This window comes from Saccostrea cucullata, unplaced genomic scaffold, assembly GCF_032062105.1.
Source record: "Saccostrea cucullata isolate Sc308-1 unplaced genomic scaffold, CSIRO_AGI_Scuc_v1 ctg998, whole genome shotgun sequence".
NCBI classification, from domain to species: Eukaryota; Metazoa; Mollusca; class Bivalvia; order Ostreida; family Ostreidae; genus Saccostrea; species Saccostrea cuccullata.
The window spans coordinates 48031-192209 of record NW_026925204.1 but is presented as its reverse complement, the minus strand read 5'-3'; the positions used below and the strand labels follow the sequence as shown (position 1 = coordinate 192209).

The 144179-nt window shown below is 32.9% G+C and overlaps 8 protein-coding genes, 2 long non-coding RNA genes and 1 pseudogene across 10 annotated transcripts; 3 read left to right on the top strand and 8 right to left on the bottom strand.

The window, feature by feature from the left end:
- Nucleotides 1–5789: 5789 nt before the first annotated feature.
- Nucleotides 5790–11780, bottom strand: LOC134268336 (perlucin-like protein). The gene is made up of 5 exons (XM_062750578.1): nt 11453–11780; nt 10411–10495; nt 7051–7130; nt 6486–6573; nt 5790–6021 (listed from the first exon to the last, which is right to left on the bottom strand). Exons 1-5 carry the CDS (start codon nt 11765–11767, stop codon nt 5792–5794), a joined length of 798 nt encoding a protein of 265 aa, XP_062606562.1. The 5' UTR covers nt 11768–11780; the 3' UTR covers nt 5790–5791.
- Nucleotides 11781–39818: 28038 nt separating this feature from the next.
- LOC134268335 (uncharacterized) lies at nt 39819–44921 on the bottom strand. Its single transcript, XM_062750576.1, has 4 exons — nt 44510–44921; nt 43274–43364; nt 41700–41870; nt 39819–40281 (listed from the first exon to the last, which is right to left on the bottom strand). The coding sequence occupies exons 1-4, from the start codon at nt 44819–44821 to the stop codon at nt 40052–40054; spliced, it is 804 nt and encodes a 267-aa protein (XP_062606560.1). The 5' UTR covers nt 44822–44921; the 3' UTR covers nt 39819–40051.
- A 16654-nt stretch (nt 44922–61575) lies between these two features.
- LOC134268341 (uncharacterized) lies at nt 61576–65981 on the top strand. Its single transcript, XM_062750581.1, has 2 exons — nt 61576–65118; nt 65769–65981. Exons 1-2 carry the CDS (start codon nt 61576–61578, stop codon nt 65979–65981), a joined length of 3756 nt encoding a protein of 1251 aa, XP_062606565.1.
- On the bottom strand, nt 65520–69906 carry LOC134268342 (beta-1,3-galactosyltransferase 5-like). The gene is made up of 2 exons (XM_062750582.1): nt 69827–69906; nt 65520–67646 (listed from the first exon to the last, which is right to left on the bottom strand). Exon 2 carries the CDS (start codon nt 67615–67617, stop codon nt 66487–66489), a length of 1131 nt encoding a protein of 376 aa, XP_062606566.1. The 5' UTR covers nt 67618–67646; nt 69827–69906; the 3' UTR covers nt 65520–66486.
- A 1545-nt stretch (nt 69907–71451) lies between these two features.
- Nucleotides 71452–93661, bottom strand: LOC134268338 (transmembrane protease serine 9-like). Its single transcript, XM_062750580.1, has 19 exons — nt 93547–93661; nt 92435–92614; nt 91844–91929; nt 91601–91689; nt 91002–91267; nt 88939–89093; nt 87813–87926; nt 86447–86597; nt 84749–84925; nt 83805–83890; nt 83590–83678; nt 82928–83193; nt 82203–82357; nt 80504–80662; nt 76174–76257; nt 75814–75902; nt 75199–75467; nt 74769–74908; nt 71452–71692 (listed from the first exon to the last, which is right to left on the bottom strand). Exons 1-19 carry the CDS (start codon nt 93614–93616, stop codon nt 71474–71476), a joined length of 2844 nt encoding a protein of 947 aa, XP_062606564.1. The 5' UTR covers nt 93617–93661; the 3' UTR covers nt 71452–71473.
- A 4970-nt stretch (nt 93662–98631) lies between these two features.
- On the bottom strand, nt 98632–102705 carry LOC134268330 (biogenesis of lysosome-related organelles complex 1 subunit 6-like). Its single transcript, XM_062750575.1, has 6 exons — nt 102617–102705; nt 102430–102458; nt 101938–102163; nt 99875–99962; nt 99240–99326; nt 98632–98785 (listed from the first exon to the last, which is right to left on the bottom strand). Exons 1-6 carry the CDS (start codon nt 102703–102705, stop codon nt 98654–98656), a joined length of 651 nt encoding a protein of 216 aa, XP_062606559.1. The 3' UTR covers nt 98632–98653.
- A 627-nt stretch (nt 102706–103332) lies between these two features.
- On the top strand, nt 103333–117390 carry LOC134268346 (proteasome subunit beta type-4-like). The gene is made up of 7 exons (XM_062750585.1): nt 103333–103493; nt 110471–110677; nt 111460–111606; nt 112124–112205; nt 114496–114612; nt 114979–115067; nt 117273–117390. The coding sequence occupies exons 1-7, from the start codon at nt 103369–103371 to the stop codon at nt 117283–117285; spliced, it is 780 nt and encodes a 259-aa protein (XP_062606569.1). The 5' UTR covers nt 103333–103368; the 3' UTR covers nt 117286–117390.
- LOC134268334 (uncharacterized) lies at nt 106479–108718 on the bottom strand. The gene is made up of 3 exons (XR_009992340.1): nt 108370–108718; nt 108107–108204; nt 106479–107804 (listed from the first exon to the last, which is right to left on the bottom strand). It is a non-coding gene; the product is annotated as an uncharacterized LOC134268334 (long non-coding RNA).
- A 2345-nt stretch (nt 117391–119735) lies between the features above and the next one.
- LOC134268345 (uncharacterized) lies at nt 119736–123417 on the bottom strand. The gene is made up of 2 exons (XM_062750584.1): nt 122087–123417; nt 119736–120594 (listed from the first exon to the last, which is right to left on the bottom strand). Exons 1-2 carry the CDS (start codon nt 123414–123416, stop codon nt 119915–119917), a joined length of 2010 nt encoding a protein of 669 aa, XP_062606568.1. The 5' UTR covers nt 123417; the 3' UTR covers nt 119736–119914.
- A 1063-nt stretch (nt 123418–124480) lies between these two features.
- LOC134268333 (uncharacterized) lies at nt 124481–126551 on the bottom strand. Its single transcript, XR_009992339.1, has 2 exons — nt 126509–126551; nt 124481–124878 (listed from the first exon to the last, which is right to left on the bottom strand). It is a non-coding gene; the product is annotated as an uncharacterized LOC134268333 (long non-coding RNA).
- A 6105-nt stretch (nt 126552–132656) lies between these two features.
- LOC134268339 (uncharacterized) lies at nt 132657–137300 on the top strand (annotated as a pseudogene).
- The last annotated feature ends 6879 nt before the right edge of the window (nt 137301–144179 follow it).

Sequence of the window (144179 nt, the reverse complement as noted above, 5' to 3'; positions counted from 1 at the left end):
TTTGCATTCCTTACATGGTTTTCTCAATAAAAATAGTTTGAATTTCATTTATTTTTTTCTTTCATGACGGACAGATTGTTCATTGAAAAATTGTTCATAGCATTACTGAAATTAACACTTGAAATTAAAATTGTATAGTAATCAAATTACATTGTATATATGAAAGTTTCATATTTCTTTCGAAAATCTAAAAAATCATTTTATAGTGTAAACCGTTATTTACTGTTGCAACAGACATGCTTCTCTCGTTGATTTTCCTCAAACAAAATTTACGAGTTATCACTTCGCATGGTTTTCTTTCTAATGTGGTAGAAAACTGAATTGTATAAAAAAAATTACAGATACAAATATGTATGCATTTAGGAAAATTTTTATACAGACATTTATTTTCATATTTGTTTATTTTATCTTGATTCAAATCCTTACACTCTCAATAATGGAGAGAAGAGCGTATATTTAAAAAAAAACAGCGAAAAAATGAGTGATTTGTTCTTATCAAAACAAAATAATCATAACAATTGGAAGTAACGAATAATGAGTGCTTGAGTGAGGCAATAGCATCCATAGTTAAATTTTAAATTTGAATTTGAGATATATGAAATCAAGGAAACCTAGTAGGATTTCTTTAAGTTTTATGATTGCTTGAATAGAGGTTTGAAATTTTTCATGCATATTCAAATAATTGAGTTGATGAAGATCATATAAACAGAATTGTGATGCATCAAATAATATAAAGTATACATTAATACTCTTTATGAAAATGATTAAACGTGATTTTCTTCTATAAACTCTCCAATCTTATTATGTACGAGTGTTGTAAACTATATATGCATAATGGAACATTTATCACCAAAAAATCAAAACACCTTGTGGAGATGCTAAGCTCTGCAGAGCAAAAACTTATACATAATTATCTGAACATTGTTTTTAACTTAATCTTTGCAATTATATTTAAAACAGTTTCTCTTTTCCTGTCAATACTTTTCCAAATTTTTATTTGTGTAAGGTTGGATAAGGAGTTTTCATGAAAAACAACGCAGTTAATTGTGTGATGAAGATTTGTGAGGATACATTATAGGTATTGAAAACTCTTGCTATTATAACGATCGACGATTTACTGTATTCTTACATCTCCATTTTCTATTAACTGTGGTAGTGATAGTGTAGATTCTGGGATAGTGTAGATTCTAAATTGTTCAAATCATGACCCCCGGGGGTTGGACGGGACCACAATAGGGAATTAAAGTTTTACGTAGAAATATACAGGAAAAATCTTTCAAAATCTTTTTCTCAAGAACAACAAAGCCATGATTGGTCATATTTATACGGAAGCATCCTCAGGCAGCGAAATTTAAGTTTGTTCCAATCATGACTCTCTTGGGTAGGTGGGGCCACAATAGACGATCAAAGTTTTACATACTAGGAATATACAGAAAAAATCTTTAAAAATCTTCTTCTCAAGAACCACTGGGCCAGAAAAGCTGAAACTTAGGTGGAAGCATCCTTGGGTAGTGGCGATTCTAAATTGTACAAATTATGACCCAAGGTGTTGGGCGGGACCACAATAGGGAATCAAAGTTTCACATAGAAATATTTAAGAGAAATCTTTAAAATTTTTCTTCTCAGAACCATCGGGCCAGAAAAGCTGATACTTATGTGGAAGTGTCTGGGGGTAGTGTATATTTTAAATTGTCCAAAGTATGACCTTTGGGGTACGATGGGGTCACAATAGGTATTAAGAGGGGGAAATCTTGTTAAGAATAGAATGGTCAAAGCTTCTCAGGTGAGCGATGTGGCCCAATGGTCTCTTGTTTTCAATGATATTCCACAACCAGTTAGCGACCTTAACATTCACATGACCTTTAAAACAGACGATTACACTGCATAAGGTGGAGGGGTTTGTCCAATCAGTGCGAGGTCAAAGTTAAAAGCTTCAACTACAATGAAAAACATAGGTATGAAAACGGTGAATTGAGGCAGAGCATTTCATTTCCGATTTATATCCAAGACACGGATGGTTACGTCATCAACCGTCATATGACCTTAAGATTTAAGACGAGGGGAACTAACGGTGTGTGAAGTAAAATATTCGAGCACGTGTCTTTGCCTGACATTTCTGTTTTACATTCACATTTAATGAGAACAGAATAATCAATTACTAAGGCAATATTGTATTCACAGGCAACGCCGAAAACATTCAAGTTTGTAAACTAAGTAATTCAATCCTCAATATATGGATGCCAAATGAATTTATTGATTTCTGTGAGTTGTGTATCTGTAATTTTTAAAAAATAATTATTAATCATTTATAAAGCATTTACCTTATAAAGCTGATTTTTTTTTAAATTTCTACCTGGATATTATTCGCAATTTATTTTGTATTTTTCACAATTCTGAAGTAAATTTTATATAGAGCTCGAGATTATATAGAGAGAGGGTTAGAGTTTATGTTTCAGATTAGTGTTCGAGAAGGAAATAAAAACTGGAACCTTTAAGGAAGATCTTGTGCTGTTAGAGCAGATCCGCATATGTATACTTTTGACGGAGAGTAAGACAAAACCTTTTCTTCAGAACTCATTTTATGAAAACACGTTTAGGGTTTTACCTTCTCTTTAAAGAAATAAGATAACTTTCAATTGGTCATTACTTTTTATAAAGAGAAGATGGAATTTTCATATTACTGATATGTATTATCAGGGGCAAGGCCTTTTTTATACATTTTGATTTTTAACCTCTTTTTCAAAAATTTTAACATTAATTAAAATTGGCTATTACAATGTACTTTTAAAAAGGTTTAGCTTTCATTTTTCAAATGTATTAACTGTGACAAGACCTTTCTTAATACACTATAATTTTGATTCCGTAACCTTAAAGTTTGATCTACTTGTCAAAAACTTTAATCATACTCCTAACCTTGAATGAGAAGTGATGGGATATTTAATATTTAATATTTCACATGTACATTACCTTTGATGAGACCTTTCTAAATACACAAAATTTTGACCCCCCAACCCCTCCCCGACTTTGACCTTAAAGTCTTGTTTACTTTTTAAAAATGTTTTTTTCCCTAATAACTTTTGAGAAAAAGATAGGGCTTTCGTATTTGCATTGCCTGAAACAAAATGTTTCCTAGCAAGTTAAAAAAAATACCCCTTGACCTTCACCTTCAGGTTTTACTAAATTTTCAAAGTTAAATTGTATGAATTCATACATTACATTATACTTAAAGGTTAGAATATTTAAAACAAACATTATTATAAATTAAGTAATAAATAATCAATATCAATAAATTACCTAGATTTCACGGATACATGTACATGTTAGTTAAAAAGATTTCATGTGGAATTCATACGTCAAGATGTTTGTAGGGTCTTACGGATCGATTAAAATTTCCATACGGCAATTTTTTTTAAAGTATATCTAACAAAAAAAGTAAGGGTTAAATCGATGAAAATGTTGGTTTTGGGAGAAAGAACCTTGCACATGAAATAACCTGATAAAATTTGACAGCCCTCCCTTAAGCATATCAAAAGTAATTCCCATTGTAAAAAAACGGTATATATCTTTCAAAAGTAGATAAATTTCCAAGGTCGATGTCAAGAGTTCAAGTATATTAAAATTCAAACAACTGTTTTATAAATGCCAAGTAAAAACAGTCATAAAAACCTCTGTAGAGACACTGGCACAATAAAGACACTTATTACCCACTCGATCACTACTCAGTGGCCGTAAGTGCCGAGGTAAAGGTTAAAATTTGAATCCCTTCACCTGTATTTGTCGACGTCTCTACTTAAAAAACAATAAAAATCAATAAAGCATTCTTCTCGTGCTGCAATAATCGGGATCTAGCGTTTCGTTTATCATATTTTAAGTGTACTGTGTACATGTACACTTAAATGAAATTTTAAGGCAATACTCAAAATAAATGGTTTTTGAGGTATTTTTATACAATCTTTTTTAAAAACATTTGATTACTAAAGATTTTATGTGAGATCACTTTATTAACCCTGGTATGTGATTATAGTAATATAAATTTTGAAAAATAAGAGTAGTTCAATTAGTTATGGTTATCTGACCTTAAGTTTAATCAACAAAGAACATAGTTTTTACTGAAAAACATAACTCGAAGTATGAAGCGAGGCATTTTTTTCTAAAAAACAAAAAACAAACTCTCACCATCTTTTTAAAGAAATAGACACAGCGACTAGAAAGAGCAATGATTTTATTACCACAACATTGAAATTATATATATTATTTACATGAATAATTAATAATGATACAAATGATCATGAAGTCATTTAAAAAAATACTTTAGGAATTAAACGTCGATCCTTTCCAAGGATCCTTTCCAAGTCAAAATATCTAAGTAATTATTTATATGCTTGTAACAAAACGTGTCCTTTAGCAAGCAAGAGTAAAAGTTCTTTTCGTCTTCCATATGCTTACAATAAAATACATGTTTATACACTGTAAATGTACATGAGCAGTTACGTCGGTATTTAATTTTAAAATGGATAAAAGAAAGTCATGTTTTATGGTATAAAAATGAATAAACCGGGTGCAAATGATTTCATCAAATACAATACAATAACTACCAAAAAATATACTGCAGAGATGTTTGTTGGGAAATTAAGGAATGACTAAAAAACACTGATCATATGAAGGCTAAACAAATATTTGATGAAAATAATTGGATATTTTTTCAGAAGTTATCTCTCTTAACAGAGGGTAAACATCAAGGTAAAGATCAAAGATCAGTTAAATACAAGAATAACGATTTCGACAATTTTATATATTGAATTCTTTTAAATGATGATTTATTTACAACTACAGCTTAATCTAATGAGATGTATCGGGCAATTTCTTTTTTATGAAAAAAGAAAAAAGAAAAGAAAACTGGTCTTGAATACATGCAGAAGTTTTTTTTTTATCCATATCATACGAACATAATATATCCAGACTGGCAACAGATTCTCAGAAACAGTAACGGTAAAAACGGTTCCCCTTCTTAAAAAAATGAAGCATTGAATTTGAAGTAGAGGAAATAATTATTTTACTTAGTACTTTTAAGAATAATTATATATATGTTATAATTAGAAAAGCACAAATTAAACGGAGCACAAACGCTAGAGACAAGTCGGGACAAAACCCTTGCGTTTGTACAAAACAAAACAAACAAACAAAAACAAAGAAAAAATACTCCTGTGCAGAATTCTTACAATAGATATAATTCTTTAGGTCTATTGGGCATCAAAACGCAGTTTTAACTGATATATCTTTAAAAACAAATAAAGAGTAAAAAATTTCTTTTATTATCTTTCTTTGAATGTTCTAATTCATCCCATTCGTCTCTTCAACTTCTTATCCTTTTTCAATCATTTAATCTCTTTCAATTTCCAGACAATAGTTCACGGAAACTTAGTCGGAAGAGCGGTTGCAAGTGCGATCGGAAGGTTTTCAGTTCGAATCGCGGTTGCGACTGAACTAAGTCGATAAGAATAGGTACATGTAGTATAACTTTTCCTTCGCCACATGCTCGGCACACGTGAAAGTTGCCGGTCCTTCGGATGAGACCATTTACCGAAACTCCGAGTCACGGAACGGCACGATAAAGAACCCTCACTACTCAATAGCCGTAAGTGGCGTGTAATGGTTAAAAATTAAAGCCCTTCAACGGTATATGGTTGTGTCTTATATGAGTGAAAAAATTCTCAAATAGAACCAAAAAACATACAATTAATCAATTTTTTTTTTGCAAAATCATAAAGTTAATATATGTAATTAGGTCATCTTACTCGATGTGCGTGACGTTTTTTTCACAGATGAATTTACTTCGTCCTGAACACGGATTGTCCGCCCACTGTCCACGGAAGTCCGGCCACAAATGAAGACAGTTTCCAGCCTTACCGTGATTCGGTTCATTTTCGGCAAAGTCTTTAATGGTAATGTTACGCTGATCAGAGGAATATACCCATATACCCTCTTCTGCAATGTCCGTTAAACCAATCCAGAAGGCGCCCCCTGATTTTAGAAATGAATTCTATAGACACTTACGAATATAGAACATGTATTAGAAGATTATTACTTGATTGAAAAAATGAAATAGCTAAATATTCGCACAAGAAATACAAGTGTGTCAATCATGGATAATAATTCATCGAAAATTTGACGTAAATAAAAAGGATAATCCTTTAAACTATCAGAAATCCTACTACCGTATAAGAGGAATGTTTAGCGTGACGCAGATTTAGCTATTCGTCCTCAAAAATTGGAATGTTATTTTTAAAGAAATGTAATTTTAGAGATTTTAACAAGTATACTGAAGAATCTATAACAAATAAAGCGCAATTAATTATTAGCAATATTACATTTTAGCGATCTTGGCATCCTCGCTAATAATACCAAAATTAAAACATCGCTTAATATTCTGCTTATACGGTATGTTATTTTTAAATAATAAATACGCGTTTTGCTTGACAGTTTACCTAGGCTGTAGGCTTGATTGATCAAAAATTTGGATTCTGCCTCTGTTCTTGGCTCGGCTAGTATTGAGTTAAAACCTTGACAGACACTCTGAAAATGAAGATAACACTTAAACAATATGTCCATAAAAGTACGTAGTACTGTGTAAATATATATGTTCCATTAGTAATGCAATTTGATAACCGTTTTTATTTCTCTGAAACTCTAGTGTCTTTATCTTATTCAAAAACGTCGAGTTAAAAAGAAAAAATGGTGATTAATAGATCACTGTTCTTTGGTCTATTTTTCAAAGTATACAAGTTTTGCTGTAAATAAATTGCTCTTGATAACTATTTAGTTCATACGTAGTTTATCCCTAGAAATACAAGTCGATGATCCGCGCATGCCGAAATGAGTATACAATGGTAAAGGTCAAAGAATAAAAAAAAGTAATCGAAAATGTTCACATTTCAAACTGATGTTAGTGCCGTAACATACCCATCTTGTAGTTCTTCCTTAAATATTCCAACAATAGGATGCGAAAGAAAAGATTACATGTAAATCATTTGCCCTTTACTTTTGACTTACGTCTGCATCCGTCCAATTCTGACTTGTATGGTTGAACAGGTAGCATTTGTTTTCAAATCGAACCCAGCCAGCAGCACAACCTTAAAAAAAACCTGTCACGTATATTTAACATGTCATAATGTTTATATAAATTTACATTTCTAGGTACAAAAACTATCAGTTAGATGATTCCAAAAGAGGAAGAAAGATGTCTGGATTACTTCATATTTCTGTTGTAATAAACATTCTTTAATCACATTTGTTAAAAATTTTCCTTTCTGTAAACATTTATTTTTTAAATCTAAACATTTTTTCTCACTTTATATATAGGATTTTATTGTAAAAGACTGATTGAAATATTAAAATCAACTTTCTTGTAAAATAATACTGTTTTCTTTCTCTTTATCCATTGTTGCATATGCTGATCATAGATTCTCAATATGTCATTATTTTAGATTTGTTTCATTAAACACTTAAGTCACAGGCGAGGTATGAGTGGCTGCTCTAAAGTCGTGCTGTAATGGATTAAGTCGCTGGTTCAAATCCCATTGTGGGACGTGGAGACCGGCCCTTTGGATGAGGAAATATAAACCGAGGTCACGTTTTGCAGTAGAAGTTGAATGGAACAAAAATGACACTCACTGCTGAATGGCCGAGAGTGCCGAGTATAGACAGATTTCAGTAGACCTAAATTAACAAGAGATATTTCCGATTGGTCCCATATTGTGCTCATTTTCCTTCATTATTCAACCAACTTTAACTTTTTTTATACTGGCATTCATGGAGTATAGGAAGCATAGTTCATCTGAAGAATGTGCATTTGGTAGAGCCTCTTTTATTTCATAACTTTTATTCAATAAAGATTTCCCTCTTAATATATCAGCTACAACCTTTTAAATTTGGTAAGACAAAGAAGGAAAATTACCAGGTTGACCACCAAGATGGCGGCCAATGGGAAATAACTCTTGTTAATTTGTGTCTACTGATAATTATCTATAGGTAAAACAAATTGCAACTATCTCTCCACCGGCAAGTGGTGGTGTTTCCATACTGATTTTTTTATTGAGATGCACAAAAATACAATCACCAATGCAAAGTCTTGTTTAAGGTATGTCACTCGTAAATTTTCATTTGAGAAGTATATTTTGGATAAGTACTCATAGGGGGTCGGTATGCATCTTACTGTGCTACTGTGCAATTAAATTGACCTTTTGCAATTAAATTTTAACTCTTTGGTTAATTACTTTAACCTTTATCATGTTTTACCAGATGTAACCAAAGCAATAAAGAATTTTTAATTATCATACCCCTGCTTGAGAAGCGGGAGGGTATTTAGTAATTGGGATGTCCGTCGTCTGTCTGTTCGTCTGTCCGTCCGTCTCCTACGCTTTGGGGTACATGTACCTATCTCTTATCTGCAACTCCTCTCATACATGTACCACTGAATGAAATTTGATGTGAATTTCACGGAATCTTTATTACATATTGCTATTTTGCACCTCTTAATTTACTTTTTGATCCGACACATATTTTGGTTTTTCCATAGCAAAACATGGACACTGCCATTTTATTCATATAAGAGGCGGGGGCATCATTTAGTGAGCTCATTGCTCACATTGCCTCTAGTTTTACGTAAAATGGTTTGATTAATATTTAATCATTGAACAAATCTGGCAAATTAATTATTGTCTGACCTTTTTGCACCGAAAAAGTAACATGCACATGTATTTGGGGTATTAAAGATCTAAATAAGCATTAAAATATTCTCTTGTATCAAACTTTTTACTACTAAAGTGCTGATCAGTCACAAGTATCGAGTAGTTTAAAATATTGAAAGAAAACATTGGGACGAGTGATGACCAATTTCGAAATATATTTGTTAAAATATGTAATTTGGGGGCCAAAAAAAAAAAACTGTGAAAATTTTATCTTGACTTCTTTAATATATATCTTCATTTCTCGACAATGTTTGATATGGGAAGTTGTAAAATTTGTTCTAAGAATATGAATTGAGACCTATTTTAAATATTCCCTGCATATCATAACGGAAATGTTTTTGAGTCAAAGTATGTGTAGATAAAGTTTCAAGATATTGAATTGATTAAATGTGCAGAATTGCATAATTTTCCGCGAAATATCCTTCCACCACAAGAAATAGTCCCTCATAAATCTAGCTTTTTGTGAATCATTTTCATTGAACGTTGAACAATTTTTGTTGTTGAATTTAAATATATTACAAAAAATTGAATAAGCATAAATAGTTTTGAAGTAAGAGGTTCTGCGTGAACTTTTCAAATTTTTGAAGAGTGACATACCTTTAAAATGAAATGGAAAAATCTACTTCGATTTTTTTTGTCAAGCGAAAAATCGTAGAGTAAAGAATGCCCGTAAATGTCACACTTGCATCCTCTGCAGTATCTTTTCTGCACGCACATCCTACTGATGTAATAGAATGTGACGTAAAATAACTAAAAATTATTTCAGCTGCCATGCAGAGGAAAGTGTCTCACTGGAAACCACAAGTGAAACATTTTTTTTCTCTCTCGTAAACTCACCCGAAAATAATCCTTTTTCTTGAAAAATTTGAATAAAAAAAGACAACACAAATAGTTTAGGTCAGGTGAATTCGTTACATGTACAAGATCGCATTTATATATCAATAATCAAAAAATTTTCATGACGTAAGTAGACGATAAATACCTAAAATAACTGTCCGTATATATTATTATTTCATTTCGCTTCGTGATCGGGAGGCCCAGGTTCGATTCCCGTTCGCGGCGCCGCGTCAAACCTAAGACGTAAAAATAAGTAGTGACTGTTTCTTTGCAAAGCGCTCGGCATCAGAACTGAAAGTCACGGGTCTTTCGGATATAACCTTAAAAACGTAGGTGCTGTGTCACGGTAGGCGCTGGCAGGATAAAGAACCCTCACTGCTCAATGACCCTGAGTGCCGAGTATAGGTCTAAATTTGAAGCCCTTCACCGGCTTACGGTGAAAAATTCTCAAGAGGTACGTTAAACAATATACAATCAATCAATCAATACAAGGCGTTGCATAATTCATAGAGCGGGGCTGGGTAGGGAAATGTGTGTCCTTGAGATCTTGTAACGAACTTTGAAATGACCAAACACATGCCTGTCAAACTATTTATAGTAAGCACCAAATTGATTGTGCATGCAAAATTACAATTAATAGATTGAACATTTGCGAAATACGGAACTCTCAAAAACGTAAAGAAATACAAAGAACATCACTATAAAGTTCAAGTACCTTCAATAGTGTTCAATTTTTTAATAATATAAGAATTAATGACATGTTTTCAATATTTCATACCAATAATTTGTGCTTTAATAGCTTCTATAACGTTATATTCATACTTACGACCTGGAATGCAGAAAGCTTTTTCGCTGCTCAAAACAGTGCACTGGCCTTCGCAGGATGATGACTTACAGGACCCAGCTAGTTCCTGTAATCACGCAATTCTTACAAATTTTTATTTGATTATTATTGATGAAACTCCAATGTTCAGGATTATTGTATTTGCTAAAAATTTAAAGTTTTTAAGCTTCAAATAATTACATTTTAAAAAAATTAATAATGATTGTGCACAAAATAAGAAGTTTCAAAATTAATTATCCTCCATTAAAAAATCTTCTATTCATATAAAATTTAGTCTCAACGTGGCGATTATTTTGCCTCTTTATACTAAATAGTTTTAGCATCAAATCCGTAGTGAAAATACACACAATTTCAGCCCTGACTCATTTCTATGAAATTTATTATCTTCCCAAAATATACACATGTACATAAACATGTTTAAGACAATTATAAGAATGCAATGAACATTGCTACTTTGATATTTATTTCCCCAATGGATGAATGTCACATTTTAAGGGTTCAATCTTCATTAAATAAGAATAATACAGAAGAAGTAAATTTAAATCCATTTAAATTCATAATTTTTAACCAAAAAAAACCCATTTTGGATTGCATGAGACGATGCAATCATAGAACCTTCACAAAATTTAGTATAAAATTTACTTTAGTGTAAACTATCAATAAAAACTTTTGTTACTTAATGCAGAGATACTTTACTAGAACTGAAATTTCAAATTAAATCTTAAAACCTATCTCTATAATCTAATAAAAAGAACATGGATATGCACATACTAGACCCATAAAATAGAAATACTGTGCATGTTTGGATTTTGCATAAAGATTTAAAATATAACAATTTGAAATTAATAATAACGCAGATATATGTACTCCCATTAATTATCATATTTTAAAATCTTGTTGATACTTTAATTTGGTAAACTGTCAAAATTTAGTATTTTTTTCTACACATATACTCATCATGTAATAGAATATTAAAATTGATGTACTCAAAAGAGCATGAAGGACAATAAAAATCCGAACCTACCAGTGTCTGATTTTCCATTTCAATGTAGTCACATTCTGAATCCAGAACTAAGGAAGATTCTGAATCGCCATATAGCGCTGCCGTCAGTTCACAATGGAGTTGTTGTCTTTTATAATTCACAGATTTGCATTGACCATTCTGCAAACATTTTCGAATGCACTGTTTCTGTCCTATGATAGTTAAAACTCTTATGATCCTTTCAGTGTTAATACATTGGCCTGGTGCGGTCACTTTTATTTTGTTTACGTCATCAGTTTTTGCGGATACGGCATGGTGCAACGCACAAAAAAATAAAATACTTTTTAGTCCAAACATTACAGAATGTTATTGAAAAGTAAATAAACGTAAAAATGATGAGAGAGTTTCTTTAGCAAATTGATGCAAAGAATCTAATTTTAAATATGATCTGAAAGTAGATTGAGCAAAGGATTAGCTGTAAGCATGCGCAACTACCATAATCTGATTGATTATGCCTTCTATTACATCCATTTAAAAATACGAATTTAGCAGTTCAAGAAAGGAATGAATTCTGCTATTCAATACACGATACATGTGTGTTTCAAGGAAACAAAATATCAAGAGATTTCAATGATTAATATGAAATTTCTAAAACTACACAATCCCGTATGATTATGGCAAATTTAATGTATTGTTATGGGAAAGCGGAAATGTATCAGATGAAATTGTAAAATAGGAGGTGCGCTATGAACGAAGACTTTATGAAAATCTCATTAAGTTATAATCAGTCACATAAGAGGAGTTGCGGATAATAGATGCTTATCCCAAGGCATTACAGACATACGAACGGACACACCCCATCACTTTCTAACTCCCAGCTTTTCAAGCCGGGTTTAAGAAATTATAATTTTAATATATTGCAAAATCTTTCATATAATATGAAATTAATAAATCACATTAATATTGGTATAATGGGATTATTATACCTCTTTATATAGTTACACTATACACGTATCAGTTTGAATAACATGTACACGTATAGTAGTGATATAGTTTTTAAATGTACATACTTAGATACATTAAACTAGTTGGTTGTCTAACCTCTTCTAAATATTTTTGTTTGTATATATAAATCGCAATATAAATGTAGCTAAGCAAAACAGGACCCAACACCGCTCACCTAAGCCAGTTCGACAATACTTTTCTTTTGCTTATTGTTGCCCTCTTTTTGAATTAACAGGGCAGTAATAAATTACTCTTTTGCAAGGGGATGTGCCTCTTTGTTACTTGCGTTTATTCATATCTATTGGTTTTTCCATTGGAGGTTTTGAAAATCATCTCAAACAAGGTTACAAATTGTTAAATGCTTTTATATTCCGTAGAAATAATTCAAACATGTCTTAGATATTGTAATGTAGACAAATGCATAAAGGTGTTTTTAGTTTATTAGAAAATGACAAAAAATAAGATATATATAATATTCAATTATATATCTTCCATTAAAGGACATAGTCAAATGTTGTAAGATCTCTTGGATTTCTTGTAAAAAAAAAAAAAAAGAAATTCCTATTTGTATTCAATTATAACCGTGTCCTTTTAAAGTTTTTTTTTTGTTTTTTGTTTTGTTTTGTTTTGTTATTTTTTTGGTTTGTTTATATACATTTTCTTATAATTGATTGACACCAAATATTTAACAAAGTGAGAGACTACAGTGTCTTTAAGAACCTTATAAAGAATAGTTTAACGTTGAATCTACGTCGTATGACATCATTTCCAGTGAATGTGTTTAGCCTGTGCTATATCCAATATGATTTCATAATTGATAAAATGTTACTTGTTCCCGTACTTTACAGCTTCAGTAGAAATTGTAGAAAATGAAGCAAAATTTATGGAATACAATTTAGAATCATATTTTTTATTTTAAAAATGCCAAAATACTCTTAATATGCACCTTTATTTAATTTATATATTTTTGGGTTATAGAGATAAATGACTTAATGCATTTATTAAATAAGAGAACTTGTAGGCACCTTACATTTACTAGATCTTGACTTTTTGTGGACAAAGTCAAGACTACCTCAGACAATCTCATGTAGGGAAATTAATTACACAACGTATTGTGATACCGTCAATGATATGCAACCATTTGAGGAGATGCAAAAATATTTAGAAATCTTCACTTGTGCGAAAATTTTGTGAAATAGTTTACATTCTTTTTCATAATTATTTGTTAATTATTCGTGTATATTTTTAATGGTTGGTGATTGGTTACAATTTTTCTAGTAGATATGTTTTTTTTTTTACATGTAAATAGATAGATGTTATCTTTAATAAATTTTCTGAAAGAAAATGTTACGGTGTAAAAAACAACATTTTTTTAAATAATTTAATTACCTGTGAAAATTAAATAAAAGTTTCGGACTTTAGTAAAGAATGGTAAACTGTAAAAACTTTTTTTTTCGACTGTAAATTGTTGTAAATAACTTTCTCTTTATTTGGGCAAATGTGATAAATTATATAAATTCCGCATTTTGTGAGGCATATCATTTGGGTACAGTTAATTCTTAATTGACATATTTTATATTTATTGACACTTAATCTTTGATCTTTAATTTATTGCAATACATACTGCTAAATTTACCATTCGCTCAATAATTTTTGATACTGTTTTATATACCTTTTATTAATCCTTTTATTTTATCTGTCTTTAAATTCAGTATGTATGTTTTAAAGAAATTATGATGTTTAATTGGAATTTTGGCCTATGTTGCTAAAATTTGCCTCTCTTATGTAAAATATATTTTTTGTCTTTAACTTATTCCTTGGATATACAAGTACAAAATTATAACTCGTGAAAATTCTTAATTTTAAAACATTTTTCAACAATGTTGAAAGCTCACCCTTAATTTCAAAGAACATAAATCATGAAAAAAACCCAAACAGTCATTTTTTAATATATTTGTTTAAAATAATTTGATAATTTTTTTAATAAACGCCGATGTTTAAAGTAGTTTAATTTGATTTTTCATATTTTTTTTATTATTTAGTACCCTAAAAATGACTGACAATGTGAAATCGCAGAATATAATAAAAAAAAGATTACCATTCCAAGTTTCACCGGTTGTACTACATTTGATTACAAGGAAAAATGGCATGTGCTTTTAACTGATTGATAAGCAAGTTTTGATTTATCATTTTGAAAAGTTTCAAATCTTGTGACAAAGACTTTTCCGACATAGGTTCTACCTTAAACAGATTACCAAGTCACAGAAAGTCACAGAAAATTTGCAAAAGAAAAAAGGGAAAATCTCTCAAATAAACAGTAATTGTTTTTAACACCGAGGTCCCAGCGTGACGCAATCTATCTTATGGTATACAAAACAGCGAGACTTGGTTGAGAATAATTGAGTCGTTAATAACATGAAAATGTTCTTTGTTATTAATTATTAATGATGTCTGTTTTAGTAGCCAATAGTTTAAATTTTTTTTGTATGGTATATCAATTTATGCATAGTGCATAAAATCTATTGTTAACTGTCTTTCCTTCAAAATCCCGAAATGATTGGAGACATAATGCACCCTGAAGTGAACAAACAAGACCTTTGTAAATGTTCCTTGTATCAAAAATTCTGATCAAATGACTGTATCATTCCATATAATAAAATGTTATCCATTCTAGAAAATAGTACCGGATTGTTTTCATTTTTTTTTATAAATTAGTCCTTAGTCAATTAACTATCCTTAGCATAATGCTTATAAAATATTTGACTGAACGGCATACAAAAAATATAAATAAAATAAAACTTGTTTTTTAAAATAATATTAATTGTACTTGTAAAACGACGTATCACAATTGACAATAGTAATTCGATACGATATATCCGATGAGATAAGATACAACAGATTCTGACGCCCCCACTTGCCGGTAGAGAGCTACAAATTTTGTCTTATACTCGGCACTCACAACCATTGAGCAGTGAGGGATCTTTTTCGTGCCAGCACCTACTGCGACACGGGGCCTCGGCTTATTCGGTCTCATCCGAAGGACCAGTCTTCACGTCCCACACTGATTCAAACCTGCGACGCAATGATCAATTCCTTACTTAGCCACTAACAACTGCCCACGCGGGCGACGATATTTTACTTGAAAAGCCGTAAATGGTAATCTAACAACAAACTGTATGGTGCCAACTTTAACTAACAATCGAAAACTTAACTTATTTATGCAGCAATATACTGTCATAACCTGCATACAGAGTTTACATATCTCATTTTATTGGATACGTTAGAGCATGCTCTACGTATGAACAATATATGAAACGGTGTAAATCATTGACAAACAAGTTGATGAAACAAGAATATCAAGATTACACTTGCTTATAGATGATGTAACGGGCATAAATTGTATATAAACAAATTATTTAAAAAAGGCCATTTTTATTTAAAAAAAACGGTCATAAATTCGGATCAGAAGTTGTTTTCCAAATCAGACACAAAAGAAATGTATTCAGATTGGCAACAGTCTTTCAGAAAACGATAATTTGTAAATAAAAAGTTCAATTCAAAACTGAATATACTTGAGGAATAACATTTTACATGAGTTTAGTTTGAATTATACAAAAAATACTATTTGTTCTACATAATATGATTTGAACCAAAACGTACCGTAAAGAAACAAGGAAGGTTAAATTAGATTTCGACGTCATTATGAATTTAGCAACAGTCTTAAGTCCTTTACATGATCCTGACCATAACGGGTGTCAAACGAAATATTTATATTCAAGTAAATTCTACAAAACATGTGTTTTGATACAAGATACAAGAATAAACACTAGAATTTTTATTTCTTTAATACGCCATTACAGCACGACTTCTTAGAGCATGTTTATTATTTTTTTTTTTCAAGCACAATTAAGAATGTTTTATGTTAGAAGAGCAGAAATGTGATTGGAGCACAAACATTTGTCTTAAGCCAGGACAAAGCCCTCTCATTTGCAAAAAAAAAAAACAAAAAAAAAACACACACCTGTGCGGAACTCTTCGTCGTTTTGGCATCAAAACGCCTCTCAGTACTTACTATATATTTGTCACAATACTAGTTACTATTGGAATAAAAATATATCTATTTTACTGCACTTATTTCATTTACGTGGTTGCAAATATAGTATATCATGGGTTCAATGAACGAACAATGTTTATCATGTTTAAACCCACCGTCTGAAAACATTAGTATACACAATCATCTAGTTATTTTTCATACTAAAACAAAGCAACACAATGATTCAACTGGTTCATTTTATGCATTGACAAAGGTTCTTAAAATTGTTTACTTTGTTAAATGATATGATTTTACACTAGTCCGTACTGAAATGTTTTGTTTTTTTTTAAAATAATTATCAAGGGATTGGAATAAACATCTTCTTAGAATACTTCCATCCATGTACTTTTCTTTTCAATTTCATCATATTTAGATAATCGAATATCGTTTCGTTTCTGTGTAGTGTGCAATGTATTACTCACTGGTGGATTTAGAGGGGGCCCGCCTCCTTTTGTGTCCAAGATAAAAATCACACACATTAAACACGAAATTTGATAAAATAATGTTTTTGTGTGTCTGACCCCAAACTGGTACCCCACCCCCCTCTTTTAAGATTTCTGGATTCCCCGTTGTGACTATACATTTAATCAGGGCAGCTTACACAATGCACGTGACGTTTGTTTCACAGATGATTTTATGTCCTTCTGTACAGGGACTGTCCGTCCACAGTCCGCCAATGCCCTGCCACATAAGAAGACAGTCTGCAGGATCACCGCCATTAGGTTCATTTGTGCCAAAGTCATTAATGGTAACGACACGCTGATCAGAGGAATATTCCCATCGGCCCTCAAATGCAAGATCGGATAAGCCAATCCAGAAGCTGCCCCCTGTTTTAAGATCAAAGTATTTTGTTGAGACTAAAGAGCAATAATTTGAAGAACGTAAATTTAATGTAAAACAAAATAACTAAACAAGCATGATTTTCTACGATAATTATTACCATATAAGTTAAAATTTTAGCGAGACGCAAATTTAGCGATTTGTCCTTACAGATTTATATTTTAATTTTAGCGAGATGTAATTTTAGCGATTTTAAACTGCTCACTAAAGAAGTTTTTTTCAAATAAAACACAATTAATTTTTAGCGATATTTAATTTTAGCGATTTTGGCACCCTCGCTTATATAATGCCAAAATTAAATCCTCGTTTAAAATTTTGCTTATACGGTATAACAATTCATCTTAGGATCGAAGTAAATAAACAAAGAGATATAATTCATAAACATAAATCCTATTATGTAGACTTTGAAACATAACTTAATATTTGGCTTTACCTAAACTCTTGGCTTGATTTGTCAAAAATTGGGATTCGGCTTCAGTTCTTGGCTCAGCTAATATTGAGTTTAATATTTGGCAGAAACTCTGAAAACGAAAATTACAATGTTAAAAAAACTTTTTCAAAAATAAATAAACCAGTAAATCTTGGGTACAAAGAAGTCAAAGGGACCTACGAAATAAACTTTGCTATATCCGTATTCCGTTATATTCATATAAGGAATTCATTACATATATATATAGCTGGGGATCCAAGATAATTTCGATAAATCCGTGAATTCGCTACAGCCATATTTGTACTAAACGAGTTTTGCTGTAGTACCGTGTAATTATACGCTTCATAACTTCTGCAAGTTAATGGCCGGTTTTTCTCAATGTCGGATTTCTGAATTTGAATTTTTCCCAAGAGACGTCTTGCCGATTTAAAAAGAGTTAGGAACAGTTATTTTGAGAAAAATGATTATGAACGATCACTGGATATGTGATCTATTTCTCCAATATATACAAACATACATGTATAAGAGATTATGTTTTGGTGAAATAAACACGGCGCTGAATAACCTGTCTATTTCATTAGTAGTTACCTCTCTTGTAGTTTATACGAGGGTTGTCCCAAAAAGTCGAAGACAGTGTTTATAACTTTTTAAAGAAGCACCCAATATTAACCAAATTTTGCATAGGCATAATATATTCAAATAGTTCTTTAAAATTGTGAACAATTAACAAAAAACAGGAAAAATACGGCCAGTAGTGCATTTAAATAAGTCCCTTAGTCAAATGTGGTCTTTCACTTTAAAAATATGGAATGTTAACAGACGTTTGTGAAGCAAAAGAAGAGATCATGACGTTATGAGGGAAGTAAATTACGTTAACTTTGCTTTCGTGCGCCGATGTTAACTTACATGCTTTCTTTATTTTTTCATAATTTTCTTATTAAATGTGATATCATCATAAAACTTTAAATGCATAATCATAAAATGTTATTTTTTGCAATGACAAGGAAAGAAATCTAATTTAGCAAAGAGAAACAAAACTGTTTTAATCCCTGTCTACGACTTTTTTGGACAACCCTCGTATTTCATTAGCATTCGGATGACTTTATGATTGTAGGGCAATTTGGGCCCAGGTGAGACCGTCAGGGAGATAAGGACGAATTCAGGATAGGAAGAGCTTCACAGATACTGATAATTTAGAAATTTTAATGGAGTTTAGGTTGATCCGGCGAAGATAATGCTTTATAAAAATATGTTTTAGGAATGAAACAAATTTATTGAAATAATTGTAATAATTGTCTTTTATGTAAAAGGTTGCAAAAATGTTTAACTGTCTTGATGTGAATGAATTTTTAACTGAGAAATTAGAAGTTCTTTAGATCTGATGCCAAGCAATAGAGCGATCAATGTTTTGAAAAACAATAAAAGATCCCTTAGCAGACGCATTAAAATGCCCTGTGCTGAAAAGATTGAACCATTAACATGTAATCTGAACTTACTTTTGCATCAAACCATGTTTGACTTGTATGCTTGAACAGGTAACACTTGTTTTCAAATCGAACCCAGCCAATCTCACAACCTTTAATAAAATACAGAAGAAAACTCATATAACAAAGTTCAAGGGAAGGACCATTTTGCTTCCTTCTAAACAATTTTTATGCCCCTGTAAACGAAGTTTAAACAGTAAACAGTTTTGTCGTGACCGTCAGTTTGTCTGTCTGTTTATCCGCAAAAACTTTAACTTTGCCCATAACTTTTGATTTAGTGGAGCTATGATTTTCTTATTTGACATGTGTACTTCTTGTGACAAGATCTTTCTTTGGGTGACACAAAATGTGACCTTTTGACCTTGACCTTGGATTTTGACCCATTTTTACACAACAGATTCAAATTTTTACCTTGACCATATTTTTTGAACAGTATACACCATGAGATTTATACCTCACAAATGTATTTTCTGTGGCAATACCTTTCATTGGATACCACCAACCATAACATTCTGACCTTGAAAATTTCTGTACTTATGAGAAAACTTTACCCTTGGCAATAACTTTCCAACGGTAAGGATAAGAGCTTCCATACTTCACATATATAATCCTTGTAAGAAGACTCTTCATTGGATACCAAGAAATTTGACCATTTGACTTGACCTTGAAGTTTTACCTACTTTTAATAAACGAACCGTGACCCTTTCTTTAAAAGGGTAAGACCTAGTGCTTTAATACTTTATTTATTTGATCCTTGTGACAAGACCTTTCGTTTTATATCAAGACCTTTGACCCTTTGACCTTGACCTTGGAGTTTGACCTTATTTTTAAAATTTTTAACCTTGGCCATAACTTTTGAACTGTTAGGGCTAGGACTTCCATACTTCACATTTTTATTCTTTATTTATAAGACCGTTTATTAGATTCCTATTACCTTGACCTTGGAGAATTCTGAACTTATGAAAAGACATTAACCTTGGCAATAACTTTTAACGGTAAGGGCTAGGCCTTTCATACTTCACACATATAATCCAAGTAACAAGACCTTTCATTGAATACCAATAACCTTGACCTTCTGACATTGATCTTGGAGTTTGAACTACACATGTGCTTTTAAAATCTTTTTTATCTTAACTAAAGTCACCGTGATAATTTTGAAAATTTTGGCCTATAGTGATATCACTAGATATCACTCAAATGTACTGTGAAATGAATTATTAGATGACAACTATATATCATATTTGACGTATTGAATGACATTTCGGTAAAGTTAGTAATATTAATATAAACTACAGTGTTCCAAGGAACATATGTGTCGCATGCTTTTGGCTTCTTCAAAGATGAAACTTAATTTAATAGTGGTCCGCTATATATTTGCTACTAGCATATACATGTTGTTCATGCAGTAAAAAAAATCTAGGTGGATAGTAAGACTTCGATAGAAACTGACAATCAAAAACAAATATCTAATCCCTCACAGTTAAAATGGATATGACTGAAATTCAGATAAAAGTGAGTGCAACGAGATGGCGCGAAGCTAGCCCGAACGACAACGCCTGGCCGAAGAGAAATTTCTGACTAACACATTGATCCAAACGAATTTTATCCACAGTTATACTGGACCCACAATGCATCGCTAGTTCAAGCTACGTTTTGGTGAGAATAACACAGAACATTTAACCAAAATAAATTTGCCTTGATTTAATGGATATATCGCAGATAAGAAGTAAAGTAAACATCCTTCATTAATGTCAAAAATATTCAGGGCAACTAGGCTTCGATTCGGTAATATAAATTAAATACGAAGTCATTTGACGTCAGTGTTTAGACGCACTACATGATATCAAAAATCGTTTAGGCTAAAAGAGACTTCAGGCAATTGTCAGTCTATATCATCTTTTTTTTAAATAACGATCCCGATGTATTTTCAAAGTACTTAAAATTCACTTTTTGTGGGTACTATTTTTCAAAAAGTGTCAATGTAAAGTACATTGACATAAGCTCATAAAAATGTATAAATGCTAATTATCAATTCCCTGCCTCTCTATATTCAAAAGGCATCAGTTTAATTTATCCCTCTGTAGTATATTTTTTTGCAAAGTAGGTCAAAGGTTAAGTGGACATTAACGATAGTATTTCTCAAAATGTTTTGTGACAAACAGTGCACATTCTAAATAGCATAAATTAACGTCTTAAGTGTCGAAAAGATGTTGTATATTGGCACTGTCAACCATTTCAAATAGGTCAAAGGTCAAGATTAAGGATAACTAGGTCAGAAAAAATGGTTAAGCACAAAAGCCATAGTACCCTGCTATATATATGCAAATTATCGAATTCCTCTTACAGTTCTTGAGATATAAGGTGTGAAAGACGGTCGGACGGACAGACAGACGCCGGGTAAAGCGATTCCTTCGTGCCTCTCTGCCCTGCAGGTGACACAAAAAGACTAATCATAATGAAAGACCATTACCAAAAATAAGCTATGCAGTCGACATCAAATTGAGCTCTATTATGGAGTTCTAAATGGACGAGGATGGTTTACATTTTATACTTTTTCTTTAAAAAATTAGTCAATATCAGTAAAAGCTTTACTATTTATCATTTTGTACCTAAATTACGCTGCATCCGGCCAAAGTATTTTGAAGTCTTCAACACTTGCTTAAATTAATACATGCTCCCCAAATTACACGATCTTTTAAAGAGACATTTTTAAAAAAATTAATTCGGTTTCTAAGATGTTGTCAAGGTCACAGTTCATACTATGTAGTATTTTTTCTGAAGTACCCAGATGTTATGTCATAACAAGAGGCCCATGGGCCACATTGCTCACCTGAGCACATTGGCTTGGAAATAAAGCAGAAATCATTTCAGTATTGAGAAGTTTACACTGGGGGTGTTCTGGAATATTAAACTACCAATTACCTGATGATGCTTCCACACAACAAATGCTTTTGCTGTTTCTGAGCAGATGATTTTTTTTTACCTATTTATTCATTTGAAGCCCAAACTTGAATCAACACTATGTGAGGATGCTTACATAAAGATATGCCCAATCATTCCAATGTATTCATTCTTATGGAAACTTTAATCGTCCATTGTGGCCCGGTCCTACCCCCTGGGGGTCATTACTTGAACAAAATTGAATCTACTGGTACACTGCCTGAGGATGTTTTCATATAAATTTTATCTTTCCTGGCCCAGTGGTTACTGAGAAGAAGATTTTCAAAGATTTTCCCTATATATTCCAGTGTAAATCTTTGATCGTCAGTTGTGGCCTGACCCTACTCCTGGGGGTAATGATTTGAACAAAATTAAATCTACTCTACCTGAGGATGCTTCCACAAGAGTTTCATCTTTACTGGCCCAGTGGTTCTGAAGAAGAATTTTTTAAAAAAATTTCCTATACATTCCTATGTTAAATTTTGATCAGCCAGTGTGACCCCGCCCAACCCCCGGGGGTCATGATTTGAACAAAATTAAATGTACACTACCTGAGGATGCTTTCACATGAGTTTCATCCTTACTGGCCCAGTGGTTCTGGAGGAGATGATTTTTAAAGATTTTTCCTATATATTCCTTTGTTATACTTTGATCAGCCATTGTGGACCTGCCCTACCCCCGGGGGTCATGATTTGAACAAAATTGAATTTACACTACCTGAAGATGCTTCTACTTGTGTTTCATCTTTACTGGCCATGTGGTTCTGGAGAAGAACATTTTTAAAGATTTTCTATATATTCCAATGTAAAACTTTGATCAGCCATTGTGGCCACGCCCTACCCCCGGGGGTTATGATTGAACAAATTGAATCTACACTACCTGAGGATGCTTCCACATGAGTTTCATTTCTCCTGACCCAGTGGTTCTTGAAAAGAGGATTTTTAAAGATTTTTCCTATTCATATATTCCTATGTAAAACTTTGATCAACCATTGTTGCCCCGCCCTACCCCCGGGGTCATGATTTGAACAAACTTGAATTTACACTACCTGAGGATGATTCAACATGAGTTTCATATTTCCTGGCCCAGTAGTTCTTGAGAAGAAGATTTTTAAAAGATGTCATTAATTTTTCATTAATTCATAATTATCTCCCCTTGGAAGAGGGCTTGGCCCTTCATTTGAACAAACTTGAATCCCTTTTACCAAAGGATATTTTGTGGCAAGTTTTGTTAAAATTGGCCCAGTGGTTCTTGAGAAGAAGATGAAAATGTGAAAAGTTTACGACGACAACAACAACGACGACAACAACAACAACGACAGACGACGGACAAATTTTGATCAGAAAAGCTCACTTGAGCCTTCGGCTCAGGTGAGCTAAAAATAATTATGACGTCAAATAACTGCAGAATACAGTTTACTTCCAATTTCAAACCACATATATCGAATGTTGATGTAAAGGTTAAGTATTATCGCCATTAATTTCATCCTGTTAATTAATTATGTTTTAATAAGTCTTTGCAAATAATTAATAGGTACTGGTATATTAATACTTACCTATTATTACTTCTGGAGTGCAATGTGTCTTATTGCTGCTTAGAACAGTACACTGGCCTTTGCAGGATGTTGACTTACAGGGCCCTGCTAGATCCTGGAAACATATCGTTCTTACACATTTTTATGAAAAAAAAAAAAAAATAAAACTCAAATGTTCCTGATTTGTCGTTTATAACATTTCAATCTTTAAAACTACAATTATACTTTTTTAAAACAGAAATTCAAAAACAAAAATTCTAGTGGTACATGTAATTCATGTACTAGTATTTCTTAAGTATGTTTTATGCAAAATTCTTGATTAATCAACAAGTTACATGTATATGCAAGTACAGCGCAGCTTGGGCTTAAATTATTTTTTTAAAAATCTTTTGTGTTATTTCGTTGATTAAATGCACACAATTTCAGCTGTAACAGTTTATTCTGATTGTTAGATTTGTCTGGGTTCTTGAAATCAATACCGGATGACTTCTAAAGATACTTCTTCAATACAAGTAAATATCCACGTAGCAGCGTTTTTGAACGAGGGGGGAAACAGCCAGAGAAAATGTTCTTTTACTTACTAGAAAAAGTTGACAAACAAAAAAGGAGAGTTGCCCAAAGTCGAAAAAACTTTTTCGGGGGGGGGGCATTTTGTTCAAGGCCAACTTCTTTCAGTACCATTTTTTTTTACTTAAAATACTTTTTCCTGATACTACAAAAATTTGAGGGGAGGGGGGAACAGGCCTTTCAATGAACATTTACTACAGTATAAGTAATGTTGGCAGCTCCCCTCCTGCCCCCCCCCCCACTTGTTGCTACATGTTTGGTAATCGTCTTTGATATTTTTGAACTCAGTTCACATTTTTATATTTTTAAATATATGTATGGATGAAGAAAGTGAATTTTGTTGAACTTAAACTAATATTATCTTTATATAAATATGCTAAGGAATTTTTGGATATTAAGTTAGAAGACACCGTATATCCTAATAAAAAGGTAACATTAAGTAGCAACATAATAGTGACTGAGGGTGATATAAATCAGCACCAACCTGTGGTTGATTTTCCATTTCAATGTAATCACATTCTGAATCCAGTTCCAAAAAAGCTCCCATTTCCCCATGTTTTGCTGCAATAAGTTCACAATGGAATTGGTGTCTTCGATAGTTGACAGATTGGCATAGACCATTTTGTAGACATTTTCGAATACATTGTTTTGGTCCTATGTTTGGTAACATTTTTATGACCCTGTTACTTCTGATATATTGGCCTGGTGCGGTCACGTTTATGTTGCAGATAATTTCAGTTTCTTCGGAGATGTTTATCGCACAAATAAATAAAATAATTGTTGGTACAATCATTATGAAATGCATGTCATTGAAAATAAGATTAAGTTAGCGACAATTGGTCGCAAATGACCAGAGTTACTGTAGAAATCTTATGTATAAATGAATTTCAAGCGTGTGCAGCTAATTTCATTGTTTGAGGACATATGAGCAATTTAAATATTCTGAATGACAGAGATGGTAAAAATGAAATCGCTAGTTAATTCAGATAGCAAATACACAGCTAATGTGTGACTAAGCAATACAATTTACTAATAAAATCATTCAAATTATTTCATTAATTACCCAGTAATAAGAAATAAATTGTTCTCCAATATAACGAGGGGTTTTACATGATTTAATAACTTTCGTTTTAATGTACTTAGTATATAAAAGTTCAATTATGAATTTTGATGTAATGCCAAATACTTTACATTAATTGAATTAAAAGAAAAACTTTCAATTTTGACTACCACACAACTTCTTACTGGATTGCTACATATATGAAGTTTTAAAAAAGATTTTTTCCATTCTTATCTTTGTTTTCGTCATCTAATTTTATCAACATGTAATTTTAAGTTTAGTTTTATCAGATTAATTGAGTCATATAATATGTTTAATTTATAGCAACGTAACTAAGTTCTCAATGCAACAAAAAATATAACTTTCAACCATTGGTATGTGGTTTCAGTGGTCATAGTACAATGAAGCAATTTATTCCGATCTTTGTTAAAGCTGACATGTTAAAAACGCAACATGTTCATCTATGTACGACTTGTTTCATACCAACTATAGCCGTATTCCGCCATATTTCTTTCAGATACCTTGTCTCATTGTAACGATATATACCCCAATGCGCTCGTTACACTTGAATGATTTTTTGGTTTGGGTATCGACTTGTGCACATCTCCGATGGTAAAAAATATGAGAACACATGAGGAGATCAAGACTTTTCAAAACCACAATAGACAACACAATAATCATATTTCTGAATAATTATTGATTTGAATCAAAAGAAAAAAATGCAAGTTTGGTGAGAAATTAAGATGCACTAGTACGTATTTTTAAAGTGCGCCAATTTATGCAGAATAAACTTGAAATAAAAAGCAGTAAAATCTGCAAACACATTTTGAAATTATATCATTTGAATGGAACAAAACAACCAACGTCTTTGATTTGCAGCCCCTATGCAATTGGTGCATATCGAGAAAACGCCTCGAACGTTGTAAACGTACCCATACCTGGTAATAATCTAAGGTTACTGCATCGGTTCGAAGATGTGCACAAGTCAAGTGATATACACCCTAAATTCCATTTATTGAAATATGCATCACAAAAAAGAAATAAACTCCACAAAAGCTCAGTAGTAAACACACTGTCATTACTCCGTACAGACTAGCACTTCGATACATTTAGTCCGTGCTGATCAGATTTTGGTCAGGGAAAATATCACAAGTGGAAAGAGAAGTTATTTGGTATTTGCGCGGCTGAAAGGGGGGGGGGGTATAATTGTGCTATAATTGTGAATTGTCTATCTACATGTAGTTCTAATATACATTCTATACAAAGTCATGTATATAGTCTAAAGTTGATTTGCGTCGCAACTGATTATTTTAGTACTAATCTCAAATCTAAACCAAGTAATTTGATGTACGGTATTTATTTACTTCAAATCTTAAAAGCAATTAACCTGAATGCAATTTTTTATGTGTACATAGATCTATACGTTCTTTAACACACAAACACACGAAGAAATGCCATCCCCTGATCAGATTGACATTTAGGCATTCGATTTTTTAGGCTGGGGTGGGGTGGGGAGCAACAGGGGCCGGTAACGTACTGTTTTTCATTTTACGTAATCACTATATATATATATATATATATATATATATATATATATATATATATATATATATATATATATACAAAAAAGGATTTGTATACATATAGTGATTACGTGAAATCAAATATAGTACGTTACAGGCCCCTGTGGGGGGAGCGTGCAAAAATAATTGATATGACCGTTATCTAAATATTCTTGGAAGACAGACATCTCTGCCGAATTCAATTTTGAATTTTTTTTTAAATGTGTCACTCCGACCACAAAGTATGTGCATTTTGAGGAATGTATAAATGTTTTATAATTATGGTGTTATAGAGAGTCTTTCGAGATTTCAGTATTCCTGCCTGATAGTCTAGCTATTTTTTGTTTTTTATATGAAAATAATTTCTGTCGGAGTATTTGGGAGATAATTTTAAAAGCTAGGGTAGGGATTCTTGACACTGGTTGAATACGGATAATTTTTATTTACTCTTGTATACTGAACTCTCTCTCTCTCTCTGTAACCATCCCTTAGGGCAATAATAGGTATAAGATCCTACGCACTTTGTGCTGTACCTGGCACGTAGCATCGTTTTTGAAAGTGGAAGGGCCAACCTGAGAAATTTTTTTTTACTTACCTAAAAAAAATTTGACAAGCCAAAAAAAAAAACTAAACAAAAAAACCCAAAAGTTAAAAATTGCCCAAACTCGAGGGGGTGGGGGGGGTGTAGTGGCCAACTTTTTTCAAGGCCAACTTTCCTTCACTTCTCATTTTTTTTCCTATATTCCCTTGCTATAGATATACTGTGGTAAAAAGTGGGGGGCAACCATCTTTTCAATGGACATTTTCTATAGTAAAGGTAATGTTGGAAAAAAAATGCCCCCCCCCCCCCTGTTGCTACGTGCCTGTTACCATTTATTAAGCCTTTAGGACAGATCAAGGATTTTTTTTCACGCGGGATGTCGAAACTTCATAAATTGAATAATAATTTTAATTTGGACAAGAAGTTAATCCAAACGGCCAAATTGAAAAAGAAGCTAGAGGTATTGTGAGCAATGAGCTCACTAAATGATACCCCCGCCTCCCATGTGGTTACAAAGGCAAAGTCCATATTTTGCTGTTGTCGCTAAACCCAAAATACGTGTCGGATCAAAAAGTAAAATAGGAGGTGCACAATGGTAATATGTAATAAACCTAAGATTCTGTGAAAGTTTTATTAAATTTCACTTAGTGGTACATATGTATAAGAGGATTTGCGGATAAAAGATGGGTACCCCAAAGCGTAACAACCCGACGGACGGACATAACTATTATTATATACCCTCCCACTTTTCAAGCGGGAATATAATAAACGTGAAACATACATCATAGGAATGGGTACATTTGGAACTTTCTCAAATACCTTCTCAAACACATTGGTCTCGGAAGCAAATTGAAAGGGGGGGGGCTAAATGCAAAGACATTTTTTTATACATTCAAAAAATCTGACAAGCATAAAAAAAGGGGGAAATGTCCTTTTCCAAAACACGAATATCCTATTTCGTGTGGGGGAAGTTGGGGGGGGGGGGGGGGGGGGGGGGGGGGGGGGGGGGGGGGGGGGGGGGGGGGGGGGCGACTTGTCTGTGGAAAGTGGGGGGGGGGAGCTAAACCTACGCAGCAATGCTCAATGTCTATACGAAGTATAAATTTGTAAAAAAAAAAAAAAAAAAAAAAGCCACCCCCGGTTCCGACACCTATGCTCAAACGTACGAGTCGAACCTGGACCTGGACAACAGACAAGAGAATTTTTAAAAAGCTAATTGTAGGTAAAATGTGGAATTGTCACGGGGGATTTGCTCTCTCTTTCTATCTGCTTTTTCTAGTAATCATTAATTATTTATGTCTGGAAATTTAATGCACATTAAATTCTATTTTCATTATCATTGTACTACAGAATCAAACTCGTTTATTATACCCCTCGCAACAAGTTGCGTGAGGTATAATGTTTTGGACCCATGAGTCAGTCCTTCTTTTTTTTTTTTGGTCAGCGCAACTTCCTATAAACCACTGCACAGAGTTTTGTAGAACTTTCGAGATATTTATAGGAGTCAATGTGTGTCTAGATTTGCACACCACCAGGAAATTCCGAATTCTTTATTTTTTCGGGAATTTCCGCACTTTTACATTTAGATAATGGCCATGTCTTGAATATAAAGATGAGCAGTTTGTCAGCGCAATTCCTCATAAACCGCTGCACACAATTTCGCCAAATTTTGCAGATATTTAGGACACAATGTGCGTAGATGTGCATATAACAAGGAAATTACGATTATAAATAACTTTAAATCAAATTATATTAGGTCTAATAAAGCCAATACACAGTATTTATTTGATGATAATTAATCATAAACAAATCAATCTGTTTCAGACGTTTTTCTTAAATTATTTTTATGAGAGTGTTAATATGCATGTTTTATTACACCCCACTCCTATCACAGGAAAATATCTTCAAAAGGTGAATGATTCGTAATAATGCATGCTTTATTATAAATTTAATGAAGTTAAACCATGTAATCATAAATTCTATTTGCAAATTTACAGACAAGAGTAATGTTTAGTTTTGAAAAAATTACTTGCATTTTTTTCAATCAACCCCACTGAGCTTTCAACCTTTGATATTTTCCCTGACCAAATAAAATGATCGGCAAGGGCCACGTGTGTCCAAGCATCTTTTACTGTTGAGTTAGCAATGGATTACATGACTTCTGAGATGCATTTTTCAATAAAAGTAAAATAGGATAATTCTTTCGACATGTGCACTTCCCTGTAACGATAGCAGTATATTCAGGTAAATGTTTTATCACTGCGTTTAACGCGTTTTCTCGACCTGCAAAGATTGTTGCTGTACATGAATGTATTCCGTGTTAGTGTATTTTCTATATTGCAGCAAATGCATTCAAAAATAATTTAATTCTCGGTTTAGTTCCATTTTTTGTTAAATTCCTACTTTTCAAACATGTATTTGGTCAGTTTTTTTTTTCAGTTTATGGACTTCTAAAAACTATGTTATCGGAGATGTGTACATGTCGACAGCCAGGCTAGAAAATCACTCCAGTGAAACAATTCTACAAGGCTATATATAGCAGGTACGGGTGGCCAAAAATCTTCGATAAAATATGGCGGAATCGAAGAAATATGGCGGACAAGGGTGTACAGGAATGTAGTAAGTCGTACAAAGATGAAAACTAATGCCTTTTTAAGAGTTCATGTCAGCTTTAAGCAATATATGTTACAAGGTCCTTGCGGTGTGTATTTGCCAAACTTGATTCTCCATGTTTTAGGTTTTTTTTGTTTTTTTTTTTTAGATATCAGCATTAATCAAAACAACAGAAACTGTGTTAATACACTGTGATACCATGGCAGCCAAAACATTATTTATAGTGTATGATACGTAAGGTCAACATTTTACTAATTTTTTAATTGAGTTTCTAATTGAGTTTGATTACGTAACACATATCATTATAATTGTCAATATAAATTTTCATCCTTGAATAAATCAATTTCTTGTCATATCAATGTTTGGCAGGCGGGAGGAGGTGGGTTAAATTGTGACTTTAAATATACTCTACGTGAGGTTGCTTAAGTATCGATTGGACAAATTTTATCTTTGCTGTCTTCCAGTTTGTGCACTATGTTTCAAACTCCCCATTACTATTTCGGCATAGTTCTTCCAAGTAATTATCTTAATGTTTTCATGTAAAAATGAAATGTATCAATATTTTTAACTAAATTTTACAATTGAGTCGAAGTTATAGCTATAGCAACACAATGTTTCAAAAATTTCATTATATCTAACAATAAAGAGTGTCAAAAATTTAAGTTTTGTTACAGAAATGCGTCAAACCGGGCGATTCCCTTTAAGATTATAACTTGTAATACTTAAACTATGTACATGTTTAACATTATATTGTGGATTTAGTAACAGGTTAAGGTTTTCCAAAAAAAGAAATATCACTAGACACCATGTCGTTCTGCAAGTAAAAGCACTACTTTGTTCCATTTTTCACTATCATTAACAACGATCTATTTTTGATTTTTTATTCAGTGATTTCAATATACATGTACTTAACACATGTATTTATTAAATATCCATATAAACTTAATATTTGAATAGTCTTGCAACTCACTTGCTAATTGACAAAGTGCAAGGTAGATCTTTTATATATCAATGGCATTGACATGTCTCAGAAATTTTGAAACTGACTTTGCAAATCCTCTAGATAACGCTGTTGTGCAATCATATACGTGGCGTATAAAATAGACCCGAGCTAGTTTGTGAAAAAAAAAGATATTTGTTAATTAAATATCACACAAAAAAATTATGTTATGTCTTCCTCGTTATAAATCATTGACAATGTCTCTTCAAACTAGCAAATAGTTTTGAAATCGATTGTATGGATTCAAATTTCAAAAGCAATTTAATAACCGTTCTCAACTTAGAACAAAAACATTCCCTTATGAAAACACACGATGTTGTTAACCTATTCAGGAAATCCTAAAATTTCATTTTTTTTTGGGGGGGGGGGGGGTAAAATGACTTTCATATGAAGAAAAATATTCAAAATATTGTACTAAAATACAATATCAAAGAACAATGCATTTGATATGAATTAGTCATACCCCTCGGCACTTTGATGTAAGTGCCGAGGGGTATGACTAATTTATATCAAATGCATTGTTCTTCTAAACAATGACGTGATTTAACTATTTCAATTGTTATACATCTAATTTAAGATGTTTATGAAGCACTGATGCCCCCGTATGGCAGTTTATGGCAAAGGGGTTAATAATGTTTCTCAATTGAAAGTGAAACCCCAAGGTAAAAAAATGTTTTCACCCCCCCCCCCCCAAAAAAAAAGAAACAGGGAAACACCTTGTAATAACAAATACACATGCAAAATATGACAGCCCTGGTACCAACTCTTTGAATGTAATAGCAAAAGTTAAAATTTTCCAAAGTAATTCAAACTACTCCAAGGTCAATGCGATAAGGACAAATTTATTGCAACCCAAAAAGGTCTTGTCACAAAGATTGTTCAGAAGTTATGGACAAGGTTAAAGTTTTTTTTAAAGGAAGGTGTAACTTGAATGTCAAGATCATAAATATTTAAAGCCAAGGAAAGGTCTTTCACGATGAATACACAGTTATGTGATTACATGCATAGTAAAAAACCTATATCATCAACCGTTCAATAGTTATGGCCAAGCTAAGTTAAAGTCGTCTATCTTTTTTGGCAGAAGTGAGTCGAATCTAAAGTCAATGTCAAAAATTCTGTACTCAAAGGAAGGGCTTGTCACAAGGAATACACATGTTAAAGTCAAAGTTAAATTTTATAGCCAAGGTTACTTTTTTGCGGACAAACAGACATATAGACTGCTAGACGGACGGACATACATGTACGATAGCTATATACCCACAAATTTTCGATTAAATAAAAATAGAATATCACATGTAATAAGGCGCATCATCATTCATAAGAATTGTTTTATTTAATAAAGCACTGTAATACGACTAACTTTGAACTACCAATCCTCTTTATACAGCTTTATCAGTTTCTTTGCTGTGTACATGCATGGTTTTTATACGTTCACTCCAAGATACATTAAACTAGATGGTTGCTTGAGTTTTTCTGAATATTTTTTAAATCACAATACAATTAAACACAAAACACCTGAGTCAATTTGACATTACTTTTCTTCATAGGATTATTTAATCAACACAGCATGGAAAAGCCTGCTCTTTTGTGAATAGAGGCTCATCTTGTAGGATGTGCGTGTGTCCGTATTTTTAATGCCCTGTTCACAGGGAGAGATTAATTCGAATTAAATGTCAGTTACTCCGAACTAAATTTGATGCAAATAAGTTTAATTCGAATTAATTTACTGCGCATTAAATTATTTCTTATTAGCTCCGTGTGAACGCTAAACGAAGATAATTCAAATTTAATTTTGAGGTATGTGTAATGACAAAATTAGGTCAAATACCACTTTTAAGTACACTTGTGCTAAGTTAAATTTTGTTAATCACTGAAATGTTTGCACAAAGACTATGCATTATGTAAAATGCATAGAGCTGCTTCTGTATAAAGTGATGGGATTTGCAAATGATGTCATTATAGCTTTTTTGTACTTGACTGTAGAATTGAAATTTTATTCGCATTACTTTACTGCGAATTAAGCTCACTTTGTGAAAAGGGCATTATATTATTAGTTTTTCATGGAGGTTTTAAAAAGCTTTCTAAACAAGGCTTCAAAGTGTCTAGTGCTTCTATATTCCGTTGATATAATTAACAGTGTCCTACACGTGTAGGCATTATCTTTAAGACAAATGGGATATGTACATGTTCAGGATTTTTCAGTTTCAAGAATATTAGATAATAAGAAAGAAAATTTAATATTCATACATAAATGATACACACATGATAACCAATAATGAATCTTCCTTATAATCACATAGACGTCAAGACCTTGTGATAAGAATTACACGTAAGATCTGTGGGATCTCTCGTATTACGATATGTAGTCAATCATTGTCATGTCGCCCTCGTGGCGCAGTGGTTAGAGTGTCTGTTCTAGAGTCGCGAATCCCATTGTGGGACATGGAGACCGCTCTTTCGCATGCGACCGTAACTTCCCAATGGTCCAGAGTGCCGAGTATAGGACAAAAGTTTTAAAATAAATAAAATGAAATAAAATAAAGTAAAATGTATAGGACAAAAAGGCGTGTTTGAGATTAATTGAGTCGTTAATTACATACAAATGTTCTTTCTTTTCAATCATTTATGATGCATATTTCACTAACCAATAGCTTAGAACTCATTTCTATGGCTTCAAATGTGCAATACATTTCATATCAGGGTCCAGGTATGCAGGTACGAATGTATTGTTTATCCACATATATCAATTTCATTTCCTTATAGAAATACACATTAGGTCATGAATTATGAACAGGATATTGTTGTATTCTGTAGAAAGTAGTCAAATATCATTTTAATAAAAATGTTTTTATAGTAGAAGGAAATGTTAAAAAAACCTTAGAAGCATCATCTCTCTTCTATTGATTTTTTATGCGATAACAATTTAAACTGCTTAACACGTGTAATTATTCAGACAGCAAACATCCATTGTCAACTTTCTTTTATTTAAAATTACGAAATATCTGGAGAGACAATTTCGTCAGAATGTTTTTTTATAATAATTATGTCACTGCAGCCTTTATTTTCTAAGTGTCATTATATATTATGTGTTTGATTGTTTGTTTCAGATACAGTATATTCTTCCAGTGTCTGAATTTCTTATTTATCTGTTACATGTATTACTATTATATGAATGTATAATTCATGAACAAATTTCTACTTTGTAAATGACCCCGGCTCTCTGTACTCCTGAGTACTTTAATTATTAATGTCTTCTTAGTCAATTAAAGCTGGACACAACTTTTTTCTTGTTGACAAAAAAGGATAAATAGACAAGAACTTAGGAAGTCCAATTCTAATCATATATATATTTTTTTCTTTGGTTTGAATTTGTTAGATATTTTTTGGTTGCCGACCTCACGAAGGTTACATATATTATGTAACCAATACATATATTATGTAATCAATAACGCCACATATTTTGTCATCAATGTTTACTTATCAATCATTTTCACACTTTGTTTTCATTTTGTTGAATTATTGAGAAAGATAAAAGTTATCAATTAATAATGTTATGGATTTCTTTATCAATTAGATACTCAGTCACAAGTATTTTTAATAACAAAAACACATTATAGTGGGAAAATGCAACATAGCTAAGTGTATAGATGTGTATAGTGTACATGTAACAATGTGAGTTGGGTTCTTGACGGTGTATAGAAAATCAATGTTATGCAATCAGAAGATCTACAGACTAGTTATTTTATTAAAATGAATTTGTATTGGCAATTGTACATAAAAGATTTTTTTCATAATTTGTAAATAGACATAAAGACACGAATAAGAAATATTTCAATTTCCGATTGCTTTCTCTATGATAAACACTACGAAAGTGAATCTTGTTAATTTCTCCATGATTCCTGTGGCATGTAAATTTCTCTATTGTAATTCTATTGAAAGGTCAAATGTCAACCTGCAAGCATATATATATATATATATATATATATATATATATATATATATATATATATATATATATATATATATATATATATATATATATATATATATATCACTGGCGTATTAATACAGTACGCTACGCTGTCCACTATCACAGAGGCCTTGCGAGACCGAGAACTCCACTTCAGTAAACATGGTAAACAGCCCATCTGAACCACGTGGAGAAATCGGTATTGCCACATATATCTGATACAGACATCGTCCCTCAACGCAACTTCCTTCCGGCGGCAACAATTTTTTTTAAAAAGTTATTTTTAGCATATATGTTACAGTGAAGGTCACAAGGCCATTGACCTTTATGTCATTTTAAAGAACGTGATTAGTAAAGTATGGATATTAAATATATAATCTCTATCTCTCATGGTTAAAAAATTATGGCAAAGGTACGAAAAAAAATATTTTTAGCATACAGGTTACAGTTAAGATCACAAGGTCATTGACCTTGGTGTCATGTGATAGAGCTGAATTAGTGGAGTTTGTATACCAAATAGTCTCTATCATTCATTGGTTCAAAAGTTATAGGGAAGGTTAAAGTTCGCAGATAAAAATCTATTTTTAGCATATAGGTCAAAGTCGATGTCTCAAGGCCATTGACCTTGGTGTCATTTGAAAGAACTTGATTAGTGGAGTATGCATTCCAAATATAAAGTCTCTATCTTTTATGATTCAAAAGTTATGGCGAAGGTTAAAGTTGCAAACAAAAAAACAAACAGACAGACAGGACAAAAAAAAATATAAGCCCCGGATCAATCAATCAGGGCGCATTAAAATGAAAATATAAGGAATCAATGTCTAGTTAAGAGACTATGCCAGGGACATCAACAATAGTAGAACACATGGGATAATTTTAGCATAACGGGTTAATTACCTCTTGTTTCCCACTTTTGTTGATGCCCTGGCATAGTCTCCTAACTAGACAGTGATTCCTTGAAGAAATAAAGCTAAAGAAAGCTTTCATTAAATACTGTATACATGTAATGTTCATTTCATTGATTCTATCTAACTACTGTCTAACCTGTACGTCCATGTCACAGTTATCTTGCTTGTTAATATACTTTTTCCCCATCTAAGCATAATTATCCCTCGCTTTCCTTGAAAGTAGGGTATAATAATATCTGCCTGTCTGTATAGCTGTTTGTATGATAGACTTTCAATTTACGGGAATACCAGAGAATGGTGCATTGGATATAGTGTTTAATCTGGGTTCGCAGGGTATGTAAGGAACTGAAACAGACCCTTTACTGCTCAACGGCCTTCAGTAAAGCTATTATACATTTGTAGGTAAACACCGCCAAGTGGAGGATTCCCCAAATAAGTGGAAAAACTCTCGAGAGGGAATAAAAAAACATTCAAGGAATATATTCACAAATCGCTGCCCACAGATCAGTGCACGGGTCCGCCCAGAAGGTCACTTGGCCATTGTAAATATAAAGAAAAACACAAGTTCCAGATCGAACTTCAATTGGATATTGAGACAGAAAGCTCGAATCAATCTGTTTCCCATTATTCCAGTAGAAAATGCTTTTACCCAAAGCTTGCGTTTGTGCTGCATCATATGTTGCACCGATCCAGAAGTGTGTGTAAGGTTGTTCAGCAACTTCAAAAGACAAAAGTAAATTCATAATCTTTTATTGCAAAAAAGAAATATTCGTCTTCTTCTATCAAATTCCTAGCACTGAATTATGTATCGACAGTTGCTTCCTTTGATTTAACTTTATTTGGTAAATCATGTAAGAAGATTTTTATTTAAACACAGTGGGGAAAATGTAACCCCCACCCCATCCCCCGAAACAGATAATGTTGTGTACTAAATGATCAAATAATGTGTTTGAGTGTATATGTTTGATTCAGAGAGAGAGAGAGAGAGAGAGAGAGAGAGAGAGAGAGAGAGAGAGACTAACCTATTGATAGCGCAGCTTCCACTTTGCTTTTTGTATCCAACACTGCTAGTCTTATTTTTCCGTCCTTCGAATTACAGGTATCATTAGCCTGGTACCAAGTAAGAGATTCGGCGCGGGGTGCAAGGCAAAAGTAGAGAGTTGTGTTAAATTTGTAATTATCGGGGCAACGACCTGAAAATTTTAAAAAATATCATAAAGCGGTAAATCTGTAATGATTGCAAATATATAAAAATCTCCTGTCTGCAGAAAGCGTTCAATAAACATATTGTTACTTTTTTACCATTTGGAATACAGAATGTTTTTCCATTACTCAAAACGGTGCACTGTCCTTCACATAAAGTTGAATTACAAAACCCGGCTAGCTCCTGAAAATAAGTTTAATATTCATCATCATATTGATGCGTATACAAAAGTAAAACACGTCTACTGTTATATATTTCATGTTTGTAAAATTTATATCAAATAAACTTTTGATTACAATACTGTAAATTAAACTAAACTAAATTAATGCATTGTTAAACTAAAAGTACACTAATGTAGGGATTATACCATTGAATACCAGAAGAAAACGAAACAGTACAAACCGTAGACTGATTCTCCATTTCAATATAGTCATATTCTGTATCCAGGACTATAGAAGATTCGGAGTCACCATACTTTGCTGCAGTAAGTTCACAATCGAGTTGCTGCCTTCGATAATTAACAGATTTGCAATCACCATTCTGTAAACATTTTCGAATGCACTGCTTCTGTCCTATGATATTTAAAACCTTTATAACATGGATAGTTTTGAGTTGATGACCATAGACCGTCACTTTAATCTTGTTAACGATATCAGTTTGTTTCATTGCGGCAAATTGCATTAAACACATCAAAAAACTGAACTCAAATCCAAACATTACAGAAGGTTGATGGTACAGTATGTAATAACTGTTGTATTAATTGCTTTGATTATGATATCAGAAGTAGAAAAATTTCCATATGGTATTTTTTTATCAAAGAATTGTTACTGTATAGGAGTGTGAAAAAAAGAGCTTCAAGCATGCGTACTTGAAACTGCTTCCTTTTATTAAAGGAAACTTTCTTATCTATACAAGCTATACAGTTTAAATAAATAATTTACTGAATGATTTCTTTTAAGGACAGAATGCTACCTTATTTTTTATGCAAATTTCTCGGTGGTTTAAATGTATTACAGATTTCACTTTAGATAATGAATCTGAATCGGAAAAGTTTCAATATTTATATTGCTTAAAATTGACTTTTTACAAACCATTTAAAACAACTCTGCCTATCTTATATTAATGCAGATTTTATTCTACTTTAACAGTGTTTAAGTGTAGTGTAATACATTAGGGGAAAAGAAATTAAAATGAATAAGTGATTTAAACAATTAATTATTCATAATGTTCCCAAATTTGAGGTTAGTGACTTCTAGATAAAATGGAATAAAATGCTTATTTGGAAGTCAACCATTATCGTACCCTCAATTCGTTGATTTGTAGCGCTCCATCTATATAGTTACATATTATTTTTCAATTATTCAAATTAACTGACCTGACCGATTTCTGTATTATACATGTCAAAATTGAATAAATTTAAAATGTATACTTAAACTTCAAACATTTTGAGTAAATTATTCTGATTTGTGATGATTTATTCTAATGGAAGTCATATGCTATATGAATCAGTTAGCAGTATACACATTTTAATTAGATTTGCAATGTAGTTTTGAAATTCATTATCATTTCCTCTGAATAATTAAAAAGTTACAATGACTGAGTGTCAGTGAGTGACCTTGGTGCATTTATATGATTATGATAAAATTAAATTTTTGAGAAACACCTACAGACCCTGTCCCCTACTTTCTTTTTTTTAAAAAATGCAATGCCTTTTATCATTAATTTTGTTATCCGTTCAAATATTCTGGAAAAAACATGCCTATTTGTTGTCTTCATATAGAGAATATGTTAAACAAAAACAATATTCGTAAAATTAAAAATAGAAAAGGTAAATTTTTAACAACATGTCAATGTATGTTGTTGATGTCAAGTGCAGTTCAATATGCACTGAAATTTCAAAAGATTTGTCCATGCACTGATCTTGAAGGGTTTGTGCGACGCTGGTTTGCCTTACGTGTGTACAATAGGTGCCGATCCATTATCAAATTTAGTTTGTCAAATCAATCAGCCATGACTTATTTCTGGCAATGCTATCTGTTTAATATGACGAAATAAACTTATTTCTCCCTTGGCATTTCGTTAGAATTAATCTCTTGTTTTTGACAAAGGAGTTGATTGATTGATTATATATTGTTTTACTTTCCTCTTGAGAATTTTTCACTCATATGGAGACGCCACCACTGGCCGGTGGAGAACAGCAAATTTTGTCCCATACTCGGCACTCAGTGCCATTGAGCAAGGGGGCTCTTTTTCGTGCCAGCACCTACATGTACATGTACTCGACACGGGACCTCGGTTTATACGGTCCCCACGTCCCACAGTGGGATTCGCACCCGCGACGTAAGGATCAACTCCTTACTTCACAACTCTAGAGCAGACGCTCTAACCACTGCCCCACGCGGGCGACCAAATGAGTCGAAGGAACAAGACATGAAAGTTCTTAAGCAAAATCTCAATATTTCTCTTTCACTATATTCACACAGTATAAAACAAATAGGGAAACATATTTAAGTGTTTTAATGAAATGAAGAGATAACAAACAATTTTAATATATGCCAGTCAAATGAAAGATATGAATCCTGAGCAGAGCAACACAGACCACGGAAAACATCAGATGTTGAATAAGATTCCGCAGAGAGAAAAAAATTCCTGTTGCTGGGTCCCATCCACCGTGTACTCTTTGTCATAATCGGGAAAATGAAAAAGATCGATTATCGATTCAGTATGAGAGTCAGTATATTAATGGAGAAACTATTTGTAAGACGTAAGTCATCACTTCACCAAAGTACAGTCTGTACTTACAAACAAGGCTATTTTATTATACATAGAGTTTATTTTAATTGCAAGAATGCTTACATCAAACTGATCTCATAATGGACACAATAGAGAGTTACAGAACAAATTCACATAGGGGATTATTAAATTCAGAACAAATATATGACCCTATCATTACAGGATCTTCCCAGGTATCCAGCTCTAGGCATTGGCCTTCTTCATGATAGGAAATCATGGTGGGATCAACTTGTTTGCCAGTATTCCAGTAAAAGGAGTCCTTCCCGTACGAAGGCGTTCCAGGGAGGTTGAATGATGCGCCGAGCCAGAAGAAGTCATATGAATTAACTTAAAAAGAAAAAAGGTATTTCACAAAATTCATCTTCAAAAGCTATTTACAGTCACCATTGTCTCATATCTTGAGAAAAAATGCATAGATATATAGAGGTATATCCTTTACACACGAATCACATTAATAGGGAAGAGACCACCACCACCACCACCACCCCTTCAAAATGAAGATTTTTTTTTCTTTTGAGGATTTTTTTGTATCTATTTAGAAAATGTACATACAGCTGTATTTCAAAAATTCAAGTAATCATACTTATATTAATTGATAAACGCTACATTTATATTTTTAAAATTTATGATTTTTATTCAAATGCATAAATTATAGAACTTTTAAGGATCCATGCATTTGATAAAAAAAAATAATATTTGATATCGCGATAACTTCACCTTCTATCGCGATGTAGGTTTCAAACGTTTATTAAATGGAGGCAATGTGCTACTGAATACAGTGCAAGATCAATAATTGTAGACTTTATTAAAAGATATAAACCGTTCACGGTAGCCTAGTGGTAGAGCGTTCGCTTCGTGATCGGGAGGCCCGGGTTCGAACTTTTATTCCCGGCGCCGCGTCAAACCTAAGACGTAAAAATAGGTAGCGACTGTTCCCTCGCCAAGCGCTTCGGCATCAGAAGGAAAGTCACGACTTTGTCTTTTTTTTCGGATATACCTTTAAAACGTAGGTCCCGTGTCACGGTAGGCGCTGGCACGATAAAGAACCCTCACTGCTCAATGGCCCTGAGTGCCGAGTATAGGTCTAAATTTGAAGCCCTTCACCGGCATACGGTGGCGTCTCCATATGAGTGAAAAATTCTCAAGAGGGACGTCAAAACAATATACAATCAATCAATCAATTAAAAGATATAAGATCCTTTTAAATTATCTTGCTATACATTATTATTGATGCGTACAAAAAAAATTACGACGGTTTAATCGATTTAAAATAATAAAAAAAACATATAAGAAAGTATTCTAACTAACACGTTAGTAGTTATTCGGCAAAGGGTGGTTTTTCTCATTTTTTTTATTAAACGAACTATGAAATAGTTTTCAAATTCAAACAAAATGTTAAATATCAATTTCTGAAGGTTCGGTGATATTCAACGGGAAAACTGTGGGTATCTTCTGCATTTTTAGTCATATATTGTGTTACATGTATAACAAAACATGGATTGAAACAGCGGTCATTTGAAAAAAAAATAATTTGAGGATATGTTGCACCAAGCTTGCAACTACTTAAACAATAAAATGCTTTCTTTAGTTTTTAGTACGGGGATGAATGTCGCAGCTGTTGCAGAAAAAATACATATCCCGCGTATTACAAGTTATCTTGTGTCTAGTGTCTAGTGTAGTTCATGCACTGATTTTTAAGAAATAAAGGAGGAAATATGCCGTGGATGTAAATATTTAATACTGACCGTTTTCTGTAACTGCTTGTATCTTTTCCCAAGTATCCAACACAGCTAGACGTGTCCTGTTACTAAGTGACTGACAGTAGGACTCAGCCCCCTGCCAGCTAAGGGCAGTGTAATGTGCAGAAAAGCAGAGAAGGTGCTCCTTGATCCAAATATAATTGTTCGGACAAACATCTGAAAAATGAATGATCATGTTTTTACTAAAACTACAATGACTGTTTAATCAATTATGCCATAAACTCTTGAAATAAAGCATAGAAATCATATGAAATAAACATTGGCTTTGTTCAGGATTAAAAGTTAAATAAACTAATGACCACTAATAAGACTAAGTTTTATCATTTAATTTTACTGTGAGTAGCTACGATGTAGTACACAAGGGCACTGCATCAAAATTGAACAAAAAGGATAGGAATCAGTACCGAAAAGTGAAGATAGAAGCTTCAATAAAGCTGCTTTTAAAAATTGGTAATTATAAGGATCCCAAGAAAAAGTCACTGAAATATGTGTTGTTTACAGCAACCACTGTGTGTCTTATAAACTTTTGAGCAGGGGAACTTTAATGATCAAAAATGATAAAATAGTCATCAAAGATGATTGCCGTCATTGGCAATTAGGACTATCAACAACATTAAACAAATTAATCATTTTGACTAAAAATTTAAGAATTTAGCAAATTTTGTAGGCATGTTATGGGGGGGGGGGTTGACACAGAAAATGCTTAGTAATGGTTATAACATAAAGTTTGACAATTGGATGAAAAAGCACTGTGCAAGAAAATCAGAACAAATATTTGTTTAAAAATTCCAACTTTGAGTAAACCGTGTTTAAAAATTTAAAAGGTACAGTAAATGAATGTATATTGCTTTAAACCTCGAAGAAACATTTTCAAAATAAGAAGGAAATAAGAATTTTTATTTCCATTCTTATGTCTACATGATATGTGTAGTGAGATTGAGATAAAAGATAAAGCATAGTCTGACACATCTGTTTCATACATGGATATTTTACTTGAAAATGGCATAAATGGTAATCTAACAACCAAGCTTTGTGATAAACGTGATGACTTTAGCTTTTCAATCGCGAACTTCCCTTACTTATGCAGCCATATACCTTGGTCACCTGCATATTAATTAAGTTTATATCGCTCAGTTGCTTCGATACGGAAGAGCATGTTCTATTTATGAACAATTTCTAAATCAAGTTACGTTAATGAAAAACAAGCTGATGAAGCAAGAATATCAGCAGTCTCGTTCAAGTCATAATTTTGTAAGTTGTATTGTCGAAATAGAGTCCTTGTCAGTAAATATAATTTTCTTTAAGTCAAATGCAATGCAATTAAATTTATTTATATACTGAGTTGTCTACGGATTTTCCCGTTATTTCCTGATCATGACAAGGAGCACACGGAGGGTGTGACTGGTAGGCAGGGGATGCTCACTCCTCCATGGCACCTGATCCCATCTCTGATGTATTGGAGGTTCATGTTTGTTCGCCCCCGATTTGTATTGTTAAACTGGATTTTGAGTCGAATTCTGTTCGTTTTCTCAATGTGTTTCATTTTAAGATATACTCACAGTAATGTTGTTTGTTGCAGAAAGATTCGCCACTGCTAAGAAGCACACACTCACCATCACAAGATGATGAAATACAAACCGATCCAAGGCCCTATTAAATTTATAAAAATAAAGCACGCTAATTAGAACACGTAGAATGAAAGTTGCAAAGCATGTCGACCTTAATCTTTATAAACACGATATTCTCTTAATGAAATGTGGCGAAAACTAACAGTATTTCAGCCCAAAGTTAAATTAAACATTACAGACGAGGATTACAGAGCAAAGCAAAATCATGTTTTGATCTTTTTTTAACCATTTTTTCTGACAATAAATCATTTTGTTATTTATAGAACATTTAGACATTATCAAAGAAGGCATATCGTGACCCACTCTAATCAACGAACGTATTGGAACTTAAAATTTGTTTCGATGTATTTTTCTCTTCAATATATTGCAGATCTTACACATATGCCTATTCTAAGTTTGATATACTGTAAATATATATAATGAGTGTTGAGAGACAAAATGTTAATAAAATGAAATACATGTATTCAAGCTTAATGGTAGTGTACCTGTTTGCAAAAAACACAAACATTTAGAATAAATAACATATATGTAAGTGGATAGTCTAAGTATTTTTTTTATGTTATTTCTAACGGGGGTTTCGCACATTAAAGGTACTCCGATCCTATGTCAGGAAGAATTACTCTTTAATTACTTAATTTAGAAAGCCTAAAATGAAGCATGAAAATCAATTCTTTTCATGCAACAATTTTCATTCTTTATCTCTAAATATGTTTCAAGGTTCTTTCAAGTTCTCACAAAGGTCTTCTAAAAAGTCGGATTTTTAAAAGTTTTTATTTTTTCAAAAACTAACGATAGATACCAATGTTTATTAAAATGATATGAAACAATAATTGTTTATGGTTTTTTGCAATGATAGAATTTTTTTTTATACACTATTGCATTGTAAAATGATCGAAGTAAAGAGAAGAAAATAAAGTACTCTATGTGGGAAAACCACATTACTTTGAGAATTAAGAGACATTTTGAATTACTCAGTGCCTGGTTTTCAGATCCTAAGGATCGGAGTACTTTAAATTCAGCTGAAGTACACGTTTAAACATTATTCGTAACGTCACCATCATCATCGTCCTTTACACCCTAAATGTATGGTGTCTAGGGCAGAAATATTTATAACATAAATACCTCTTTAAAAAAGATTTTAAAATGTCAAGTGAATGTTCTACTGACCATTTCCTGGGAATCCATTTCTATGTAATCACATTCAGCATTCGTCACAAGAGAAATCCCCTCGTCCCCATATTTTGCTAGGATGATCTCACAAAGTAGTTGTTGTCGTTTATAGTTTACAGATTGACATTGGCGATTCTGAAGACATTTTCTGACACACTGTTTTTGTCCTATTGGCTTTAAGATCTGAACGATATGTCGGTCTGCCACGAGACATTGTCCTGCTGCCGTCACGTGTACCTGGGCAATAGTGTTTTGTCGTAAAATAATGCACTCCAGGAAACAGTAAATTGAAATTATATATCTTCGCATTTTAGTCCTATTACTTCAAGAGAAATTCATGAGAAGTTGAAATTTTAGGTACACGATCGTTTTAAATAGGAGTGAATCTTTGTTACAGAAGCAATTCTGCAGCAATGATAACGGTATCAAAGCAAAGAAAAAACCGCTGATGGCACTCGGTGTAACAAATAATCGATGCTGAAAGTATATTTTTCATTTATATGTCAGTAATATTTGAGGAACATTGATGGGACATGAAAACTCAATTACAATATTAATTAACTAAAATTTGATTATATTTCAACTTCTTATTATTAATTTCCATTTTCCAAATATTTTTTAATTATTATTCTCTGGATCTCTGATTTTACGAAAGATTATTAATGACTTTATTCGCTTTTCGTTCTAATTCTGTAACTTCTACAGGTAGGATATATGGTTCTTCACTAAAAAAAAATTGATTCACTTTGTAAACAATGTTTTGTTTGATTTTTTCATTTGAAAATAGTTACATCCGCTGAATATTTTCTTTATTTCTTAAGAAAACCCATTGCGTTAATCACTGCATGAACTACAGTCGGTATGTCGCCTGTACAGATTTCTTGATCAGTGGCTGTTCCATCAATGAAACGTATAAAGACGTTCGCATCATTAATACAATAATTAATCTTTTTAGTCCTACTTTAAATGATAATTTAAACAGATATAAATATAAACAATAAAATGTCTTTCTTTGTTATTACTGGAATTAACGGTCGCAGCTATTGCAGAGAAAATTTACATAACCCGCTTACGCGGGTTATGTATTTTTTCTGCAATGTTCAGCTGCTTCCGTTAATTCCAGTAACAACAAACAAAGAAAGCATTTTATTTTATTATACTTTCATGTTAAATACTAAAATCTGATTGGTTTAGACGCAGTTAACAATCCGTTCTATTACCCTCAGCCTTAGCAACGCATGTGACAACGGGTAACACAACGGTAATGCCACATGCGTGGATATTATGCGCGTACGGTTCACCGTAGAATTCTCGAAATGTCAGTTGCGCGTTTGAAAGAACTATATATTGACGTCAATAAAAGCTTGCGTCCGATGTAGCTTACTTGAAAACAACAAACGACAGACGAAACATGCTTGCGAGTGCAGAAATAACGAAACTTTATATGATAAAATACTCTTAGAGTATCAAACAAACAATAAAAAGGTCAGTAAATCTTTTTAGAAGTAGCGAAGAGTTTGAAAGCTTTCTAAACGTGAACGTAAGGATGATCGACGATTTTTTTTTTGCTGACTTAATTTAAGAAGACATTCAGTATAATAAAATAAATGGTGCCTGTTTTGGAGGGTAACAGTTGAAATTGACACCCCTCGGAAAACCATTGTCAACCTCCGCTGACGCGTCGGTTGACAATGGTTTTCCTTGGGGTGTCAATTTCAACTGTTACCCTCCAAAACAGGCACCATTTATATAGTGTAAGTCACCATTTGAATCTATAAATTCAGATAAATTACAATACATGAAATATAATAAATGTAGACGGAGATAAATAAAATTTAATGAATTCTGAATTTATTTTAAATTCGCACACAAAAGTTTTACTTATAACATTTATTTATGTATAAAAGCTGTTTTGTCCTTTACATAGATTTTACCCGTGTAAAGATACAAAAATTGTCTTTAGATTGTTTAATAGTCTATGAAAATGATAAAAAATACCATTATTCTAATAGCATGCATTATGGTAAGTATATATTATACTTTCTATATACGGAGTTACAACGTACTACTTTTGTATTAATTAAACTGTTCGAAGACAAAGTGCACAGTTAAAAACTATATACTGTCGAGATCTTGCTCTATATAGCATTTGTGTCTTCTTCAAAGGATGAAAATTTCTATTGTTATGTTTGTTATATTGCTAGGGGTTGTGAAATGTTACACTCATGAATGATTAAACTACTTGTAGCTTTGTATTCAAAAATAAAACATGCTTTGTAACGTGTTAATAACAATGTGTATAATTCAAATAACACGCGTTCAGTGCTTCAATACAAATATAATGAGTTTGTAGCAGAAAAGAAAACATGCAATTCAAAAATGCAAACAATTTATTGAAAAGTATTAAGGATGTAATGTGGTTAAAAGAATGAACGATGTATCTACATACCATAAAAGAAATAATTATGCAGTGTATTCCTGTAGATGAGATCTCAATTTTAAGTTCGATTGAAAGGTTGGAATTCGATTTCAAACACTTCCTGTTCAATAATTCATTACTCATTTCTACTTGTTCTGCAGTATGGAAAAAGATGTAACTGTTACGTCATGATAAGCCTTAGCGGCATTAACCTAAGAACACCCCGCACGCCCCATACAATTCGATGCAAAGCATCTTAATCTAATTTCTTATGAGACTGAACACAAGCTAATAATAAATATCCTTAAAACACACAAGTACAAGGGAACAATTTCATTGTTCATCAAAAGTTCTTTCTAGTGAATTTCGTTCCATTTGTATTACATGTAACAAAAGGATTTTCAACATTGAATTTATTAAATGACCATTGTCATTCATCTTAATTTAAAAGCTAAATCCAGACAGTGTAATTTACGACAGATACGTGGGAGGAAAGTATTTCCATATCCATTCAATATGGAAGTTTCTAAAAAATTATACATGTATTAAAAACGTTCATTACTGCATACATGAACTTTAAACATATAAGAATAAATGACTTATGACACTTTTTTTCAGAGATCAACAATATTTTTCATAGATTAATATTCAAATGGAGACCTTAATATTTCTTTTTCCAGGAAAAGGGGGAGAAAATCTGTAAGATTTTGTCACAATGTCCAAAATATGTGCAATTTTTTTTATAGAGAATTGTTAAGGAAATGAAACAAAGTCGTATATCTAAGCACCGAAGAAAACTTACGATTTATTTAAGGTGGAATGCCACACCAACTTTTTATTTTATAGATCTTTGAGTCATCCTTTTTAAACAATGGTTTCAGCATTGAAATGCCGATAATAGCTCTTAATTATTTTGCATTAATTTTTTTGTATTTTTTCAAAGAAAATGAAAAAATTATTTATATCCAAATAAGTTGTTTTCGAGTTAAAAGTTTGCTGTAAATGAATGCATCATATGAATATCTTAAAATATGTAAAGAAAGGCTGGTTAGACTTTTTAAATTTTTTTTTTATAAGAAATTATTTATGAAAATAAAACACATATTTTGTTAATATTTTTTAAACCTATGGTTAAAAACACCATAAAACTAGTCACAACTAAGTACAACATGTTTGTCAATCATATTTTTAAAAGAAATTGAAACGAAATTGAGAAATTTTAGAGAAATTAATTTTTTGGACCTAACCCGATCAAAATTAAACTGATCCCGATCAAAATTAACACAAAATGAATAAAATGCTAATTTATTGCCTCTTCATGTATTTACAATGAAGAAACCATTTTATTGTCAGGTTCAATAATGTTTTAACCCTTATATCACCTAATCAGACTAGTGTTCTTGGGGAAATGTTATTTATTTCTAATAATTATGGTTGGGATCGGTTTAATTTTGATCGGGATTGGCCAAAATTAAAAAGAATTAATTTCTCTAAAATTTGGCTATTTTGTTTCAATTTCTTTTATAGATATAATTAATGAACATGTTCTCCCCAGTTGTGACTGGGTTTAAGAAGATTTTAACCACAAGTTTAAAAAATATTCACAAATTATGTGCTTTGTTTTCATAAATATTTTTTATTTAAAAAAATTTAATATCTATACGGCTTTTCTTTACATATTTTATTAGGTATTCATGTGATACATTCATTTACAGCAGAACTTTTACAAGAAAGCATCTAATTTGGATGTAAATAATTTTTTTGAATTTTCTTTGAAAAAAAAAAAAAAAAAAAAAAAAAATTCATATAAAATAATTAAAAGCTAATGTCGGCCTTTCAATGCTGAAACCATTGTTTAAAAAGGTTGACTCAGAGAATAATTAAAAATAAAAAGTTGGTGTGGCATTCCTCCTTAAATATTTGGGGTTGATTATTTATGTCATTTACATTAATTCATAATCCGTCAAAAAAGTTATTCCTTTCCATGCATCGATTGCGTGTGTGAGGGAGGGAGGGTGTAAGTGAGAGGGTGAGAGAGAGAGAGAGAGAGAGAGAGAGAGAGAGAGAGAGAGAGAGAGAGAGAGAGAGAGAGAACGAGAGACACACACAGAGAGAGGGTGGTTGTGTTATTCATAACTATTATTATATACCTAATGTGTATCACCCAATTTTACTGTTGAATTTACGCTATCACGTGACGTCGTAATCCGATTTTCCGGATCACCAACATGTTGTTTTCTGAATCCATATCACCACTCTCTGAAACTGATGACGTAGTACGCAGAAATATGACGTTATTTTTCTTGCGCGTTAAAAAGTCCCTTGTAATTATGCTTTGTTTAATGGATTTATATTGTACAATTGATCTCTAAAGGTTTATTCTAATATATTTAGCCAGTTATAAGGGGGTATATAATAAATTTATCATTATAACAGTTACTTGATCCGAAGAGCCATATCACGTCTCGTTGACAGGCGCAGATCATCAGATCAAACTCGACGCTTCGCGTCTCGTTTGATCTGATGATCCGCGCCTGTCAACTCGACGTGATACGACCCTTCGGATCAAGTTACTGTTATAATAATATATATATATATATATCGCCCCAAATCAAATTTCGATCAAAATCGTTTGAAACACATACTGCATTTAAACAATGTTATCAGCTACTTCATATAGAAGATCATAAGCTACGGAAATTTTTATCTACTGTTTTAAGGATATCAGTATATAAATTAATACATCTAGTCTGTGTCATCAGGAAATATAGGAGAATGTTTTAAACTTCATAATTTATGAAGTGGTATTGCTTGTATTAATTAAAATGAGGATGCATATGGAATATAAAAATTGGCAAAAAATCCTCTTTTACATCATACTTTTAATGAATTATATTGTTATTTGTATGATTTTAAGAAAATACGACGAACACACCGTTAGTATTATTTCAAATAATAAATTCACAAACAGCTGCCATACTAAACTCATAAGAACAGTGATATGAAAATATATTAATATATGAGAAGATTATGTCAAAATAAAGACAATAACCCGAGGAATGCGAAGGGAAATAATTTGACCAAAATGTGTTATCCACTATTTCGCCTGTATTCCAGTAGAAGTCGCTTTTCTCGTAAGAGGGAGTTCCGGATTGGTTGTACGACGCACCGAGCCAATACATGTGGGATCCCATACCTTTTTTAAAAAGGAAAATGAAAAGTTTGTTTAAACATGAAAACATTCCAAGAAACTCAATTTGTGTCCGTATTTAATGCAAAAAGATCATCACTTTACATAAAACAAACCTTAATGGAATTCGAAAATGAAGGCATAGGTACTTACGAGTAAATATCCAACATTTAACATCAAATTGTACAGGACGACAATAGTGTACGGTAATTCAGATTGATCAGCCAAAGCTCAAAAATAGTTTTTTTTCCCTTCGCAAATATCAACAACAGAAATTTATAAACCTTCTTTTTTTCTGTCATTAAAATAATAAATTACAATTTAAAAGAAATCCGACATCAAAATTGCATTTCAATTTGCTTGAGAAATGTCTTCCCTAAACTCGCGAAACACATGCAAATTTAATGCTATGAAAATGTATACTCCATTTTCAAATAGTACTGTAAATACACAAGAGAATTAAATCGGTATACAACGTTGCAATGAAAATGAAAGGACAATCAAATTTAGTCTCATTCAAATTGTAGAGATGTATTAAATTTTCTATGGAAGAGACAATCAGGACATTAATAATACTAACTTATGCTTCTGACTGCTTCTATTTTCCCTGGCGTGTCCAAGATTGCCAATCGAGTCCGGTGAAATGAATTGCAGAAATCCACAGCCTCTTGCCAGCTGAGCGAGTCGGTATACAGAGCAAAACACAGACGGTGAGTACTGTTCCAATGGTAATTCGGGGGACACGTATCTGTGTTATATATAAAGAGCAATTAGTGAAAAAAAATTTGCAGTCTAACAAATTTTTCTGGAGATATACAGTAATTTATTTAATACAAAATCAAGATTTACAAACATTCAAATACGTTAGTTGTTCAAGTGTAAATAGACCTTAAAGTTGCCTTATGCTGGAGATAATACTGGGACAAGGCTAGGAAACGTTGAACATTATTTAGGGAACTGTCGGAGTAACGTCATAATTTTAATGAGAGCAAAGTTAACTACTATAGATCAAGCAACATTCTGTGAGCACCCTTGCATGTAACTAACCTTAAAGACCCAATAATTGGTACTTAAGATAAAAAAAAATGGAGCACCTATAGAAAAAATATATCGTCATGATACACAAAAACGAAGAAAATATTTAATGTCATAATGTAAGGAATGGAAAAAAAAAGATTTCTTGGTAACATTGTCAAAAATACATTCTTGTTAATTATTCATCCCTACAATTGTAGAATATTTTACTGATACTTCTCTTTCATAATTATGTACTTCTTTTAAAATAACTTAAAATGAATTAAACCAACAACCCGTAAACAAATCTTCAACGACACTTTTAAAATTTGTGGTGGTTTTTTTTTTGGGGGGGGGGGGGGTTCTTATTTTTTTGTACACTTTTCTACAAAATAAGATTTTTTCTTACTGTTCTTGCTGCAAAAGGTATCCCCACTTTTTAGAACTGTACATTGTGTTTCGCAGGGATTATTACTACAAAGCCCAGCCAACTCCTGTAAAAATAGTATCCAAGTAAATGCAACAGTTATCCAAAATTGATATCATACAAATATGTGTTAGGAAAACAAATCATTACATTTTCAACAGCGAAAAACCGTGATTTATTTATTGAATAAAATGAAACATATGGAGATAACGATCAGTATTCAAGATCAGAAGTCCATAAAACAATACAAAATAGGAACAGAGCAAAAACGGACATCACAAAATATTAGAGGTGGAATCACGTGCCATGGAGGAGTGAACGTCCCCTGCTGACCGGTCACGCCCGCCGTGTGCTCCTTGTCAGGATCGGGAAATAACAGAAAATCCGTCGTCAACTCAGTGTACATAAATAATGGACTAACAATTATGAAAAACGTAATTCAGCATTTGAATCAATGATAAATTATATTTGCGGACAAGGTCATTGTATCGACCATAGAACTGACCATAGAAATGATGACTTAAACGAGACTGCAGATATTCTTGTTTCATCAACTTGTTTGTCAATAATTTAGCTCGTGTTAGAGATTGTTCATACATATACGTAGAGCATGCTCTTGCGTATCGAATCAACTGAGATACATGTATATAAATTCCTTATGCTGGTGATGAAGGTATATTGCAGCATACGTACGGGAAGTTGAGAAAAGTTAAAGTAATCACGTGCACGTTTATCATAGAGCTTGGTTGTAAGATTACCACTAATGTCTTTTTCATGTAAAGTATCCAAATATGAAACAGATGTGTCAGACTCTGTGGTATCTTTTATTTAAAGCTCACCAGGATATATCGTATCGACATAAAAATGGAAATTACCATTGTTGATTGACAATACGTCGTCGATATATCTAAATGTCGACTTGAAGGCCACAGCAAGTGTTTCCTTCTTTTCACGCATACGATTTTGCACAAATTCTGCTTCATATTAATACAAAAATAAAAAGTGATAAAAGTGATATTCTGTAAAAGTATAAAATGATATCATTTCAAGGTATTACAGAATGTCGGAAGTGCCTAAAACGTTTCGCAGTGGGAAAATATCAAAAGATCTTGTTCTAATGGTGAAATAAATTCCATATTCAACTACAAAGAAATGGACATCCTCTATTTACTACATATGCTTAAATGTCCAGAGATAGGACTAGTATGTTTTTTTAAATAATTTTATTAAAGCCTCAGAATGTTTGTACATGTAAGTAAAGTACCAAAGCAATTTAAATTACAGTTCAGCTAATACTAGAATCCAAGAAGAATCTGGGTTTTGTGAGTCGCTTATTTTTAAGCGTCTTGAATGTAATGCCTAACGGAAAGTCCTTGAGTGACATGAAAGTGTCAAAATTGTTGAATATTTTGTAAGATTAGAGGAAGAATTTAAGATTTGTTTTTTTAAATTACTATTTTTGTAAGAAGAAAGATTAAACGCCATCATATATATAATATTTAAAACATATTTTTAAAAAATACTTGTTTGCCTTTTATATACATGTATATTAAAAGTCGAATTACGGTCTAAAAAATGAGATAATTTTCTATATTGAGTTTGTTTTTCTATGAATTAGAGTTTCTTGAAATATGTCTCCAAAGGATGACATCAAAGAAAGAACATTAAGATTAAAATATGATAAATAAACTCACCTGTGGTTGATTGGTCATCTCAATATATTCACTTTCAGGGTCCACCATTAGAGATACCCCCAGGTATCCATTTTTCACTCTCATCATCTGACATCGTAGTTGTCTCTTCCAGTAATTCACTGAGCGACATTGACCGTTTTGCAGACATTTTCGTACACACAGTTTTTGGCCCACCATATCTATAAGCTTTATAACATATCCGGTATTGTATGTTGTATTAAGAAATTGACCTCGTGCCGTAACTTCGATAGGTAAAGCATACCCTGTTTCAACAGATATATACAAACAGACAAACGGGCAGAGATAGGCTAGCATGATACTGATACTATGCGTTGCCAAACGGGGAAGGGGTGGCTAGACAAGAGCATAAAGAGAAAACCAAAGACAACTGTCTTTATATACGACCTATTCATTGCGGTATAATTACTTGTTAACATAATCGTTTTTTATTCTTTTCGGGCTGAAATCTTCAGATCACAAATTGTTTATAGATCATTATTTTATACTTAAAAAATTGACAAATTATAATTTCGGGTTTTGAGTTTGACGTTCTTTAACAGAGATCTTTAAATTAGAAAATTCTTACGTTTTTAACCCTTTAATAATTTATTTTTAGGTAGATAATGAATTACTTATTTCGCAATTATATTTCCGTCTCTTTTATATGCATGAAAAATAGATATTTCTAAGGCGGGAGGTACATAATTTATTTTTAAAAGCACACAAAGGGATTTTTTTAATATTGGAAATCGGTTTGACTGTCTAGTCAAATTAATTTAAAAAAGTGACAGGAATTAGAAGATTTAAGAGGATACATAATATATTTGGAAAGGAACCGTTTTAATAAAGACCTTAGTACATGTATGTAGGTCGCTGCTCATAACAAATATAATTTTGTAGCTTTAAAATTGTATTTTCAATGTTTAAAAATAAAGAAATATGACACGAAAGTTGTTCTCGCATAGTGGTATATACTTGACCTCGGCGTTAGATGACAGGACAAAACAATGCATTATCCCTTCTTTCAAATTTTATGCATCCCTGTTCATCTTCAACGCTTAAAAATTTTAATAAATGATTGTTCCCGAAGTGTAATTGCTGTGTGAATATAGTTTGGCCCTTATATAGAGGTAAAAGCTCTAAAACTTGCATGATGGTTTCACGATGGTTTTACGTCTGTGTCTCTTGCAAAGAGCTTTATACTTAAATGGAGACTTTCGGGGGTTTAGAAACGAATATGATGTGAAATGAATTTCAATATAATCAGCACTACAAAAAATATCAGACAAACTGAGCGGTAACATATACATTGAAATATGGCGTGAATGAGCAGTAGTCTAACTCAAATGTCCTATTACATGTACCGATACAAATCGTGAGCCGAGCATTCATCAGAGGTGGGATCAGGTACCATGGAATAGTAAGCATCCTCCGTTGATCGGTTACACCTACCGTAAAAACAGGAACCCGAACTGTTGGCATGTTACCCATATTACAATACTTATAACTGTACATACCAGTTCCATAAATTACAGAGTTTCGTAGAGTAATTATATTAAATTTTGGAAGAGTATTTTGTAAATTGGAATTTTTTCAAAAGTTGAGAAGAAAAGCAAAAGTTACGATGACTTGAATTATAAAATTAACAAGAAAGAGAGCAATAACATATAAAAATCTTGATTGTGCATTTTTAATCATCTTTTCTGCTTCGTCTGATGTTTTGTCAATTCTACGAAAATCTTTACAAATATAGAATTTAAAAACATTATAAAAGATGTGGTGATAGTAATTTCCTAGTGCATTATGCCTGCTGACAAATATTCAAATACTGAATTAAAGTACAAACAGATCTTTGCTCATTATAGATTATTTTTTTAAAGCTTGAAAGTTAACAGTGATTATAAAATAAAAAAAAAGAAGAAAAGATAGGGCACTAAATTTTGACCTGTGCAATTACTTGCGGCGCTTTCTCCCAAGCTTGCAATGTTACCCTAGGCCTAATATTGAAGTTCGACCAAATGGTAAAAATTAAAAATTAATGAGAACTGTAAAAAAAATGTCAAACTTCAGAGTAACAGGGTCAAAATAAAGTACACTTTTTTCTTGAAAATTTCAACAGTCATACTTATCGACAGATATAGAAAAATCAGGAATAATTTTCTTTTTTAAAAATATCGTTTTCTGGAGGTTGAAAAAAAATTGAATCTGACCACAATTAGGCAGTCTGCGGGAGATGGCACACAAACAATTTTTTTTTAAAACATGGGCTTAAATATTAAAAATCCCATTGACTTCGCTCCCTGTAATTATTTGATTTTTTATCTTGTTAGTAAGATGTTATTTGTAACTTGTTAGTCAGATAATTGGCAATTTGGAGCCTGTTCTTTAACCCATTTACGAAATATAGATATTTTAATGATTGATTGAACACAAATATCATTAAAAACAGATAAGGATATTCGATGCTGAAATTAATCGTTTCGACTTTTTTGGAGAACAAGAATTTATGTATTACTTGATTCGGACATTTTCTCCTGCATTGAGCTGTAGTGGACTTATTCCTGAGACTTAAATTACATTTTATTTTGCTTTCATTCCATCTGTACTTCTAGTACTAATCAGAATAATTGAACTGAATATAATTTAACGTATGCTTATATTTTTCAGGCTTAATATATTTAGAATCACTTCAATGTACTTATGCGCTGAGTAAAAGTTATAGAAAGTTTTAAATCTCAAATTTTGAGAACAATAGCCCTAGGGGCTACACTATACATATCCGCACATATATGCATTTCCTAGGTTTTAATATACATAATTTTAACATTTTTATGACATTTTCGCATTATGTTCACAGAAATATATTTTTTATATAATATACAGCATGCATATGTGCACTTAAAATGGCGGACTTAATATTTTGGCTGTTTTGGCGCGTTAGAAATCTGTTGTAAAATTAATACAATATATGGCGAATATGTGTAAACCGCTGAGAATATGCCACCAATTCAATACTCATGCTAATGCACAATAAGAGGTAAAGAAAAAATATCAAATGACATGTCGACATAATAAAACTCAAAATGAATTGATGATTTCGTGATGCATACAAACATGCAGTAATTACAATATATGTATGTAAAAGGATTCCTACTATAGCTCCAAATACTGAAAAAAAGTTTTAATCTCTTTTCTTTTTCTTTACAGCATGTCAATGGACATCAATTCACTTTTGAAAGTACACTATTGATTATACATTTCTTTAAAAATAATTCCTTAAGAAATATTATGTAAATCATTAAATTTTATGTGAATTATATATTAATGAATCATTAATTCAGTTTATTATCACCTAACAAGAAAGTGTTGCAAGGGAACATTGTATTTAATAGTTTACATGTGTTAGTGGACATGTAACTTCTCCATGTGCGTGCGAATACATGTATCAGTGTATAAAACTCACTGTATCTACATTATGCTATTTGGTTTTATTTTGGTTATTAATTAAAATATATGAAAGGTCTAACATAAAATATTACACGTAGCTTTAACAAAAATTATTGAAAAATTTTAGCAAGTACTAAGCTTTATGTTCTTGTAAATTGTTAAGCGAAAATATGGCAAAAGCTCCCCATGTTATGGTAAAGAACAAAGTAAGTCATTTTATTTTACCCAAAATAAGGAAAGCAGTTGCTGTAAATATACAAACTGACCAACTGAAAAGCGCATTCAGGTTAAATTGATTAAACATCAAGATAAAAAAAATTAAAACAATACTAATTAAAATATTTTGTCAAGTCATTTATATACATGTACATAAAATATTGTATTTTTCACCTCAACATATATAAGAATATAATGAGGGAAATCTAGATAAAGAGGCCGCAATGAAATGTGGAGCAGAGAAGAAAAAGTAAAGCAAAATGAATAAATCAATAAATAACATAAAGAGATATTGAATAAAAAAGTATTAGAGGGGTGGGAGAAAGAAAAACTGGAAATCGCCAATATTGTGAATACGCTTGCGTTTCGGGGGAGGAGGGGGAGGGGGATTCTTAAGTATGCATTCTTCTAAAAAAAATGAACACGTTGCACATGAGAGACCCTTAGTAAAAATTAATATACAGGTATACTTAAAACATACTGATACTTTTTATCTAAGCGGGTAGCATGTTTCCCAGGTACCTTTTAGCATCAGCTTTAGAATTCCATTTATTATCAATTAACAATATACCTCATTAAGCTCATTACATATATTACTTCTCAGCATGTAAGATGTACATGTAAACCTTATATTACATGTACTCAGATGTAGAAGTCTTTCATCGATTTTCCTCCTGCTCGTGGAAACAACATCAGGAGTTTTCAATCAATAGGAATCTTACAGAAAAATATTACAGGTAAAATCTGTCTGTCAGCTGATTCTGTTAATATCAGATCCAGGTGGTTATAAACACGTTTAAAAGGGTGCGGTTATATTGATTAAATACACGGTTTGTTCTTGTGACTTTTCTGGAGGCAGAATATTGTTCTTGAAAAAAATCGGTATATATGCTCGAGAAATGTTCCGATGATAATTATAAAAGGTAAGAAAGTTTTGTTCCCCCTAATTTTCTCAAGATTACTAATTTTTGATGTTGCTTTTTATTCATTTAGGAGTTTCAACGCAAATTAGGTATATCTAATGAGGCATGTGCGCCTTGAATCTGTCAGGCGAGTCGCTATCAATGAGAATATAATACCAATTAAGAAAATTTACGACGTCGGCATTGTTATCCTTTCTGGAAGGTATAGGGTCGGAAAATACTGGTCTCGGGTATGGCTAATTTGAGGAGTTTCATCTTCAATATTCTTAATTTTGATGCTTGAATATTTCTTTTTTACATGTAATTCAATGACAAAATTAAAGTAAGTTGCTTTCAGTTTTGAAAGCGTTACTTACATTTTTATTTTTAAGTGGAAGTTTTCAGTCTGATACGTAATTTATGGGTTTTTTCCAATGTACTTTCAATACTGAGTAATTTGATCCCCCCCCCCCCCCCTGTATCGCATAGTGCAACAAAGTTGTGTTTAATATTTGATGACACTTTTTATGATAAACCTTAGGAATACTTAATATGTTATCTCGCCATACTAATGCCAAACTTTCTAAAACACGCAATTAAAAAAAAAAATAGTATACAATCAAACAGAGAAATGACATGCATGTTCTGAAACCATTTTCCACGTATTACAGGTTATGAAAATGGCTGTTAAACTGAAGCAGAGACGAAAATCCTGTATCCTAAAGACCAGCAACCAAGGTAACCCTATAATTTTGATTGTATAAATATGATGCCAGCCTTAATTTATACAAAATGCTTGAGGCCGAGTTCTAGTCACTTGTTTTCAGTAGATTAGACTGTTACTGGTTAACAGAGAAGGTTTGCTCCTCCTAGGCACCTGTTCCCAGGATTCTGTGATTAACACCCCCCGAATAAATATGTATTTTGCATATTTCTAAATTGAGATTGATGCAGATGTAGATACTCCTTATTTTTTATATATATATATATATATATATTTTTCCTTTAAAAAAAAATACTACGCAATGACTTTGAAACTTCAAAGACAAAACGTTCTGTCCTTTCTGGCAAATTATATTCTTAAAATAGTCGTAAATGTATTGAAATGTTTATTAAATATATTGTAAAAAAGTCTGTCAGAAACACACTGTGCTCGAGCAATTCTTTCCAAACATGTAGAAATATATCTTTGGATCTGAATCTGCGACTTGGAACATGAATTATTGTAACAGCATTAGGTTTCATATGTCCAATATTTGTTCCAAAACAGTTTTGTCGAGTTATATGCTTTGCATGTTGTTTATGAATTATAAAAAGATAAATTTATTTGGTTACGGCGGGTATTTTGAGCTTTCAGCATGTATCGGTGCGGTGAGGGTGGGGAATGAAACCTTGTGCTAATAAAAATCTGTCTTATAATGCAGTGAAAAGTGTCTTTCTGTAATGGAATGGTACTTGAACAACTATTAATTCGATTCGACATTAGTGAAAGTGAGGCTCGAGGCTTTGCAGAGCAACAGATACATGTAGGGACCCTTTCACCACGAAGCAGGTGCTCTATTCGCAGCGCCATCTGCCTATTGGCATGACCGCCTGTTCTGGCTCCAGCTTGTTATTTACATTATGTCCTACAATGCATTCATTTTTCACAATTGGGTTTTCCTGACTTAGGTCACTCAAAATATATTGAAATATATATACGACATTTTCTGTCATTGTTATTATGTGTAATTTACGTATGATCTATTACTAATCAGTTTTACATCCCGCTGGCACAATTGCAGGATAAAAGTCACGTCCATGATGCTCGTAAGAGAAAAATATTCGAGTTCAAAAGGCCATTGAAACAATACAAATTGGGAGCAGAGGTAATAAGAACCGCTAAAAAGTCAAAGATAGGATCAGGTGCCATGGAGGAGTGAGCATTCCCTGTTCACGCGATGTTGACCGTTCACTCCCACCTTGTGCTCCATCAAATGATCGGACAAGCTAAAAGACCCGTAGTTTATCATTTAAACTGTTTTTTATACTGTACTTAAATTGATTGTATATTGTTTAACGTCCCTCTCGAGAATTTTTCACTCGTATGGGGACGCCACCACTTGTCGGTGGAGAGCTGCAAATTTTTTTCTAATACTCAGCACTCAGGGCCATTGAGCAGGGAGGGATCTTTTTCGTGCCAGCACCTACTGCGACACAGGACCTCGGTTTATACGGTCTCATCCGAAGGACCGGTCTCCACGTCCCACAGTGGGATTCGAATCCGCGACGTAGGGATTGACTCCTTACTTCGCGACTCTAGAGCAGACGCTCTAACAAATGCGCCACGCGGGCGATACTATACTTACAAAAAAAATAATTAATTCGATTTGTTTCGTGTAAAGAAATCAAAATATTGCTGAAATACTGTGGAAGCGCAGATCACCATGTGTTCTTGTACCTTTACTATTCATTGTAACATGCAATTTTTCAAATAAAAGAAAAAAATGTGATACAATAGAAATACTGTTTTTGCACTCGAACAATTCATCGATTAAGTGTACATATGTACCAAGAATATTAACCTAAGTGCAAGAGTCCTCTTTACTAATTAAAAAAATTTTATGATTACAGTTGCTTAGAGAATGTCTGTTGAGTGTTCTATTTCTTTTTAAAAATTGCATAATACCTGGTTATACTGGAATACCCATTTAATTCCAGGGAAAAAAAATTCCACTGATAGACTAACTGACCTACATTTTTTAATAGAAGAGTTTAAACCTTAAGTTTCTGTTTTAAACATTGTAGATTCTCGAGTAACAGCTTGTTGGTTTGCTCTGCAAGATATTTTTCGATGTTTTGTCTATTATGTGTGTGCCATCAAGTACCTCAATCCGGTCTATATAGTGCGAGAGAAACATCGCAAACTTTACTATTCGGATGAAAACGGAAAAACTGTGATACAACCAAAGCTCGGTGAAAGAATTTTTAATCTACTGTCATCTGGTAAGAAATCAACAGTTCGATTTTGAATGTTTGACATTATTATTTTATGTTATATATCCTTTTTCTTATATTTTAAATCAGTTTTCGTGAAAATTATTTATATTTCAACTCAGATAATCCATTTTTTGAAAAGCCATTGAATAGTATTAAAATTTGGGTTTATTTATTTTTAAAATATCAAATTTTTAATCTCAGATTTTTTAATTTCAGATTGACCAATGATAAGAAATATTACAGGAATTTTAAAATTGATATCATTCAAAAAACAATAAATTCATTACAATTTTTTTATATAAAGGCCTTTATTTAAAAATAAATTGCAGATCAAATTAAAGTAAAACAACAGATATTAAAAATTTGTCTTGAATTATGATTTCAAAATGTTTTTGAAAATTCAAGATGCTGCCAGGAGAAGGCGAATTTTATCCTGGGTGCAAAAGACGCTTCCAAAACACAGCATAGAAGACTTCAGTCTTAGCTGGAACAATGGTATTGTCTTGTGTGCTCTCTTGGAAGCGGTGCATCCTGGGATATGCCCCAGCTTCGGTCACCTTAAACCGCACAATAGAGTAAACAACTGTCGACTTGGACTCAAGCTTTCACAGCAGTGTTTTAATCTTCCTTTGGTAGGTCATAGGCTTAAATGCTCCATGCTCATAAAAATCACGCGTATAATCCAATGATTATGAGTTAAAAGTAAATACCATATACATACAACACGTGAAAGATAAAATGCACTAAAAAATTATTTACTTTCAATTTTAAGGATATGATCACTCCGGAGGAAATGGCCATAGCTGACTATACCATCGAACCAAAGCTACTAAAGTATGTCTCCATGATAAAATGGGCCTCCGAAAACAATCGAATAATAAAAAAACAAAATGACGTCAATAGCGAAAATCCGGCCAAAATGACGACATTTACTGTGAAAGGATCTGGAATTGTCAGTGGAGTTGTTGGAAGGAAGTCGAGGTTTAGTTTAACAGTGTCAGATGTTGTTGGTATGTTCCTTCTTGGTGTTGATATTAAAGGACCAAAGAATGAAGTATACAGCGAACAGATTATTAGTCTTCATCAGTCTAAAGAGATCATGATTGGAGCGTATCAAACACAGCCAAAACAAGGGCGTCTTGCTTCTATAGACAATCACGTTATGGAATATATGGAAGATGCTGTTGGTAATACATATGTTCGTTGGAAGAATCTAAAACTCCTTGGTGATAGTTCTGCAGTAAGTGTTATTCCGTTTAATTGCCAATGCACGGGAGAGGGGACGTTTCTTATGACATATCTGCCGATATCCACAGGAATTCATACCGTTTCGATCAAATGGCAAAACTTTCACATCGAAGGATCGCCATTCAAGGTTAAAGTCTACCAACCACGTGATCTGACAAGGCGAGCAATAAGAGACGCCAAAGATAAACGCATCATCTTCGATTCTCTTTCGCTTTCGTCTATTGAAGAGCGTCCTTTGGGACTTTTGAAAATCGGCCCAGAAACAGATTTTACCAAAAGTAAGAGCGATTCAGAAAAGAGTAGTGGTAGATCGTCTAGGTCAAATCGGATGAAGAAGCAATTTACGGTAACAAAGCGGCGGGTGATACGTAAAGTGATAAGTCGTCATGGGGAGGAAATCGTCATACAGGAGTCACCCTCTCCTACGCTATCTCGTCAGAGTAGTATGACAGATACCTCAACTGAAGAGGAACAGATCAGGAAGTCAAACTCACCCTCTCCGCCATACAGACGAAAAATTATACCTCGATCAGCAAGACATAGTGTTGAGCATAACAATAGCAGTGACAACTCAGACACATATCAAAGTAAATCAAATCAGGAATTGAAGTCTTCTGATGGAAAAGGAAAGGGTTCCGTGTCCACCAGCAGCGAAGAGATCAGGAAAAATACTTTCCAAGACGGTAAAACAGATTCAAATAAACGTGCAAAACCACCTTTAACATGCAACAGATCATTTTCAGATTCGATGCTTATATGTTCCCCATTTCCTGATGCTTTGCAAAACACATTTAGACAAATGAAAGAACTGAAGAAATCTGATAGTAAAATATTTCAAATACATATCCCTTCTTTCAAGTTTCTTCAATCTAAAAGCTTTAGGAACTCAGACTGCAATTTTCCTCGAGACGTGTTTCGTCAGCATTCGTTTAGTAGCTCTTCTTCAGCAAGCAGTAATTCAACCGCGTCCTTAGGAAAGGCTAAAAAGTCTCTTTCTTTGACGAGGTCTCTGCCTATTCTTAACAACGATGTTTACCCCTATGACAAAAGTTTGTCTAGGTTAGAAAGAATACGAAGGGATAAACGCTATGCTATTGAAATTCAAACAAGAAATGAAAGATTAACGCAAGTAATGACAACAACAGCATCGCCTTCTACTTCAAGTCTTAGTAGCTTAGCAACGCCTACTTCACATTCATTTCCTTGGGATGATCCAAAAAGATGGAAAATTTCCCAATTTGAAAGAGAATCTGTTGATAAACAAGCGCGTGCCCTCTATAGCCCACCTATTGCCAAACCACTGCCAGAAGAAACTGAAAAAGCGCCATATAAAAGTAGTAGAAAGAATTGGGAACAAATTATATCCAAACAAAGAGCCACTACAATGTACTGGTTAAATAACCAGACAACAGATCATTTTTCTGTTGATTCAACAGATTCAGACCCAAATTTTCTAGTTGAACAATCCATCATGGGACCAAGAGAGAGGCAACATTCTCTAGATCTTTTGACAGAAATCAAAACACCAATCAAACACAGAAAGGAAAGTCTATCAAGTGTAGACAGCAAAGGGAGCGCGTCCTCAAAGAAAAAGGGTCTTCAAAGGCAGTTCAGCAAGATGGAGGACCTACAGTTGGATTTGGAATCCGTTAATGATAATGAGTTTCATGGGATTCAGAAGGAATCTTCAATAATTGATCAACAAGAAGATAGAAAAGTAATGGATGGTAAGTCTGAGACCAACTTCAACCAAGCTACGTTCAAATCTATTGTAACTGTTACAAATGTTGTGCCATCTAAAGTCCACGTCGTAACACCAAAGGTAAAAGCAAACAAAACAACACAAGTAACTGTTAATGAAATATTAAGAGAAACAGGGTTCTTGTCAATTTTTTACAATTTAAACATAAGGAGACGTAAAAAGTACGTTAAAAATGACACCGATAATCAGACATCTACAACAAGCGATGCTCAGAATCCAGTCAGAGCTCGAAGTTTTTCAGATGGTGCTATTTTTGGGCAACACCACGACGAATCAGACGAGGAAGATGTGGATCCCAATTCACGCCAATCAACCATCGATAGTGGCATCGCCGAGGAAAATCAGAATAGAGCTGAAGCTTTCCCATTACAGCGGAATCCGAATAGAATAATATTCCGACAGAATGGACATATAAAAGTTCATCGACGCCCTTACCGAGGACACATTGTTTTGGACCCTAGGTTGATAATGAGTGGTAGTAATACAGACTCCCAAAGTGACACAAACGATGGAAATAAATCCAAATCGTTTAGAAGAAAGGGAAAAGTGCCTGAAGAATCAACAAGTTTTTCAGATACAGAGATCACAACGATCAATATCCGGAAACGCCGAAAACGAAGGAAACTACGATCTGCAGTGGTCAAGTTTGCTCCAATACTCTCTACGTTTAAGAAATGGGAAAACAAAGAGCATCAAAGACATGCAGAGCGACAATTAACTGACCATGTTTACAATGGAAACGATGCTGAAGTAGAAGCCGAGAATAAGCATCTGCTGTACGCTCATCCTGAGAAAGAATCCTCGAACTCCGAATTTTCCGAGATTGGGATAGGTGTAGATAAAGCTGAAAAAACCTTCTTGTTAAATGACATACAAAGCTTTAAACATTTATCCGAAAACACCCAAACTGTAACAATGAACGACACTGAAGGATTAGAATCAAATAGTGAGGACTTTTATAGATTATTGCATTCAGATGAAAATATCCAAAGTTCGAAAGATGCTGAAAAAATATTTTGTTCCTCAAAAGAAATAAATTTGACACAGGATAAACGGTTCATATCAGCCGTTTGTCATTTTGTTTCACCTGATATCAACAAGAGATATACAAGCTATGGATGTCTTCCACCAACAAATGACAATGATTCAGAACAGATATTTGATCTAAATGAGGACAACATGTGTGAAGACTTTGAAAAATACATTGCAGGGTTTAACGAAAGCATTGATGAGGATCCTGCTCCATCATGTTCAGCAGAAGGAGTTGGACTGACGATCGGACAAGTAGGAATGAAGAATAATTTTCAGGTAAATGTGCATTCCTTAGGCAATCTTTAATAGAATGTTTGCTTGCCCTCTCCCGACTCAGGGTAAAATTATTGGGTAATCGTAGGTAGGGAAATCTTTTTTTCGGAAACTTTCAAAATGCTAGTATTTGTTGACTGGACTTTAAACATCTGTGTTGAACCTTTTCTCCAGATTATATAATAAAAAATATGGAGGTTAAAGAGTTTTGAATCCAGTCGGTTTTATATTAGCAATTTGTGCGGGCGATGACAAACAAACAATCTTTTTAAGATGGTCTTAGAGTACGGCAAATATATACAATATTTTAAGAAACAATTGTCCAACATTTATTACAAGACAACAATTTTCTTTGGTCAAATACAACTAAGCAACCTTTATTTGTGGCAAAATAAAGCAAAAATTCATTTCAAAAAAATATCTGATATTAATTAACTATTTGTTCGACATTCAGCATTTTTTATGTTTTAATATCATATTCTTGTATTATAATTTTTATTACGAAAATTAAAAGTTTGAATCGATATGGACAGAAAAGAAATCAGTGTCTGTTTCTATCTTTGAAGGAGGTATTTTTCAGTAGCATGTAAACTGAATTTCTTAACTTATTTTACTTATAAAACTAAACTTTATATCGTCCACAATTTTTTTAGGTATGGTGTCACTCCCAAGAGAATATGGCCATATCAATTACAATTCACGGCCCGCGACCATTCTCTGTGCTAGAGTCCAGTATTGTGTACACGGGAGACAATTTGTATGAGGTCACTTATGACGTGGCATATCCAGGATATTACGTCATCTGCATTAACTGTGGAGATCAGCAAATCAGAAACAGTCCATTTCTAGCCAAAATTACACATTAATACTTCTTAAGAAATACGTTTGTTTCATGATTCTGAGAGTTGAATAATTATTATTTTGCATTTGAAACATAAATGAAAATGCTCTTCTTGGAAAAAATATGGCGTTCTGTCATTTACTTAACCTTAAAGCAAAAGCTTTTATATTTTGTTATTATGAATACGTGATAAAACAGATGATATTGAAATTTAACTATTGCAATTTTTTTTCGGTTCACACTTTGTATTATGAAAAAATATTAGAATATATTGAATAGGAATTTTTGGAGAGAGAAAAGTGCTTATATGTTTTGGTCATGTTACAACGTCATAATCACATTGATAAAATTATTCACTCGTATAATTCAAGTTTACCTTAGATTAAATGTAAAAATATGTACTATACATTTGAGAATTAACTGTGGTCTACTTGCGTGTGTAGTGTTATTTGCAAAGGAAATAACTGATAGGCATGCCTCTTCTTTTTAAATACTTGAAATAATTTTAAGAGTGCATTGCCGAAAATGTTTCAATGGTCATTTTGAAAAGTACCTGAGAAATTTTTCAGTTGAGAAAATTCTAAAACAAAATTCTTATTTGACTTAGTAAAAGTTAAATCACATCGAATAAAATGGCGCCAAAGTATATTTATGTGATCTATGTCGGCCTCGTGTAAAAATAACACGTCTTTTGTGATGTCACAATTTCCCTCATGAAATTGATCGGTCAGAAAATTGACAATATTGCGCGGAGTGATCCCAAGATGCAACAAAAGGTGTCCAATGAAAACGTCTTCTAAGCGAAAATATGGCACATCTCGTAAGGCTTGCAGTATTTTTTGCACTAAATCCACACTCATTATGTAAGCGGAAGTAGAACACATTGGAGGATACAGTTCCTTTTTGTACTCTCGAAATGGGACGTAAAATGGCGAGACTTTATTTCGATTAGGTTTTGATGTCCCGACACATTTTCCTCCCATGAACTTTGAATCCGGAAGTGAATAAATTAATGTGCTTAATTGGTGAGTGTTCACAAAAATATCTCCATGAACTTTTGTGATGTGCTTAATGCTTTGGCAATTTTGCATGACCCATTGCAGTCCAAGGAGTACTAATTCTGTTGTATTTTGAGTCCTGTAGTTGACATTAAAGCTGAGAATATCCTTATAGTGTTCTGCTTGATGTTCTGGATTCCAATTTTCATCCTCCGATCCAATTAAGAAGAAATATCCAATGGTAGCATTATCTTTCAATAAGTCACTTACCCAACTATGTCTGACAACACTTCGGGCATGAACTTCTAGTGGTGACGTCACAATAATAATTACATTGCGAATCCGATCAGATTTACATGCAGTACTTGGAGTAACCAATGTATTGAATTGTTTTCCTCCAATAGAGATTAACGTATCCTGTGAATTATCCACAATGACTGCGAAAGGATTATCAACGTCAATCATAAGATATCTGTTTCTCTTTGACTTGGTGTTTTCTTTATCAAGTCTGTTTAACGTTTCACACATATATATGACGTATAGTAACGACACAGCAGCCAAAAGAATCGTCATTTTTTCTGTACTTATGAAAGGACGAAGATGCTTTGCCATTATGTACAAAGAACTCTTCTCTTGAGTCTCTTTTGGAGGAATGGCGCTCATCGGGTTCTTTTGCTCCCCTTTTGTCCAACCTGAGGTAAAATATTGCAATTGCATAATTAAATATCTTAACATTAAAATTCGTAATATTTTAAGCCAAAATAGATTTAAGATTTGCAAATTTAGATGTAGCATTTTCAAAATAAGACATGTACATGTATACTTATTCATGCATGTTATTAAAGTTTTATTAAGTTTTGTTTGCTACAACAAAACAGGCTAGTGTAGGAAACATGTTTCTTGATATTTTAACATTCGTAATGAGTTCTTGTAATACATAAAGCTTGTATGAAGCTCACGAATCTTAGGCAATTAAGGCTTATATTTTTGGAAGTGGGGGGAGGGGGATTGGGTGGGGTGGGAGTGTACGATCAGTCAATTTTAACCTAAGCTTCATAAGACACAAGGAAAATGTATGTTGTTGAAAAAAATCGTTAAAGTCAGTTTTATTCTAAGTGATGAAGGTTATCAAAGTGATAAATTTAAATACACGGTAGATACGTTTTGAACAATTGGAGCTTAAACATATGCGTAACTAGAGCAGATAACTTCTGTAATCCATATTATCTTATTTTGAGATTGTATGTGCACGCATTTCCAATGAAATGCAAGAAAATAAACAATTTATTAGCTCCAAACTCAACTTAAATAAAGAGAAATTATGGGGAAAATCTTCATGGATAGATGAAAGTATTAAGATTGCATGGATCAAGTGCCATTGAGAAGGAAGCATCCCTGTCATGATGGGAAAAACCAGAAAAAAGTAGTATTTAGATTCATTTTCATGTGAGCTTGGACATTCAGAAAGGCGTTGCATCCTAGGCGCTACGTAATAAGCATCTGTCAAATGGCGAGAAGATTCTTATTGGTTACGAAATTAATAACATCAGGAATTTTAAATTGTTGTTGACAAAGATGAGACAACTTGAGCTCCATCTCTTTGCCGGACGAGATAATGTTATTATTTATTCGATACACCAACTGGCATTCCCCCGAATCCCATGTATATTTCAACAGTGAATGAAAAGTGTGTAAATTTCAGATGCTAATTATGTAACATCGAGAATGCCAAGCCTTACTGAAAGTCCAAGCTTACTTGAGAATTGTTCTAATGTAAATATTAATCAAATATATTGTTTATAAAAGCTAACATTTGCTTTTCTGCTGATTTCATTAACAAATAATATAATTGTATCGAACATGAATTTTATAATGTTGAGTTTAACCGAGATTGTTGATATGCTTGTCTCATATTGTTGTTTTATTTGTAAATAGATATACTGTCTTAGTTTAGAAAACACTTTTAGGTTGAATATGTTTTACCTATCAAATCAACAGGTGAACACAGTATTATGCTTCATGAACAATGGAAGCAGACGATAGAAAATTCAGACGTTATCGCGATAAACAAAAAAGTTAATTGCCAGTTCGCAATTATTGTCTTTCTAAGAAAAAGGAAAAACACGCTAGATACTAAGAAGATACTAAGAAGTATTACACTAGGTCTTGCATGGGGAATAACATCTTGGATTGATGGAAAACAGTAAACGTTTTTCATGAGATGAAAATATTTCAGAACATGATAATTCATAATGTGTTTTATGTTCTAAATAAAGAATTTCATATCCGATTCATCAAAATTCTTCCTCGTATAAAGTTTTACAAAATCACCATTTAAAACTAGAGGTACTGTGAGCAATGAGCTCACTAAATGATACCCCCCGCCTCCCATATGAATATAATGGCAGTGTCCATGTTTTGCTCTGGAAAATCAAGAATATATGTCAGATCAAAAAGTAAAATAGGAGGTGCACAATGGCAATATGTAATTAAGAATCTGTGAAAGTTTCATTAAATTTCCTTGAGTGGTATGAGAGGAGTTGCGGATAAGAGATGGGTACCCCAAAGCGTAACAGACGGATGGACGGACGGACGGACGGACGGAAATACCGATTACTATATACCCTCCCACTTTTCAAGCGGAGGGTATAAAGATATGATTACTAGGTAAATAGCCTACTACAGCATAAAGTCAACTCTTAAAGTTTAATACCAAAAAAATCAATTTTGTAGAGTATATATGGTTTAGGTTAAAAAAATACACATGTGTAATTATGTAAAACGTGCTTAAATAGTTGCGAACAATTGACCAGCTGGTGTAATAAATTATACAAGTACACAGAAGTAGAGAAGTGTGTTAATTATTACTTACCTGTTGATTTAATGCTCTTAGTTTCCCAAGCAACAATATTGTAAACTAGATTTATAACAGTTACCTTATTGCGTTTTACTAAAATGCTTTCAGTTTTTTTCCCTTCTTTTTTTTTTTAGATATTTGTTAAAATGCCAGATGTGCAAGCCGGAGATGCATGTATATAAATTATGCAAAGCCAACAGAGCGTTAAATGTCATTTCACCTGGTTCAGTCTTCATGCTGTTAAAATCTAATGACAAAGTATCTATACATGTACTTATTTTCCTGATTCATAATATTTTAACGTGCCTTTGTACTTTTATGAATGTATATCCTCTTTCATGTTAAATTACTTTGTTTACTGCACTCCATGTTTAGACGGACAAAATTTTCAAATATCACGGACATAAAAATCGATTAATCTTTAAAAATGAATCCTGTCAAAGATGTTAGGCCTATCGAATTTCACAAAATTCATTTTGATATCATTAAATGTAATAAAAAATGGTACACCATGTATGTTTACATGACAAACAAGGAAGTTCGGATGTTCTCAAATCGGGGTGTGGTGTAGGAATGGATGGATTATTTCTTTTATCCGCAAAGATATTAAAACTTTTTTTATTCATTAAAGGCATGCGATCTATAAACTGCCATAAAACTGCATTTTATTTACAAGCTTAAGATTTTATCCAAGGCATGAAATTAATTTGTTGTCTTCGATCGATATATGGGCTTCATTTAAATCTAAATGTTTATTTAAAAGAAGTTTTTTTTCTGTAAGATAATTACAAAAAAGAAATATTTCGTTAACATTACCTGAGCCATTGCTCTCCCTCGGTGTTTTAGTAAAACATCATCCTTAATTAGTATTCTTCTAGTTTTATTGATAATGATGAATATAGGAAATGCACATGTACATAAGGATATTAACCAATCTGTCTTACAACTAATTAAATAATCTGTAAACGACCTTGAAAAGTCTATGTATATATTGTCCCCTTCCTGCGGTTCAGATAATGGCAAGAGCCGATTGGAATTTTAAAAGCATGTCAACATAAAATCAACTTTTCAATTTTGAATCCCCTTTGGTTGAGTGCTTTTAACACAAGGCACGATCTGGTACAAAGAAATGTGTCATTTGCCGACTTTCTTAAAATAAAGTATATAGCAATATTTAAAATCCGGGGTTGAGAATCAACAAATGTAAAAAAACATATACTTTTGTAAATCTTAATCACTTTCTGAAATTTGCTTAAAAGGTTTTATTGTAATTTAAATTCATAATTGCAGCAGAGTCGAAATGCAAAGTGTCAAATTTCACACCCATCATTTTGTAAATGTTCAAATAAAATTGCTAATTCGTTCTACTTAGAATGACGAAAGGGGGTGGGGTATGTTTAGGATTACCCAACTATAGATATTTGCTGAAAGGAGGTTTTTCAAATGATACTTTAAGGCTTCAAACTAAATATTGAAATATGAAAACAAATAGCCTAAAATACTCCCTCATTCGCCACTGTTTTGGAACAGAAATTAAATGTTCAAATCGGTTGTATATTTTGTCAGTTATTAAAACATTGTCAAGTTGTTCAAAGACATTCATCCATATACTGTTTTTTTTAATTTAAAAATACAATCTATAAAAGTTCCACAACAGCGTGTTTATGGATAATGGACCACGCCCCTTTTCCCCACCACTGGGGCGGATCCGGAGGGGCCCCCGTAGTACGCCAGGACGGACTGGATCCAGTCCAGGTAGGCGGACACTCGGGTGTAGACCCCCGGCTGGTAGGCCTCAGCACAGGAGTACCCCCACGACACGATACCCACGATCTTCCAGACACCGTCTTTGATACAGACCATCGGGCCTCCCGAATCCCCCTGAAAATATAAGGGATTTAAGGTCAATAAACCCCCTACTCATCCAAATCCAAATTTAATTTTTATAATAAGGAATGCTTTTAAAAGTGAAATACAAACTCTAATGTTATAACTTGCAAGGAAAAAACAAAACAAAAAAAAGACACTTCAACTTGACAAACTTATTGAGCAATAATAAACATTTTATTTCATGAAGAGTTATTCATCTTATTAGAGTATCGATGAACCTTAAAGCCATCATTCACACTTGAGCAGTTCTTGTCGAATTTCATCCATCTTAATATGAAATAAAAATATCCAGCTAATTGAAATAAATTTTGAAGGATTACTTTAAAAGATGTATGTGCTATTGAATTTGAAATTTAAAATGCGGGCCAGTGAGGCACAACAAATGAGCTTAGGCAAAGTATAATGATTTTAGATGGACGTTTGATGATTAAAGAGATCTCAACAAAAACTAGAGGTACTGTGAGCGATGAGCTCACTAAATGATACCCCCCGCCTCCATATAGATATAATGACAAAGTCCATGTTTTGCTGTGGCCTGGAAACCCAAAATATGTATCGGATCAAAAAGTAAAATAGGAGGTGCACAATGGCAATATGTAATAAAGATTCTGTGAAAGTTTTATCAAATTTCATTCCGTGGTATGAGAGGAGTTGCGAATAAGAGATGGGTACCCCAAGGCGTAACAGACGGACGGACGGACGTGCAGACGGACGGACAGACAGACGGACGGACGGACGGAATTAACGATTACTATATACCCTCCCGCTTTTCAAGCGGGGGGTATAAAAGATATTAACACTTGTCGCGTTATCTTGCCACATACACTAAAAAATTCATTTAACTTCTACAATCCTAAATTTGCGCCTTCGCCAAATTAAAATATCCAAAACATTTTGAAATACAACACATTGAAAATCACGACACAAATCGCCTATTTCTAGATATGGAATTTTGATACATTATTAAGATTTTGATTGTGGTTTCACTGAATTAAATTTGAATTCAATGTTTTACACAGTACTAAAGAAATAAAAGCAAATGTAATAGTTATACGCGTAAATTATTCGGAATTTTGTTCGTGCGCCGACAGGCCTTATCGGACTTCATATGAATCGTCCTTATATTATTAATATGAAAGATATATAATTAAAAATTCACAATTTTAGATACCATTGAATATATTATATCTATGCAAAATTTGGTAAGTATTGGTTGCATGTTTAAAAAGTTATAAACATTGTCTACGACTTTTTGGGACATCCCTCGTATTTAAGTCAAAATCTGTATACTGCATAATTACATGTATCATGTATGCTGCTAAATTTACATTTAAGGGTCAGTCTTGAAGACTATTGATATGTATTTAATTTAGTGTATTCTAGCAAAGAAGGTCCAGACCGGTAGGAGAATTACAATGTAACTTGAAGCTTTTTTCACGGCTTTTTTTTTTTTTAATTTAAATGACCGTATACCTGAACATGTACGCTGAACCAAACTTCTAAGTGGTCACCGAACATTTTTTGAGTTTAAAAAACAAATGCATACAATAAATAATATCATAAATTCATGGTTACATGTAATGATGCATATTTCACTTGGATGTTGCGTACATTTCATGTTAATATCTCGTCAGAATTTTAAGCAAAGTGTCAAGGAAATGATGTACCCTCAAAATGAAAATCCACACAAAAAACTCCCTATGGAGTAAGACCGCCACTCGCTCTAATTACCACAAGACAATTTTTACTGTTGGATACCATGTACCTCTAAATAGGTGAATGACCAATCTGCTGCCACACCTACTGCATAGATCTGTCAAAACCGTTGAAATTGTGTGGAAGGGGGCGGGGGCTTTGACATTCCTTATAAAAATCCCAAATGTGTTCAATGGGATTAAGATCCGGGAATTTGATAGTGCATCATCACACAGATGCCTTTCGGTCAATATCTTAAGGTGTTTAGCACGTAAGTGCACCGCTTTAAGGATGATTCAGACTGCTTGAGCTGATATTAGACTGCCACGAGCACCGATTTCTAATCATTTTCAAACGATTGTTTTCATGTTTCCAAGATTGTCTTAACCTGGTGTGACGCAAAATTTTGGCCTCAGACGAAGATCATGCTAAGGTCACTACCGGTTTGGTTAAATTTTGTCCAAAACTTTCAAATTGTGATAAATTGGCGATGAAAAATTACGCACAGCCTATGGGAAAATTGTTTAAATGAGTTTTGAAACTGGTTGTTAATTTTTAAAAGTAATATCAAGAACAATTAAACACTAAAATAAAAGTGAGTAAAACGTAGTGCAAGGATGGTCCAGATATCAACATTCCGACAGTCTCCCTTCTATCTTAATGATCATTTTGCCAATGTTTTGTGTTTTTAGTGAAACCAGTTTTATAATTTGATAATGATCACAAAAAATTGCTTATTACTCAAAATACGCGCCGTAAAGTACAGATTTATTGTTTTTAAGCTTCGTCACGGTACACTGGTTTTCATCGGTGATATTTTTTTTTCTTTCTACAATTGTTGAGAAGACTTTTTTGTTGTAATAATTTGAAAATATCATACCATTCTATAATTAAGGTAGTTTTTAAATAAATGCATTTATTAAAGCGAACACTTAGAAGTTTTGTTAAGTGTATAATTATGTATATCTATTATTAATCGCGTGTGGCTAAATAATTTCATTTTTATTTTATTTTACAGTTTTAAAAAACTTACTTATAACACGTTTTGACTTGTTAAATGTACATGTAACAAGAATTATTGCCCAGATCAAATTCAAGCCTGATAAATACATGTTCACCAGATTCTGTTTTTATTCAATTTCTGAACAGATTCGTGTTTCCATATCAGCGACTGAAGGGGCTTCGGTAAGTTTTCAACATTTCATAGGAATGCTTTTAATAATATTAATACGTAAATTTCAATGACTGTGCGACAACCGGAGAACGTTTCCAAATTTCTAAGAGAGGATTATACCTCAATCTCATCATCTCGGGTCTTTCCGTTAGAGGTCGGCTAGTATGAAAGGCCCGAGAAGTTGCGATTAGATTGTACCTGACACGAGTCAACGCCACCATGTTTTCTGCCAGCACAGACTTCTGTATCCGGAATAGTTTTGTCCATTAGATATGAACACACTGAATTGGAGATCAGAGGAACGTTTGCTTTATACAGGCCACGTGTACCAAGGCCGCCTGTTAATGAGTTTCAAGAAAACAAAATTCTAATTAATACCTGTAAATCAAAAAACAATTAATTAGTATGAATGAATATTTAATTAATTTTCAAATGAAATGATATAAATATTTTTTAAAAATTGTTTTCTTAAAATGTTCTTGCATTGTAAAGATAATCCTAAATATTTCCTTTCACTGACAGAAGAATGTTCTTTATACACAGTGTACATATATTATTCGTACATGTAAAGCCTTGGACTTTTAGATAAAATTGGAAAAGTAAGATCCAAGATATGTGATTGGCTTACCGCTATACGCAGCGCCCCAACCGGTCACTGTACAAATCATTCCATCGTAGCTCTCATTGGCTAACGGGAGACAGACGGGTCTGACGTACTCTGTAAAGGCGGGAACAGGGTTCCCTAATTTTAACATTGCTATGTCGTTGAAGTACTGACTTTGGCTATAGTGGGAGTGGACGAAAAGGGTATCCACTTTCTCTAGGATTTCGTGCCCCTCCAGCACAGCCCGGTCATTTTCTCCCACCACTACTGTCCAAGCTCTAGGATTCTTGTTCCTTTTTGTGATTAAAAGAAAAAAAACTTAGAAAGATACTGTTTAGCAATTACTGTACATAATTTTGAACCTCTTATTCAGAAATTCCTCATTTTAGATTAATATACGCTAAAATAATTAGATTGCGATGTGATTTACTGGATACAAAAACACTTCTAGCATGCGAATGAAGATGGTTTACGTTATTTAAAGTTTATAAGACTTCAAAATAAAATATCAGTTTATTGTCAACACATTGTATTATATAGCCTTTTTGGATTAAATTCTTTAATTAGTTTTTGCAAATGGCCAATGATTCCCGATGAGGATGACACAAATCTAGTTGCTCCAATCCAACTAAGTCCTACTCATTGAAGCAGTGCGCAGCTGTGAGAACCCATTGATCAGCTATAAGTATCCCACCGCACACGTGATGTCCATTTGATCTCATTGAAACCTTTCATGATATAAAGTTGGATTCTAGAAAAGTTACCACTCTTTGATATGTATATTTATTATGTATAATCTAAAAATTAACTGAGATATGTAACACTCAAATTGTAGGTGTAAAACAAGTTTAAAATATAAAAGAAAGTGTTGAAAAAATGATACTTAAATATAAACATATAATAGAATAAACAGTACAAATTATTTAAGTCAACATATCCGCACGATTTATTTTCTTCACACAAATTTCAAAGAAAAAAATATTTTGTAATAAAATGTACCTGCCATGGGAATTCGCCAGGCTTAGCCCTTGTGCCTCCCACTATTTTATACTGATGTGTCGTTATAGGTGTACTTAATCCACACTGACCTCAAGAAATATCACAAGAGAATAATATCAACCCTGGACAAAAATATGTTTGTAAATGTACATGCATAATTATCTGTCTCTGTTGATTCCACGATATCAAAGAGACCATTTCATGAAAACAAGCAGCCTTTATAAGCCGGATTATTTTGGTGTTTTTGAATTAATTTAATAAAGTATGATGAATTCTGTTTTATGGTCAATTACATGTAATTAAACAAAGAAAAAAAACCAAAGAACTCAGTTTTCATTGACTCGTAAGTAAAATTGAAATGAGAAATTATTTCATCAATACATAATTAAGTTGGCTATTTTTGTATCATTAACTACATCAAGAATATTTCTTAGTTTTAGAAAATAATTTTAAAACAGTTACTATGCCATATATTGTTACATGTATATTCATACATACCGGGATGGATGGGCGGAGTTAGTTGAAACTTTGGAGGAATGCAGCACATTTCCTGAAAACCACATCCACTTCTGGTATAGGAGTAGCCGGACAGGCAGTTATTAAAGTAATAATTAACGCAGGTTCCTCCATAATTTGTGTGACACACTGAAAATTATAGGCAGTTTTAAATAAACTATTCTGATCAAATAAGAAACATTTTATTAAGTAAAAATTAATCATCCATACTGTAGGTCAATAGAATTCACCAAAAGATCATATTTTGCTAATATTTGGCAGAACTCGCCATTTCTCAATGTTGATTTTCTGCTTTAAGTTTAATAAAATTATATAATTTGCAATAAACAGTTTGTGAAAAAATGTTAAATCTATATGTGTGATTTCTGATTTAAGTTCAAGAACTTCATTTCTTATTGATGAAAATGAAATATGAAATTATTTAAAAGTATTAAGTATTTTCGAAAATTATTCGTTTTACCAAAACCTGAAAAATAAATTGTGAAATTTTACATACAATCTTGTAATGCCACTCCTCCAATCAATGAAAGGAAAAGGCAAAACTTCAATGGATTCCCTGTCATGGCTGCCGAGTGTTAAAAGCAGGACAATGATAAGAAACCGACGCATGTATAATAATATCAGAAACCTAATCACATCGTTCTGTGAAGTCCTTGTGGTGTGATTAAGTACAAAAATGATAACGTGGACCTTAATAGCTAATAGCTATACAGGAAGACATTAAATTTTTTTATCGGTTCAGAAACGTTTTATTTCCTAGTGTTTTTTGGTCCTGGAAATTAATATCATGAATTATATGGTGATAATGCACAGTACATATATTTAAGCTCAAAAGTCCATATATAAAACAAGACAAATCAAAAGATGCGCAAACAAGGACGTCTTAAACATCAGAGGTTTGATCTGGTGCCGTGGAGGAGTGAGCATCCTTTGCCGACCGATCACACCCGAATTGCTTCAATTACCAACCTCCTTTTAAAATTGTTCATAGTTACGTAGGGCATGCTCTCGCGCATTGAATCAACTGAGAGATGTTAAACCCCGTATGTAGGTAATAAAGGTACATTGCTGCATAGGTAAGGAAAGTTGACGTATTGATGTATCAGTGGAAGTCCATTATGGTAGATTTGTTCGCTCTTCGTACAATGACCAGACTTTACTAAAATGTGGCCATCTACAGACAAATAAATTGATAATACAATGTAAATCATAAACGGTACCAATTCAGATGCATCAGATTCGAATTCTGATAAATTATGTCTCTATAGTGATGATCATATCTAAGTTTGGAAACTGAAATGTTTCATTCAAAATAACCTTGAAGCTGAAAATTTGGGGTGCCAAAGACAGGAACCAAATGCGTCGAAGGATCTGAGCTACATGTATGCATGAGGGAAATAAAACCCTTAATTTTGATTAAAAAAATAAAAACTTTACGTAAAAGTCAAAGTATTACGAATTCTATTGTCCAGATGGTACGACGACCTTGTTAGCAGGTAAATATATTTTTAATACGATTAATTGTTGATTGACGTTTTAATTCATCCTGTTAATTAAGTCATCAGTTTAAACCTTTAAGTCTTTAGTTAGCTATTTACGGATTTGTCCGTTTGTATGATCAGTAGAATGAGCACGGAGCATGTTAACTGTCCAGGCGAAACTTATATCCCTTCTTATACCTCATCTCATCACTGACTCTTTTAGATGGCCATCGTTTGCTCTTTCACCGTTTACTTTGCTTTTCATGGACTAAAATCTTATTAATCTCGCTACGTGTTCTTCGTTTTTGCTTATAGTAAGAAGACGATAACTGTAAATGATTTATTCAAGATTTTCCCACATGCAAATCCAAGCCATCTTTTGGATAAATAATTGAAATATATTTATTTTTAAAGTAGATCTTTTGAATAAAATTATATTACAATTGTTGGTAATTTGACAACAGTAGTTATTTTTAAATGTCAGGCGAGATCGTTACACTATTTTGTGAATGGTTCTATATGTAAGGAGACTTATCAGTTATTATATGTCTCTATTTTAATATGAACAGTAGAGACTTTGTGACTCATTATTTGTTACATAAACGTTAAATGATGTATTTATAAATCAAAGGTTATTTCAACCATCATTTTATTCATTGTAAATTTCTTGGACTTTCAAATAATCTTTCTAAATGCTCAGTATACGTTACGATATTCATTCTCTATACTGATAAAATTTTGATTGTGGATTTTTTGTTGATATTGTCTTTATGAAAATAGTTCCATTTTTTTCTCGTAAGAATATATATTTTTGCATATTCATTTATATTCATTAATGTACAAAACAAGATAAATTAGCATATTTTGCATATGAATTAAATGTAAATATTAATGAATATTTAGGGCCATTGTTGGTGAATTAGTTATACCAACCAACTTCATTCTATATTGTCAACCAATTATCATACCAAATGGATCATAAATGTACAAAACAAGATATTTATCTTGCATATGAATTAATTTAAAAGATCATCTGTTCATAAAAATGCTACTATGTTTGCTTAACAGGTCGACAGGTTGACAAGTTGAGAGGTCGACAGGTTGACAGGTCGACGGTTTGACAGGTCGACAGGTAGACATGTTTATTTAAATATGTAATTCTGTTGACCTGTCAATATGTCGACATAGGTTTGGATTGTCAAATGGAGATGTATACATCTAACTGTTATCAGACATTGCGCATATGAAATGAGAATAAAAATTACACTTTTAGGCATTCAGTGTACATGTACATGTATCTTATGATATGAGTGACCCCCCTCCTAAGATGATACAAGTAGTGATATAGCTGAATAAATATACATGGAAATATAAAAAAAAGCTGTCTACCTGTCGACCTGTCAGCCTGTAAATCTATCTATCTGTCGACCTGTCAAACTGTAAAAAAAAAAGTTTGTGTTGTTATTTTACATGTATTCTTGGTTTTTATTATGCTAAATTATTTTAATCAAAGAGCTTGTAAATATTCATTAAAAAGTAATTTCATTTATCGTTTTGTACATATATTTATATAAGAATATAACTGATATAATTATACATGAGTATTTATGATCTTTCAAAAATATTATAATAACAAAACTGATTTACTGCAGATTATGTGTATAGGACTATTTTCGTCTAATTTTGTACTTGACCCTTATTTTTTATTTTTCGTTGAAAGCAAAGTTCAAAAATAAATTAATTTATATGAACTGAACTGGAAAGCTTTCATACTCCCTTTTCTGCATTATGCTGACCTTGTATTTCAATTACAAAGACCAAACATTTATTCAAAGTTTCAAACAAATGCACATTCATAAAAGGGGCACGGATATCTCAGATACACTGGATACGGAGTACAGTATGTTAAAGTGAATGTACAGTCCAAAATACGTTTTCCTTATGTATTTTTACCCAGAATAAGCTATGAAAATCATTGGATATCGCAAAGGTTTTTCTTGGTCCAGTTGGGTTCGAGATTAGGATGTTGCTTTGAATACAAACTGTTTCCTATAAATCTGATATGGACTTGCATTTTAAGAGGCCTGGCTAGTTGTGGCCATTTTCAGACTATTTGATCTCCTTTAGAAGAGCTAAGACTGAAAGCATATGCAATTTATTTGGTTAAAAATCACCTTCAATATGAATAATAAGATTTGAATAAGTCTTTTCAAGTCATCCACGATAGGTAACTAAGGATATGAATGACTTTCCAAAAGACACAACAAACACATGTTAGTATGTTTTTCTTTATACCATTTCATTAAAAAAAGTTTATTGTGAAGAGATCAAGGATGAGCTGCTTTTTGTTGGTTTATCCAAGTGAGGAAAGAACTGACACGTGTGTACACCCCGGGGGCGTTCCTGTCCCCACAGCCGTACCCCCAGGACACGATTCCCGCCAGTTTCCACACTCCGTCCTTCTTACAGACTAAAGGTCCACCGCTGTCACCCTGAAAACATTTTACCAGATGTTTGTATTTTATTTTATTTACATTGTGATAAAACATATTAAAGAAACATAATTTTGTTGAATCCATGAATCTTTTTCACTAAAAATGTGAAATACATTGTACGTGCATTGGACCATTGTTTTCTTCTTTGTTTGAATAAGCTTTAGTTATACCCCCCGCTTGAAAAGTGGGAGGGTATATAGTAATCGGTATTTCCGTCCGTCCGTCTGTTACGCTTTGGGGTACCCATCTCTTATCCGCAACTCCTCTCATACCACTGAAGGAAATTTAATGAAACTTTCACAGATTCTTAATTACATATTGCCATTGTGCACCTCCTATTTTACTTTTTGATCTGACATATATTTTTGATTTTCTAGAGCAAAACATGGACACTGCCATTATATTCATATGGGAGGCGGGGGGTATCATTTAGTGAGCTCATTGCTCACAGTACCTCTAGTTTTCATTTAGATTGAATAATGTCCTAAGGCTTTCCATATGTTATTTAATCTTTTACAAAATTTTATAGTATTTTTACGGTTGAAAGTTAGAATTGCAAAATGATTAAATAAAAAAAATATACAATGACTTTGGGACAGAAATCTCATTGCAGTAAACTTCAATTCATTGATTAGATAACATAAAAACTAACACAATCTTCATTATAATGTGAAAAATACTAAAAGAGATCTCCAGTAACTCTTAGTTTAACATGCACTTAACTTCACAAAAAACAAAAGATCTAAACCATGCAACAATATATATGGCACGCCAAATTCACAAAAATGAGCCAAACATAGATTCACAGTCGATAAACTAGGTTTATCGGTTGTAAACTATAGTTTACGGACTGTATACTATAGTTAACAACGTTAATTTATATTTTACATCCGTAAACCATAGTTAACGCGATAATCTATGTTTCACAACCGTAAACTAAACTTAACACTGAAAACAATCATTTCGATTGCAAAACATAGATTATCTGATAAATACAGTTTCACGATTTGTAAACTATAGTTTACAAACCGTTAACTATAGCTAACGATCTGATAAATATAGTTTCACGATTTGTGAAACTATGATTAACAACTCTTAACTATAGTTTACGATTGTAAACTATAGTTTTCAAACGTGAATCTATATTTATCAACAAAATCTATTGTTAACGCTTATTACAGACAGATAAACTTAGATTATCATTCGTAAACTATAGTTAACAACCCTTAAATATAGTTTTACAGATGAAAACTATACTTAACGAATCGTTAACTATACTTGACGAATCGTTAACTATACTTAACGAATCGTTAACTATAGTTTACGGTTTGTAAACTATAGTTTACAGTCGATAAACCTAGTTTATCAAATGTGAAACTAGGTTTATCTCATTTTTGTGAATTTGGCGTGCCATAAATATACTTTATGCCCTCCATTTATCTTATGCTAGCCAGATGCCTGTACGGTAAAGAATGTGTAAAACCAGTTCCCTGATGGTCCTGCAATTTCCATGTTACAAATTGTAATTGATACAAACCTGACAGGCATCTTTTCCGCCTGCCCTCAAACCTGCGCAGATGTTACTTGTGTGCACGTGATTTCTACCCAAGAAATACTGACACTGGGAGTTTGTCATCGTCGGTACATCAACCTTTCTTAAGTACTGAGCGCCCGGGGCATTGCCGTTGTTATCTGAATAAAAAATTTAAACTGCTTTTAATAAAGGACATTTTACTATACTTAGATTGGTTTTTTTTTCATACAAAAATTGAAAATAATAGCAAAGATGAAAAGAAAAAGAACCGTTTTAATTCGAGGAGCCAAATGTTTAAAGGCCAAGAAAAATAAGCATGGAATAATACAAGTTTTGGCATTATTAACTTACATTAATCTCCCCGCTTTATTAGCCAAATAAAATCCAATCGCTTCATAAACAGTAATAAAATTTTCATTTAATTGTATACAGCAAGGATTTGGTAAGTTGCAATAATTTGTCAATGACGTTTACTTAAGTAATTGCAAGCAATGAAAAATAGAAGTACTACTACCGTCAAAAGTATTTAGTCAATAGACATGTTCGTATCTAGATAGCAAAGAAGGACGACATATTAATAGCATCGTGCAATGCGAGTTATTTATTTTATAAACTGAGTAAAAACCCTCCATTGGCAATGGGAACCCTCTAAATATGAGCAAAACATTGTCAGGAACATTTAACAAACAATCAACCCTGCTACTTTTGGTTTCTAAATCAATATGTACCGAAATATGTGGCACCCCATCCAGTAACTGTACACGTCATTTGTTCGAATTGGTCGTAAGAATGTGGCAGACAGGCAGCTCGGATGTATTGACTGTTGATATCTACAGGTTTGTCCAGTTTCATCAGGGCAATATCGTTAAGGTTTGTACGTGAATTGTAGCCAGAGTGGACAATCAAGTTGCGGACATGATGGACCTGACTTGTATACACATGGTGGCGATCGTGCATCCCCACACCCACGGTCCAGTACCGAGCATTGTGGTAGCTACAGAGAGAATGAAAACTGCACTGTTAGATAGTGGAGGACAACATTGTGTACATTGTTTAATTTTTCTTACTTGGTAAGTTTCTAACATTTTAGATCACGTCTAGAAATGTTCAGTGCTTTCCAATTAAAAATGAAGCAATTTAGGCTGGACTGAAGATATCAACCTTGATTCATATAGCTCAGTGGTTAGAGTATTGATTCTGACTATAGTGATTTATAAATTTTCCAAATACATGTATGTAATTTCATTCCTCCTTTTCATACTGAATTAGTACATGTATATTAACACTGTACGTACAAGTCTTACACAATCATAATTAACTATTAGCAGGTTATATTCATCAATTTATCTTACAATTAAAACATATTGTGAAAAAAAAATCATATACTTACTCTTCAAAGCAGTGAGCAGCAGTAGCGACCCACTGTGAGTCAATAAGTGTACCACCACACACGTGACTTCCGCCGTACATCAGCGACACCTGTAAAACAGGAAGTTTACTGTCTCTGTCATAAAAAATACTGGTAAAAGCGAAATCATAATTCTGAGATAAGATATGTAACATAATGCATACAATTGTTTGGAGGAAAAAAGTTTGTTGTCAAACCTGCCATGGAAATTCCCCATGTGATGCTGTAGTACCGCCCACTATTTTAGTATGGGTGGAACCTACCGATGAAGTTCCGCATTGGGCTGTTGATCAAAAGTTGTAAATAAAATTTTATATATCTTACATACTCGTACACGTTGAAGATAATGTCCAGAATCTATATAATCTGATGAGCCTCTGGCTTAAAGAATAAAGAAAAAAAAAAGATTAGTGGTTTTATGATAAGTATCTTACACATTCTCGAGTTAAAGATATACACGCTATATAAACGCTGAAAATTATAAAGAGTGGTAAGTTATTGGCAAACAAGCTGATGAAACAAGAATTCAATATAAGTCTTTGTAATTAAAGACCAATTAAATAAGGTCTTCAATTACGAACTCAGTCTTTTCATGATATTTACACTTGTAGTACGTAAACCGTATAAAGACACGCATGCCCATGGGAACTCAAAGACAACGAGGTATGTTGCATTTTGACTAAGTTTATGAATAAAAGGTGTCATAATCATTGAAAAGATGAATAATACTGCTTGCTTTAAAAGATGAGTATCTTTCATGTTAGACGTTTGCCATCCAATTCACAAGCGGCCTACATGTACCTCGTTTTCTAGTCAAATTTTGTTCAATTTTCTTTAAGTAAGCATTCAGGAAAATAATAATTATTTGACATTGTTAAATGTATAATGCTATCATTTTTAATTTTGTGTTTCACAATATTTTCATTACTTTAATTTATAAACAAAATGAATAAATTTTCAACTTAATTTTTAATTGACGCAGGCAATGGTGACTGTATAAACATATATTTTGTTATATTATGAAGGCCAGATTCGTTCAATATTATATGTACAAGAAAAACCAAGACTTACATTAAATACAACAAAAAATGGATGCTGCTTGAAGTGAACGGTGATCACACAAACACATTAAAGGTCTTACCTACATTATTCGGGGACACACCTCCGGAATGTGGGGGTGGTGTGGTGTGTGTTTGTACATAAGTCGGAGGGATACAACATTTCTGCAGGAATCCACAGAAGTTATACGTATAGCTGTCTCCAACGTGACAATAGTCATATAAATGTACACAGCGACCATGCAGTGAAGTGGAACATGCTTAAACAAAGATAAAATAATGATCGATGAAGCTTTATTTTAAATGCATTTAAAAGTCATATGCTGACTGATGTTTTTCATATAATTGTTAGTCCAGTGTTTACACACTGATTTGACGACTGATTTTCTGTTATTTCCCGATCATGACAAAGAGTACACGACCGGTCGGCAGGGGATGCCCACTCCTCATGGCACCTGATCCAACCTTTGATATTATGGAAGTCGGTGTTTGCTCTGCTTTTGCAGAGCTTGAATTCTTTGCGTTATCTCCATATATTTCAATATATTTTTATTGGAATTTATTTAGTTTAATTTTTTTTTATTTGTAAAAACAAAATTCGTACATCGATTTTTTTTCTGTTCTCTTCTGGTTATTTTAAAAATTTTTCAAAAAGAATGAAAATACCTTATGTTACATGTATTTTAGTATCAAGAAATAAATTTGGAATATATTTGACATACACTGCATGTAGATGTGTACGTATACAACGTTATTTAATTTATCTTCTATTAAATTATGGAGCTCGACCTGTGCTTAGAGTTGACCATTTCGAATGCAATTAATCATTTTAGTGCCAAAAACTTAAGGATGATTTCTTTATCATTTACAATGCTTAATTAATGGCAAAAAACTTCCTTCAAATATCACACTTTATCAAATTAAAGAAGTTAATTTAGTGCAGGTAACTTTTTAACAATAAAAATTTGAAAACAGTACTCGTGTAAATTTGCCTTTAAAATGTACAAGTGTGAATTGTTGCCTAGCTTAATATTCCCAAGAAATGATCATTGATTTAAGGATCAAATTAAAGAGGTTGGGGTGGCAGCCATTTTCAGGCTATTTCTATCTCCTTTGAAAGAAGAGCTCCATATAAAGATATACAAAAATGATCAAATTTTAAAACTAAAATGTATGAATTTTTTCTTTGCCAAATGATAGTTGACAGCTTAAGATACCCTAAGAAAATAAGTTAAATCTGGTGGTTAATTTGTGGTCAATTTGTTGATCCCCCAGCCTCCTTAATCATCCATGTACCATTTCTTACCTAACTTTATTATATAACTACATTTTTTAAGTACATTGACCCCATGGAACTGAGAATGATAGTGATATAATATACCTTTCACGTTCTCGTAATATATTATTTCTTCCCAAATCAATACCAAATGTATAATCATGTTTTAAAATGATGCCATTAAGTATTTTTGATAGATTTGAAATAAATTCTTTTTAAAATACAAATTGTAAGCTTGAAGGTTTGGAACTATTGAAGATCATTACTTTTACTTGTATATTTCATAATATACAGGTAAAAGAAATTTAACCCTCAAAACATTCATCTTACTCTCCTTCCCTGCAGTAAGGTAAAATATGTTTTGTTCTCGAATTTCAGCTAAGACATTTCTTGGACGACTATCTTTACGTAAACTTCTTTTACCATTTGTGTTGAATGGCAATTCAAAATAGTATATATTGACGATGGATATCGGTAACTAATTCTTGGTCATGGAGAAGCTTACTTGATGCTGCTGTATATTGTACTCCGAGAAACAGAAGACAAACGTTGATGAGCCACATTATGACCAGTTCAGTTTGTAGAAAGAGACCGAAGTGAGAAAATTCGTGAGAATCGCAGACTTGACACTTAGATAACGTGCAATCAGACCCAAGATTAAAGGATCATGTTGTAATATGAGCATTTTTTAATAGAGAAAGAAATCTTGAAGTGTTCAAAAAGTGTCATATATTTGAGATCATTACATAACAAATGACATTAATTTTCTTTTCCTTTAAACGATCCGTCATTTACATGTATAAACTTTTATTTTAAGGTTTTATTGGGCCTTTTCTCTCGAAAGAAAGACAAAGGGATGCTATTTTCGAATGACTTATAGCTTCCTCTTAAAATCGTATTGAAATCAAATAAGCAGATCATTGATTTGTTTCAATTGCTATCGTTAAGTAAAAGGTGAGGTTTTTCACATTTCTGGTCTGTATTTCCTTGTTAACCTTTCTTTATCTCTGTACTATATAGCTAATGAATAGAGTTTCATTCCCTTGTAATCATTTAATATTCAGAAAAAAGTTTAAATTCATTATAGTTTATTATGGTATTTACTTTGCGAAGAGATTCAAAATGGCAGAAAAATTAGCAACACTACTCCTCTCTTTTGCTACTTAATCAAACGACCTTTGATGTGTAACAACATGGAGATATTGAAACCCATTATATGTGTTCAATGTAAGCACCTAATACTTTTTACAATACACAAACAACATAGGTCTAAACATTACTGTCTGGCTACACATTGTCTTCGCAGGTTAAATGGCAGTAAAAATTATAAAAAGGCTTTATTGTTTTCTTTCGTCAAAGAGCTGCAATATTTTCGACTGGCAGTTGAAACGTTAGAAAAATAGTTCTCGGTACTCCTGCACTTGGTACCAACATTTATCTATTTATGGACTCTATCAGAAGGTAAGGAAATCTGGAGTTACCTATATCATTAGCCATTCCATGAGTATTCGCCATATGTAAAGGAAACGTACTTGAAAGCATAAATCAAAGGTTAAAAAGTCGTTATTCAAATCTGACATATCAATAATCTTATTTTGACAAAAACCTATGAAAGATGTATTTCTCTGAACTAAAAAAAATCATTGATTTAAAAACCTTGTTTTGTATTAACTAAATTGAACATATAAGATCGAAACAACGATCTATACCAATTTTTGGTACTGGGGAAAAGCTTTCCAAAAACAACAATTTTTGAGGAAAGAACAAGCATTTTTTCTTTTTTCCTTTATACCACAAATAATGAGTATATTTTTGTACATCTATGAATGAGCTGCTTTTTGTTGGTTGATCCAAGAGATGAAGGAACTGACACGTGTGTACACCCCGGGGGCGTTCCTGTCCCCACAGCCGTATCCCCAGGACACGATTCCCGCCAATTTCCACACTCCGTCCTTCTTACACACTAAAGGTCCGCCACTATCACCCTGGAAAAATATATTTGATAACACAAATAGTTAAAAAAGTCTCTGGGTTTTTGTTATGGAAAATGATTTCATTATAACAAATAGTCAAAAATTTAATTTTTCAGATATTCATTGATTATATTTAATTGAAATAGTTGCATAATAACTGCATCATATTTGTTACAAGATTTGTTACAAAAAAACAGATAAATGCAAAAAAAGATTAGTTTTTCTTCATTAATTCTCTATTATAAATAGGCAAAGACTTAACCATCAGTAAGGAAGAATTACAATGGATAAAACCTGAATAAACAGGCATCCTTTATTTTAATAAGCAAAGCAGCCAAGAACGAATCAACAGCAAAGCAAGAAAAACTGTGGGACATCAAAAGCAAATTAAGAAGCACATACCCATATAAAAAACAAAAGAACATGTATTACATAAAAACAAGAAAAACAGAACATATGAAGAAGCTTTTAATTGTAAAGGATGCAAACACTTGTCACTCCAGTAAGTAAGAATTACAAAAAATAAAACTTGAATAAACAGGCATCCTTTAACCTTATAAGCAAAGCAACCAAGAACGAATCAAAAGCAATGCAAAAAAAAAAAAACGTTGAATATCAAAGCAAGAAGCGCATAACCATTAGGGAATAAAAGTACACTGAATAACATAAAAGCAAGAAAACAAGAATAGATAAATAAGCTTTTAATCGTAAAAGATGCAAACACCTGTCACATCAGTAGGTAACAATAACAATAATTTAAATTTGAATAAACAGGAATCCTAAATTTTAGGAGCAAAGCAACCAAGAACGATTCAAAAGCAGTTCAAGAAAAACTGTGGAACATCAAAAACAAGAAGCACAGTCACAGTTATTAAGAATAAAGTATTACAACTCGGACATCAATTCAATAAAACACAACACAAGAGCAAGCTTTTACAAAAAGAGGCATAATTCTCAATCCCACAGGAATGAAATTTTCACATAACATGACCAATTTCCATGAAAAACACGCGATCCTACGAACCTGGCAAGCATCTTTCCCGCCTGCTCTCAGACCTGCGCAGAGATTACTGGTGTGCACGTGATTTCTACCCAGAAAATACTGACACTGGGAGTTTGTCATCGTCGGTACATCTACCTTTCTTAAGTACTGAGCACCCGGGGCATTACCATGGTTATCTGAATGTTAAATGTAACTTTACTTTATTAGTTATCTATCTGAACACCGCAGGACTACAAATCTGAATTTCCTCGTTCTGTTGCAAGCAAAGAACTAGAAAGCTATAAAGCAATGACTGCTTTTAGGACCCAATCTTTCAATCCTTGGCTTTTGTTGCAAGCAAAGAATACTAAAGCTATTAAGCATTGACAGTATCCTCTTTCAAGGCTTTCTGAAAGCGAGCTAGACAATAACATTAGCAGGATTTTATTCAACGCCTTTAAATATTAACTAGTTTCCAAACAGAGTGCAAGCAAAAATGTAAAAGCAAGTAAGCCCAGAGGTATAAAACTCTCATGGAACATTTCCTCTGCATCTGGAATAATTGTCTTAACAAAGAAGCTCTACATGTAATACATATAAATGCATGGAAGGATCTTCGCTTCAGATTTGTGCTAAAACAATATATATCTGTCAGTTTAATCGCTCATGATTTTGTTACAACAACTGAAAGCAGAAGTATAATATACCACATTGGGCATCGAACATGCAAGGTGGGGATCAACTTTTTACTCCATGACTTAAAGAAAACCACTTCGATCGACGCTAGCGATAGTTATCGAACTTAACATACCAGGCTATGTCGAAAACGCCCTTGAAATATGTAGAAAATGAAATTCTGAATTATTTTTAAGATAATGTGTTTCAACTCTGTGTCCATGCCCCTGATTAATATGTTAGTCCGATTCCATCTACTGTGGTTACCTGACAAGCGTCTTTGCCACCTTGACGTAAACCTGCGCAGATGTTGCTGTTGTGAACAGCTGAATTTCCAAGGAAATATCGGCAGTTAGAGTTAGTCATTGTTGGGACATCCACCTTATGTAGATATCTGGTTCCGGGAGCGCCGTTCTTATCTAAGGAGCAAGAAGTGTTATAGGCAAAACATGAAAACATTTTAATGTTTAACTTGACTTAGCCGTCGTTCTAATCTAATGAGCAAGTGTTATAGGCAAAACATGAAAACATTTTAATGTTTAACTTGACTTAGCCGTCGTTCTAATCTAATGAGCAAGTGTTATAGGCAAAACATGAAAACATTTTAATGTTTAACTTGACTTAGCCCTCGTTCTTATCTAAGCAGCAAGAAGTGTTATAGGCAAAACATGAAAACATTTTAATGTTTAACTTGACTTAGCCGTCGTTCTAATCTAATGAGCAAGTGTTATAGGAAAAACATGAAAACAATTTAATGTTTAACTTAGCTCAGCTACTGTTCCTGTCCACGGAGCAGAATGTGTTATAGGCAAAACATGACAACATAAACAAAACATTAAAACATTTCAATGTTTAACTTGACTTAGCCGTCGTTCTTATAAAAGGAGCAAGAAGTGTGATAGGTAAGACATGAAGGCATTTTAATGGACACGGACATGTTTACTTGTACATGTAATACTAAACAAGTTTTTTTTCTGCAAAAGATGTCATATCATTTATTTTCTGGATTTCATTCATGCGTGATAAAATTGAACTCTCTCTGTTCCTGAAGAAGAAATCTAAAGCAAACAAAGAAGACATATTAATTAATTTAATGTTAACATGTGCATGTACATGCATATAATTAACTTTCTGCTTATTTCAATACCTAAACGAGATATTTTACTGTTATATACTAGTACTTTGTTGTCAAAAAATTCCGAATTTTAGGCCTATAAGGAATAATCTCATGAATACATTATATTCAAAATAATATTATCTGGTACTTATAATGTAAACTAGTCACACACATATGACTATATGTGTACCGAGGTACATTTCTTTTCAATCCAATATCATTTATTAGTCAATGTTTAAAACGTTACCTATAAAAATTAATTTTCATCCCCCCCCCACACATTTTTGTTAAGTGTAAATTTTAAACCACTCACCAAAGTAGGTGGCACCCCATCCAGTAACTGTACACGTCGTTTGTTCGAAATGATCATTAGAGTCTGGCAAACAAGCAGCTCGGACATACTGAGTGTTGATAGCTACTGGTTTGTCCAGTTTCATCAGGGCAATATCGTTGAGGTTTGTACGTGAATTGTAGCCAGAGTGGACAATCAAGTTGCGGACATGGTGGACTTGACTTGTATAGATATGGTGGCGGTCGTGAAGACCCACACCGACAGTCCAGTGACGAACGTTGTGGTAACTTTTAACAAACAGAAAACCTAGTTAATGTGAGTCGATGACTGTCAAGCTGAAACCACAGGAGTTCGCGCTGAAACCGAACTTGTTTCTTTGATTAATTATAATGGTAGCAAAAAAGATGGCACTCTGATTTTCTATGCACATACCGAACAGAAATTAAGATTATTTTATTTTTGGCAGAATACCATTGTTGGATAGTTTTGAACTTCATATATACTCGCCAACAACTTTGGCCTGGGGTACATATGTATCTGGCTAATTTTTTACGATTAATATGAAGTTTGTCAAAACTAAGTTTTGAATAAACCAATATTTCATAAAAAATTCTACTTACTCTTCAAAGCAGTGAGCAGCAGTAGCGACCCACTGTGAGTCAATAAGTGTACCACCACACACGTGACTTCCGCCATACATCAGCGACACCTTAAAAACAGGAAACAACTAGTTCTGCAGGCTCATGAGCACAAACAAGAAAACTTTTTTTATTCAATTACTACATGTACCAGCTTGTTTGCATGTCCTAAATCTCGACCGAAGCAAATAAAATGTTAATTTTTTCTTTTAATTTTTTTCAAACCTGCCATGGAAATTCCCCATGTGAGGCAGTAGTACCACCAACAATTTTGGTATGGGTAGAACCTACTGATGAAGTTCCACACTGTCCTGTAAATAGAACACAAAACGCTTCAAAATTTAAGCATTAAACTATCTCATTTACCATCATAAAGTTTCAGTCAAAATGACACCTAAAATGACATGCAGTAATTAAGCCAAGGTAAACTTAAATACATGTATTCCCTCTCCTAGCTTTAAGAGTGATGAAAAGAGAACATTCAATTTTAAGAAATAACGTTTGAACTTCAATTTTAAAATTTTCTATATGCATGTATTTTCAAGTACAATGTACAGTCGATTTAAAGAAAATTTATATATTGACATTTTTGTTTTATTTTTTTTTTTCATTACAAATTTGCTGCTTGAGAATAAGACATAAATTATTTATATTTGTTCGCAAACCATCTTTTATAATAAAGTACATGTATGAGTCTATTAAAAGGCAAAAACACGGTTTTACTGAGACGAAGTGAGTAATAATTGATTGACAGATGACACGAATGACAATAAACTCACATTTTGTAGCATACTTTATCGATCTTTTTATACCCACCGTTATTATGAGTGGAAACACTTCCGCCTCCGTGGTGTGGTGCGGCTGTGGTGGTGTGTGTACTATGCGGAGTAACACAACATTTCTGTAGGAAGCCACAGTAGTTGTAACTATACCTGTCTCCCACGTGACAATCGTCATACAGGCTCACACAGCGGCCGTGGTAGTGCGATGTACATGCTTCAGGAACAAAAAACAATGTATATGAACATGTATACACCGGAAAATTTTACCTTGTCTTATTTTCTTCCCCAATGAGAATGAAAAAAAATTCTACCGTAAATTGTAAGAAAACCGGCAAGGGTGAACAGGCCTTGGTGCCATAAAACTTAAACGAGCTCACTTTTGATCCCAGTCTCACTTTTCCACTATATATTCCTTTGGTAAAAGTGAGACTGAGATCAAAAGTGAGATCATCTAAGTTTTATGGCCCCCAGGCCAGGTCTGAAGCGATCAGTAAACTGAAAGGTCACTGAAGGACAGAGCTTTGTCATTCAGTAACCTTTCAGTAGAATTTCAGTTATAACTGAATAGCAGTTAAAACCCCGTTAGGAAAACAACTACATGTATAGTGTGAGCATAAAGTGTAGAAAGCACACCATTGTTGCTTGTTTATATATTACATGAAGCAATCAAGTGCAATAGATTTATTTTTTAGAAAATATCTGATATAGAAAAAAATGTTCATGACTACTTAAAAATAAGCTGATTCTTTGAGTACATGTAGTTGAACACTAAGACTACTTTAAAATGGGATAGGAATTTTTCAGTGTTTTTTCGCGGGTTGGTTGCTTACCAATTATGAGATAGAAAATATGCCTTAAAAGATGATAAATTTTATGAAATAAAAAATTGAAACATGCAGGGACTACATATATATGTAGGGAGCTTTTCTTAGGCACCAATGGCATATGATAAATTAGAGAAACATAGATTTGACTAACAATGGCTTAAAATTTGCAATATTTAAAAGATTTCTTAGTTCCTTTCAATGTTTCGAAGAATCACTTACTATAGTTATCATTTCCGAGTTACTGTTTCTTTTTGCAAGAAAATTCTTTAGTGCATTTCAGAATTTATTTATTTATATATACATGTACATGTAACCTTACTTGAAGCCGCTGTGTATTGAATTCCTACAAACAGGAGACAGACGTTAAGGTACCACATTGTGACCCGCATGGAATGGAATGAAGTAAGGTATTAACGTGAGAATCAACAGGCTTGTATCGTGAAGATAGCAGGATTAAAAGTTCATGATATCGGTATTTCGACCTAAGAGCCATTTATATTGGAAGTAGGGGTATATTACAAAGTTCATGCTTATCTCTATGTTTGTTTTCATTTGAAATAATCACGGAGTCTTAGTCCTTTAGATGTGATTATTACGTGTCTTGTTTTGTAAAATATATCACCTTTTGCTTCATCACATTCAAAGAAAGTTCATTTGGTTCAAATTTCTCTTTGGCCATACACATTAACATTTCTTACATTTATTGATCATTTTAATTTTTAGTAATTTTTAAATGAATGTTTTGGGGACAGAATGCTCTACCCTTTCCAAACTCTGACTGCAAGCTGGACTTCTCAAAATCGATGTGTAATGCGAAGCTTCCTCCCATCAAACGGCCCTTAAGGACAGAAGAGACGTTCCTTAATCATACATAAAATTTTCTAAGAGTTTGTCATTGAAGTATTGCTACATAAACATGCTTACTCAAGAAACAGTTCAATTGTAAATTATGGTTTACCTTTAACTATAGCATTTCACACGCAAGTTATCAACAAAATCTATTGTTAACGTTTTTATTACAGACAGTTTTCCTTATATAATCCTTTTGGGAAGAAAAATAATTTTCCAATTTCAAATGTTTAAGGTGTTTAGTTTACAGTCGATAAACCTTTAATCAATTGTGAAACTTGGTTTAGGCTTTTTTGTGAATTTGAACAAACAGTACCTTTTTAAAATTTTGAATATATTTTTGAATTCAAATAACTTTTGCTGAATTTGTTATAACGAATTCAATTCGTTGTAGCAATTTCTTTGAATTCGTTATAACGAATTTAACCTGTTAAAACAAGTTTGTTGAAATCGTAATAACTAATTCAAAAATTTGTTAATAAGAATAAAACTTGTTTTAATGAATTCTAAAACTTGTTATAACAAATTAAATTTGTTTAAACAAATTCTTTTATTTGTTATAACAATTTTAATTTGTTAAAAAGAATTCGACAAATCGTTATACCAAATTCATATAATTGTATTTTTCTATAGCCCGTGATTGTTGAATTTGATTAAACGAATTTAATTCGTTATAACAAATAAAGGAATTTGTTTAAAGTTTAAACAAATTTAATTTGTTATTACAAACTTCAGAATTTGTTTAAACGAATGAAATTTTTCATAACAAATTTCTGAATTTGTTTAAACGGATTTAATTCGTTATAACAAATTTTTGATTTCGTTATATATGAATTCAACAAATTTATTATTTCAGATTAAATTCGTTATAACGAACTCAACAAATTTGTTATATCAGATTAAATTTGTTCTAACAAATTCAAAGAAATTGTTATAACGAATTAAATTCATTATTATAACAAATTCGACAATTCATTGTATCGAATTCAAAAATATTTTTGATAGGTCCTAAATGGGCTTGCAAATGAGAAAGGTCGTTTGCTTCAAAATGAATTTCCTTTAGTCGTGCACAAAAACTTGTATTACAAAAACTGATCATTTTTATTTTCAGTAATTTATAATGGAATGTATTGGGATGAAACATAGGGAGATAATGAACTATATTCAAGATCAAAGTCCATAAAACAATTCAAAATAGGAGTATAGCAAACACAGACCTCGTTAACATTGGAGGTGGGATCAGGTGGAATGGAGGAGTGAGCATCCCATGCCGATCGGTTACACCCGCGGTGTGCTCCTTGTCATGATTGGGAAATCACGGAAAAATCCGTCGTCAATTCAGTGTTTAAACAATGCACTAACAATTGGTATGAAAAACGTCAGTCAGCAGCATTTGACTCAATGATAAATTGTATTTGCTCACAAGGCCATTGTATCGACCATAGAACTTACGAAATGCTGACTTTAAACGAGACTGCTGAAATTCTTGTTTCATCAACTTGTTTGTCAATAATTTACCTCGTTTTAGAAATCGTTCATACGTACAGCATGCTCTTGAGTATCGAATCAACTTAGATATATTAACTCCGTATGTAGGTGATGAAGCCAGTGAAGGTATATTGCTGCACAAGTGAGAGAAGTTGACGATAGAAAAGATACAGTAGTCACGTTTATCATAGATCTTGGTTGTTAGATTAACATTAATGTTTATTCTTTTTCAAGTAAAATATTCAAATATGAAACAGATGTGTCAGACTCTGTGGTATCTTTCATCTCAAGCTCAAGAACAAAGTGCTATATCCTGTCCAACCTTTGATATGGTTCAATTATTTTATAATGTGAAGAAAAAAATCTCTGAAATAAAAATATTTATGAAAATGTTTCTTATATATATTTATATTTTTCAAGCTGTTTATACTTTTAATGATCAAAAAAATTTTGCATACACGTAAACAAAATTAAGGAAAATTCTAGTATTCACCACCCCCCTGTTTTGTCATGAATTTTAAATCAAATTCTCTCCTTCGCCATCCACTTTGAAAAACATTTCATCTGTCCACAAAAACAAACCATTTACAAAACACATAATTTTAAAAACATGACTGTGCATAAGCTTCTAAGGGCCGCATCAGTGCCTTCTCTTGATTTGTAATAACATGTACAAATTATATTTAGAGTTCGTATTTGTAACAATAAAGTAAGGTATTTGGCATCGGAAGATATACTGGACCGGAAGTGTTGGTCTGAGTGGCTTTATGTGGTTCAAGTACCATTGAAACACAATGCAGGGATTGTTCGATTCCTGTTCAACGGACTGTCCTTTTGAATGAACCAACAAAATTGAAAATGATGACCTCATAAAATATTACATAACCAAAAAGACTTAGATGGTCTTTCATAGTGAGGAAACAAAACATGATTACGTCACTGTCATTTATTTTCATATATATTTATATTCCATATTTAATTAATGCAATACAAAAACACTAATAAAAGAATTCAATATGTCCCCACTAAAAAAATACAAATTTAGACTACATGTATTTTGAACAGAATAAAAAATGGTGTAAAAAATAATCTTAGCATTCATTGTTTCTGCTCTTGTACAATGCAGACAAATTTTAATCAACAAAAACAAACCATTTACAAAACAAATAAAATCCATAATTCACTGTCCCATTTCACAAAACTGAAGAATATTTTTACTTTCTCAAAGCGATGGGGAATGTCATCTTGTGTCAGTGCCCTCTACCCACAAATTCACTACCTTCTAAAATATTGATTTAAATGGTCTTTTATGAGACTTTCACCCAAGAAATTAATTTCCTACAAACCTATAAGTTCAAAGTCCCTAAAAATTGCCACATAAATTGATTCAAAAACAACCAAGAAAAATACATATACAGTATGCTGTTACATGTACATGTATAAAGCATTCACTTTCATTACTGGTATTCATCAATTTTTGTTTCATTTCACGATGAACATGATATATGATTGAGTAATAGAGTGCATATACATGTAACTCATGCTAAATAAATATTAATCATATGATTTCTAGTATGTCCAACTTCCATTAAAATACAACTGCTTTTCACAGTTGGGTCTAACATTCCGTATAAACTGTACATGTAATCACCCTTGTTTCGCACATGCCCACTCACTCTCATACTCACAAGCACATAACTATCGCCCCCAATGCTATTGTGTAGATATATCATAATAAAATTACACATATGAACATTTTTAATTTACTTACAGATATATTTTTCTCATATTCCTTTTAATTTTTTTTAGTACTTATGCATTGTTCACATGGAGAGTTTAAATTAATGTGAAATAAAATAATGTGAATTAAATTAATGCAAATTAAATTGCACTTACATGTACATATGTGAAGTTAACTAATGCCAATTAAAATTTTATTTCTACAATGATTAGGCTCACAAATGCAGAGCAAATCCATTTGACATACCGTATAATCCCTATAAACCGACCCGGGCGCTTAGAAAATTGCGAAAAGGGGGCGTTTATTTTGCTATTCTCTTTATAATACAAAACAAAGAAAAGCTGGAGACCAACACCTTGAAGTTAAAATTGCGGAAGATTCTCTTTATAATATTTAATGTCATATTTTAACTTCAAAAAATCTTTTGAAAAAAAAAAATACAAAGAACCATTATAATAATGTATTACTTTACTTTAAGTGAAGATAATCCACCAAAATTATGCTAATAGATTCATTTTTCGCTGAGAAATTGGATAATAGACAAGTTTCATTTTCACTTTCTTAAAATTTTGGCTGACTTTTGATACGATTCTAGGTGCTTTTAATCACTGTACAGGGCGTCCTTATTTCCTGACAACTGAAAAAGACCTAATGGGGCACTTATAGGGGCAGGGGCGGTAAATAGGGATTATACGGTAATATTGTATTGACTCCACACACGTAAAGGATTAACATACAACATATTATTTCCCCCGTTTTTTTTAAACTCAAAAATACTTTTAATAGCGCAGATACTTATACCATAGCACTGATATGTAAAATACAATAAAATCACATATTTTAGTGGGCTCAAATTTTCGTGGTTTGAGAAAAACCTCTAGATTCATGGGGATTGGAATTCATGGATGAAGAATTGTTGAGTAGTTACATGTGTATGTATGTTAACATTTTGTGGTGGACATGAATTTGTTGGCATCTGCCATTAGGCATGCAATTGCGTCATAGTTGAATTTGAATAAGCTTCGCTTTAACATGTTTAACAGCGTTCACATTAAGGTTTTTTTTCAAATTAACATAATTCACAGCAAACTAAATAAATTCAAATTAAACTAATTAAAATTTTGCATTTTGTTCTCCATGGGAACACAGTAAAACATAAATTTGCAGTAAACTTAAGTTTAATTCAAAAGTAAAGTCTCAGTGTGAATAGGGGCATACACTGTAAGTATCTGACATTGACTAGATAATACATTGGGGTGTTTGATGGCACATGTATAGATCCACCTCAGACTTATTTTGTTTAACATGTGTCATGTAGTTATCATGTCAAAGATGTTTTTTGATGATGCTATGATGTAGATGGGGGCTTTTTAACGACTTTGGCCTCTAACATTTTCTCTCTCTCTTGTTCACGCTCCTTCTGATGAACTTTTTGTAGATCCTCCTTCTGTTTTTGCTGCTGAATCTTCACAGCTCGCCTCTATTATTTTAATATATGAAAATAAAAATCATATTTCATAATTGATAACAAATTTAGATTGAAAACATTATAATTACATAATTATCTTCAAAAAATTAAATCATTGTAAGATAGAATTTTAGATATTAAAATTTATTCAACAAATGACATATACCATGCTAGATGCAAAATAAACCTCCTAAAATATTATAAGGAATCTAGTTCAAGCTTTAAGCCAAAATTTAACCTGATTTATAGCAAAGACTTTTCACACAGTCATGTGATATTCGTTTTTTTCCAATTGTATGCTTCTTGTATGTCTTCATGTAGCAGTGCATGGTTAATTTGGTTTTTTAAATTGCTTTATTTAGCATTCACAAATAAACACACATTAACAAGCAACTTACCCTATAAATCTATGATCATCAAGTTATCTTAATTAGATATTTTTTAGTTTATTTTTTTTTTTACTTACCTTTAGCTTGGCAGCTTTCTCAGACAAAGCATTCATCTCTTTCTTGAGGTTGATCAGCTTTGTGTGGTATTTCTTTGCCTGGGCCATCTACAAAAAATATTTATAAGACATAAAACAAATCAACTGCATTCAATTAATTTATTAATAGTAATTTTTTTATGAAATTGGAATTTGCATGTATATTATGTACAAGTATAAATCCAACATCATATGCCATAAACATGTACTGTGAATTTACCTTTTTTTTTTTTTTTTGAAAGTGCAAAGAGCAATTATTAAATTATAAAAGCTGACAAGATTAATAGATTTTTGTAAATTTAAATTGTCTGGAATAACACAGTTGAGCAAGGGTATCTCAACTCAAATATCAAGCTGGATAATGCAAAATAAGTTGAAGTCTCAAAAACATCTTTATGCATATATTTAGCCTCAATCTCAAATACATATCAGTTTTTTTTGGTTTTTTTATCAGTTGTAGTAAGTAAAGTTTTAGACAATGAGGTTTCACTTGACAACCCTGTGTCTATAACATGGAATTCAACAACTGTCACACTGCGTTTTCACAAACAGTACTTGGCAGAATAACATTTCAAAGATTCCAAGTTCCTTTATGATAAAAATTAAAAACAGCTTACCGTTTTAGTGATTTCCTCCATGTCTTGACAATCTGTAAACTTAGCATTCTCCTGTTGTACCGACTCTACCATGAACTGCTGGTTTTGTCTGAGTAAAGGACAAAAAACATTAAAGCATGTCAAACAGTTGGTAGAGAAACTGTGATTTTTATTTATTCTTTTGCCACATTCATTTAACTTACTGTATAAAGGGTTATTTTCACCCAATGTTATTTTTGCCCATTCACTTTTGCAAACAAGTTTGCCCAGTTTTAAATTCACCCAGCCACAGTTCTGTATAAGATATAGATATATATATATATACATGTATTTCCATTTCTAATTTTTTTCTCTATGATAACCCTTTGAAAGTAAGCGGAGTTGATTTCCTGATAATTCTGCCGGAATGTAAATTAGGCAGGTCGATAGGTCAGGAGCTAAGGAAGCCTAGTATGCATGCAAATCTTGTGCGCATCTGTCTCTGAGTCTGACGCTAAGGAGGCCAAATATGCATGTAAATCTCGTGCGGCTGCCGTTGTGTTTGAGGTCAATCGGCGAGGCCTATTGAAATTGGGATGGAAGTCCTCGTGTAATTAAATCTATTAGTCTGCATTTTTAATGTCTAAGTCTACAATTTTATTTCACAATGAAATGGAAATATAAGGAATCACTGTCTTTTTGAGAGTATGCAGTCATAGGCAATAGTGGGAAACATGTGATAATTTTAGCATAACGGGCTTCGCCCGTTATGCAAATTATCCCATGTTTCCCACTATTGTTGATGCCCTGGCATACTCTCAAAACTAGACAGTGATTCCTTAAATATATTATACTGTGGTCTTTGAATTCGTCCCATCTTAAATTTGCCCACTTGTGTCTAGGGTGAAAGGATCAAATATAAAATGGAGGTGAAAATTTGCCTGTATACAAATTATTTACAGATGTATCAGGAAGAGTGAATCTTTGAATTAAATACTGTAAAATCACATATTTTCGAGGGGTCAAATTTTCGAGGTTTGAAGAAAATAGTTTGGTTCATGGGGATTTGGTTTCGTGGTTGAAGAATTGATTAGAAGTAATATATGTGGAAAATTGCATTCCGTGGGGGATAGAAATTCATCGGTTTCTTCATACCTTGAAAACCATGAAAATTAAACCCCCACGAAAATTAGTGATTTCACAGTAATTAAAGATTTAAAACATTGATACCATAATGTATTTTTATAATTATGACTTTAATAAATATTGTATTATATATATATATATATATATATATATATATATATATATATATATATATATATATATATATATATATATATATATATATATATATATAATAACAAAGCTTGATTGTGTTATAGGCATGGAGAAAATGTTTGGCTGAACTTGGATTCATGATCCATGAGTGAGAGTGAGGGCCCCTGCATCGCTAACTCAGGTGCTCTATCAAATGAGCTACCCAGCTGATTTCCATAGCCCAATCATTACATCTCTCCTTCCTTAAATTGTCTTTGCCCTTGAAATCACAACAAAAGTTCTTATTTGCCCCTGGCAGCACTGTTCAGCCTGAAAATTCAGGCAAAGGGTTGTCAATGCACAGGCACTTGGACAAATGTCTGTGGATCAATGGTACCAAACTATGTACATGTAACAGGAAAAGTGAAAATGTATGACTGAACCGGGAGTTGAACTCCAGTTGGGACACGTGGGTAAAAATCTCGAAAGTTGGAGGCCAGCAAAAGAAAAATTGAAGTTTGGGTCTTTGAAAATAACATTTGAGAAGGAACAAATGTGGCAGTCAGGTGACTTTGATTGCCAGTGGCCAAATAGTTCAGCTAGTATTATATCACCTGACTGGATATTCAAGGGAACCAGGTTAACTCCCAGTATAGAACACTGCATTTCTGAGAATCCTTTCCTTTCAAATGTATACTGTAACAGTATTTGTTGTCCTATAAGTGATACAGGGAAGATCCTGGGTGTGTGTCATTATTCTTTCAGTTTAAAGGAGACTGAAAAAATTACAAACTGGGACCAAGATGTCAAACATATAAAACATTTTTTAAAATTATTTAACTTACAGAAGGTCATCAAGTGAGCTTTTGGATTTCTGTAAAGGAGGCAGACAAATCTCCAGTAATCCTAATGACAGCTTCTCCACCACTGATGGATCAACACTGGTATTTCCATCATCCTCTGGATCCACTTCTGAGTTTTCATTTACTTTCAGATCCACCTCTTGCTCCACATTTTCAGAGGTTTTGGAATCTGTTGTCTGATTTTCACTTTCTATAGGATCAACATTTTCTTGTAAACAGAGAAGATACAAATTGTTTGAGCAAATATAATGATATAAATTCGTGATTTAAAGAAAAAGTCTATAAAAATGGTTTACACTATTAAAAATTGTTTACAGTCATGCATTCTTGACAATGTTGTCATCATCCAGCTTAATATCCTTTGAAATTCATAGACAATGACATTTAGGGAATCAACTTGGTTTAGAGAGCTTTGAGAATTCCAAATTAATGTAAATCAGGTCTTTACAGAAATTCTTTGAACCATGGACCTACCTGCTACCTCCAATGGGCAGTATATTTCACTAACAAAATTTAATTATTAACATAATATAAGTGATCATGAACTCTGACAATTTGTTGTTTGTATGTTGTTTAATGCCCCTCTCGAGAATCTTATTTCTATCACTCATATGCAGATGCTATAACTTGGCAGTAAAGAGCTGCGAATTCTGTGCTATACCCAACACTTATGGCCAATGAGCAGTGAGGGATCTTTTTCGTGCCAGCACCTACTGTGACACAGGACTTCGGTAATTTATACAGTCTCATCAAAGGACCACACTCTACGTCCCACAAAGGGATTCGAACCCGCGAAGTAAGGATCAACTCTTCACTGACTCTGAAAAACTAAAGCAGATGCTCTAATCACTGGGGTGGGGGGGGGATAGCTCTAAGTGATAAGCAAAATATATATCACTAGGCCTATTTAACTGTCTACTTGTCTTATCTGATTAGAATTGTTACCAGTTTCACTTGTCTCTGTAGAATCATTCTTTTCTCTATCTGATGCCTCTGACATCTTTGCCTTCTTTGAACGAAGTCACTGGTCACTTATCTATTCTGCAAAATTCTGTGACAAATAAAAATTCTTGTTTTTCACTTTTGTGATCATCTGTGTTTGCTATCTCAAAATGTCATTCACCTAAAAAGTATGAGGCGTAGGGGCCTAAAACATCAATACACTGATTGAGTTTATGTCTGTGTTTATTATCCTTTTCTACAGTTTTATGACATTTACTAAAAGTTAAGATATTGAAAAAAATATTTCATACAAACCATAACATTTTCTGTATACACCCCTTATGAGGAACACCTCTAGACTCGTCTTTTAAATGGAGAATAATTTAGAGGATAACCGACTAAATTATCAAGACTCTCGAGCCCGATTAGAAAAAATCGGGTTCGAGGTTCGGTGAAAAAAAGAAAGAAAAAATGGAGACCTCGCTTATTTCAACAGAGCTTTGGAGAAATGGTCCACAACCAGGTTCATACTACAATTTCCCTGGTCGTTTGGATACAAAACCAGCCGCACAGGTTGGAGCATCTAAAAGAACATTGTATGTATTCTGTCATTCTGTAGTCCTACAGTTTTATTTTAATGTAATATCCATAATTTGCTGATTCATTTGAGCCAATTTGCTAAATCGTTTTTTTGGTATATTAGATTTATATAAAACAATTCAATATGCTTTTTATTCATTTCACTTGATATTCTTTATGATTATTGTTTTTCTGAAATATTTTTTGAACAAGTAAATTTTAGCAGTTCAAAAACATGCTCGACAGAGGAATTTCGGAATGCTTTTATATGCCTAATTGAAGACCTACGGGTAATTGAAGACCTACAGAAGACCTACGGAAGACCTACAAAAATGGGGGATATATACAGCAAAACTGATATGATATTCTGATTAAGCATATCCTAAATATATAAAATACACAAAAAAGTTTTATAAAAAGAAGTTTTAAAGTGTATTTTTTAAGCTCGGTAATGGGAACTATTTCTTCTCTCAGAAGACCTACAGCAAGAACGATAACTCGCGTAAATAACAAATCAGCTGTTCACCAAAACATATCAAGAAAATGTAATTATCATAAAAATGTAATTAAAAAATAATATTAAAGGACGAAAAAAAATTATTGGAGATACTTTATATACATAAATCAAAGATAAAAAAAAAATAAAATGCAATATTCAGTCAGATACAATTCTATTTTGTTAAAATAGTTATTAAAATCATTAAAATTGTAAACACTGTATATAATTTATAATACCATCATATGTCAATCATAAAATCATTATAAATACATACACTTGTATATACGTTATATTTAGTATTTTATATGTGTTTATAAATAAATCAGTATAATATTTAGTTCAGGTTTGATAAATAATAAAAATTCATTGTGATAGAATGATTTGTGTTCTTGTTATTAAAAATACCTAGTAATGTCATTTATAACATCTGGAAATTTTTATAAGATTTGCATTTATGTAGAGAATGAAAATTTCAAAATTGCAGTTAAAAGAATTTGAAGTAAATTTTCAAAAAGAATACAGACATAATCACTTTCAAAATCTTATTTCCCCCGAGTCAAAGCATCATCATAATTTTTTTTTAAAATATGCATGCATTTTTATGATAACATGCATGTTGATTATTTTATTCAATTTTAAAAAGTGTGTATTTTCTTTTAATTTAATTATTGAATGATATACCAGGCCCCAGGATCATGAAGCATCTTAAGCTTAAGTCAAAAATGACTTAGATGCTGAATTTTTTAAGAGGTCAAACAGTCCAAAATGAAAATGCCTTCCGATTTTGAATCATCAGTCTGCTGTTGTTTGCAAATTATGAGTTTCTTTTAACAAGTTTTAAAGATTTTATAGATAATTAAAATTTTGAATGAAGTCTAAGTCTGTTTCATGATCCCAGGGCCTGGTATCTTCAAGATTGATATAATGTACATATATATTTTAGCTCAAAATGTAAAAGAAATAAAACCTTATGTTTTATATTATAGTGCCTATTTCTTGGCTTACAGCATGTTATCTGGAAATATACATTTAATTAAGTTATTAAATATTCCTCGTGAATGTTATATAAATGTGTTATATTGAAAAAAGATGACCATTTTGAATATTAAAAAAAAATTCAAAACGTAATTCATTTTATTAAGTTATATTCTGAATAAATGCACATTAATTTTATTTGTTTATTCTTGCTAGCATTTTTAAGATATAAAATAAATATTTTTTTTATATCTTTGCTCTGTTGACTGCAAATTAACATTCATCAGAGCAAGTGGGGTGTGTTGATAATTGCAATCAAAACATGGATAAATCCTCAGGGTGACTGCCGGAGTGTGTATACAACAAATTAGTGAAGATCGAAGCCCTTAGTACAGAGTAATATTGGTTAATTGAGACAAATCCACAGCACACATATCAATAATTTGAACTTGAATATTCAATAATTATCCCATAAAACATATTTAAAAAAATTACACTATTTATTAAATATTAACTATAGATTTCAAGTAGAATATTAATTTGATAAATGAAATAATCATGATAATTATTTATATTTTTAACTTCATCAAAATTCATCATCCAGCTGATTTCTTTATCATAATTCATAATTAAAAAAACTCAACAAAATCATTTGCATTTTTTTTTTTATTTTGTCTTATACTGATTCTTCCTATAAACTTCACAATATAAATGAGCGTGTTGTTGTTTACAAGACAAGTCATCCAGAGTTATCGTTCTTGCCGTAGGTCGTCTAAGAGAAGAAATAGTTCCCCTTACCGAGCTTAAAAAATACACTTTAAAACTTCTTTTTATAATTTTTTTTTGTGTAGTTTACATATTTAGGCCATGCTAAATTAGAATATCATATCAGTTTTGCTGAATATATCCCCCATTTTTGTAGGTCTTCCGTAGGTCTTCTGTAGGTCTTCAATTACCTGTAGGTCTTCAATTAGGCAGGCCGCTCTGTGTTATATGGACTTATGTTGAATTTGCACAACTCTCAGTTTTATAAATTTATATGTCCAAAAGGCAGTGGAATGTAGGAGATAAAGTCTTCTGCAAATAGTATGTTTCATGGTTTAAACTTAACTGAAATTTCCAAGAGCCATGTGGGCTCCTGACATTTTAAAATTTAGGAGCCCACTGCTTAATTTGTTAGCCCACAGTCTCTCTGATTTTTTTAAAATGCCTTTTATAGATACTGGGACAAAAAGTAGATACAAATGAAATACATATATAAATTCATCTGTTTAAAATTGGAGTTCTTTATACTTTATAAAAATCAGGATGTCATATAAATATTTAATCAAAGGAAATAAAATTGTTTTCAGTCAACACTTTTACTATCATTTTTTTTTTACATGGTAATACATGTATTATAGTAAATACGTAGCCCTGGTACATGAATTTGCTTCTTCAAGCGATAAATTGACAATGACACAATAAGATTTTCTATGTTAATATTTTAATAACAGCATATCTGAAATAAGTTAAAACACTTCCCTTACCAAAATAAAAGCCTTCTGGCACATAGTTGCAGCAAGTTTACTGCAAAGTTGCCGCAACTTTGCGGCAAATATTTGCGGCAAACTTGCCACAAATAGATTTTTCGTATGCAAATTTTTTTCTGGCACACAGTTTGCGGCATATTTGCGGCAAAGTTCTGGCACATTTGTGGCACACACTTGTGGCATATTTCTGGCATATAGTTTACTGCAAGTTTGTGGCACACACTTGCGGCACATTTCTGGCATATAGTTAACTGCAAATTTGTGGCACACACTTGTGGCACATTTCTGGCATATACAATTCCATAAGTTAATATACCTAACCTTAACAAATTAATTTTAAAAGAAAGTGATTAAACATGACAGCAACATGTAATACATGTACTATAAAAAAAAGAACATTCAAGCCATTTTAAAAATTATTTATGAAAATTTCAAGATAAAAAGGTACCAAGTACATGTATATATAACACTAACTATAATATTAATGTTTAAAAAAAACTTGCACAGTACAAGAACAAAATCTGTTGATTGAACAGTTACACTGTATACATCAGATAGAGAAAGAAACAGATTTAAAAAAAATAAATTAGCAACCTTTGAGTAATATAATGGCACAAATTTACATTGGTCATTATGCAAAATAAATAGAGGATTTGTAGTTAACAACAATCACAAAACATTTTACATCAAAGAAAAGATTCACCTCTTACAATGAATTTCAACTGCACGTATCAAAGTAATAGTGCTGCACAATATGAATAAAAACATATAAGGTATTTTGACAAATTAAATCTCACAATATTATTTACACAGTAAAGGCGACAATTTGTTCAGTGTCTTGATTCTATCACTTTTAAAAAAAACAACAACATAATCCCCTTGAAGAATCCATGTCATGTTGAAAGAGTGTCCTTATCCGTTGCATTTCCCATTAATTGATTGATTGTATATTGTTTAAAGTCCCTCATGAGAATTTTTCACTTATATGGAGATGCCAACATCTGCCGTGGGAGAGCTGCAAATTTTGTCCTACACTACATTAATTGGCACTCAGAGCCATTGAACAGGGAGGATCTTTTTTTATCATCACCTACTGCAACATGGGACCTCAGTTTATACAGTCTTATCCGAAGGATCCACAGTGGAATTCAACTCCTTACTTCGTGACTCAAGGGCAGACGCTCTAACCATGTGGGCGATACATTTGATAGGAATATTCTTGGTACATGTACTTCAAATTCACTCTGACATTTCAACTAACTTTTCATGATTGGGGGTGGGGGGGGTGGGGGGGGGCTTCCTTTCCAACATTATGCAAGTACCTGTTAAAAAGATAGAGAGAAATTACTCACATTGCAGTCATTGAAACCAATATTTATTTAAGCAATGAATTAAACCTAATTTTGACCTAGAGATACCACATTTGTATCTTGTTTTGTATGCATTAAAATCATATTAAATGGCAATTCAGGATAGATTGACAAACAATTCAAAAACAACACTTTGTTAAATAAAACTACATGCTTCTCTGACAAATTATAGAATGTAAAGTGTATTTAATCATTTGTTTATATGACATATAAACATTTGAATATGGACCTAATTCTTAATTGTGCTTACTTACTTTTAGTCCATATTTTAGTTAGCAGAATCCTTTCCTGCAGATAAATGCCCTTTTGATCTATTCTTTGTTGAGGATTTACTGATTCATCATCAGTCCATCTGGATATATAGAACAAAAAATAAAAACATATACATGTAATATATCGACCCAATTTGTTATGAACAAGTACTGTAAAAATTCTAACTGGCTCAGCAAATACAGTCAAGTCTTATTTCTATGTTAAAAAGACATCAGTGTTATACAATTTTTTTTAAAATACTCACATTCTCTCTTTATCCAAGGTCTATGTTGCTGTTTTCTCCTTTCTCTTTGTTCTTGTCATGAGTCATGACCCAGGTGGTTTAAAAATTGGCGCAAACTTCCAAACCGGATGTGAACTGATAAGCCGTTCTTAGATAGGTCTGTAACACAACAGACAAGTCGTTCCTAAAGGTCTTTATGGCACACTTTTGGCACACAGTGATTTTGTTGGTTAAAAGAAACATTTCTGGTACACTTCTGGCACACTATTTATATAAAAGGCATCTAAGGGAAAATTGTGGCATACTTCTGGCACATATGTGCATTAGATCATTTAATGTGCCGCTAGAAGTACATATGTGCCACTAGCAGCACACAATGAACCGCAAGTGGCATACTGTGTGCTGCTAGCTGCATTTACTGCACACTTCTGGCATACTGTTCTGGTACATAGATTTGTTTGCCGCAAACTTGCTGCAAGCTTGCCGCAAACTTGCAGCAAACATTTCATTTTGGTAAGGGTTACTATTCATATGACTGAGTAGTTGGGAGTTATTAAAATTGTATATCTCTCACGTATCAACCATTTACGGAGGTTGGAGGAAATTCAGATTATAAAAAAAAAGACTATCATTTTAGGGAATTTCACAAATCATGTAGTACTTTAAATGGAAAAGATGAAGGATATTTACGAACAATAGGACCATGCTGCTGTGATTTATTTCATTTTTCTGTAGTTTTAAATCAAAAACCTGCATAAAATGTCTGTTTTTCAGTAAGGGGACTGGGAATGAATTCGGCCCCTGCAGAATTTTTATTCGCCACGTGGGCGAGTAACTTATAAATTTTATGAGCCCACATCAATTTTTACTCGCAATTTGCGAGTGGGTGAGCGTTAAGTTTAACCCCTGTGTTTTATCATCAAATTGATACAGTATGACTCCTCTATGTTTTGTTTTAGTTTATGAATTATCTTTTGGTAATTGATGCAAACCTATGATGTATTAATTTAAAGGATGTTATTTTTCTTCATTTAACATGTTTAAAAAAAAAATTCCTGAATTGATAAGTTAAACACCCTCTTCTGACAGGGTTCGTCATCAACGTTAGTCTGTTAGTCTCAGACTAATACATTTTCATTCTGACTAATAAAATTTGTGGCTAATAAGTCCGAATGGACTGATAAAGTTTTCTGGAAAAAAAATAAAGAATCTACCGATGTTCAATTATCGACAACTTTTCACTGGAAAACCCCATATGTATTTTTAGCTTTCTAGCTTCTTGGCGGGAAGTTAGGTATTTCTGAGTCAATTCATTGCTTAATTTTAGGACTTATTGGTTTGAAATAAAACATTTTAGCAATCATGATTTAGTATGACACATAAAGAAAGATGTCGGACGTTTGGATGAGAAAAACAAAAGAGATCGGGAATACGATCGTAGTTCCTGATTACATGATTTCAACGAATCTTGGTATAAAACATTTCACGCAAATGCTTTGATTATTTCAAAATAGGTATAAAAAGTATATTGAAAATTTTTCTATTTATTTACTGATATTTTGCGACGGAGTCATAAAATGGCCCGCGGACTAGTAAACCTAAAGAAGCACTAGTCTGGCCAAAGCCTAAAGCCTAAATTTTTAGACCAAAGCCTAAAAATGTAAGTGTCAAACCCTGTTCTGACAATTGGTGGCATCTCCATACATGTGTATCAGTGAAATATTTGTGAGAGGAATATTTTAGTTTTACACCAAACAATTTGAAGATCAAAGGCAGAGCATTATACATGTACACATGTAGTTAACAATAAAACAACATATCATCATATGCCAGTTTTACTTAGCAGTACAATTGAACTTGGGGGTATTTCAAACACAGATGTTTAAAATAGCATGGATATATCGAAGTGATCTTGTTGTCTCAATCACATATTCTTGAAGTATTTTACCCTGGATATCTTGAATCCTTGGATATCTCGAAGTTTTTTCTCGGTCCCATTGATACCAAAGTTCAACTGTACTTTCTTACTGATGCTTTTAAAGCCTTTTGGGGCAAAACAATAACCATTAAGATTTTCCAGCCATCATATAAATGGTAATTTTTCAAATATTATTTATTTCAGAGCTCCTACAGTAACTGGTACCTCCGTCCTTGGACTGTGTTTTGATGGGGGTGTTATAATCGCAGCTGATATGTTGGGATCGTATGGTTCCATGGCTCGCTACAGGAATCTCTCTCGTGTATTGAAAGTTAATGATACCACAGCCCTGGGTATAAGTGGGGATTATGCTGATTTTCAGTTCATGAAATCCATTATTGAACAAAGAGTGTAAGTACGAAAGTTATGAAATCAGTAAAAAAAATAATAATTACATGTACAATGTACACTTACGATCTGAGAGGGAAAAAATTAGAGTTTTCACCATATTGATAATAAAATTTATAAATGAAAAAAAATAATTGTTTTAATTTTTCCAAAAGATATTATTCCTTGTAGATACAATGTACACTTTAGATCTGAGAGGGAAAAAAATGAAAGGTTTCAACATATTGAAAATGAAATTTACATACACATTTAACCAGTGTCTTGGCAGTTTTTGTTTGATGAAGTAACAAGATGAATGCACATGCATGAATTTATTTCTCTTTAAAAAAGTTGCAAGAGTCACGTTGAATATGTTTAGAATAAATTACTGAAAACCAACTTTTATTCCAGAGTGAGAAACATTTGTGAAGTTGGCGAGATCCTCTTCATTGCGAATATTTCTTGCCGCGAACAGGTCCTTAAAGTGTTTGTGTCTATTAACAACAGATCCTAAAAGGCTAGATTGTGAAAATTAATCATCGCACACTAGTTTATTCCTGGTTAATTGTGAATTAAAGTCATCGGGAATAAAAGTTGGTTAAGAGTAATGTTATTAGCCAGTAATTCTGTTTTCCCTGGTCTGGATTGAATACTATAATAAGTGTTAAAAAAATGAAGAGTTTAATTGAAAATACATGTAAGAGAAATGCTGTAAATTATCAGCATAAGAAAACCTTGTTTTATGGTATAAAACCAATATTTTGAGAGTACAGTGAGATTAGTACTTGACAATTTCTGTTTTACAGTATAGACGAGGAGTGTTTAAATGACGGATTCCAGTACACACCTAAAAGTCTCTTCTCCTGGATGACCCGAGTCCTGTACAACAGGAGGTCTAACTTTAACCCACTGTGGAACACATTTGTTGTGGGTGGATTACAAGATGGAGAACCGTAAGTTTTTTTTTTTTGGGGGGGGGAGGGGAATCAATGAAAGGGATGTAGATCACAAGAGGATCACAAGAGTGTGCACTGTAAGTTTTGGAGGGGGAAGAGATGGGAAGGGATGGTGAATGAAACATAGGACTGTAAGTTTGGGTGGAAAGGATGAGAAGGGAAGAAATGGTTAGGCAGGAGGAGGGTACAAGATGGAGAACTTTAAGAATGCATGGAAAGGAAGGGGGAGGGGATATGGATTATATATATGCATTCAGAATTGTTTAACTTTCTATGGAACACTTTCAAATAAAAATATTCTATAGCACTAATTGTTATGCATGGTTAAGTTGCATTTTATTATTAGTTATTTATAAGTAAATATGACAACTGTGTGGTAGCTAAAATTCACAGTTTTAATTTTCAATACAGTGTACTTTCTTTTTGTATTCCTGTAAAATTAAAAATCATGTACAACTGTCAATGTAACTACAGTCAAATTTTGCATTTGTTTGTTTTCTTATTTCTTTTTCAGGTTTCTAGGTTATATAGACAAGATTGGAATAGCTTTCAATGATCCAACGATTGCCTGTGGATTTGGGGCATATCTTGCAGTGGTAAGATGTCACTCCTAAAAATAACCTAAATTTTTCATAGTTATTGTGCAGGGACTTTGAATCGGGGGTGGGGAGAGGGTGGGATGGACATTCCCCCCCCTTTTTTTTTTACTTTTCAAGTTTCTTTTCAGGTGAGTTGAACATTTTTTCCTATGGTTGGCGCCCCACTCTTAAAAAAGATGCTTAGCCTATGTCACTGTTGTACATGTGTTATCACTTTGCAAAAAGATATAGATGTATTTTATATTTCCTTTTTTAAAGTACATTAATGATTCAAGGTCATTTTTTACTGGAAACAAATCACACACTTTCAAATCTTTTGAGGTTGAGAGATTTTGGCAAGTAAGTCTGTTTGAACAAAGATTTAACAGAGAAATATTCTTGAGTATTGAAGTTTAAGTTATTCTTTTGAAAAACTTTTCTGCACAAAATATGCATTTAAACAATAGACATGATTTGAGCATATTTATTAAAGGTTGGCTTGAAATTTTTATCATAGCATCAAAATAAGTTTAGAACAATGACAGCTCTTGATTAAACAGATCTTACATGGTATTCTTACTATTCTAGTAAATCTTCTCTTTAAAGGGGAATAACTCTTATTTCACCCTCAAAGATGTAAAAGATAAACATCATAATTATTTTAGGTGAAAAGTATTAAATAACTATATACCAAACAAGTTTAAAACTTTTACTTTGCCAAATCAGTTATTTAATGGTTGAATGGTTTTCATTTTATTACCGAAAGTTGATTGTTTAGCCCTCTTAACAGAAACATTTAAATAAAACACCCCCCTTCCGACCATTTAATCTAAACATGCTAGTCAGCTATGTAAATTACATCGCAGTCCTTTACCACCCATTAGGTTTATCAATGTCTTTATCTGCGAAATAAATATTCTTCATTTTTAATTGCCTGTTGTTCAGATGTTCCTAACTTGGCGTAGTGTAAACTCTTGGACTTCCGGTCCTATTATTTATGCTATTGAAACACATGAGCCTGATGAGTTGTGATATAGTGTACATTTGCATCTGCAGCTCTTTTTTTCTTTATTTTGAGAATTTCCAACATTAGCAATGAAAATCAGTCATTTTGAGGAAATATAGGCATCACATCCGGTAAAGAAAGAAGAATTTTTTCCCGGCCTTTTAGTACAATACTTAACAGTTTCAAAACCTTGAAAACCCAAACAATTGTTTAAAATTTTATTAAAAATGCAAAAATTTGATTTCTGTTAAGAGGGCTAAAAAGCATTCCGAGGAAAGAAATTCATAACCGTTAAATAATTGATTTGGCAAAGTAAAAGATGTCCTAACCTTTTTTGTACATAGTTATAACCCGTATATACTTTTCACCCTAAAATTATCTTTTCTCTTATATTAAAAAAAAACATCATATTATTGTGATTTAAATAAAAACATCAGCTTTTAGAGAATTTTAAGGCTTGTTTCTTGCAAGAGAAAAAAAATTATATTTTGATATTGAAACTTTCAGATATTTAAACCTATATTGTCAATGTAAAAAATTTTTCAGATGTTCCATACCATGGATAATAAACTGTTTTTTGATCCAGATTTTCTTATGAAGTTGAAGTCTTATTAAAAATTTGGTTAAGATACTTGAAAACCTTCAGATATCTTTCAAGATTTCTTCTTTCATGTCAGTACTGTTGAGTTAAGAATATTAACAACAAAAATGACTGTTAAATCTGGCATCTCTGGTCTTGATAAAATTTGACTTAATGTAGCATTGAAATAAAAAAAAAACAAACAACTAAACCCTCTTGTATTCTATACACCAAGATTTTTTTTAAGGTATGATAGTCAAATATTTTCAGTATTTAATTTACATTTAAGCCTATTTTTTGGTTGGAAGCAGTTTTATGTTCTGAAAGATGTACTGTAAAACCAGAAGTATTTCATGTGACTGTAAAAAGAATAGGGTTACTTTCCAAACAACAAAAATTTAATGCCCATGAAACCTTCTTAGATGACAAAACAACAAAATTTTACTCCCACTAAAAATTGTGCTTCTTCAGTATATCTTTACCATAAGTATACATTTATTTCTTTTCTGAAATCCACAGACAGTTGAAAACATTCGATTTTGAACCAATGAAATTTTGTGAACAACTGATTTACTATATATATACTGTAGCACAAATTTTTGCGGGGATAAAATTTTGTTGATTTGTCATCAAAAGTAGTTTCTGATTTTCTATATATATATATAAAACACATTGATAATTGTTAACTCTCTTTTAAAGCAACACCTTGCTCTCTGTTGTAGCCCCTACTGCGTGATGCTTACGAAGCCAATCCTAAGATGTCCCTAGCAGAGGCCGAGAAGAAAATAGACGAGTGTATGAAAGTTTTGTACTATAGGGACGCCCGATCTCTTAACAAGGTATGCACAAAGATAGCATGGTGATATGGATCTTAATATTGATTGATTTTGAATTGTTAACAGAAATATCAATAAAGATTTGATCAATTAAATCCTATTCATTATATAATTATATACTCTTGAGTAAATACTTATAAGTACATGAATTCACTCATAAAATTTGATATAAAAACTGACATATATGTATGCAAAAACCATATAAAATTATTTGAATGAATTTTCTTCATCATATGACATTTTTCATTAATCATACAATGCATGCTTGAGTGTCATTTCCTGCTGAAAGTTAATTCTTTTCAATATTTTTCTGTCCCTCTTTATTTTTCCTCTCATCTCCTTGACTAAGATCTCTGTTTTGTTTTTCAGTATGAAGTTGTCATCATTACAAAGGATGGCACCATGGTGAAATCTCCCATTGTATCAGAAACAAACTGGGAAGTAGCTCACATGATCAAGTAAGGGTCCACTTTTGAAATCATTTTTTGTAAATGTATTATATTAAGTGTACTCGATATTTGGCGGAAATTGATTTTTGAACAAGTTAGCATAGATTTGATTGAGAGAATTTCTAAATGTTTCTACACATGAATACATGTGTGTGTAAGACATATCGCATTGTACTTAAAAGTAAGCATATGTTTCTATTTGCCAAAACTGCCAAAAAGAATACACAGCCAAGTGTAATACATTTACAGTATTCAGTAATGAACACATCTTGCATCTACGCAATTCAGATTACTATATTTACCCTTTACCATTTCACACTTTTGATGCCCTCCATGAATTTTGTTAAAACAGCCCTATTATTCTCTTGTTTGAGTAATTAACTATACCCACTCAATAGTTTACTGGATTATAGTATTTGATGGCAAAATGTATCTGTATTTACCACAGTATAAGTGTAATAAGGTATATGCATTTGAAAAAGTTTGGTGGGATTTTTATACGCCCGTCTTAAGACGGGACGTATTATGTTATAGGCTTCGTGTCCGTCCGTCTGTCCGTCTGTCTGTTAGCTTTTTCGTTTCCGGCTCATAACTTTAATACTACTAGGCCTAGGATTACCAAACTTTGTCATCTGATGCATCTTGGGTAGAAGGTGTGTCCCACAAAAAGTAGGTCGCTCTGACCTTTAATTAAGAAGTTATAGCCAAATATGGAAAAATCCTTTCCGGCCCATAACTAGAAAACCATAAGACCTACAATCATCAAACTTGGCCAGTTTATGCATCTTAGGTAGAAGGTGTGTCGCGACCTATTTCAAGGTCACTGTGACCTTTAATTTAAGTGAATTTTTTAAAAAAAAATCTGTATCTTTTTACTATTCATTTACACATCCCAAATAATGTAAGAGTATTGCACTGTTCTTATTAAAAAAGTGTTAAATCAGTTATTTTTTTTAAGCATATACTTGACAGCAATCTAAAACAAATATAATGTATGTTAGAGAAATCCCATGTCTCCCATGAGTGTAATTATCAAGCACTGGTCAAGAAGAATTTTGATAACAGAAAATTGCATGTCAAATTAGAGAGAAATTAATGGGTTTTGAGTGCAGGAGCTATTGACAGAGCATTGGCATTATCTATATCCCTTGAGAATTGGGCAAATGGGTAAGCCTGTTTGATTAAAAATAGCTCTTGTTGACTAGCTTAAGTTTTGAAATGAATTTGATGAAAAGTAATTGATATTGCATAATAGACTAATCTGATATTATGTAATATTATTAATAAAAAACTAATTTTATGGGTGGGGTTGAATCAGCATGTCCATATGAATTACATACTAAAACCTGTCGGACATTAAATCTCAACCAAAAAAAAAAAAAAAAATCTGAGAGTATTTTATATGTTTTTAAAAAAAATTATAGTGCAGACCCATTCATCTCTTGGTAGTAATGAGTAGACAAGCATCCAGTTAAAGATTAATTAATGAATTCAATGTAGGAAGGCTAGCTGTCTCAGTCGCTCTGATTAAGCAGCCCTTTGGGGATTAGACAGAACTGCTGGTCAGTTATAGCATATGTCATTTGATGGCCAGCCTTTTTTTTCAAAATTAATTTGGTATAGATTAAGTTGTTAAGACTAATTTGATGATGGGCATTTGACAAGGTCTAACACAACCAGCACAGAAATCTATCAGTGATGTAATATTTATTATAATTGATGCCTACATCACAGGGGATGGATAAATGACAAATCATTGAAATCTTAGAATCATTAAGGTTGACGTGATTTTCTTGCACCTAAACTGTTCAAGAAAATTGAAATTTTTTGACGGGCGTATCATGCTGTGGCGCGGCACTTTTTTCTACTATTGTTTGCAGCTGACTGTAAAGTTTCACGTTACGTCACGATCTAGTTGACAGCTGCACTCAAGGTAAATTATACACGCCTCCTAACCGCAAGCTTTACGACTGGAACTTTCTTCTTGTCCCTGATTGGTTGCTTGTGCAATAGACTATTTCCGTATCAATGCTGATAATTTGAGTTGACCAATCACATGAATTGTTTACGCTGGATGCATCTGACGAAAAAGATCGTGACGAAACGTGAAAATTTACAGTCAGCTGCAAACAATAGTATTAAAAAAGCCATTGGATCTGTAGCTGTTTATTGCTAATATAAAGTGTTATTTGAATTGTTTTCTTTGTTTTGCAGGGGCTATGAATGATAAAGAGACAGAACAATTAAAATAGTGAATATGTGTATAAAAATGTGTAAAGAAGAGGAACTAAAACAGATTTAACACAAATGTTCAAAACAAAATAAGCAAAAACTGTCACATTTTTTTTTAAGATAATTTAAAAAAAAAGTGTCATATTTCTCATTGAATAAAATATTCCATACTACTTATCATAAGACTTACGTGTAATTGGATATGTTTTTGTTATAATCTCCATGACTCTATGAATATTTGGAACACTGTAGACTGACAGATAAGTTGATGTTACAAGATAACACAGAATGACAGATTTCATTACAACTTCTTTAAAAGTCCTGACTAGAATTTCTAGGGATCTAACGCTGATGTGCAAGTCTGTGTGATTTACACACCAATAATTTACACTAAACTTAAAAACATTCCTTATATTTATCCCATGGTTACCCCTTTATTTCATGAATATAGCTCATATGATTTTGTTTTCGTATTAAAAATGGGATAAAAAGAATCTTCTATGATTTATAGTTGGATATGATTTTTATCCAACTCATGCATTTTTAGCTCACTTCGACGAAGTCAAGATGAGCTTATGCTATACCCCCGGCATTGGTGTCGACGTCCCGGTTAAAGTTTTAGGGGCAGGTCCATTCCAAAGTACATGTACATGTAACTATAAGCCCTACCTGGACCAAACTTGCATAGATGATGCATCTAGGGATGGGCACTACCAGGCTTTCTTCGGATGCTGGATGTGACCAACATTTTCCAGATGACTGACCAGGTTAAAGTTTTTGGAGCAGGTCCATTCCCAAGTAACTATAAGCCCTATCTGGACCAAACTTGCATGGATGATGCATCTAGGGATGGACTCTACCAGAATTGCATCGGATGCTAGATCTGACCTACATTTTCCAGATGAGTGACAAGGTTATTCCCAAGTAGCTATAAGCCCTACCAGGATCAAACTTGCATGGGTAATGCATCTAAGGATGAACAATTGAAACTTGATTCGGATGCTGGATCTGATTAACATATTCCAAACGAAGAACCAGGTTAAAGTTTTTGGAAGCTTGAATATTGTTGTCAGAATAAATACTAACTGTTTAGAAAATATGATGTGAGATTTGCATTACTTAAATTGATAACATTTGTTGAGTTGGGCTTCGTAACCTTGGATTACCTATGTTTATCGCTTCGCCAAGGCTTGAGATAAAAATCACACAACTTGTTGGATAAAAGTCATATCCAACTACAAACAATGGGAGATCCTTTATTTATTATACCCCTCACAAACGAAGTTTGGGGGGTATATAGGAATCACCCTGTCTGTCTGTCTGTCTAGCTGTCCATCTGTCTGTCTGTCTGTGCAATCATGTCTGGTCCATATCTTTCTTACAGAGGGACTTTAGGATATACTGCTCCATACAAAGATTGCCCATGACCTAAGGGTGTGTTATGACCTTGACCCAAGGTCATTTGGGCAACTTCAAGGTCACTGGAAGAAAAATTTCATAATTTGTGTCCGGTCCATATCTTTCTTATGGATAAACTTGGTAGGTTTTCATTTCACACAAAGATTGCCCATGACCTAAGGGTGTGTCATGACCTTGACCCAAGGTCATTTGGGCAACTTCAAGGTCACTGGAAGAAAAATTTCATAATTTGTGTCCGGTCCATATCTTTCTTATGGATAAACTTGGTATGTTCTCATTTCACACAAAGATTGCCCATGACCCAAGGGTGTGTCATGACCTTGACCCAAGGTCATTTTGGGAAGTTCAAGATAACTGGAAGAAAAATTTCACAATTCCTGTTTGAAACATATCTTTATTATGGAAAAACTTACTTCTGAAAAACCCAGCGGGGGGTATTTTGTCCCGTTTTGACAGTTCTATTATATTACATGTTTTAAAGCACCAAAAAATATTCTCATTTGAATTTCTTCCTGCCCTATATTATTGCAGTTTTACTTTCGTCGCTGTAGACTCACCGTGACGTAACGTTCGCACGAAATTCTCCCTCCATATTTCTACGCGTGAGTATGCAGGAAAATGGTATTAAAATCAACTTCACAGTTGGCTTAGTGAAAAAAACACAACAAATGTAAATATTCAGTCTTAAATCTGGTCCCTGAAAAAAAACTACTTTGATATCTTGAGAGAGGATATTCTTTTTCACTTTAGTGCATTTCATTTTCTTTGCTTTTTAAAAAATGTTTCGATATATTTGGGTTTAATACTATAAACCAACTATATTATTCGCATCATTTTTTTTTTAATTCGCGATTCGTCAGTTTAAAATCAATCCGCAGCGATTAATTTTCACGAAGAAGGAAACAAAAACAAAGCAAAATAAATGGTTCGCGGCGATTAGGCCTAATATTCGCGACTTAAAGTATGTCGCGAAACTCACAAATTTCTCGCACGCGAATAAAATTGATACTCTCTTACATTGCCCAATATCTGTATTTACGCACTCATCTAACACCAATTAAAATTTTTTATGCAACCTGAGCAGAACAGAAAGAGGGCAATTATTTTATTTTTATTCAATCACATGTTAAAAAGAAACATATCAACAAAAACTTCTGTAGTAAATATTTGTAAAGGTTGAACATGGTTACACAACTTTAAGAGTTTTACATAATTGAACACAACGAGTTGAACCAAGGTAATATTCTATGCTCTTTTCTCTGTTCCTCCATTTCTTGTTCAATCATTGATACTCTCCCGGCCAGTTCGGCTGTCCTTGAATTTATGTTTTGTTCTAAGGATGCCAGCTCCTCACTGATATTTAATTGCATTCTCTCAAGTAACCGCGTCAATGTTTCTTCACTTACTCCACTCTGTCCGTTTGAAGTACTGTCTAATGTTTCTGAAGGATTTAATTTCATAAGACAGTCACTTGGTAATCCTAAAGCGGATAAGACTTTATCTATTGGCGTCATCAAACAGGACCCGTATGACGTCACGGCGATAGCTAGGCCCACACATTTCAAAACCAAAGGACTGTTGTTAACTATCATGAAAACAAACGAACCAGAATCACCATGGCTAATGAAGGGTGGTAGGGATTTCACGGCAAAATTTTCTTGGAACGCAAGCGGAATTACCTCCATTTGATGATAAAATTTACATATATTGTTCGAGAACTTGACATCTTCGTTAACGATAAATGCATGTGACTCCATGCTTCGAAGTCGACCGAGAGTTAAACCTGTTGCCGCTCCACATTTTATTAAATCATTCCTGATGTTATCAGATGAAATACTTGTAGTTTCGCCGTTAGAGAATGTTGGTGCATTTGTTTCGGAAAAGCCTTCAAATTAAACAAAGGAAAATGCATTTTAAATTAGCTGATTTTGTAAAAAAAAAAAAGAAAAAAAAATGTATATATACAGTTATTTGACCAGTTCCGAATAAAAAAAAAACGATTTGACGGTTCTATTAATTGCTAGGCATTATTTCAAAATCTAAGTTTTTTGTCAAGGTAGAAGTTCAATGACTTGTGAAATTAAATATTGTTTTATAAAAGTTCAGCCTTCCCACACACACACACACACACACACACACACACAAATATTTCGCAAGTTAACATAGGTACTCATTTTATCAGTAACGAATAAGCCGACGAGTTCCGAATACCCTAGTGGTTTCCATTCAATTCAATCCTAAATTAAAAATATATATATGTCCCACTCATTATCCACTGGCATGCCTAAGAAAAGTTAAAATTAATTGCTAACCAATAAGTTTTTTGTATTTCCAAAAGATAAAGAGAAACTAGAAGTACTGTGAGCAATGAGCTCACTGTAATGATACCCAAAGCCTAGCTACTACATGTATATGATTATTTATGACAAAGTACATGTATTGCTCCGGGAGACCCGAAATAAGTGTCGGATCAAAAGGACACAATGGCACAATGTAATAAAGAATCAGTGAAAGTATCATTGAATCTATTTCAGTGGTATAGGAGGAATTGCGGACAAAAGATGGATAAACCCTTCAATATTACAAAGAATGGCAGTATCCATGTTTTGCTACGGGAGCCTAAATTATGTGTCAGATTAAAAAATACAGTGTAGAAGGTACGCTTTGCCACTATTTAACAAAGATTCTGTAAAAGCCTCATTAAATTTTGTGAAGCCTCATTATAAATTCCATTCGATGGTAGAAAGGGAATTTCGGGTAAGAAATGGGTACCCCAAAAGCGTATCAGGCGGACGGATGGACAAATACCCTATCACTATATACCCCTCCCACTGCTTTCAAGAGGGGGTAAAATAAGTCACGTTTACAATGAAGAAAACAAGGAAGAATGAATTTATAATAATGTTTAAAATGGGTATTCGAAACTAGTGAAATGACAACACGAAAATATTTCGATATCTTTCAGTGTTCTAAATATTCATTTTACACAAGTTTTTTGTATTAATTTTGTTAAACTTACTCTTGGTACCTGAAGTGTTGTTTTATGTGAAAAAAATATGTCCCTACAGATGTTTTTCTGCAGACTTACGCGTCGCGGTGATTCAGATTTGTTGCATTGTAAAAGTATGTCGACTGTTCAATTACAATAACAAAACCAAACTGACGGCAAAAAATCAAAACTTCACATACTTTAAACACTCATATCAATAAGCCTTCTTACCATAGGTATTAATTTATTTTTACACTGCTGAATTTATCAGTTATCAGCTCTTAAATAAAAAAAAATCGGAACTGGTCAAAATTCGGTATTGGCCAAACGACTGCATGTACATTTTCATGTGCATGTCTTCAAAGACCAACTTTTCTTTTAAACTTACCCATCTTTCTAATCCTTTCTTTGTTATCTTGTGTCCAGTCAAAAGCGAAGTTGCCGTTCTCTGGAAATCGCGAACATGCATGTAATTCTATCAAGGCTGCGTCAACGCTTACTTGTGCTTCTTTTCCAAATCGAAAAGCTGCTTTCTTCACCTTTCCGACAGGTTCACTCGGGGTTGTAATGCTTTTATCAGCTATCATCACTGCATTATTTTCGACAAAGTTTTGAACATTTCCATTTTGGAGAATATCGCTCGGACAGACAACATGGGCACACGTTATGAAACCTTTTCTGGATCTAGGAAGGTCCACAAATCCCCCAAGCGTACCAAAGTCAAAACGATTGTTCATGGGTCCTATTCTTTGTCCCAATTGTAATTTGTCCTGACTGCTTGCAAAGTCGCAAAATCCTTCCCGTACATCCACGGGGATTTCTCCTATCTTTGGAGGAAATGGGGATTCTCCAAATGGGACGATTCCCTTAACTCTACAGTGGATTACAACGCATGGGCACATTGTTATCTGATGGTGTATTGAGTTAAAGCCCCGGGATTTGATGCCAGATTGTGTGAGTATTGTTACATTTGAATGCTTTGATACCAAAACTTCAATAGCAGTGTCTGATAATAGTGTTTGAAAATTTAACGGTACTAAACTTTCATGTTGTAAAAGGGCCTTTGCCTCAGTTGAACATGCATTTTTGTCGCGAAAATCAACTTTAAGACCGCAAAATTTTGACACTTTTAATTTGTCTGTAATTTTTGTGTGGGTGATAACAACAAGGGTATCGAAACGAAGGTTCTCTTTTTCCAACACGTTCGAGTATCCAACCCAGATATCATAAATCTTGATCGAGTTTTTATAGACTTTCAAGAACAGGTTCTTGACCTCCTCCACGAAACATTTCTTTAAGACGTGGTTGCTGTTGTCTATAAAGTTACGAAGAAAGTTGTCTAGCCAAGCCTCATTGGATCTCTGTGAAAATCTAACTGCAACTCGTACAAGCCACGAAGATTGAATGTAGCAGCCAGTTTCCATGAGAACTTCCTCAAAAGCCCTTCCAGTCCCTCGTTTCTCATCCTCGTATGCTTCTAGTAGTTTCACAGTCGGAAATTCGTCTTTTATTACATTTTCAAAAAACATTTCATGACAATAAGGCATTTTGCGAATGTTTCTGTACTTTGATTCGTTTGCTGTGTGTTGTTCGTCCACTACATTTGATGATGTTCGAACCTGAATTTGCGCATCTTTTGTTATCTTAAGCTTACATACAGCTGGTGCCTCCAAGAAATTGTGTATTTTGGACCTTCCCAGTCTATTTGCTGGCGACATTTTATTTAGGGTGAATTCACCATGCATCGGACACATACCTTGCATCGGACAACTTTAGACAATAAACCCTCTTTCAACTTAAGAGTTCCGTGTATTTATTTGTTTCTGTCTTGAAGCTGAAGACTTAAATTTTTTAATGATACCGATTGTTATTATCATGTTGTGATAAAAATACCCCGAGAATGGCCTTGAAGTTACGTCATATTTTACATCATCAAAGGGGAACAACCAGGAATTTAAGATTTTGCGATTTTTAGAGTTATCGTTCTTAAAATTCGACTTCAACGGAACGAGGCAGACTTTGGTGAATAAAGTCAAAGATTGATAATTTTACATAAATTTTAAAGAAATTTCACTTCAATGTTCGTATAATTCTTTTAAAAGCTGGTTTTCACTAGTATGTTCATTTCTCCGTACATTGGACACAAATTAACCATGCATCGGACACTTTACGATGCAAAGGTAAGCACTACCATTTTCATACAGAACCCAGCTGATAGCTGTTTTTTGCGGAAAAGGAAAATAAAAACTCTATATTTTCAGTCAAAATACAGGTTATCGATGTATGACGTCTGGAATTTGACTCAATTTATTTCTACAAACCAGAGTATGATAAACCATGAAAAAAGGCGCGAATTACCGCATTATAAGCATTTTAAAGCATTTTTAAGGCAGAGTGAGGTCTCTTGAATCGTTCTACATTTGTGCAACGATATCGTCAATTAGATTTAAATTGAGGGTTAATTCTTAGATAAAAGATAAAAATATATCCATATCAAGGATTTTAAAGCACTTTAATAAAGGTATGATATTTATCCAGTCAAAATACCGTCTGTCCGATGCATGGTAAACAATGTCCGATCCATGGTGAATTTTGAGTTATTCCTAAAAACTCGATTTTTGAGGATATTTTCTAAATAAAGGGCATATAATTGTGTCCCAAATTGATATTTTAATCACAAACTAAATGTTAAACTCCATTTTGATAATTTTCCGTCGGTAGCGATATCGCTAGAACTTGTTGAACTACAAGGGTATCCGATGCATGGTGAATTCACCCTACCCCTGAAGTGCTTAAATTAGAGAACATTTTCTTTCTCATAAGTGGAGCTGAGACAGGTGCTTCTTTCATTTCGTGTGTTTCACATTGAGGCCCAATCATAACCGAGTCCTTGGTTTGAAGGAGGGAGTGGGGAGAATAGTTTAACGATTTTCTTGAAGACTGAGAAGGAGAGCTTCTTTTACTGGGATTCTTGGTAGAAACTGTCGACTTTGAGGGAGTTTTTCTGTTACTAAATCCAAATTTTTTAGATATTGTACGAAATATTCCAGATCCTTTTGATTTCGATGATGATTTTTCAATTTTAGCACATTCCTCACCATCAAAAATACCACTATCAACATTACGTTCCTTTTGAGCCATGGTTAGTCTCGATTCCGGAGCCAAACGGTTGAAGGAAATCTAAAACAAAAGCAAATTCAATGACTTGACAAGCAGGAAGATAAAGCATTACAAGCATTTGTGCATTTGTTTTAAAGCCGTTGTGCTGAAGGTGGTGTTCAAAGTTTTACATAGTAATTTAAATAGGGAAATTCTTTTTTTTTTTTAGATCTTAGATCAACGACGTATTGTTAATTAACAATGGTAATTTCCATTCTTATGTCGATGGGATAAAATCCTGGTGAGCTTGAGATAAAAGATATCACAGGGTCTGACACATTTGTTTCATATTTGGATATTGTACTTGAAAAAAAACCTTTAATGGCAATCTAACAACCAAGCTCTATGATAAATGTGATGACTCTAACTTTTTGATCGTAAACCTTTCTTATACAGCAATAAACATTCACCACCTGCATACGGGGTTTATATATATCTCAGTTTATTCGATACTCTAAAGCATGCTCTACGTATCAACAATTTCTAAAACATTAGGTAAATAATTGACAAACAAGTTCAACTTTAAACGTGATTGCTGACATTTTTGTTTCAACAACTGTTGTTGAAACAAAAATGTCAGCAATCACGTTTAAAGTCATCATTTTTTAAGCTCTATGGCCGATAAAATTATTGAGTCAAATGTTAACTGATGTTTTTTTATAATACTATTATAATAGTAATTGTTAGTTCATTATTCATACACTTAGTTTAAGACGGATTTTCCCGTTATTTCCCTATCAAATGACAAGGAGCACAAGGCGAGTGGGACCGATCGGCAGGGGTTAAATGTAATAGGATGGGGCCAAATTTAAGGGATCAACGATAAATGAAGTATAAATAATTTAATCATGTTAATAGTAAATATTTCGTATTTTAGACAATTTAATGTTCTTTTCAAGTACAGCAAGGTCAGGATGAGAATAGGAAACAATCCTTAACAAATTTGATAAAAATAAACACGGCTAAGATGAATCAAGTTTGTGACCCTTGGACTTAATTTTTTTTGTATTGTGGTCTTGTTAATATAAGCAGGCTTATATAGAAATGACTTTTTTTTCCAAATTAATTTATTGTATATTTTTATATTATTTCAATGATTATTTTAACGATGTGTTCATTTTGCTTTTTGCCAAGAATGAAAAGTTATATTAGTCAGGATATGCAAAGTATCAATAAGAATGAAGAGTGTTTCATACATGTATAAATAAAATGTACAATTATCTTTGAAAATTCTATTAGAATTTACTAATTGTTAATAGCACGTATATATGTATATTCATTGTATATGATTATGAAGTTTTTGAGGACAGGGATCTCCAAATTATTACAAATAATCAAGATATATGTATTAATTAAAAATCAGAGTATTAAGTATCGAACGAGTTTAGACAGCAACTTTTAAATGATATAGAACGTATATACTGCTTTGAAAAAAAATGTCAGACATGATGTACATCTAGATGTATGATACTCAGTATTCAGTTTATTTTTCTAATAAATGAATCATTTCTTTCTCATTCAAGTCTGATGAACATGGTTGATACGTACATACATGTACATGTATATATTTAAACCGATTGAATTCATGATTAAAAAAACTTTTAATATGATGACAAAAAACTTTTAAAAAGATTAGCTTTCATAGACTTACTACTTATTCTAAAATCCACAAACATACACCAGGAAGATGTGTAAGTGGGGGTTTTCTGGTTTGAAAAAAAGACAAACAGGAAATAAAAACCGAGCAAAATCAATCTATATATAAATAATTTTAATCAAATTGATGTACGTACGTTATATTTCTGAATGATATTTTGAATTAAAGGACAGAGAAGTGTACATGCATATTAGGTACATTTTGTATTCTTTTTTAAACCTTGGATTGCCCAGCCTGTAGTATGTTATTCTAACATGAAAATTTTAAATCTCAATCACGCTAAGCATGGTGGCTTTACATAAGAAAGGACGTTAATCGAAGTTATCTTAGCAGATACAACATTTTATGACTACATATTTCATTTATTTACTTTTTCTTTTAACTTAACTTTTGTTGATTCTAAGTATTTTCCATTTACAACAGTTTAATATCTGTTTTAGCTTATTTCATTTCAGTAGTACTACAATGTGTTTATAACAAATAGGAGGAAACTAAACCGAATAAGTTCAATTGATAAGCATTCAATAAAATTCCAATCAATAAAAATGTTTGAAATAAAAAAAATAAATGAAAACAATAAAAATATTAAGCTTCAACAAAAATAAATGGTTTTACACAAATGTATATTTTCCATATTATTAAGAATTATTTTGAAATTGCAGAAAATCCAAAGGAAGTCACTATAAATCCCCGTTTTTTTTTTAAACATTGGTTTGCAAAAATAGAAAGCCCGAAAAAAGATGTTTATCACGGTATCGACGGTCTCATATTTATGGAAACACAAAGTCAATGACTCATACAGTTTTAGTAGTACAACTTCTCAAAGGGTAAATAAATTATTAACATTTCTATATAAGGCCTAAGTGCTCTTTGTAGCACCCCTAACAAAAATTCTTTAGGAAACTATAATAGTTAACTATAGTTTACTTTGTTTACTATAGTAAATCAAAGTATCACTGACAGAGTTTTCACCAAAATAAATTAAGGTTCCAAAGTTTTCATTACACATGTAGTATATGAAGGTTCCAAAATTTTCAACAAAGTAAATCAAAGTTTTAAAGTTTTCACTATTAAAATAGTTATAATCATAAGTTCCAAAGTTTTTACTATGGTAAATCAAGGTTCCAAACGTTTTCCCTATTGTAAATAAATCAAAGTTCAAAAGTTTTCCAAGTTCTGAAGTTTTTACTTTAGTTTTTTTTACTATAGTTTTCTATAGTAAACTTTAGTTAACTTTATTATTTTTTTTGTAAGGGGTAGTTTACAAAAAGTCATAGAGAAACAGAAAAAAACCCTTGTCAGAGTTATGCCTGAAATTCCAGGAAATCTAATGGGAATAGACTCATATTTTCAGAAGTACCGGTATGTAGAAAAACTGAATGGTCGGTGCTTTGGCCTTTAGCAGAGACCTTGTGATAATTTTTCCGACACTGATAACCAGTCTCTTCTTCTGTTTCAACTCTTAGTGAATATTTATAACTAATGCAGCACAACACTTAACGATAGCATCAGAGCAACGGGGTTACTTATACATATATATACATACACTGATTCACATTTTGAAGCTTAATGTTTTAAAGATATGTACTGACATGTAAGTTAGTATCTTCGTTAGCTGAAAAGCTTGAAACAGGCCAATCAGTTGCCATGCATCTGATTCAGACAGCCAATCAGTCTTGCTTGATCCACAATCTAGAACATATACTGTCATTTTTTCCCGATTTGGAACATTGTGATGGTTTGTAGTTTTTTTTAAAAGGGATGAAGTTTGTGTTTTTGAATGATAAGCAACTAAATTGGTAAAAAAAATAATTACAGATAAAGCCCTGCTTGTGACAATGCTACATGTAACCCTGCCTCATGCACCAATCATGCAAGCCTTATCGGCCCTACATTCGAGCTCTGTCCTTCTTCCAATACTGAAAAGACAGACTTTTGTATCAATAAAAATATATTGGGATAACTTTAAAAAAAAATTGGAATAATGTCAAGGAGAAATATTGAGCTCGAGGTGCATATTGAGAGCCTTTAAAGTCTGTATATCTAGCTAGATATGGGATATCAGAAAAGAAGAACAGTAGAAATTCCTTCCATACAAAATCTGATCGTTTTGTAACTTGAGAGTTGTGTAAATTATTGAGTCCTATATACATGTAGTTTAAAGAATTCTTTTTACCGATCTGCAGTACGGCCTTAAGTTTTAAAAAGAATTATTTTGACACAGAAATTTAAATCAAAAGAAGTATTCGGAGTCATTGAAGAGTGGTTATAAATAGGAATGGTCTATGACACGACAATTGCTTCAAAATTATTTGCTGCACGATTACACGAGTAAATAAAAAAAAGTGCGTTGTTGTGAATTTGGAACATTATACATGCATTTTGAAGTTTCTTTCTTATCTTATTTGGAGTTTAAGGTGCGCTCTCTGTAACTTTTTTGTAAGTAAAGATTTAGTAAAGAAGTTATATATTAAAGAAAATATTCATTTTTGGGGGGGATTTCGACGCAAGTTACATGTATTAGTAGTAGATTTAATTTTGTTTTACTTTTTACATGTTGTAGAAATAGTTTCGCAAAAAATGATATTTATTTTTAAAGATTTTGCACATAAGGGCTTATTTTTTTGGTGTTACATATATATACGAGGAGTGATCAAAATGTTTCATATTTACAAAACCATGCACAATTTCGATCAGAATGGAATTTGGCACACATAGAGTCGTACATATGTTCTATAAATAACATTTATACTGAAATTTTTGCCCTACGTTTGTGACGTCACAATGTGTAAATGACGTCAGTATGTAGATCACTTATGTAGATGACAAAAATGGTTGACTCAGTTGTATTCGAGAAACGAACGGCTGTAAAGTTAAACGTAAATCTTGGTAATTCCTTTGCAGAAGATTATAACGAATTGTACAATGTATACGGTTTATGAAGACAAAAGACTTGCCATTATATTGTTTTAGTGAAGGAAAAGAGATGTTTAAAAAAGATGTTTGTTAAGATGCCCAGTGAAACCAAGCTGTAGAATAATATGGGATTCCTCCAGAAGTTAAAGTTCATTTATTCACTCAACACCATTTAGAATATATGGTACACTCGGAAAATGAAAAACATTTTTAGTATATAAATTCAAGTCACAGGCACAAGTATATCATATGCTTTATAATGCATGTACTTAATCAGAAAATAAAACAATGAAAGATAAATAAAGGGAAAAAGAAAACAAACACATATGATAGAATAAATGTGAAAGAAATCGTGTACGACGGACTACTGGGGATTTTTAAAGGGTATAACAAAATAATTGGATCAATATAGGCAGGGGATTCCCCTGGCCCACAGGTCTTGGGGACAACCCTGTTTGTACTCAGAGTATACACGTACTAGCATTGTATTATACATGAATATTAGCATTTGATCGAGGACAGATGATACAGACATTGTTTTTTTTTGGAGGAGACTTAATATCATGCCACAGGTTTAGATAGGTGGATAATTCTTTGAATTTTTTTTTTCCTAAGACTTGAAAATAAAATAGACTTGGTAAATATTAGCAATATTTCAATAAAATTACAAATATGGACAAATCACACTTAGTAAAGGTTTAAGGTTTATAAAAGGTTTATATGTACAGATGAAAACAAATTTCAGAATATGTTAGCTTGGTGCTAAAAGTGTAATATAAACTTTCGAAAAATATTCATGTGAATTTTAATAGGTAAAACAAAATGACAAAAAATTAGAGAAAAATCACCATTTGTGCCATTTTGCTTAATATAAAATAAAATATATATGCATTAAAGTCATCTGGCATGATTTGTTTTTCTAACATGACAGACATGCATTCTCTTGTTGTACATTTAAGTGTGCTAAACGCTTTACTTATGCAGCTGCTTGGGTTGACAACAAGAGAATGCATGTCTGTCATGTTAGAAAAATAAATTAATATTCTAGGCCGTATAATTTTATTCTATTTGTCTGCAAAAATTTCAATCTTGCCCATAACTTATGATTGGGTAGAATTATAGCTTTAAATATATATTTTTACATGTGTATTCCTTGTGGGAGCTTTCTTTGAGAATGTTTAATACAGGTATCAGCATTATTGAAGTCAAAACCTTGATCTTGAAGACTGACTCGCATTTGAGAAACTGAAAATTGTCTTTCAAAAATCTTGACAAAGAACCTAAAAATTCCGCTTTTCAATTAATGATCAACAAAGAAATAGTTCAGGATTTTTTAGAATCCAGGAGTAAGTCTAACATTCCCATTCGGCAGGGTTCATCTCTGAACCTGCTGGATGCCAAAGTTTTTTTCAGACCCTCATAGCAGTATGTCTGCAAGTTGTTGTCCTGTTAGCCATGCCCATAACGCTTTAAGGCTAGAGCTATCATGCATCTTGACACATCTAAACTCGTGCATAAATTTTACCTCATTAAACTTATTAATTGTGTCTTTGCATATGCATTTTCAGAATACGTTATAAATATGAAAATTTTTTCCACTGAAAAAAAGGTCATCAAAATCACTTTCTAGATTTGTATTTAGATATCGATATCGTTGTGTATAATTGTTTATATACATATAGTTGTGGACATTGAAAAATCTTATGAAGTGAAGTGTGGTGGCCATTAATGTACAAGTATTGCACAAGTCGAAGGCTACAATCCCCCCCCCAAAAAAAAATGTTTTTTAGTGTTACCATAACTCTCACAATCCAAACCAATGTAAAGGGTTAAGTTTAAGTATCTGTCAGATTGTCGTCTATAGTGTGGAGATGTTAGAACCTTTTAATCAGTTAATGGTTGCCTGAGCCAGCCAGAGAGGGTTTGATAGAGGTGTGATGTTTGATAATTTGTGATTTGTGTGAGAATCATGTGTATCCCAAAATTGTATAAAATTGTAAGTGTACAACTGTACACGGTGAAATCATAATTTTGCATATGTCAAGAAAAGGATCGGTGCATGCAGTTTGGGCTTTATGGTGTCCTTACAAAATCGTGTTCTTAAAAAGTTATGAAAGTGGCTTAAACGTGCATTATATACGATAAAGAAATTATTCAATAATACGGCACAAAGGAGAACAATTCTGGAAAAAATGACTTAATTCATTCGGTACATGTTTATTATTTATGCAGAAAGACCTCAAAATGACTCATGTTTGTGCTTAAGTTATTTTCCTTTAGAATATAGTGTCTGCCACCGTCGACCACTTAAAGTTTTTAGATATATTATGTAAAATGCATTGAAAATTTTCATATTTCAAAATCTTAAAGGGCGATGCATGCAGAACCTGTTTTCTGAAAGAAATTCAACAAAAAACTGATGTCTTCTGAAACTATTGAAGAAATTACGGGAATATGCATGACGTCACAATTAGCATTTAGGAGGTCATATTGGAAAACGATTTGTATGTCTTTACTACATGGGATTTCAATAATTCAGAGAGGATCTGACTTCTAAATTTTAGAAAATAAATACAGGGCAAAATTTGTATTGATATTATACTTTGTTCTTGCCATGAGAGTAAAATCAGATTTGGTCAAATATCATAAAAACACTATTTACATGTGGATTGGCAAAATTCTTACCAAAATACAAACAAACCAAGACATACACAACTTTTTTTTTTGTTCTTTGTATTACCATGACTATTTAATGTACTTCATCATTTTCATACCTCCCGCCTGAAAATTGGGAGGGTATATAATCATCGGGATGAGTTTCCCATGAGAAAACATTGACACTGTCATTTGTTCTATAACATTTAAGGGTATCCATCTCTTATCTTCGTCTCCTCCAAATCACTAAATAAAATTTAATAATACTTTCAGATTCTTCATTACATAATGCCATCATACAATTCGTATTTTACTTTTTGATCTGACACTTATTTCGGGCTTCCCAGAGCGAATGCATATGGGAGGTGGGGGTACATTTCGTAAGCTCACTGCTCACAGTACCTCTTTTGAGTTTTGAATTACTTTATTTGTGCGACCATTATATCACTACATTATGATCCATATTTCAAAGCTAGTAAAGGATAATAAGTAATTTTTCCAAAGAATTAAGCATTAATTTAAACTACTTATAATCATTAATTTATATTTTTGTAGGCCATGACCCGTCCCCTTGGTGACCTAGATTGTAATGTCCTCCGCATGCTCTGAATTTACTCAGAACGCCTGGAAAAAAGATTTATGCAAGAACTGTCAAAGATCACGAGCAAGGCACAGCATTCTGAAAGATTTCAACCCCGATTCTACGAGTTCTCCTATCCCAACGAAACGTACTTCTATAATCGCTGATGATGTCATACATCAAGCTAAACAGAATGCTTCTTTGATTCTTTCTGAGTTAGAGGGTCGCAGCGATGGAAATGCAGAGTCACGTAAAACCCGTACTTCAAAGAGTTTATCCCTGGAAAAAAGAAAAATACAAAAGCCGCTGAACGTTCCTGAAAAATATCTAAGGAGTATTCTAGTCAAAAATAGTGAAATACGCAGGAAGACTTTTAATATAAAATTTGTGGAGCGAGGGCCTTCTGTGATTGGTAATGATGGGGGATACAACAATCTATTTCTAGACAATGAGGAATTTTCTTTAGATGAGGATTCTGGGGAGAATATTTCATTTACAGAGGAGGAGCGTGAATTGGCGCTTCAGGCTTTACACAATACGATCTGGAATTCTGATCTGAAAAATCTCAATGGTACTAAAATTAAAACGACTGAGGATGATAAAAGTTTGGAACTTGAGGATGCTAAGCTGTCCTCGCTATGGAAAAAGGACAGGTTCTCGACGCTACGGGACTGTGATAAATTATTTTCCCAGAGGTTCAGGACATTTCCTATTAGAAGACCTCTAGGCACAAAGTCAAGCTTAGAGCAAATGTTTGACAGAGACGGGAAACTGGAAATATCTTCTCCCAATTGTGATCAGAAAAATATAGAGAAGAAAGAGGGAAGTCTGTCAGACCCAGGAATAACATGCTACAGTTCTGCAGCTTTATTTAGGATAGAGGATCATGTCGAAGAACAGATAGTAGCACAGCCCTACATGGACGAAAATGATACACAATTTAGTAGACAGAGTGATAAAATGAAAAACAGGGAAGACGATGTGTTTGAGATGGACATATTTGATGCAGAGAGTTTATTTGAGAAATTTTCCACAGAAATCGATTCCTTGTCAACCGGTATGGCGTTAGTTGACCATCTAAATGCTATACTAGAACGTTACAGTGATGGTGTCTCTATCAAAGGGTTTGATGATAATGAGTTTTTACCAGTTTCTCACCCTAGTGACCTACAAGCCAAAAGTGAGAAAATGCTGGAGAGTTTGAGAATTTCAGAGGGTACATGTAGTATAAAGTCAAAAGAACTGGAGGCAGAGATTGTGTCAGTAACAAAGGATATCAGAAAGAAAGAGCTCCCCGCTCCTCCGCCACCTATGGCCTCTCTCTCACAACCAACCTCTACAACAAACTCAAATCTAAACAGTAACCAGTCCTCCAATACAACATCTACTTCATATTTAAAAACTTTTCCGACCCACGCGACCTACTATCCAGCAGTGAAAACATTCAGGAGATTTGTAGAATACCCAAGGATAGTAAAAAGTCAAAAGAGCTGGAAGAAAAGACAATGTCACAAGCCACGGTTATCAGAAAGAAGAAGCGCCCTGCCCCTCAACCACCTGTGACCCCTCCTCCGCAACCCACCTCCAGAAAAGCCTTAAGTCTAAAAAGTAACCACTCTTCCAAAATAACATCCCCTTCATATTCACAAAACTTATCTGAACCAATTTTTATAACGGTGTTAAAAGGCACTGGCAATACTCAACAGTCCCTATCACCGAAACGCACAGGTGATTTTCATGATGTCTTTATGGACAATAGAGCTAAGAGTGATAACAGCAAAGGGAAAACAAGGATTACCTCGTTTTTCCACAATATTCTACGCAGAAGGAAATATTCATATGAGATCTCAAGAGAACAAATCTCTGAGACTTCAAGTCCCCAAAAAGTCACTGCACCAATTAATCAAGCCATTCCCTCAACGGAAGAAAGCAAGGAACCCTCACCTACACCAAAGAAGAGAAAAAGTCATGGCAAGTCAAGGCCAAAGTTCTGCCTGCAGTGTCCAATAGGAAATTGCGAACTGGCATCATAATGTCCGCTACCGAGACATCAGCCCGGTTTAATGAACCACAGAGAAATAAAGCAGAGGAGACAACGGAAAGTGAATGTGTGACAAGTAACATGATTGTGAAAGAAAATGAAAGTATAAGTAAAAGTAAAACCACCTGTACCCACAAGACCAAAACCCCGACTAAACCCAAAACGACCGACGAATTCCCCCCAGCAGGCAACAAGGCAGGGACCTTCCTCCTCCCCAGCCTCAGAAAGAAACGGATCCTTGGGTTGTAAGGAAAGAAAGAGGCCAGATTGTGAAAGTGCAGTAGGAAGCTTAGAAAGGCAAGATAATGGCAGTCTGGAAAGGAAGATCACCAGAGTTCTGTCCAAAGAGGATAGCCTAAGCAAAGACACTGATTCCAAGGTCGTGAGAGGGGAAACAAGGAGTCCAGCCCCTCAGAAGCTTGCCGAGACTGGAAAGACGGTAGAGAATAAGAATGCTTTGTTCAAAAATGAACTTGAAATGAGTCTAAGTAAAAGTCTGGACTCTAAGGTCACTCTACCACCATCAGGTCAGAGAGGAATTGTGGCATCATCTAGTGGCGGTCAGAAAGAAAATGTGGTGCTATCTACTTGTGGTCCGCCCGCCACAACCATCAAGTCAGAAGTCGCAGAGTCTACAACCGGTGGACAGACCAATCAACAGTCAGCAGGTAGGATTTGATATGTAAACAGAATCCAAATTATTAATGATAAATTATTTAGACTTCATTTTTTCGGCTTGCAGAATTTGTCTAAAACGATTAATTTTATAGATTTGGTAATATTAATTTTGGACATTTTTTTTCTTTATATTTACGTCAATAGTACCGATTATTGCAAGTCCATTATTTATACACTTAATTGACGACGATTTTTTCGTCATTTCCCGATCATGACAAGGAGCACATGGCGGGTGTGACCGGTCAGCAGGGGATGTTCACTCCTCCATGGCACCTGAACCCGCCTCTGATGTTTCGGAGGTCCTTGTTTGGTCTGTTCCTATTTTGTATTGTTTTATGTACTTTTAAGTCATGAATACGCCGATAAATGCTGAATTTTTAACGCATTTGAGTCTTGGGGGGCTCAATTTAGAGAGCTTTTCCGGTAAAAAAGAAACCGTCTGTTTGTCTTTCATCTTGTATTGTGTATTGACTAACTTTACACATTATCGACTTTTCAAGAACCACTGATCTAACCTGCACAAATGATCCTTGGGTGGAGTGCGTTATGGGTTTAAGTCAATCTGCATATGACCATTTGCCTTTTAATTCCATTTTTTTTAAATAAAAAAGAATGTTTGTAAAAAAAAAAATTATGAAAATTTGTAGCAAGAAATATAAGATGAGACTTCAATTGACCTGTATTAAGTGGAATAAAAGACTTGATACTTTAGTATTTAAAAGTATTACTGATTTAAAGCATTAATTAAATTTCTGAGAAAAAAAAATGGAATAACCAAGAAATAAGGTCACTTAGAAAGATCAGAAGGTGTCTTTCCTTAACAAAAAACAATCGCAAAATTACCATTTATTTCGATTTTTAAGACTTGTGTAAATGTAGACATTCGGGTATCTCCTTTTTCTGTTTCTAGAATGCACTATGAACATAAGGGCAGTGATGGAGGAATTCGATAGTTGGTTTCGTTCGAATTACCCACACATACAAATTGTTGACATCTACATGGGTAAACAAACACATCATGGTTGGGAACATGCTTTAGTTGTGATAATTGATCATTTAAATGTCATTGATGTACCGCCATTTGAATATTTTGGAAAAAAGATTGATATTTATTGTAAACTCTGGAAGCAGTCTTCCCCTGAGAGCATGCTTATTTCTAAATATATTCATATACATGGAAATAATATTAACCATAATAAATTGTCAGAAATCGAACGATGTTTGAAAGCAAATTCGTAATCACTTCTTGAGCACCACTCAAACCTAGAAATAGTAAGTGCCTCAGCATATAATTCAAAGGAGAATGGAAACGTAATTGCTCAATTTTGAACCTTGTATTGTGATATATTGTTATCATTTCAAAGTTTTATGTTGTGATGTATCTATTCATGTTATTAATAGTTGATATTGTATATTGTTTACCACTTTCTTATAAAAAGAAAACATTGTTTTCAGATGAAAACAAAGAGGGAACTCTCGGTGGATTCGTCACCTTCAACACAGTGGAAATGGGATTCATAACCTGTGGTCATGTTCTATGTGATTTACCTCCAAACAATTTGATTAACACGACATCCTTTGAAGTTGTTCAACCTTCTTATGGCTATAGAAACACAAATGAAATTTGCGGCCAAAATGTAAAAGCCACAATTAATAAAGAACAAGAACAACAAGTAACAATATATGCTTCCCTTGTGAATTTGACAGGCCGTGTCCCTGAACGCAGGCTATTTTCAGAATTGATGGCAAATGAGCTACAAAATGTTGGGAATTATTTTAAAATTATGATACATATATAACATTAAATAGAAGTTCTAATAATTTTTTGATACACTTGTATGTGTAAAATGTGTAAAAAAAAAATCTTATGAATGTAACTTTTTTTTGTATTTTCATTTATACAGGATTTAGTTTGAAAAATATTCCAGAATACTCAACAGGCAATACACGTGATTATCTCAGAGAACAAAATAAACGCACGAACCTTTGCATTAAATGTGGCGCACGGAGTGGACTAACAAAAGGAACCTTATGTGTTAGTGTTAGTGGAATGGCTGCTAGGTGTCGCGATGTACGCCTTAACCTAACAAACCCGCCAACTCAGAACACATGCCTCTATCTGTCACAACTAGAAATATATGGAATACCACAAAAACCTTTTGCAATTTCGGGAGACTCTGGAGCTCTTGTTTTTTCAGGTAGATCCTCGAAATAGTGTAGAGAAAGACGACCAATTATATTGCATAGGAATGATAGTTGGTGGAACTTCGTATTATTCAACTGTTGTCATACCCATTGAACCCATTCTAAGAGTATTCAATGTAAAGATGCAAACGTTCCCAGTTGAACCGATGGAATCTTGAATCAATCAATGCCAAGTTGAAATCATGGTAGAATCATGAATCAAGCAATGAAATCGGTGCATAGATTAGAAAACAATGTTCCTTTGCAGGAAGATAGGAGTTTTAGTTAAAAATGAAAAGCGGCTTTCAGGGTCCATTCAGGTTTTGAATGGAAGGTGCATTTCAGTGTTATTTTGCTATTTCAGTTCACTTTCAGTGACATTTTTTGCTCTTTTCCATGTTAAATATATTTCAGTCACATTTCAGTTGTTATTCAAGAGCTTTTCAACATCTTATCTTTGTAAAATTTGGGGCATTATGAGACATTAGATTATGAAATATAATATTGAAAACTAGATGCTGTCATGAGACAGTAATACCCGCACTAAGGTGTTTGCCTCTAAATACACACCCGTACATATTGGGCTTTCCAAGGAAAAGTCAAAATAATTCTATAATTTACACAGTATTTGTCACATAGAGTATAACATTCTCAGACCCTGTGACATATGACTGAGTATTTTATATACTTTATAGGCAAAAGGAAATTGAAAGTGGAGGGGGGCTAACTGAAAGGAGGGGGGAGGGGCTAAACCAACAAAAAAGATATACCCCAATTTTTAATACATAGAAAATGTCTATCTTTGCAAAAAAAAGTTGGGTGGGGGAGGGTTTAAGCCACCCCTAGCCCCCACCCCCCACCCCCGGCTCCGACGCCTATGTGTTTGAATAAGCATTAATCTAATTAATGATAAAAATTAGCTTTTAAAAAATGTTTTGCTCAGAATTGGAACCTTTTTAAATTAAATAATGCCCCCCGCCAACACAACACAAAATACAGACCCCTCGATCTCACGTAACGTACGTTTTTTTTTAAATAGGCTACACATGTAGATGGAAAAGTTGTGTTAAAACATAGTTTATTATGAATTAATTTATTAAAATATGTTCTTGAACTTTACATGTTTACATGTAAACACCTTTTGGAAAATTTCTACATTACATTGGGTTGCGTCACCCATAACATATTTTTAGATTAAGCATCACTCGGCACACCTCGGCCGCTTCGTACTTCATCTGATTTAATCGAACGGAATCATCCAAGGTTTACATAGCATGCACATGGTGCAGAAGTGTATGGAAAATATTCATTTTGAGTTATAACTGGATTATATTTCATGAAGTTGGCAAGACCTATGACAGTTGGTAAGTACAAGTTTAAGATTAGATTGGGGGTAAAATAAACCGATAGATTAGGTTAAAGTTCTAAGATCATCGCATGCCACAGTAGTCGAATTTCACATTGTGAAGTTATCTCCCGTTGTCCATGTGACATTCGGTTACTGGTGCAGATCCAGATTTTTTTCAGGAGGGGGGGGGGGGGGTTCACACCTCAGTCATAAAAATGCTAGCCCAGAATTTCCTCACAAGCAAAGAAAGAAAAATGAAAACAAAACAAAATCAATGATAGTGGTGTCGTGGGGGTCAATGTTTTATAAGGGGGATAATGTCCAAAGTCATGTTTTTATTTGCTTCAGTATATAGTCTTATTTGAATAACAAAGCAAATTCCAGGGGGGGGGGGGTTCCACTCTCCCTAGCCACTCCCTTTCCCTGAAATTACAATTGATCTTGTGACTCCAAATAGATTTTTCCCCATTTGACAATATACATATTTTGCTTTTTGTATTTTTAAATTATGTCTGTCTGTTTGTCTGAAGAAATTTGATCAGTAATTTGGCTTAAATTTTGATCAGTAGGTGCTAGGGCTTTCATGCTTAACATGTGTATTCATTGTGAACTTTCAACAGGTATAAATATGTTTGACCTTGACCCTGGAGTTTGACCCACTTAAAAAAAACTTTAACCTTGGCAATTAACTTTTGAACAGGAAGTACCAGGGATTTCTTATTTCACATGTGTATTCCTTGTGACAAGACTTTGATACCAGCAATTTTAACCCTTTGACCTTGACCTTTGAGTTTGACATACATTTGAAAAACTTCAACTTTCGCTATAAGCTGCCATACATGGGCATCAGTGTTTAACAAACACATCTTGTCTTCATTATTTTTAAGTGGCGGTGTCTCCATATGAGGGAAAAATTTCAGAGAGAGATGTTTTCACAGTTCAGGGAAGACGGGGCTTTTTGCATAAAAAACGTCATTTTTCGATCCCCATTTGATCCCCTGGGGCAAAATCAAAAATTCCAGAGAGAGATGTTTTCACAACAAACAAACAAATTACTAAAAATAACATAAAACATGAGCATGTTGGTTGTATCTCTTGTTCTCCCTTGAATCAGAACGTCATTTTTCGACCCCCATTTGATACCTCGAGGCAAAATCAAAATCCGAAACCTTACTGCACATTTACATGACACCACCAACCATCTCTCAAAAGATGATTAGGCTGCTGAGTAAAATGTAGAAGGAGTTCAGGGAAGACGGGGCTTTTTGCATGAAAAAACGTCATTTTTCGATCCCCATTTGATCCCCTGGGGCAAAATCAAAAATTCCAGAGAGAGATGTTCTCACAACAAACAGACAATTTACTAAAAATAACATAAAACATGAGCATGTTGGTTGTATCTCTTGTTCTCCCTTGAATCAGAACGTCATTTTTCGATCCCCATTTGATCCCCTGGGGCAAAATCAAAATTCCGAAACCTTACTGCACATCTACATGACACCCCCAACAATCTCCCAAAAGATGATTAAGCTAATGTGAAAAATGTAGGAGGAGTTCAGGGAAGAAGTGTGTGACAGACGGACGGACATGAGTAACAACAATATACCCAAACTTTCTTTAGAAAGTGCGTGTATAATTATTTATTAATGTACGTACGTAAATATACGGGTAGATATTTAATCTCTAACAAGATGTCTGTTGGCCAAAACGGTAACCTGAGTTAATTTGGTGTTACTGTTCTTCACCAAATTTCCCCTTTTCATACTTATTCTAGTCCCACCCAAGGGTCATGATTTTAATAATCTAAACTCTACACTACATGTACCCTAGGAAGTTTCCACACAAACATTAGCTTTTGTTTGTTCAGTGGTTCTTGAGAAGAATTTCTAAATGATCTTAACCATGTATATTTCAATGTAAAACCGAAGTTGCGGCCCTATGCAACTTCTGGACTTTTGATCTTTTGAACAAATTGAATTATTTAAATTAATTATCTGAAAGTATGCAATATTTTTCTTACTTGTCGAAATCAAAATACATTCAACGTATTTTATATAAATTGTAGTAATCCCATTTTTCTCTCATTTTCACTTTAACCGGCTTCCATTTGAATTTTTCTTCACTCTTATTTTTTTCACCACATCCCATTCAATTTTGTGTAACTTATCGTAATTTATTTGTGATTTATGAACCTGTATCTTAATATATATTGCACTTCATGTAAAATGTACTATAAAGGTATTGCATTTAGCGGTATTTCTATATATGTATATTACTAAATATCTTATTTTTTCATAGATTTAAATCTAGCTTCTAGCTATTTAGATAGCGCCAAATCAAATCTACGCTGAATTGCTGAAACATGATATTCCGGCAAATATCATACACGCCAGATATAATACATATACATGTACAGTGTATTTATGAACTTTTTATCTGTGGAGAGGGCTTATATATGCTTATATTATATGCTGTCTTATCCATTTATGTATTTGTTACCTAATAAAATATATTCTAATCAAAAAAGAGGAACTCCTTTCGCTTCATTTGTATATTTAATTGACAAAACAAGGAAGAGAAGTACAAAATACTAAACAGAAAATATATGCCCGACGAAGGAATAACAGAATATATATCAACCATGAGAGCTAATTCTCTCAATAATAACATCTAGCAATGTACAAATTTTGAAATTTGGATTAGTAGGAGTGACATTAATAAACGTTTTAAATTTCAGAAGTTTGGAATTGAATTAAAATATTTTGACAAGTACGTAAATCTTGAGTTTTGTATTGATGCGTCAGTACATTTAAATAGAAACTTATAATGATATTCATCCCCCTTTTCATTGTTGCATAATTTTTTTCTCTTGTATATTAAACCATCTTCCAGTCTCAAATCGTAATTTTGTATCCCGAGTTCTAAATAAACACTGATTTTATTGTCTCGGTGGCAAATTCAACAAAAAGTCCTCAAAGAATGATAATTTTGTTTTAATTCTTTAGATTAAACCTTCTGTGGAAGTTTTCACATCACTAAAACATTTTTGCTTTAACTAATCTAAAAGAGTGGTATATGAATTACTTTTTTAGCAATTGAAGAATATACAATGTATCAATGATATATTAATTGAAATAAATCAATTTACATACAGAAATCAGAAAATTTTTATTCAAAGTCGGATTTTGCAATAAGTAACATAACGTCATTCGAGCTTTTAAGCGACATAAATCAAACATTAAATAGAATTTCTCTGAACAACATCACACATCAAAAAATGGTTTTTTAACTCAGAATTTCATATTATTTTTTACTCAACATGCATTTACCTTAAAAATATTTTATCTTTTTGAGGGGGAATATATCGATCATGGGCTAAACTAAAGGAACTTAAAATGAGCAGAACAGAAAATGCTGATACTGGAAAATATTAAGAAAAAATAATATCTAAAATTGCAAGAAAATACGAGAAATCCCTCAAAAGATAGATCTAGAATACAAGTTTATCGAAGTACTCAAAAAGATAATCTCGAGTACATTAAAACAAGATAACTGCATGTAGTTAAGAAATATTGGGTTTTTTGTCAGTAGAGCACGTTGTTATTCTGCTCGACTAAAGGAATTCATAATTCTAAAGCCTTTCAATTATTTCGATTTCGAACAAAAAATACCACTAATAAAGTGCAGAAAATTTACTTTTTACAGCTCAGCCTAAAGGTTGGCCGACACTGCGCAGTTTTATTGTTCCTTACCAATTGCCAATGCATGTCCCGAGTGCAAAAACATAAAAAAAAAATGAATTGAGTGGAAATGTAATATTCAAATTTAAAGCAGGACACACAACGAACGACAAAAAAGGGTGCAATTGTTTACCGGTGTAACTTACATATGATAAGGATCTGGAAATTTTTACTGTTAAATACGTAACGCTAAAAAACAAACATGCATGTACATGTATGTGTATACTTAGCAAATGAACAATGAATATTCAAACATTTAGAAAGCAACTAAACTTGGTTCTACCAAAAAACAAATAAACCTGGAAGAATAAATCTAATTGCTATCAAAACATGTCGATGACCACATACAAAATCACAAAAATATAACGCTTAAATTTCAACCAGAGATCAAAATTGAAAATGTTATTTCATATACAAAATATTATCAAAAGAAGTACAATAGCACTGGAAATGTGCATTCTCCTCGAACGGTCAGCTGCACTGCGTGTGCTTTCAACAGTTTTCAGAGTTATAGTGGCACTACCAACAGAGTCCGTAATGTATTTCTCAACTCTCACTACTTGAAATTCTGCTCCTGGACCATATATTGCCTCATCAAGTTTCGGTTTCCATGCAAATATACGGACAAGCTTCGGGCCCATATATGGGGAGAAGTTATCATTGTGAATAATAAAAGTTACATTTCAATCAAACGCCATTGTGTCATTTCTAGATGAGGAGGTGAATTGGTTCCATACGAATCTTTTATCTACGGAATACTGATTAATATCAGATTCTGTCAAATTTACTCCCCGATAAGTAGTTCCTTTATATTCAGTTAGATTTGACGAATACATAAGAACACTCATGAAAACACCAGAATATGGGGCATAGTTTATATCGTCATCGGATAACGATTTTGAAGTACAGTCATGTTCTCTCAGAATTCGATTCAGTCTTTTATATACAGCTAATGTGGTATAAAGATATACATATCGCTCATCGAAATATTCTCTATCACCAAAAGTGCTCTCAGCTGAATACGTTATTCCATTATATTGACTTGTGTTGTTGCGCAAGTAAGTTTTTGTGATGTTTATTAAATGCATTCGGTCTACATTATGATAAAGGTCGGATAAGGCTTCATGAAATCTTCCTGAAATATCTATGTTTGGGTCAATTATTTCAATGCCTTTCTTCAACAGTTCCATTCCATTTTCCTGTATGCTCAAAGCGCATTCGCTACTTTGATAGGTGGAAGATGCCGCACAAAGAGAAAAAACGATCCCGGTTACAGGCAGGACTAGAATCAGGGAGATCTTCATAATGCTAGAACAATAAATAATAATTGATAAAATATCTTAAAGTAATGATGGACAGAATTAAATGCATTTTATAGAAAAAAATAATTCCGAAAATTTAAACTTATTTCGTAGAAGCAAGATATAGGTAGTAGAGAGAAATACGTCGAAGGTTATATTCTGATGTATTACTAGTATATTATCTTATTAATAAAATAAGGGTATTTGCATTCAGATTCATTG

What these genes read in the sequence shown, in the direction of transcription:
- LOC134268342 (XM_062750582.1), bottom strand. Translation starts at nt 67,617, where the DNA reads ATGAGCGCCATTCCTCCAAAAGAGACTCAAGAGAAGAGTTCTTTGTAC.
- LOC134268341 (XM_062750581.1), top strand. Translation starts at nt 61,576, where the DNA reads ATGATCACTCCGGAGGAAATGGCCATAGCTGACTATACCATCGAACCA. An exon ending in GAATGAAGAATAATTTTCAG is followed by an intron (nt 65,119 to 65,768) that starts GTAAATGTGCAT and finishes CAATTTTTTTAG; the next exon opens with GTATGGTGTCACTCCCAAGA.
- LOC134268346 (XM_062750585.1), top strand. Translation starts at nt 103,369, where the DNA reads ATGGAGACCTCGCTTATTTCAACAGAGCTTTGGAGAAATGGTCCACAA. An exon ending in TTGGGGCATATCTTGCAGTG is followed by an intron (nt 112,206 to 114,495) that starts GTAAGATGTCAC and finishes TCTCTGTTGTAG; the next exon opens with CCCCTACTGCGTGATGCTTA. An exon ending in ACGCCCGATCTCTTAACAAG is followed by an intron (nt 114,613 to 114,978) that starts GTATGCACAAAG and finishes TTTGTTTTTCAG; the next exon opens with TATGAAGTTGTCATCATTAC.
- LOC134268345 (XM_062750584.1), bottom strand. Translation starts at nt 123,416, where the DNA reads ATGTCGCCAGCAAATAGACTGGGAAGGTCCAAAATACACAATTTCTTG. An exon ending in AGAAAGGATTAGAAAGATGG is followed by an intron (nt 120,595 to 122,086) that starts GTAAGTTTAAAA and finishes TTTAATTTGAAG; the next exon opens with GCTTTTCCGAAACAAATGCA.
- LOC134268335 (XM_062750576.1), bottom strand. Translation starts at nt 44,821, where the DNA reads ATGCGAAGATATATAATTTCAATTTACTGTTTCCTGGAGTGCATTATT. An exon ending in AAATGGATTCCCAGGAAATG is followed by an intron (nt 43,365 to 44,509) that starts GTCAGTAGAACA and finishes TAAATTTAATAG; the next exon opens with GGCCTTGGATCGGTTTGTAT. An exon ending in CTGCAACAAACAACATTACT is followed by an intron (nt 41,871 to 43,273) that starts GTGAGTATATCT and finishes TTCATTTTTCAG; the next exon opens with ATGTTTGTCCGAACAATTAT.
- LOC134268338 (XM_062750580.1), bottom strand. Translation starts at nt 93,616, where the DNA reads ATGCGGGTCACAATGTGGTACCTTAACGTCTGTCTCCTGTTTGTAGGA. An exon ending in ATGGGGTGCCACCTACTTTG is followed by an intron (nt 89,094 to 91,001) that starts GTGAGTGGTTTA and finishes TTTAACATTCAG; the next exon opens with ATAACCATGGTAATGCCCCG. An exon ending in ACCAACAAAAAGCAGCTCAT is followed by an intron (nt 76,258 to 80,503) that starts CCTTGATCTCTT and finishes TCTTGAGGTCAG; the next exon opens with TGTGGATTAAGTACACCTAT.
- LOC134268330 (XM_062750575.1), bottom strand. Translation starts at nt 102,705, where the DNA reads ATGAGACTGTATAAATTACCGAAGTCCTGTGTCACAGTAGGTGCTGGC. An exon ending in TGGAGGAAATCACTAAAACG is followed by an intron (nt 99,327 to 99,874) that starts GTAAGCTGTTTT and finishes TATTTTTTGTAG; the next exon opens with ATGGCCCAGGCAAAGAAATA. An exon ending in AGAAAGCTGCCAAGCTAAAG is followed by an intron (nt 98,786 to 99,239) that starts GTAAGTAAAAAA and finishes TTAAAATAATAG; the next exon opens with AGGCGAGCTGTGAAGATTCA.
- LOC134268336 (XM_062750578.1), bottom strand. Translation starts at nt 11,767, where the DNA reads ATGTTTGGACTAAAAAGTATTTTATTTTTTTGTGCGTTGCACCATGCC. An exon ending in AGCTTTCTGCATTCCAGGTC is followed by an intron (nt 7,131 to 10,410) that starts GTAAGTATGAAT and finishes GTTTTTTTTAAG; the next exon opens with GTTGTGCTGCTGGCTGGGTT. An exon ending in AGAATTGGACGGATGCAGAC is followed by an intron (nt 6,574 to 7,050) that starts GTAAGTCAAAAG and finishes CTTCATTTTCAG; the next exon opens with AGTGTCTGTCAAGGTTTTAA.